General features: G+C 49.5%; 9 protein-coding genes and 1 long non-coding RNA gene across 17 annotated transcripts in view; 5 read left to right on the top strand and 5 right to left on the bottom strand.

Annotated features, from left to right (window-relative positions):
* Nucleotides 1-20,066: 20,066 nt before the first annotated feature.
* LOC100755123 (DNA-directed RNA polymerases I, II, and III subunit RPABC5) lies at nt 20,067-20,300 on the bottom strand. Its single transcript, XM_027416287.2, has one exon. It carries the CDS (start codon nt 20,298-20,300, stop codon nt 20,067-20,069), a length of 234 nt encoding a protein of 77 aa, XP_027272088.1.
* A 7,769-nt stretch (nt 20,301-28,069) lies between these two features.
* On the top strand, nt 28,070-64,348 carry Agfg2 (ArfGAP with FG repeats 2). 3 transcript variants are annotated; one of them, XM_027416249.2, is made up of 13 exons: nt 28,070-28,439; nt 45,335-45,428; nt 45,915-46,030; nt 49,403-49,556; nt 50,379-50,532; nt 51,888-52,013; nt 52,887-52,919; nt 58,203-58,323; nt 58,518-58,600; nt 58,779-58,859; nt 60,057-60,185; nt 62,066-62,151; nt 63,161-64,348. In XM_027416249.2, the coding sequence occupies exons 1-13, from the start codon at nt 28,219-28,221 to the stop codon at nt 63,212-63,214; spliced, it is 1,452 nt and encodes a 483-aa protein (XP_027272050.1). In that variant the 5' UTR covers nt 28,070-28,218; the 3' UTR covers nt 63,215-64,348. The 3 variants fall into 3 exon arrangements, with proteins under 3 accessions (XP_027272050.1, XP_027272051.1, XP_035299297.1); XM_035443406.1 differs by lacking the exon at nt 28,070-28,439 and adding an exon at nt 40,385-40,493; XM_027416250.2 differs by lacking the exon at nt 52,887-52,919 and having other exon boundaries at nt 28,071-28,439.
* Nucleotides 64,349-64,740: 392 nt separating this feature from the next.
* LOC100751390 (Insulin receptor substrate 1) lies at nt 64,741-70,829 on the top strand. Of its 2 annotated transcripts, XM_027416248.2 has the most exons (3): nt 64,741-67,987; nt 68,757-69,279; nt 69,446-70,829. In XM_027416248.2, exons 2-3 carry the CDS (start codon nt 68,850-68,852, stop codon nt 70,495-70,497), a joined length of 1,482 nt encoding a protein of 493 aa, XP_027272049.1. In that variant the 5' UTR covers nt 64,741-67,987; nt 68,757-68,849; the 3' UTR covers nt 70,498-70,829. The 2 variants fall into 2 exon arrangements, with proteins under 2 accessions (XP_027272049.1, XP_027272048.1); XM_027416247.2 differs by having other exon boundaries at nt 64,741-69,279.
* Nucleotides 70,830-71,598: 769 nt separating this feature from the next.
* On the bottom strand, nt 71,599-73,197 carry Sap25 (Sin3A associated protein 25). 2 transcript variants are annotated; one of them, XM_027416244.2, is made up of 6 exons: nt 72,896-73,197; nt 72,655-72,752; nt 72,469-72,572; nt 72,244-72,376; nt 72,046-72,143; nt 71,599-71,971 (listed from the first exon to the last, which is right to left on the bottom strand). In XM_027416244.2, exons 1-6 carry the CDS (start codon nt 73,036-73,038, stop codon nt 71,672-71,674), a joined length of 876 nt encoding a protein of 291 aa, XP_027272045.1. In that variant the 5' UTR covers nt 73,039-73,197; the 3' UTR covers nt 71,599-71,671. The 2 variants fall into 2 exon arrangements, with proteins under 2 accessions (XP_027272045.1, XP_027272046.1); XM_027416245.2 differs by having other exon boundaries at nt 71,599-71,899.
* Nucleotides 73,198-73,336: 139 nt separating this feature from the next.
* Nucleotides 73,337-85,744, bottom strand: Lrch4 (leucine rich repeats and calponin homology domain containing 4). Of its 2 annotated transcripts, none has more exons than XM_027416240.2 (18): nt 85,466-85,744; nt 81,078-81,222; nt 80,817-80,943; nt 80,521-80,626; nt 77,590-77,726; nt 77,376-77,488; nt 77,159-77,258; nt 76,821-76,911; nt 76,655-76,731; nt 76,486-76,547; nt 76,268-76,387; nt 76,095-76,157; nt 75,918-76,021; nt 75,725-75,808; nt 75,275-75,360; nt 74,955-75,092; nt 74,795-74,872; nt 73,337-74,515 (listed from the first exon to the last, which is right to left on the bottom strand). In XM_027416240.2, the coding sequence occupies exons 1-18, from the start codon at nt 85,683-85,685 to the stop codon at nt 74,318-74,320; spliced, it is 2,049 nt and encodes a 682-aa protein (XP_027272041.1). In that variant the 5' UTR covers nt 85,686-85,744; the 3' UTR covers nt 73,337-74,317. The 2 variants fall into 2 exon arrangements, with proteins under 2 accessions (XP_027272041.1, XP_027272042.1); XM_027416241.2 differs by having other exon boundaries at nt 73,337-73,672.
* Nucleotides 85,745-87,042: 1,298 nt separating this feature from the next.
* Nucleotides 87,043-99,037, bottom strand: LOC103160709. Its single transcript, XR_003485381.2, has 4 exons — nt 98,930-99,037; nt 92,941-93,103; nt 90,283-90,384; nt 87,043-87,495 (listed from the first exon to the last, which is right to left on the bottom strand). It is a non-coding gene; the product is annotated as an uncharacterized LOC103160709 (long non-coding RNA).
* On the top strand, nt 89,671-100,127 carry Fbxo24 (F-box protein 24). The gene is made up of 10 exons (XM_027416242.2): nt 89,671-89,784; nt 90,044-90,136; nt 90,227-90,410; nt 92,240-92,478; nt 92,818-93,052; nt 94,740-94,898; nt 95,442-95,563; nt 95,755-95,886; nt 98,967-99,137; nt 99,732-100,127. Exons 1-10 carry the CDS (start codon nt 89,713-89,715, stop codon nt 100,092-100,094), a joined length of 1,770 nt encoding a protein of 589 aa, XP_027272043.1. The 5' UTR covers nt 89,671-89,712; the 3' UTR covers nt 100,095-100,127.
* A 1,356-nt stretch (nt 100,128-101,483) lies between these two features.
* Nucleotides 101,484-107,503, top strand: Pcolce (procollagen C-endopeptidase enhancer). Of its 2 annotated transcripts, XM_035443405.1 has the most exons (10): nt 101,484-101,680; nt 102,428-102,536; nt 103,690-103,948; nt 104,151-104,225; nt 104,747-104,871; nt 105,400-105,536; nt 105,836-106,116; nt 106,825-106,902; nt 107,000-107,170; nt 107,286-107,503. In XM_035443405.1, the coding sequence occupies exons 1-10, from the start codon at nt 101,589-101,591 to the stop codon at nt 107,438-107,440; spliced, it is 1,482 nt and encodes a 493-aa protein (XP_035299296.1). In that variant the 5' UTR covers nt 101,484-101,588; the 3' UTR covers nt 107,441-107,503. The 2 variants fall into 2 exon arrangements, with proteins under 2 accessions (XP_035299296.1, XP_027272044.1); XM_027416243.2 differs by lacking the exon at nt 104,151-104,225 and having other exon boundaries at nt 101,487-101,680.
* Nucleotides 107,504-110,478: 2,975 nt separating this feature from the next.
* Mospd3 (motile sperm domain containing 3) lies at nt 110,479-113,623 on the top strand. 2 transcript variants are annotated; one of them, XR_003485380.2, is made up of 5 exons: nt 110,479-110,837; nt 111,030-111,105; nt 111,271-111,500; nt 112,123-112,550; nt 113,134-113,271. XR_003485380.2 is itself a non-coding variant. In XM_027416246.2 (5 exons), the coding sequence occupies exons 1-5, from the start codon at nt 110,633-110,635 to the stop codon at nt 113,421-113,423; spliced, it is 708 nt and encodes a 235-aa protein (XP_027272047.1). In that variant the 5' UTR covers nt 110,487-110,632; the 3' UTR covers nt 113,424-113,623. The 2 variants fall into 2 exon arrangements, 1 of the variants encoding a protein (XP_027272047.1); XM_027416246.2 differs by lacking the exon at nt 112,123-112,550 and adding an exon at nt 113,392-113,623 and having other exon boundaries at nt 110,487-110,837; nt 113,134-113,298.
* Nucleotides 113,624-116,849: 3,226 nt separating this feature from the next.
* The window catches only part of Tfr2 (transferrin receptor 2), a 10,050-nt gene continuing 5,851 nt past the window's right edge, over nt 116,850-121,048 (bottom strand). The window contains exons 11-15 of the mRNA XM_035443404.1: nt 120,944-121,020; nt 120,778-120,862; nt 120,461-120,688; nt 120,046-120,186; nt 116,850-117,629 (exon numbers count right to left, since the gene is read on the bottom strand). Coding sequence (XP_035299295.1) covers nt 117,366-117,629; nt 120,046-120,186; nt 120,461-120,688; nt 120,778-120,862; nt 120,944-121,020 — 795 coding nt within the window. The 3' untranslated portion in view covers nt 116,850-117,365. The remainder of the gene's footprint in view (nt 117,630-120,045; nt 120,187-120,460; nt 120,689-120,777; nt 120,863-120,943; nt 121,021-121,048) is intronic.

Raw genomic sequence — 121,048 nt, 5'->3', positions numbered from 1 at the left:
AGTGCTCTTAACCTCTGAGCCATCTCTCCAGCCCCCCTGCCCAGTTTTTAAAAACAGGTTCTCACTATATATCCCTGACTGACTTGAAGCTTGGTATGTAGATCAGTCTGGCCTAGAACTCACAGATGAGCCTGCTTCTGCCTCCTGAGTGACGGGGTTGAAGGTGTTCACCACACCTGGTTTATATATTTTTTCTTCCCTCTTTCTTATTCATTTCTACTTTTTAATTGTGTGTATTTGCTCTGGGAGCCTTGGCATGTGCATGGGAGTTCAGGTGCTTGTAGAGGCCAAAAGAGAATGTCAGCTTCTCTGGAGCTGGAGTTGCAGGCGTTTGTGAGCTGCCTGATGTGAGGACTGGGAATTGTGTAGTCTGCAAGAATAGCAAGTGCTCTTAACCCCTGAGCTATCTCATAAGCTCAAACACCATTCCAGCTTTATGGAGTCGAGGAGAAAGGAGTACAGGAGTCTAGCATGAAGGCCAACCTTTGCTACTGGAAGTGAGGAACATAAAATCATTAGATGGGGTTCAGTGGAGAAGGAGGCAAGAAGTAGCAGCTGTTGAAAGACCCCTGCCCCTTAGCCCTTTCTTTCTCAAGTTTGTCTCCTCCTCCTCCTGTCGGCGGCTTCCCTGATCCCCACCCCCGGCGGCCTCCACTTCCCCCGCCACCCGCCGCACGCCCGGCCTGAGAACGAGCACCAGGTGGGCCGGCACGAGAACGAACACCAAGTGAGCTGGCCTGGAGCCCTGCCCCTGAGCCCCGCCCGATGAGAAACACTCCGTCCCAAGGTCTCTGCCCCCAAGGTCAGCCATCAGGAAGCGGAGGGGGGGAATTGAGTCTGTTGTACCAGACACCAGACCTTGAGAATATGCTGATCTGGAATGGCTCTGTGTCTCATTTGAACCATCCAATAGAAATGATTCTGTATTTCGCCTCATTTGAAAGACTCTGTGTTTCACCTCATTTGAATAACTCTGTACTTCGCCTCATTTGAATAACCCTGTATAGCGCCTCATTTACATTGACCAATGGGAATAGCTCTGTACAATGCCTCATTAGAATTATCCAATAGAATCCCTGCTTCTAGCTTGCGCCTTTTTCCCTATATAAGGACCCCTTTCCCTTGGCTCGGGGTGCTTGGCCTCACAGAAGCTAAGTCGCCCGGTACCCGTATCTCCAATAAAGCCTCTTGCAGTTTGCATCCAAGTTCGTGGTCTCGCTGATTCCTGGGTGCGGGTCTCCCTCTACGAAAGTACCTCTTCGGGGGTCTTTCACTGTCTGTCTTAGAGGACGGAAAGGGTAACTGAAGACGACCAGAAAGTGATCTGGGTGCATTTTTAGCCCAGTGCACACAATCTGTATTGATGGTATTGTAGTCTCTGGTGGTTTGAATGAAAATGGCCCCCGTAGGTTCATAGGGAGTGGCGCTATCAGGAGTTGTGGCCTTGTTGGAATAGGTGTGGCTTTGTTGGAGAAAGTGTGTCACTGGGGGTGGGCTTTGAGGTTTCAGATGCTCAAGCCAGGTCCAGTGTCTCTCTCTCTCTTCCTGCTGCTTGCTGATCTAGATGTAAAACTCTCAGCTCCCTCTCCAACACCATGTCTGCCTGCATGCTTCCCACCATAACAATAATGGACTAGACCTCTAACCCTGTAAGCCAGCCCCAGTTAAATGTTTCCTTTCTAAGAGTGCCGTGGTCCTGATGTCTCTTCACTGCAATAGAAATCCTAACTAAAACACAGTTCAAGAAGAGAGATGGTGCACACAATATGTACTCTTTGAAAGTTAGAATATGGCTCTTGCCAACCTCTCCTGGGACATCTCCGACATTGTTACCATCACTGAGGGTGGGAGATTGAGCTACCGAAGCCAGAGCTACCACTAAATGTCCTACAGTGCACAGGACAGCCCCTCCCTACAACAAAAAGTATCTGGTTTGAGTGCCAATATTGCGTTGAAGGAAGGAGGCCTGAAAGGGGCTGGAGAGATGACTCAGGGTTTAGGAGTGTGTGTGTGTGTGTGTGTGTGTGTGTGTGTGTGTGTGTGTGTGTGTATGCCAATTCCTAAAATGACTACATCCCCAGCCCCAAGTTAAACTAATCATATATACATGCCTACGTGTGATTCCAAAATCAGCATCTCCTGCTTCATCCTCTTACCTAGGCTGTAGAAGGACAGGGCAGTTTGCCCTAGGCTCACCCTAAAACAGCACATCTGCTCTTGAACTCAATATGGAACCAAACTACCTGCCATGCCCTGCTCGGCCAGTAATGTCAAGGTCTGCATCCCACCACTAGAATCTCTACACAGACAAGTCTGTCTCTCTTTTGCCTCACACAGTCTTGATTAATTAAGATATCAGATTAACTGCTTCAAAACAGACTCCAATGACAGCAATTTAGCCTCAATAGGGGGTTGTTTCTTCCTTGTATAACTATCTAGACATTAGCAGTCCAGAACAGATGTGTAGTTCCGGTGGAGCAGCAGTCAGGCTCTGTCTGGTTCCCTGACATCCCTGGGGTGTTGCCTTTGATTCATAAGGTCTGCCAGAGTAGTTTAACAGGCAAATCCCCCTTTTGTACATCAGGATGGCACCTTGTTGTGATGTAGTAAACACTGCCTCCAACCCACACAGCACCAAAGATACTGGTGACATCAGGTTCAACTACAGACAACTGACTTTTTTTTTTCAGATGTAGCTCAGTTGGTAGAAGGACTGTTTTTGTGGCTCAGTGGTAGAGCACCAGCCTAGAATTCCCCAGTGAGAGGGGCTGGAGGCATGGCTTGTCTGTCATGGGCAAGGTTTGAGTTCTATCACCAAGGGTAGTCATGGGTCCTCTGGTGGTCATAAGCCCATACTTTGTTTAAAAGGAAAATTAACAGCTCAAGAGAAAAATGACAACAGCTTAACACAACTATATAAGAATGTCATGACGAGCCAGGTGTTGGTGGCGCACGCCTTTAATCCCAGCACTCGGGAGGCAGAGGCAGGTGGATCTCTGTGAGTTCGAGACCAGCCTGGTCTGCAAGAGCTAGTTCCAGGACAGCCTCCAAAGCCACAGAGAAACCCTGTCTCAAAAAACAAAAACAAAAACAAAACAAAAAAGAAAAACAAAAATCAAAACAAAAGAAAAAGAAAAAGAATGTCACGAAGTCATAGGATATAGAAAGGGCCATTGATAATGGCCTGGGGTGAGACTCAGTGATTAACAGTCTTTATTTGTGCAATCATGGGTACCTGAGGTCAAGTTCCCACATAATCCTATCCAACATAAAAGGCCAGGTGTGGCCACACACCTGTAATCCCAGCTCTTAGAAGACAGGAGGACTGCTGGGGCTTGCAGGCAGCCAGCTGAAGTCCAGATTCAGGGAGAGACCTTGTTTCAAGAGAATAACCTGGAGTAAAGGAGAAGAACATCTCACACTTCTGCATATATGTGAATGGTTACACACGTGCATACACTACACACACACTGCATATATGTGAATGGTTACACACGTGCATACACCACACACACACACACACACACACACACACACACACTGCCACTGCCAGATGAGTGCTAATAGAAGACTTTTTTTCTGTTTCTTCTTTTTGTTTTTGTTTTATGAGGCCTGGAACTTGCTCTGTATGTAGATAAGGCCCCCCTTGCCTCCCAAGTGTTGGTATCAATGCACAAACCACCACACCCAGGATCTATTTTCTTTTTCTTTTCTTTTAAAGTAGTGTCACTATGTAGTCCAGGCTAGCTTTGAACTTTTGGATCTCTTGTCTCCTTCTCCCAAAGCTCTGGGATGACTGTGAGCATGGCCACACCCAGCTCTCCATGGTGAAAGATATCTAACAATAATGATCTCATTCTGTGCTTTTTAACACAAGTCTGAGAAGTTACCTGTGAAGACTGGGCTGCGGGTACCTGGGCTTTTATCTCTCAATTTCCTGCACTTGCTGTTTAAGAATCTGAGTTATGGGCTTTTGAAACAGCTCAGCAAGTCAAGGCACCTGACACCAAGACTGATGACCTGAGCTCAATCCCCGGGACTCTTTTGGTGGAAGGACAGAGCCAACTCCAGCAAGTTGTCCTGTGACCTTCCCAGGAGCATAAGGGTCATGGCAAGCATGCACCCCATGTAGTCAATTAATTGTCCAGGCAGTGGTGGCTCACACCTGTTATCCAAGCAATCTGCAAGTGTGTGTGTGTGTTTGGGGGGGGGGTGTGTGGCACATCTCGGTGAGTTCAAGGCCAGCATGATCTACAAAGCAAGTTCAAGGACAGCCAGAGCTGTTACACAGAGAAATCCTGTCTCAAATAAATAATAAATAAATAAAACAAATCTGGGTTTTATGTGTCTGGGTTTGGGGCATTTGTTTTCCTTTTGTCATTCCCTTTCTTGATACTCTTTGTCTCTCTATCACACTGTCTTCTAACCTCACCTGGTCTCCCACATCTTTGCTGTGTAATTGTCACATATGAATCTCAAGTCTTTTACTATTCACTGAACTTATTAAGTCGTTTGATCAGCCCTGCCCTTAATTTAAAATGCAAAAGAACAGAATGTCCCAGGACTCCACCTTGATCTCATTTTCACCAAATCACACCTTCTTGCTTGGTCTTCCAGTTAATTAATTAATGTGTAGACTTGTCAGGTTAGATGTACGCATAGGTTGAAAAGCCAGAGTGTGCTGCAAGGTTCATCACTGTGTGCTCCACCTCTTCATACATCTGACCTGCTTCTCTGATTTAGCAGTTTGCAAAGTCCTTTAGCTGTGTTTTTGATTGGGTTCCTCCCTGTTCCTAGGTGACATGCTTGTGCATCTGTTTCTTGATATTTCAATATATATATATATATATATATATATATATATATATATATATATTTCACAGGTAACTTCTCAGACTTGTGTTAAAAACCACAGAATGAGATCATTATCGCTAGATATCTTTCACCACGGAGAGCTGGGTGTGGCCATGCTCACAGTCATCCCAGAGCTTTGGGAGAAGGAGACAAGAGATCCAAAAGTTCAAAGCTAGCCTGGACTACATAGTGACACTACTTTAAAAGAAAAGAAAAAGAAAATAGATCCTGGGTGTGGCTGTTTGTGCATTGATACCAACACTTGGGAGGCAAGGGGGGCCATATATATCCATATATATCCTGTGAGTTTTTAAAAACAGGAAATGAGCCGATAGATGATGGCGCACGCCTTTAATCCCAGCACTTGGGAGGCAGAGGCAGGAGGATCTCTGTGAGTTCAAGACCAGCCTGGTCTACAGAGAGAGTTCCAGGACAGCCAAAGCTACACAGAGAAACCCCATCTGGGGGGTGGGGAGAGGGGGAAGTTCAAGATAGTTTTCAGCTGTAGCAACATAGCAAACTCTGGAGCAGCCTGGGCTACAGAGATCTTGTCTCAAAAGAAGACAAAACATTAAGGCTACAGTTTTAAGATTTTGCTAATCAAACATCAATCAATAATTTTCCCACCCGGAGTAGTTAGTGTCCTAACCTGACCATCTTCAAAAGTGTCTTGTGTTATTTTGGGAGTCAGATGCAGCTCGAGCTGGCCTTGAACTCACTATCTAGCTGACAGCCTTGAGATTGTGCTGTAAAGAAATACTAAAGGGATACACAGACTTTCTTAAATTAATATTTTATTTTTCAGCATGGGTGTTTTTCTAGCCTGTATGTTGGTATACTATGTAGGTGCCTGGTACTTGGGGAGAGTACAAGAAGGCTTTGGATTCCCTAGAACTGGAATTACAAATGGTTGTGAACTGCCATGTGATCCTCCATGAAGAGCAACCAGTGCTCTTAACTGCTGGGCCCTCTCTCCATATATTGGCTCTCTCTGTGTAGCTCTGGCTAGCCTGGAATGCTCTGTAGACCAGGCTAGCCTGGAACTTGTAGTGACCCTCATGTTTTGGCCTCCTTTGTGTTGGGACTAAAGTGGGTATCACCAGATTCAACTTCATGTCTTTTTTAAAAAAACATCTAGATTCTACATAGAAAATAAAACATGCAGTATTCGTCTTTTTTAAACTAAGAACACTTAAAACTTATTATTAAAAATGTGTGTTTGCATGTGTTCGTGTTTTGAGGCAGAGTCTCATTCTATCCCAGGCTGGCTTCAAATTTCCAGCAATCCTCTTCTCTTATCTCCCTGACTATTAGGGTTATAGGCACGAGCTGTCTGTATCATTATTATGACTGTATTTCTACATTATTTACACTGATCCATGTAATAGACTATGGCTATAGTTTTTCTCTTGGGGTTTCTTTTCCTGGAATTGTTCCTTTTTTTTTTTTTGCCTGTCTATGTGTATGGTGCTTTTGTTCCCATGAGTGTACAACTGTGCATGTGACCCTGGAGGCCAGAAGTCAATCCCAAGTGCCATTCCTCAGAACTTGCCAAGTAGGCCATATGGGTGGGTAGAAAGCCCCAGGGATGTATTCTGGCTCCCCAGTGCTGGGATTACAAGAATCCACCACCAAACCCAGCTTTTTACTTTGGTTTGGTTTGGTTTTTGAGACAGGATTTTTTTTTCCTGTGTGTGTGTGTGTGTGTGTGTGTGTGTGTGTGTGTGTGTGTGTGTAATTTAAATTAGAAACAATCTTATTTTACATATCAATCCTGGTTCCCTCTTCCTCCCATCCTCTCATGCCGCCTCCAGGATTTTTCTGTGTAGCTCTGGCTATCCTGGATCTTGATTTGTAGACCAGGCTGGCTTTGAACTCATAGAGATCTGCCTGCCACTGTCCCCCTAGTGCTGGGATTAAAAGCTTGTGCCACCACACGTGGCTCTGTTCTACTGTTTAAGAGTCTTCCTTTCACCTTTATTTTCTAGCCCTTATAGTGAATCTCTCATTTCAGTGTTCGTGCGTGTGTGCATGTGTGCATGTGTGAGAGAGTCTGTGATGTGTATGTATATGTGTGTGTGTGTGAATGTGTGTGTGTTTGCATATGTGTGAGTGTGTGACTGTGAGTATCTGTGTATATATGTGTGTGAGAGTGTGCATGTATGTGTGGGAGTGTGTCAGTGTGTGTGTGTGTGAGAGTGTGAGTATGTGTATATGTGTGTAAGTTATGTGTCTATGTGTCTGAGTGTATGTATATATGTCTGTGTGCATGTATATGTGTATATATGTATATATGTGAGTGTGTGTTTTATATTAGTGAGCACAGAGGTCAGAGGAGGACATTGGGTATGCTGCTCTCTCAGTCTCTGCCTTATTCCCTTGAACCAGGGTCTCTCACAGAGAACCTACAGCTCAGCTGGCGGCCAGCAAGTCCCAGCAATCCTCCTGTGTCAGCCCCTCACAATAATGAAGTTACAGGTTTACTCAGACACTGGCTTTTTTTTTTTTTTTTTTTTTGACATGGGTGCTGGGGATTGAAACTCGGGTCCTCATACTTGTTCAGCAAGCATCCTTTCCCAGGCAATGAGCCATTGCCTGGCCCCCTGACTCTCCTTTTTAAAACTGACACTTCTGATTTTCAAGAGCCCTTTCTGTTCTCTGATGCTTCTTTTCCGTGGCCCTGGGTACTGGCTTCAGGGTCAAAATATCTATTCTTATCTAATCCAGCAAGCAACAATATTAATCTTTTAAAGCTTTTCTTCCTTTTTTTTTTTTTTTTTTGATCTTACTTTCCCCAAGGTCATTTGTGACTGTGTCTTTTTGGTTCCTGTCTCTGACACCAAAAGCTGCCTGACCTTCAGCTCCCTATTTATATATCAATACCCTTGTGCTAGGTACTTCATCCAGAGAGGACACCATCAATCACACACAGGGTGTGGAGGAAGAAGACGTGAGAACCCTGGTTCCTAGAATTTAAGAAGGTGAGTGAATGCAGGAAGAGGACAGCTAAAGGTCTCATCTTGTTAACCACCCTCTCCCCCACCCAAAGCCTTAGCTGGGTTATGTTATCTGGGCTGGAGTCAGCCTCATTTAACCTCTCTAGAAGGTCACTATCACATCTTGAGCCCCTATTGGTAAGAAGGTCATCACCTTGTTCTTGGTAGGAGACTTTGTTTCTCACACCCTCCCAGGCTAGGGATGGAATCTATGGTTTTGTGCATGTTAGGCAAGTGTGCTTGTCCACAGGAGCCACACCCCAGCCCCTCACTGGGGCATTCTAGGCAGGTGCTCTACCACTGAGCCACACCCCAGCCCCTCACTGGGGCATTCTAGGCAGGTGCTCTACCACCACTGAGCCACACCCCAGCCCCTCACTGGGGGATTCTAGGCAGTTGCTCTACCACTGAGCCACACCCCAGCCCCTCACTGGGGGATTCTAGGCAGTTGCTCTACCACTGAGCCACACCCCAGCCCCTCACTGGGGGATTCTAGGCAGGGGCTCTACCACTGAGCCACACCCCAGTCCTTCACTGGTGTGTTCTAAGCAGGTTCTGTATTGCTGAGCTATACACCCCACTCCATGCCTAGACTCCAGAATTCCCCAGCGAGGGGCTGTATACGTAAATGTGACTAAGCCTATCATACAAAAATCCTTAACAACAACACACACACACACACCACACATACACACACACATACACCACACACACACATACACACACTTACACTCACCACACACACACTCACACACACACCCCACACACATACACACCCCACACACGCCCCCCCCACATACACACACCACACACACACACATACCACATGCAAACACATACACACACACACACATAACACACACACACACACACACACACACACACACACACACCCCACAGTACAGAAAGCCTACCAGACCCCCCTCCTCCCCAATTAAGTTAAGTACCTATTCTCTGTGTACCCTCAGCGCCAAGTGTACATCTGTTCTCATTGTGTCAGTCATCTTTGCTGCACTACAAATTACTTCGAAGCTTAGTGTTTTAAATTGGCAGCTCTCATTTACTGTCTCATGTCTCTGTGAGCTGGGCGTGCAGGGCATGATGGGATTGACTTGGCTCAGCTCAGCAGTGTCTGGGGCCTCAGCTGGAAGGCCTGAGGCTAGAGGGCTGAAGTCACCTGCAAGCTTGACCTATGCTGGCTGTTCAGCAGATGACTCACTCACCTGGCAAGCAGGTTGGGACTGGCTGTTGGCAGCCTGCCTCTGTTCCCCCGGGTGGCCCTTTCCCCAGGCTGTCTGAAAAGTCTCCGTGACATGGCAGCTGGCTTTCCCCAGCCAGGATGGATGATTCAAGACTATGGTGGTTCAAGTACCACCTACCCCCCTCCGTGGTGTGTGTGTGTGTGTGTGTGTGTGTGTGTGTGTGTGTGTGTGTGTGTGCCAGAGTTCAGTGGCAGGTGTCTTTCCTAATAGCTTTCTACCTTATTATTTATTTATTCCTATTTTATGAGTTTGCCTACATGTGTGTGTAAATGCACCATGTGTGGACCATGCTCAAGGAGGTCAGAAGAGAGCATTAGATCCCTGAATCTGGAGTAACAGACAGTTGTGTGTAGCCATGTGGGTGCTGGGACCCAAAGGCAGGCCTTTGACAAGAATAGAAAGTGCTCTTAACTGCTGAGCCATTTCACCAGCCTCCCATCGTATTTATTTTGTCATATATTCTTCAGCACATGTCATACATGAATATGGTGTATTTGGATCATATCCACCTCTTACTTATCCCCTCCAAGTCCTTCTGAACTCCCTCATTCTCCTCCAGACTTCTTATCTGCTGTTGCTTGCTAATAGTCCACGGAGTTCTGTGTTAAGGGTGGGTTCTTGTGAGCTCTTCCCCAGATTTTCGAGACAAACTATGCCACACCCTCTTGCTTGCTGAGTGTGGCGGCTGAGGGAACCTAGAGTCACCTCTGAGACAATCCTCTTCCCACCAGTGAGTGATGATCTAGTTTAGGTTAGCCTCTGGGCATGACTCTGGGGATTATCTCCATCCAGTTAATTGAGGTGGGGAAGGCCTCCCATTGTGGATAGTGTCATTCCCTGGGCAATAGCCTTAGACAAAGAAGAAAGTGGTGGGCTGGTGAGGTGGCTTTAATGCAAGTGGTTCTCAACCTTCCTAATGCTGAGACCCTTTAATACAGTTCCTCATGCTGTGGTGACCCCAACCATAACATTATTTTCATTGCTGCTTCATAACTGTAATCTTGCTACTGTTATGAACCGTCATGTAAATATCTGACATGTAGGATACCCACTGTCTGACCCTTGTGATGGTAATGACTCCCAGGTTGAGAACTAATGGCTTAATGGTCAACAGTGCTTTTCACCAAGTCTGAGGACCTGGCTTTGGTCCCTTAGACCCACAAGGTGAAAGGAGAGAAGCAGCCCCTGCATGGTGTCCTCTGACCTCCAGCTGTGCATGCTGTGCACACAAAGGTAAAATAAATCAATACATGTAATTAAACTATATTTGTATAAGAGAAAGTGAGCTGAGCACAGTGTTCTTGCTTCCATCTTCCTGACGGTGACTGTATTGGGACCAGTTGCTCCAACCTCCAGCTGCCTGCCTCCCAACAACTATGGACTGTACTTCACACTCTGAGCCCAAGGAAACCCTTTCTCCCTTAAGTTGCTTTTGTATTTTATCACAGTGGCAGGAAAAGAGGCCATGAGACTCAGTAAACACAAGAGTGTATCCCCAGTGCCCGGCCCCAGTCCCTTGATCACCTAACTCTGAAGATGCACACTGTCATTTCCATTACATACTGTTTGTTGGTATTGAGTCTTGGATTCTAACACAAAATTGAGATACTCTACTTTGCAGGCCAGGGACACAGTTAGTGGGGTGCTTGATTTGCATGCATGAAGCCTTGGGTTCCTTTCATAGTGTCATAAAACTGGGCACAGTGGTGTATGCCTGTGTTCTCAGTGTTGGTAGGTGGACTTGGGAGGACCAGAAGTTCCAGATTATCCTTAATTATGTAGGAAATTCAAGGCCAGCCTGGACTATGTCTCAAAAAAGAAAATCTAAACTAAATTAAAACAAAAACAAATTACCATCTGACCAGCTGCGTCACACTCCTGCCTTTATTTCTTTTCCACCATGATGGACTGTGTACCCCCAAACCCCTTCGTATTTTATTAGGTACTTACTTTATGGACGCAAAGAGAAGGGTAGTGAATACAATGGCTGAGTCACTCTTACCGCTTCAGCAAAGACTGGTGAGAGCTCCTTTGTAGATTCCCACCTCCAGTTTCCCCAGCAACAACTCAGGTACCACTTCCTTTTGATGGGGGTTAGGGACACAAGGGGGAAAACCAGTTAGTGCCATCAGACATTTGGGCCTATGAGCACACCAAGCATCAATTATGGAATAGACAAATTATATGTTTCCTATACACATCGAGTTCAAATGTATGTAAATAACAGATTAATGGAAATGTAAGTTCACTGAAATGTAATTGTGGTTCTGTTACTATTTGTTTTCTCTTTTTGTCAACATAGCTATCTTTATGAGGATCATAAAAATCGTTTTATGTTAAAAGGGGCTGGAGAGATGACTCACTGGTTAAGAGCACTGGCTGCTCTGACAGAGAGACTGAGTTCGATTTCCAGAATCCACATGCCAGTTCACAAGCATCTGTAACTACAGTCTCAGAGAACCCCAGGGCACCAGGCACTTATGAGGTGCATGCAGACAAAATGCTCGTGTAAATAAATAAATAAATAAATAAATAAATAAATCGTAAAAGTAAAACACATAAAGAGAGTCAGGCATGATGGTTCAACACTTGGGGAAGTAGAGGCAGAAGGATCAGAAGTTCAGGGTCACCCTTAGCTACAAATAGATCAGCCTAAGTCTCAAGCCAACAAAAACGCAAGAGTAAGAGAGAGATCTCTAAGATTAGTGTCCCAGGTGTACTGATATATATGCAAAATGTAAATAAATGCTAGAATAACTATATGATATTAAACAACTGTGGAAAAGAATGAAGATACTCTCAAGAACTAATACAGAATAACTTCCAAGATAAACTAACTGTTAAAAAGTGAATTGGAGAGCTGTTGTACTAAAAGTTGTGCATTTGCTTATGTTCATTCATGAAAAATCTCATGACTTATCTTTCCCTGGAGTACAGAGTGGGAGGTAAAACATAAAAAAACCAACCATCTGTAAATTGGGGTAAGGAGAGAGATCTACAATGTAGCCTTCACAATTTTTGGATTTTGAATCATAAGACTATTTTGCTCATGTTTAAAAACCAAAACCAAAGATATATATGCAAATATATATATATTGCAGGCCTGGAAAGTAAGAGCCTGAAACTAAACACTAAGAAAAAAGGATGTGACTCAGTGGTAGAGCACCTGCCTAGAATCCCCCAGTGAGGGGCTGGGGTGTGGCTCAGGGGTAGAGCCCCTGCCTAGAATCCCCCAGTGAGGGGCTGGGGTGTGTCTCAGCGGTAGAGCACCTGCCTAGAATCCCCAAGTGAGGGGCTGGGATGTGGCTCAGCGGTAGAGCACCTGCCTAGAATCCCCGAGTGAGGGGCTGGGGTGTGTCTCAGTGGTAGAGCCCCTGCCTAGAATCCCCCAGTGAGGGGCTGGGGTGTGGCTCAGAGGTAGAAAGCTTCCTTTGCATGTACAAAGTCCAGGGTTTGATCCACAGCATCACCAATAAAAATAAATTAAGTAAATATTTGTATTTTATAAAATTATTTATTTTATTTTATGTGTATTAGTTTTTTGTCCACATATATTTCTGTTTGCCACATGTGTGACTAGTGCCTGTGAATGCTGGAAGGTGTTGAATCCTGTAGAATTGGACTTTCAGACAATTGTAAGCCATCATTTGGGTGCTGAGAATGGAAGTCTAGTCTTCTGCAAGAGCAACAAATACTCTTTTAAAAAAATTATTCTTCTCTCATGCATTACATCCTGACTGCAATTTCCCCACCCTCCACTCCTCCACTGTTCCCTTCCAAAAAAAAAAAACAGAGAGAGAGAGAGAGAGAGAGAGAGAGAGAGAGAGAGAGAGAATCTACAACAATGACCCTGGCAATAAGTACTCATAACCAATGAGCCAACTCTTTAGTCCTTATTTTTATTGTTTTAAAACATTATTCTTTAATAATCTCTCTCTGTATTTTTATTTTATTTATTTGGTATGTTTGTATGGGTGGGAACATGCCATGGAGTCTGACCCAGACTCAGGTTGTAAGACTTTTTGGCACCTTTTCTGCTAAACCATCTTAGAGGTCTCTTTTGACAGTGTCGTATATGCATGTAATACAGTTTGGTCATTCTCCACTGCTTGTTGGAATAATGTCAAATTTACCAGCTCATATAGCTCTTCTGCCCTGTCCTCTCACCTCTGCTTTCTCCTGCCAGAGCCGTGATTCAGGCTGCTGCTCTCCCTCCCTCCCTCCCCAGTGGGTCCATTCCCTCAGGCATCCATAGGATTTCTCATATTGTCTCTGCCTGGAACACTCTCCACCACCCAAGCTGCTCACTTGCACAGTTTCCTGGAAAGGTTTCTTGCTACCAGGGCAGGCAAGAGTGTTTATAAGGTGAAGGCACTTGCTGCCAAGCCAGACTCCCTGGGTTCAATCCCTAGGACCCTAGTGCTAAAATGAGAGGACTGACCACTGCGAGGTATGAGGTATTCTCTGACCTTCAGAGCAATGCAATGCCTTGTGCACGAACACAAGCGGGGAAGTAGGACATACAGAATGAAAGAAAGGTAAAAAGCCCCAAATAAACACACACACACTCACACACACACACACACACACACACAGACACACACACAGAGACACACACACACACACAGACACACACACACACACACAGACACACACACACACACACACACACACACACACACTCACACACACACAGACACACACACACACACACACACACTCACACACACACACACACTCACACACACACACAGACACACACACACTCACACCACACACACACACACACACACACACACTCACACACACACACACACACACACAGACACACACACACTCACACACACACACAGACACACACACACAGACACACACACACACACACACACACACACACAGACACACACACTCACACACACACACAGACACACACACACACTCACACACACAGACACACAGACACACACACACACACACACACTCACACACACACACAGACACACACTCACACACACACAGACACACACACACTCACACTCACACACACACACACACTCACACACACACACAGACACACACACACACTCACACACACACAGACACACACACACAGACACACACACACTCACACACAGACACACACACACTCACACACACACACACAGACACACACACACACACTCACACACACACACAGACACACACACACACACACAGACACACACACAGACACACACACACACAGACACACACACACACACAGACACACACACACACACACACACACACACACACTCACACACAGACACACACACACACACACACACACTCACACACACACTCACACACACACACTCACACACACACACACACACACACACACACACACACACACACACACACACGAGTAAAAAAATTGGCATTTTCTGTGGGCTGCTAACCAGCTCCCACATAAAGACTGGGAGTCTTATTATTAATTACGAATACTTGGCCTTAGCTTAGGCTTGTCCCACTAGCTCTTTTAACTTAATTTAACCTGTTTCTATTCATCTTCGTTTTGCTTGGGGCTTTTTACCTTCCTTTCATTCTGTATGTCCTACTTCCCTGCTTCCTCTGTGTCTGGCTGGCTGACCTGGTGTCTCTTTTCTTTCTTTCCCCAAGCTTAAATTCCTCCTCCTACTTACTGTCTTTGCCCAGAAGTCTCACCTATACCCGCTCCCTCACTATTGGCCCTTCAGCTTTTTATTAGACCATTCAGGGGATCAAGGAACCCCTGGAAACCCCTGATCTTAAGAAAATAGGAATCTGGGTGTGGTGGCGCACACCTTCAATACTGCACTCAGGAGACAGAGGCAGACAGATCTCTATGTCTATGAGTTCAAGGCCAACCTGGTCTACAGAGTGAGTTCCAGGACAGCCAGTGCTACATAGAGAAACCCTATCTTGAAAAACCAGAGAGAGGGTTGGGGGAGGGAGGGAAGAAAACAGGGAGGGGGAGAGAGGGGTGGAGGGAGGAGAACCAAGAGTTCAAGGCTGTCCTGGGCTCTATAATGAGCTCAAGTTTTAAGGCAGAAGGGACTACATGGAACCCTGTCTTTTTGTTTTTGTTTTTATTTTGTTTGTTTCAAGACAAGGTTTCTCTGTCATGGATTTCACTCTGTAGACCAGGCTGGCCTAGAACTCAGAGATCTACCTGCCTCTGCCTCTGGAAGGCTGGGATTAAAGGCGTTCACTACCACTGCCTGGCTGATGGAACCCTGTCTTTAAAACAGTAGTAATAAAATAAGACCAGTGAAATATCAGTGTGTAAAGAAGCTCTCCTTGCCATCCTAGTGACCTAAGTTCAATTCTCCTGAACCCATGTAAAGATGGAAGGAACCAACTCCACAGTTTCTTCAGAGCTCCGCTCTTGCACTGTGCCATGTGTATGCCCCCCTTTCTCTCTCTCTCTCTCTCTCTCTCTCTCTCTCTCTCTCTCTCTCTCACACACACACACACACACACATATTAATATATTATAAATAAAAACTTAAATGTCTGGTGTAGTGATTCACTTGTGTAATCCCAGAACTCAGCAATGTGAAATACAAGAATCAATTTGATGACTGGCCTACATAGGGAGACCCTGTGTCATGCTACCCCTTACCCCCCCCAAAAAAAAACAGACACAAAAAAGAAGATATAAAACTGACACAAAGCAGAATGCTGGTGGCGCACACCTTTAATCTAAGCACTCAGAAGGCAGATCTCTGAGTTCAAGACCAGCTTGGTCTCCAAAAGACTTCCAGGACAGCCAGGGCTACACAGAGAAACCCTGCCTTGAAAAAAAATACAAATCTAGACTGGAGGATGAAATCAATGGTGTCCTAAGTGACTATGGCGTCCTCAAAGATCCTAGGCCCTCAGAGGGAAGTCAACTGTAGAGTGGAATTTTCTCTCAACCAACTAGACCGTGCCTATCCAGCTCCGCTATCCTCCTGGGACGCTGTGCACACACCAACCAGTGTTATCATGGTGCCAAGACAGAGCCCCATTGTCTGCTTTATCTCTGCAGTCAGACCAGGTCCGCCAAGACCAGGGAGCAGGCTCCACATTCAAAACGTTACATGAAGATGGGATTAGAATCAGCCTTGACGCATGGAGATAAATTTACTGTCGCTGTGCATATGAAGAGCTTGAGGACATCCAGGGAGGATGGGGAGCAGAGGAGGGTGGAATAAGACCAAGGAAGACCGAAGGCCTGCAGTCTGCAGTGGCTGCAGTCAAGGGCATGTGTGCACATACTCAGGGGGGATGGGCTGTGTGAGACAAGGTGGGTTTCGTTTCTTAGGTTTTGTTGTTCAGTTACCTCATATATCCTAGCATAGTCTTGAAATTGCTATGTAATCTTTTTATTATTTTATTTGTGTGTGTGTGTGTGTGTGTGCATGTATGTAGACATGCTGAGGACCCATGGGCTTTTGGGCAGCCAAGTGCTCTACCACTGAGCCATAACCCCAACCCCTGTGGAGCCATACCCCCAATCACTGGGAGCTTGCTGAAAGAAGTTAGTCACTAGTGGAGTGATAGGTCCTTGGAGAACCTATCATCCATATCCTCTTTCTGTTCTGCTTGCCATCCACCAAGAAAAAACAAAAAACAAAAAACAAAAAAACGAAAAAGAAAAACCAAAGGCTGGAGCGATTGATCAGTGGTTAAGAGCCCACACTTTTCTAGAGGAGTTCAGTTCTTATCACCCACATCTGCTGTTCACAACTGCCTGCAAGTTTCACTCCAGGGGACCTGACACCCGAATGCAGGTGCACAAACACACACACACAGAGACACATATGTATGAAATATTCTTTGCCAATCTTATTTTGGTCAGTTGTGTATAGGTGTGTGTGTCACATGTAGGTATGTGCACATGAGTGCAGGAACCAACCCACAGAGGCCAGAGGTGTTGGATCCTCAAGAGCTGGAGTTACAGATGGTTGGGAATCACCTTACATGGGTCCTGGGAACTGAACTCTGGCCCCCTGGAAAAGCAGCCGTCTTTTCTGCTCCCATAATATTTTTTAAGTGAAAAGCAATCTTAGCCACATGTTCTAGCTGTCTCAGAGTTCTGGCCAAGTATGTGGGGGCAACTGACACGTACTGAACCCTGTGAAACCATGAATCACAATAAATCTCCCCAACTCCTAAGACAGGATTTCCCTCTGTGTAGCCCTTGCTGTCCCGAAACTTGCATTGTGGACCAGGCTGGTCTCAAACTCACAGAGATCCGCCTGCCTCTGCCTCTCAAGTGCTGGGTTTAAAGATGTATGCCACCAGTGCCCAGCTCTAAAAGATAATTTTTATCATAAGTGTGGACATCAAAGGACAACTTTCAGGAGTCAGTTCTCTCCTACCATTTGAGTTCCAGGAATCAAACTCAGGTCATCAGGCTTGGTGACAGCAAGCACTTTCACCCACTGAGGTGTTTTGCTAGCCACTGTTTGAAAGATACTCTAAGAGAATAATAAGGAAGTTAGAGAGCTGGCTCAGTGGGTAAAGTGCCTGCCAAAGTAGCCTGAGATGGACTTTTGCCCTCCATATGCACATACATTCATGCAAGAACTGCTGCACACATGTGTGTGCTCAGACACACACACCCATGCACACACTGCTGTACCTGTGTGCTCAGACACACACACACTCATATTCTCAACCCCCCCAAAGCCAAGAGTCCGGAAGATGGTTCAGTAGGTGAATCTCTGCTACACTGGAGGCAAGTCTGAGAACTGGGGTGTGGAACCCAGAACCCACAGAAATGTTGAAAATGCCGGGGGGGGGGGGCAGGTCTCCAAAGCAGAAATCTGAGAGAATGACAGGAGGGTAACGCCTGGGTTGGATGAACATTTTCCAAATGACCGAGTGATTTGCATTAGAAGTGATTCAGGTTGATGAGATGGCACAGTGGGTGTAGCGGCTTCCTGCCAAGCCTCATGACCCCGAGTGCGATCACCAGAACCCACATGGTGGAGGGAGAGAAATGAGTCATGTAAGTTGTCCTGACCTCCACACAAGTGCCACAGCATTCCCGGATACATACATACATACATACATACATACATACATACATACATACATACATACATACCAAAATGAACAAATTTGCACTGAGGCTGTAGCTCAGTCGGTAGAGGGTTTGCCTAACAGTCAAGAGGCCCTGATTCGATCCCCAGTACTGCACAAACCAGGCATTGTGGAATGTATCTTGAACTTTCTATGAGGACAAGGATGAATATGAATGCCTCTCTTCCTGCCCTCATCTCCTGAGTGCTGGGGTGACAAGCAGATGCCTCCACACCTGGCTCGTGGTTGCTTTGTTTCTGTGCATCATAGGTAACACGCAGAGTATACGTCTGTTGTTTTGTTTTGCTTTTGTTTTTTTGAGACAGGGTTTCTCTGTGTAGTCCTGGTTGTCCTGGCACTCGCTCTGTAGACCAGGCTGACCTTGAACTCACAGAGATCAGCCTGCTTCTTCCTCCTGAGTGCTGGGATTAAAGGTGTGCACCATCACCATCTGGCTTAAAGCATCCTTCTTTATGTCTTTTCAAGCATGTTACAAATCTCTCTTCTAAATGTCTTATGACAAAATCATGACTGTTAGTTGCCAAATCACAACATTTATTAAGTTCACAAATTCACAGTGCTTCTGTGGTTCAGATGAAAGGCCTTGCTTATCAAAGACTGGAACGCTGATGGCTGCACTAACAGCATCTTGAGGGGAGGGCATTCCCTGGTCTCAGAGCCATTTCTGCTGCATTCATGGTTACCAAACAAACATGGTGAATCGCCACCTAAGAAGTCACAAGATTTGGACATACCAGGAAAGCAAGGATGGGATGCAAAATGCAAGCAGAGAAAAGTGGAATTATGGCAAAAGTTTCTAGGGAGTTTTTTTTCCCCTGAGCATGTTTATATGTGTGCCTGTGCATGTGTGTGTGTGTGTGTGTGTGCGCGTGTTTACCATTGTAGGCCAGAAGAAGACATCAGATCCCCTAGAGCTGGAGTTACCAGCAGTTGTAAAACACCTGACATGGGTGCTAGGTACTGAACTCATGACCTCTGAGAGAGCAGCAAGTGCTCTTAAACACTAAGTCATCTCTCTAGCCACTCTTTTAGTTTTCCAAGACAGGGTTTCTCTGTGGCTTTGGAGGCTGTCCTGGAACTCACTCTGTAGACCAGGCTGTCCTCATCCACCTGTGCCTCCCAAGTGCTGGGATCAAAGGTGTGTGCCACCACCACCCAGCTTCCCAGCCCCTACTTCAAAAAAGAAATATGAATGACAACTTCCTAAGTTTCTTGCCTCCCACCTTCTTTGAGACATGGCCTCTTTGATGTTTTTTTCTACTACATATGCAAGGCTAGCTGGCCCGTGACCTTCTGGGTATTTTCATGTCTCCACTTTCCATCTCCCTATTGATGTTCTTAGCCAAGTTTACTGTGGGTTATGAGGGCTTAAACTCACATCTTCCTTGTACCAAAGTGCTTTACCAGCTGAGCCTCCCATGTTTTGGTTTCTTTGTCTGAATCCCCAACACCACTTCATCTCTCTATTCTCTTTCTGCCCTGACGTTAGTTTACTCTAGTTCTTTGAGTCACCATTTGTGGTCTTTTTGGCTAAGATCACATGTATTTCTTTGCCCAGCTGCCACTGAAGAACTTGATAGCTCCTGGTACCTTGAGGGTAAATAAATATTAAAATTGAAGGACAAAAGGAATTAATTTGGCAACAGTGATCTGCTTGCAGCTGCCGTTCCCCATCCACACCCTCTAATGCCAGGTTCTTTTTTTTTTCTTCTTCTAACGTCTTTACTGAACTGTTTCTTCCAGAGTGGGGGGATGTAGGCCACAGGGCCAAAGCCAGGAAATGCACCCACCTCCCCAACACCTCAGTTTGAATTCAGCATGAGAAGACTGTCCATGGCTAGCAGAGGAGGAGGGTAAACTCCAGACTTCGCTTCTCTAGGGGAGCATAGTTAAGCAGCTTTTCAATCAGGTCCACGTGTGCTAGCAGCATGTGGCGGCAGCAGTAGCGCTTCAGGCCCAGAGCATCCAGGGCATCTCCCTCGGTGGACTCGGCCTGCAGCAGACACAGGTAGGCTTCCCATTTGTTGCCAACGATCTTCCCGCAGGTGAAGCAGCGCACCGGGATGATCATGGCAGCGTCTCTAATGCCAGGTTCTTATTTAGGGCACAGAAAATGTTAGCAGTGATGAAAGACCTAATTTGTTAAGCTCATTGTTGGAGGAAGTTAGCTAAGCCTAGGACAGGAAGGAGGGTGGTTAACCCATATCATCTTTTTTTTTTTTTTTTTTTTTTTTTTTTTTTTTTTTTTTTTTTGAGACAGGGTTTCTTGGAGACAGGGTTTCTCTCTATATTCCTGGCTGTCCTGGAACTCGCTCTGTAGACCAGGCAGCGTGGAACTCACAGAGATCCTCTTGCCTCTGCCTCCCAAGTGTTGGGATTAAAGGTATGTGCTGCTGCCGCTGCCAGTCCATTACCCAGCCATATTAAATATCTTTAAATTATTTCTTTCTTTACACACACACACACACACACACACACACACACACACTATCATAACTCTCATGTGAAGGTTAGAGGACAGCTTGTGGGAGTCAGTTTTCTCCTTCCACTACTGTCTATCCTGGGGTTTGAACTCAGGTCCTCAGTCTTGCTGGAAAATGCCTTCACTCACCAAGCAATCTGCAGACTCTCAGATGATATCACTGATGTGACACTGGGAAAGTAGGGAGATGGGTGGTTAGACCCAAGAGGAGGAAAATGTAGACCATTCCAAGGCTGGGGCTTTGTTGAGGGCAGGTTGACATGCCTCCAGGGTCTATCCTGGTTGCTGCAACACTGAAAAACTCATGTCAGTTGGTAAGGTCTGGCTAGGGATGGAGCTCAAGTGGTAGAGTGCTTGCTTGCCTGGCACGCCTGACACCCTGGATTCCATCCATGACTGACATGGTGGCACATGTCTATTATCCTGGCACTGGGAGGTAGAGGCTGGAAGAATAAAGACTCAATGTCACCTTCCACTATACAGTGAATTTGAAGCCAGCCTGGTCTACATGAGTCTAACACACACACATACTATATCATATATATATGTATTATATATATTATAATATATACATTGCTGACAAGTTTTTTTTGTGTTTTGTTTTTCAAGACTGGGTTTCTCTGTAGCTTTGGAGCCTGTCCTGGAACTCACTCTGTAGAGCAAGCTAACATCGAATTCATAGAGACCCACCTGTCTCTGTCTTCTGAGTGCTGGGATTAAAGTGCTTGGCCCCTAACAAAGTTTTTAAGTGCCCCACATCCCCCTAACTGTCTCCTGGCCATCACAGACCTCACTCTTAGTAACAAAAACACGGAAGGAGCTGGGTGTGGTGGCACATACCTCCAGTCCCAAAGAGTTATAGCCAACATAGTGGTAGACCTCCAAGAATTTGACTTTGTGCTAAAGCAAGTGTGTGTTCAAGTTAGGATCGTAGCCGTGCAAAAGCCAACTGCTAAATATTTTTAACATCACCCCTAGTCAGGGCCATGAAAAAGCAAAACCTAACTAAGCATGGTGAGTGGTTTGAAGAACATGATCTAACACTGGGCTGAGGTTTTGGCTTCTCCTTGGAGCATTGGCAGGAGTTATACACTCAGGCAGGCCAGTGTTCTGCTTGATTTGTACAGGAAAATAATGCCTTAGTTTAAAGAACAAAGGTCTAACTCAGGCCAGCACACTGCATACAGGTACGAGCTCTCTGGCCACAGCCATCCTGGAGTCAGAATTTAGTCTGTGCCACCCCCACCCTACCTCAGGGACAAGCAGAAAGAGAACTTTGAAGGATGCCTGCTCAGATGTCATTTGGGTCTCCAGAGTGGTTAGTACCAAGGATTGACAGGCTTTAAAAAACACGGAAGGAGCTGCGTGTGGTGGCACACATCTCCAGACCCAGCATTGTGGAGGCAGAGGAGGTGGATCTCTGTGAGTTTGAAGCCAGCCTGGTCTACAGAGTGAGTTCCAGGACAGCCAGGGCTACACAGAGAAACCCTGTCTTCAAAAGACAAAATCACTATTTATTGGGGCAGGAGAGATGACTCAGCAGTTAAGAGTACTGGCTGTTCTTCTAGAGGACGTGGTTCAGTTCCCAGCACCTACATGGAGGCTCACAACCACAACATCTACAACTTCAGTTCCAGGGATCCAACATCCTCTTCTGGCCTCCACAGGCACCAGGCATTCGTGTAGGCCACAGACATACATGCAGGAAAACACTCATACACATAGAAGTTATTTTTTAAATTTTACCATTTGCTATAGCTCATGTTAGTACTCGTCATATACTGGTTTTTAAATCAGAGCACAGCCAATGAAATTAATGTTTTTGTTGTTGCTCTTTGTTATATTTTAAAAGAATGGACCAGGCATTGTGATGCACACATTTAATCCTAGCATTTGGGAGGCAGAGGCAGGTGAATCTCTCTGAGTTTGAGGCCAGCCTGTTCTACATATCTAAAAGATTTATTTTCATGTGTATGTGGTGTGTGTGTGTGTGTGTGTGTGTACCATGTATGTGTACCATGTGCTTGCAGGAGCCCTTGGAGGTCAGAAGAGGGTTTTGGATTCCTTAGAACTGGAATCACAGATGGTTTTAAGCCACCATGTAGGTATTGGGAACTGAACCTGGCTCCTCTGGAAGACGACCAATGCTATTACCCACTGAGCTGCCTCTCCTGCCCTAAAGCCACTATTTTCACCTCAGAGGTGGTCAAGTTTCTAGGAACAGAATTCACAGATATGCAGAACTGTTTATGGTGTAATGATATCCCTATGTAACTCTACGTCACATTTGTCTTGTCCTGTTATCTGCTGATGGACTTTGGGTTGTTCCTGTCTTTGTCTATTGAAAGTAGCACTGGTCTGAGCAATTACATGCATGTGTTTATGAGAGTGGCTGTTGTCAGTTCTTCTGGATATATAATTTAAGATAATTCCATATCTGAGAATATACAAAGACTTCTGTTTCTCACTATCCTCAATGACAATTATTATTTTCTCCTTTTCTTTTTTTTCTTTTCTGATATGATCTCATGTAGCCTAGGCTAGCCTCAAACTCCCTGTGTAGCTGAGGATGACCTTGAACTTTGATTCCTCCTACCTCTGTTTTCTAACTGCTGAGATGGCATGTATACAAGGCCATTTCTGGGTAAGCCTCTCAGCATATTTTGGTTTTGTAGACAGTTTCTATTATGAATCATAATATTTTCTGTGTCTATTATGTGTTCAATCCTATCCATTTTAGTCTTCATTTTAGACAATATGTTTCATTTGTAGAAGTTACTTTTAGCCTTCCTTTTAGTTTTGTTTGGTTGGTTGGTTTGTTTATTTTTGAGACAGTGTCTTCTGTAGCTGAGCTTGACCTTGAACTACCTGATCCTCTCACTTCTACCTCTGGAATGCTGGGATTACAGGCATGCACTATTGCATCTGTGCTATGTGATGTGATGAGAATCAGACCGAAGCTTTCTGCCTCCTAGACAAGGACTCAATCGGCTGAGGTCAGTTCTGGCTGTGTGTGGTTCTCCTTGGAGCTTGCTTTTAAGTTTTGTGTGTGGAGACCAAGTCACCTTTGGTCTGGAGCTAATCTGGCTGCAGTGCAGCCTGTGTCTCTGGAAGTCTCAGCACTCTGGCTGCTAGGAATGCGAGCTATTCCCAGTCATGCTTTTCCATAGCTCGTTATCTGGACTTTAGTTTCTGTATAACACGTGCTGATGAGGACACAGCTGGTGACCCAAGAGAAGGCGCACAAGTGACCGGGAATCTCCCTCCCCTCCCCTTCTCCCCTCTCCCCTCCTCTTCTCCCCTCCTTGTTCTCCTTCTTCATCTTCCTCCTCTACTTCCTCCTTCTCCCCCTTCTGTTCCCCTCCTCCTTCTCCTCCTCCTCCTCCTCCTCTCTCTCTCTCTCTCTCTCTCTCTCACTCTCTCTCTCTCTCTCTCTCTCATCTTTTCCTTCCTCCTGATGTTTCTCCTCTTCCAACACCTAGCTCTGCAAACTCAAACTGTCTCGGCTTCCAAGACTCAACTCTTGAGACTCAGGTGGGACCCACACAGATTCTGTGTCTCCTTGTCCATATGGCAGATTGGAAACTGTCTACAGACAGTAAGTTACAGCAGTGTTAGAGTTAACAGGCATGGGAACCTAAATTCAGCCCCCCCAGCCAGGTGTAGTGATAGAAGTTTGTGGTCCCAGTCCTGGGTCACAGAGACAGGGGGATCCCTGGGGCTTACTGCCAGCCTATGCATAATCAATATTCCCCAGGCCAGTGAAAGAGTCTATCTCAAAAACAGGGTGCCTGGCACCCAAGGGACACCTGAGGTTGATCTCTGGTAAGAACACACACACACACACACACACACACACACACACACACACACACACACACGAGTACATGCACACAAGCACAGAAGAAGAAAAAAGGCAGTTGACAGGGCAAGGCCCTTATCGTATTTCCTGTGCACCAGAAGCAGCTGGCCAAATAATGACAATGGCATGGTCCCTGAAAACTGATCTAGTGGTATCTGGCAGACCACACCTGTGAGGCTGGACCTTTCTCTTGCTAATGGGGATATGTGATCCATTGACTGACATGGAGTGATCCAAAGGTCTGACTGTGTGTGTGTGTGTGTGTGTATGCCACATGTGAGCCGGTGCCTTGAGGACAGAAGGATGGATCCCTTGGAGCTATAGAAATAGTGGTTGTGTGTCACCTGTGTGGGTACTGGGAGCTGAACTTGAATCCTCTGGAGGAGCAGTAAGTGTTCCTAGTGCTGAGCCACCCCTCCAGTTGCACTGTGATGCTCTTTGAAATGTTTGCTTACCACCCTCCAAATCACCCAGGTTCTATCAGCTTAACTCCCCAAGGCCAAAGGGCTTCTACCAGGGAAGCAACCAAGGCAGGGAAATAGCAGAAGAGGGTGTCCCTGGGGCTGTCTGTGCTCTTGCTGATTGTGAGAGGGAAATAGGGTTGTTACTCTCTGATATGGCCTGGGTGGAGTAGTCAGGAGGAGAGAGGAGGAAGCACCCCTTGGTTGCTCTTGCAGACCACACCCTGTAGCAAAAGACTGACTGAAAGCTATCAGAGTCCAGTGGAACCCTAATTTATTTTTCATTTGCTATTGGTGGTGGGTACGTGTACTGTTTGTTTAACATTCCAAGAGGTGAAGAAATAACTGTTGGCTAAAGAGAAACTGAGAAAGGGATGGACATCACAGGCGAAGTGCTTCTTTTCTTTTCTTTGAGACAGGGTCTCACTATGTAGCCCTGGATGGCCTGAAACTCACTACATAGACCAGGCTGGCCTCGAACTTATAGAGGTCCACTTGGTACAATCATACAATGCAGCAGTGTTATATTTTTTCCTCCGTTTTAAAAATTTAAATTAGAAACAAGATTGTTTTACATGTCAATCCCAGTTCCCTCCTCCCCTCCCCCCCCCAACACCCTACCTATCCCATACCCTTTCTGCTCCCCAGGGAGGGTGAGGCCTTTCATAGGGGGCTTCAGAGTCTCTCCTATCCTTTGGGATAGGGCCTAGGCCCTCCCCCATGTGTCTTGGCTCAGGGAGTATCCCTCCATGTTGGATGGGTTCCCAAAGTCCATTCCTATCCTAGGGATAAGTACTGATTCACTACAAGAAGCCCCATAGATTTCCAAGGCCTCCTCACTGACACCCACATTCATGGGGTCTGGATCAGTCCTATGCTGGTTTCCCAGTGATCTGTCTGGGGGCCATGAGCTCCCCCTGTTCAGGTCAGCTGTTTCTGTAGGTTTCACCAGCTTGGTCTTGACCCCTTTGCTCTTCATTCGTCCTTCTCTGCAACTGGATTCCAGTTCAGTTCAGTGTTTAGCTGTGGGTGTCGGCTTCTACTTCCACCAGCTGTTGAATGAAGGCTCTAGGATGGCATATAAGACAGTCATCAATCTCATTATCAGGGGAGGACATTTAAGGTAGCCTCTCCACTGTTGCTTAGATTGTTAGTTGGGGTCATCCTTGTAGATTTCTGGACATTGGCCTAGTGCCAGATTTCTCTTTAAACCTATAATGGCTCCCTGTATTATATCTCTTATCTTGCTCTCCTCTATTCTTTCCCTGACTCAACCTTCCTGCCCCATCATGTCCTCCTCACCCCTCCTTTTCTCCCCTTTGCATTCTCCTAGCTCCCTCTCCCCTTCCCCCATGCTCCCAATTTGCTCAAGAAATCTTGTCCCTTTCCCCTTCTCTGGGGGACCATGTATGTCTCTCTTAGGATCCTCCTTGTTTCCTTGCTTCTCTGGCAGTGTGGATTGTAGGCTGGTGATCCTGTGCTCTATGTGTAAAATCCATGTATGAGTGAGTGCACACCATGTTGCAGCAATGTTTTAAATGAACAAAGATGTTCTCCGTGCATATCCGGATGGGACTTAGTGTCACCTCCTTTCAGGGATGAAGTGTATTTGTGGCTATGACAATTGGTGAGTTGGAATAGAGTAAACAGCCTACTCTCTTACATTTGGATGTCTTGTGTTCTTTATTCGTGTGTGTGTGTGTGTGTGTGTGTGTGTGTGTGTGTGTGTGTGTGCGCGCGCTCATGTGTACAAGAATTTGAAAGGCAGAGGTCGACACCAGCTCCTCAATCATTTTTCACTTTTTTTTTTTTTTTTTGAGCTCACTGATTTGGCTAGACTGGTTGGCCATCAAGTCCCAGGGATCATCCTGTCTCTGCAACCCCAGCTCTACGTTTAGAGGTGCAACTGGCTTTTACATGGGTTCTGGGTATCCAACTCAGGTCCTCAAGCTTGCATGGACAGCACTTCACTGACAGCCAACTCCCCAGCCCTGTACTTTCTAGTTTTCATCTCTATGTAACATGTAAGCAACTTCATCTAGTCTGTGGCTCTACGTAACTCCTGTGTACTGCTGACTCCTGAACCTGTCTCTGGCTCTGGCCTCTCCTGGAATCAGACCTGTACTTACCCACCTCTTCATCAGCCCACTAGCACACTGGAGGCTTCACAAAGTCATTCCAGTGACATGCCTGAAACAAAACTACTGATTTATGGCTGTCAACACCCCAACCCTCCTCACTTTCAATCTTTCCTTTTCCAGGCATCACTGAGGATGACCGTAGGTCTCTAAAACTCCACTTCCCAAATGCTGGAATTAGAGACCTGTGGCATCACTCTAGGTTGTCTTGGGGTTGAACCCAGAGCTCAGTGTATGGCAGGCAAGCACTCTACCCACTGAGCTACATCCCCAGAGCAGAGTATTTAAAATCAGAGTCAAATTCTGACGGAGCCACAAACCAGTTCTGTGATACACTTCAACATGTTTTCTTGAATAGTTTTTACATAATTTTTTGCATATATGAGTGTGTGTGTGTGTGTGTGTGTGTGTGAGAGAGAGAGAGAGAGAGAGAGAGAGAGAGAGAGAGAGAGAGAGAGTGCCCTCACCCCTTAAGCTATCTTTGGTATCCCACCTCAAGCTTTTAACTTTGTAGTGGGGAATCCACCTTTTATAGAGCACTCATTCTCCCCTTCTCTGTCTTTCCCTTTCTGCTTCAGTCCCTTCAAGGGCCTCTTCCTTTCTGCTTTGCTTGGCTCAGTCTGAAACAACCCTTTGAAATTTGGCGGGAATTAGTACCAGTCCGGAGGATGAGCACCGCGCATGCGCGGAACACCTCCTTCCTCTCGCACGCTAATTTTGCAACCTTAACAACCAATAAGAGTCAGCATAGGAACCCGTGGCGAGAGGGGGCGGGGACAAGGAGGAGGGCACGCACGGTACTTGCACAGTGGGGGTCTTTGGGAACCAATGGAAGAGGCTGGAGCCAATCAGAGCGGGGAGGTGGGAAGGGGCTAGCCAATCAGCACGCAGAACGAGATGAGGAAGGGGGCGGCGGAGTCTCTCGCCTTCTGGGCTGCGGGAGCTGGTGTCAGGGCTCCCGGGCGTGCGAAGGCGGCGGAGGCGGGAAAGGCTGCGAGCGGGGAAAGACGAGCGACCGCTGACTTGCAGGGGAGCCCGGGAGAGAGATGGTGATGGCGGCTAAGAAGGGCCCGGGCCCAGGCGGCGGGGTCGGAGGGAGCAAAGCGGAGGCTGAAGCGGCTTCGGAGGTGTGGTGCCGCCGAGTGCGCGAGCTGGGCGGCTGCAGCCAGGCCGGGAACCGCCACTGCTTCGAGTGCGCCCAGCGCGGGGTCACCTATGTGGACATCACTGTGGGCAGCTTCGTCTGCACCACCTGCTCCGGCCTCCTGTGAGTGGATCCGGGGAAAGCGGGTTTGCGGTGAAGGGAACCCGCGGGAGCTTGGAGCGGTCCGGGAGGCCGGCGGGCGGGGGGGACCCCGGTATTGGACGTGGTGGCACAAGGTCGCCCGCTGCGGAGACGTGTGGTGGGGGAAGGGGGCCGCGCGCGCAGGGGGACGGAAGGCGAGGTGGAGTCGCGCTGCGGAGCTTAGGACGGGGGCTGTAGAAGGACAGGAGGAGAGACTCCCCGAGGGAGGAGGCTAAGGCAACTGCAGGTGGGGAGAGTGAAAGTGTGGAGAACTGAGAGGAACTGGGTGGGGTGGAGGAGGGACTTAAAGGGCCAGAAATCGACAGAGCCCTTTAAAGGGAACTTCAGCAGGGGATGCGATGTATCTCGGTCGGCAGAGTGCTTGCCTAACACGCTTCAGCCCCGAATTTCCATCCACAGCACTGCATAATACTGTGGCACTCGCCTGCAGTCCCAGCACTGAGGGGCCGGTGGATCGGGAGTTCAAGGCCAACTAGTGATACTTGAGACCCTCTCTCCTCCACAAAAAAGGAGGTGGGGGGGGAGGAAAAGAAGCAGGGAAATCGAGCTTAGGCCAAAAGTGTCCTGTTCCATCTGCTTTGGGTATCTCCAAGTAGTGCGATGTAGAAAGGAATGGAAAACAGTACGTGCTTTAGTCCAGGTTGACAGCCCAAGGTAGCAGGTACGAAGCAGGGATCAGGTGCAGATCCTAATCTTTCAGAGCTCTGGAATGCTAGCTAGAGGGTAGACGACTTATGAAATCCAATAAGGGCATCGAGCCAAAGGGTTGTCCTGGCGCACATCTCAACTTTCCCGAAGACATGAGGAGCAGAATGGGATATTCTTTTATTTTCCCTTTTTCTACCCCCCTTTAAAGTTACATTTTATTTCTTTATTTTGTACTGTGGGGGCATTAGTTTTCATGGCTTGTGCGGGGATCAGAAGGCAACTTGTAGGAATCAGCAGTTTCCTTCCAGTCTGTGGGTCCTGGGTCTCGAACACCAGTCCACAGGCATTGCTGCAAGTGCCCGTACTTATATTGTTTTTTAATGAGATGGAGTCTCATACAGTTCAGGTTGACCTTTCTTGTTTGTTTGATTTTTTTGTTTTCTCTTTGTGTGTTGCCCTAGCTGCCTTGGTACTCGTTCTGTAGACCAGACTGACCTCATACTCCTGGAAGAGATCCTCCTGTCTCTGCCTTCTAAATACTGGGTGGGATTCAAGGTATTCATCGCTGTGTAGCTGAGGCTAGCTTTGGAACCCTGATCCTCCTGCTTCCACCTCCCAAGGGTTGGGATTACAGGCACACACTGGCATCCTCATCTGGGGCTATTCTTAAGTACAGTAAGTGCAATAAGTCTCATAATTTGGCTTGGTTGTAATATCCACAATGCTACTCCAGCACGGACACTTTTTTTTTTAAAAGATTTTATTTTATTTATTATGTATACTTCCATGTATATCTGCATTCTGCTTCCATGTATATCTGCACACTAGAAGAGGGCACCAGATCTCATAATGGAGATCTGTGAGCCACCATGTGGTTGCTGGGAATTGAACTCAGGACCTCTGGAAGAGCAGTCAGTGCTCTTAACCTCTGAGCCATCTCTCCAGCCCCCAGCACGGACACTTTTATTCATGCCCTTCGACTTGTGATAACAATGCTCCCTCAGATTTCGTATGTACTAAGCTCCTCCTACATAGGGAATTGTTTGATTAACATCAGGTACCAGATCTTTGGTTTATAGGAACTTACCTTGCCTGGTTTTCTAGTATTATTTTAGTACAGTGCTATTCTTTTTTCAATAAAGAAGGTTCTCCTGTTCTTATATTCATAGCAGCCTTAAAAAAAAAAAAAACAAAAAAACAAAAAACAGGGAGTATTGTTCTTATGTGACAGATGGGAGATCAAAAGCAGAAAGAGGTTTAGTAATTTACCCAGTGCCATATGGAGAATCCTGTTTCCAGTGTTTGTTATTTAGTGTGAGTTATGAGACCAGAACTGAGGAGCCAGGTGTCCTAGGAGACAGTTTGGAACTATATCGCTACTCCATTGTTACCCATTTTCAAATTTCTATGTTCTTTTTTTTTTTTTTTTCTGTTTTGAGACAGAGTCTCATGTAGTCTGGCTAGCCTTGAATATGTAGTTGAGGAGGACTTTAAACTTCTGTTCCTTTTGCTCCCACCTCCTGAGTGCTGGGATTATAGGTGTGCACTAGCCTGGTTTGTGAGGTGCTGGGATCCAATCCAGGCCTTTATGAATGCTAGGAGTGCACACGACTGAGCTGTAGCTGCAGCCCTCTCTCAACTGCCTTTCTCTGTTGTCAGGTTGAAAGTGATTTTAGGCCAGGTGGTGGTAGCACTGGCCTTTAATCCTTGCCAGTGGAGACAGAGACTAGTGGATCTCTTTGAGTTCAAGGCCAGTCTGGTCTACAGAGTGAGTTCCAGAACAGCCATAGCTACACAAAGAAACTGTCTCAACACATACACACAGGAAAATGCATGGGTTTGAGGGGATGGCTCAGTGGATAAAATATTTGCCATGCCAGCATGAGGACCTGAGTTTAGATCCACAGTAACCAGGTAGATGCCAGGAGGACGTGGTAGCTTGTGATCCTTGCACTTGGGAGGTGGCCATAAGGGGCCCATGGGCAAGCTGGTTAGCAAGACTGGCTGAATCAGTGAGCTTCTGGTCCAGGAGAGAGAGATTGCCTCAGTATATAAGGTGGAGAGCAATCAAGGAAGGCACCCAATGTCAACCACTGGCCTCTGCATGCACATAGACTCACACCATGTGAACATGCATACACACAGATACACCCTCCCTGCCCCAAAAGAGGAGCAAGTACATTATAGCACGCAGTAAGAAGAAAGCATGAGTCTTGACATGTGATGAGAAGGGACATCTGTTTTGTTTCTCTGATTCTTGGGTTTGAACTTACATGGGAAAGGCAAGTACAAGCAAGCCACACCCCCAGTCCTGGAAAATCAAATTATACCATTGCGTAGAAGTGAAGAGAAGCCTTGACGGGCGCCGCACGCCTTTAATCCCAGCACTCAAGAGGCAGAGGCAGGCGGATCTCTGTGAGTTCAAGGCCAGCCTGGTCTACAGAGCGAGTGCCAGGAAAGCTACACAGAGAAACCCTGTCTCTAAACCCCCCCCAAAAAAAGAGAGAGAAGCCTTAATGACTCCTTAGAGCTAGATACTAGAAAGAAACTGCCAAGAGAAATATTAATTTGTTTGAGTGGTAGTGGTGATGGCATGAAAGATAGCAAACTCAGGGAGGGCTGGGACTAGAGAGATGGCTCAGCAGTTAAAAGTGCTTGTTTTACTAAAGACCTAGGTTCAGTTCCCAGCACCAAAAGGCAGCTCCAAACTGTCTGTAACTCCAGTTCCAGGGGGCCCCTCACCCTCACATAGACATACAAGCAGGCAAACACCAATGCACATAAAATGAATTAATTTTTTTTAAAGTAACAACAAAACCAGAGTCCAATGAGTAATAAAAAACAAACCCACAAATCTCTGGCAGGCAGGGAATATATCTTGGTAGAGAGTTGGTCTAGATTCCACGCAGCTCCATCTTCAACCCTCCACAATGTAAAACTCGCTGATAAAAAGTTCAAAGTCATTTTAGCTACTTAGTGAGTTTGGAATCAGCCTGTGATCCAGGAGACCTTGTCCTTTAAAAAAGAGCCAGAACCAGGGAGACGGCTCAGCTGTAAGAGGACCTGCTGTGGAGCCTGATTACCTGAGTTCAATCCCCAGCATCCGAGAGACATGAAAGGTGGAAGAGGAGAACAGATTCTCCCAAGTTGTCCTTTGACCTCTACACACAGGCATGACACATCTGTATACACACAGAGAATAAATAAATGTAATTAAATTGGGGAGTTGGGCGAGGTCTCACTATGTAACCCAGGCTGTCCTAGAACTGGTCATATAGACCAGGCTGGCCTCAGGCTTAGAGATCTGGTTACCTCTGTCTCCACGTGCTGGGATTGAAGGCAGCCACTACAACACCCAGTTTTTAGATTTTTTTTTAAGGTTTTAAAAAGATAAAACTCTGCATAAGCAGGAAGTGCTGACTCTGTTACCACTGTTTTCTAGATTTCTGTTTCAAGTATCCCCTGATAATCTTCATCTTCTATAATGAATATCCCTCAACCAGGACAGAGGGAGTCGAAGGGATCTAGGCCATGATAAAAACCTGATTTCTTTGGCTGGAAAAGTTAACTACTTCTGTATCTGTGCACAATTTGTAGAACCTTGTGCCTCTTACTCAAGGTCACTGTTTGTTTTTTTTTTTTGTTACTGTTGCTTGTTTTGGTTTGTTTTTTGGGGGTTTTCTGCTTTTTTTGATTTTTGGTTTTTTGTTTGTTTTTCGAGACAGGGTTTCTCTGTGTAGCTTTGGAGGCTGTCCTGGCACTTGCTCTGTAGACTAGGCTGGTCTCGAACTCACAGAGATCCGCCTGCCTCTGCCTCCCGAGTGCTGGGATTAAAAGCGTGCGCCACCAACTCCCTGCCCCTGGAGGTCACTGTTAGAGCTGTTGGTGTCACTAATGAAAAGGCAAATACCTGGGCTAGTGAGACGAGTCTGTGGGTAAAGGTGTTTGCTGCCAAGCCTGACAACCAGAACTTGATTCCCAGGCCCCCCATGGTGGGAGGAGAGAATTGACTCCAAGTTGTCCTCTGACCTCCACTGGAGCACCATGGCAAATATGTACTACACATGCAGCCACACACACACAAATGTCTTAGGACTGGAGTGATGACTCAGTGGTTAAGAGTACTTGCTGTTTTTGCAGAGGACAGGGTTCAGTTCCCAGCACCCACATGGTGGCTCACAACCACCTATAACTCCCATTTCAGGAGATCCAATGCCCTCTTCTGGCTCTGAGGACACCAGGCATGAATGTGGTACATATGCATACATTCAAGCAAAAGCACACATGAAAAATTTGAAAAATCTTTTAAAACATTTTAAAATGTTCTTTAAAAAGTTGACTCGTGATTAGGTAAACACTGGATGGAGGTGCTGGCTTTGTGCCACAGCCTGGGTGGGCTGCTGAGGATCTTTTGATTGAGTAAGAGAGCTCAGTTCTCAAATGGGATGCCTGGATGGCTCAGTTTGTAAAGGTGCTTGCTGCCAAGGTTGACAACCTGAGTTCAATACCCAGGACCCACTTGGTGGAAAGAAAGCACTGATTCCAAAAGGTTGTCTTATGATCTTCATACTCCTGTGTACCTTGAGCAGAAGAGTCACACAGAGTAATAAATAAATTCTTAGATTGAGTTTCTAAAGACTGTCAAGTTAGTTGATCACCTGTGCATTAGGATTTTGTGATGATGGTAAGTAAAAGTAGTAATAGGCCAACAGCCTGCATACTTATTTATTTGGGTAGTTGACAGATTTGGTTGAATAACTGAAACCCCTTGGGATCTGTGAATACAGTAGTAACAGTTCACTAGCTTCCTTCAGTGGAACCTGTGGGCTAGAAATAGAGCCTTTCTCCGTGTAAGTAAGTAATGAGTCTCATCAAGTCCAGTGGAGCTCAGTGTGGGATGCAGGGCACTGTGAACGCATATTAAGGTATGATATAAAGAAAAGACCTAGGGAGATGGCTCCGATGTTAAACCCACTTGCCCCATCTTAGTCTGTCCTATAGTAAGGTAAAATACCACAACCAAAAACAACTTGGGGAGCAAAAGGGCTATTTTTGATTTACATCTCCCCATCACTGCACATCCTGAAGGGAAGACAGGAACCTGGAGGCAGGAATGGAAACAGGCCATGGGAGAGTACTGCTTTGGCTTGCTCTCTGAGGGATGCTCAGCTACCTTTCTTATACAACCCAGGACCACCTGCCCAGGGAGGCCTCACTCACAGCTGGCTGGGCCCTCCCCATCAATCATTAATCAAGAAAATGCCTTGTTCCCTTTTGTCAGAAGACTTTAGCTTGTGTCAAGTTGACAGAAACCAACCAGTTGAGTTCAAATGCTCAGCACCTTTTGATGAGGTGGTGGTGCACACCTTTAATCCCAACGCTCAGGAGGCAGAGGCTGGCAGATCTCTACAAATTCAAGGCCAGGGAGTACCCAGCCAGGCAGGACTAGGCATGGCTTCGTGTGTATCTGTAACCCCAGGGCTATATAGGGAGCAGAGACAGGAGGGTCCCTGGGGTTTGATGGCTCCAGATTCAGTGAGAGACCCTGTCTCAGGAGAACAAGGTGGACATAGGGCAGCACACCTAACATCCTCCTGAGCCTTCATGAATGATGTGCATGGGTGTTTGTGCCCACATATCCCACACACAGCACAAATTAAATTAAAAATGTAAAGCGTAGTCTTTGTAAAGATGAAGAGCATATTTTTTTACTTTTATTTTATTGTGTGTATGGGTGGTTTGCCTCCATGTATGTCTGTGTACTGTGTGCATTCAGGGCCCACAAAGACCAAAAGAGGGCCTCATATCCACTGGAACTGGAGCTACAGACAGTTGTGAGCCTCCATGTGGGTGCTGGGAATCAAACCTGAGTTCTCTGGAAGAGCAACCAGTGCTCTTAACTGCTGAGCCTTCTCTCCAGACTCCCACATTTCTTTTCTTTTCTTTCCTTTTTTTTTTTTTTTTTTGGACAGGATTTCATGTAGCCCAGGCTAGCCTCAAACTAGCTATGTAGCCAAAGGTGGCCTTGAACTTCTGGTCCCTCCTCCATCCCTCTCAAGTGCGGGGATTACAGATATAGACTGTCCTACTATACCCAGTTTATGAGACTTGAACCTATGGCTTCAGGCATGCTAGCAAGCAACTCTACCAGCTGACTCTGGATAGGTTTTATCTCAAAGGCCATTTTTCTGTTGACTGTATTATAAGCATGAGTGCATTTTAGAGAGGGAATCTTCTGGGCTCTGTGTAGAACTGCCAGGGTTCCCAATTGGCCTAATTGGCTGACACAGTGGAGCTGTCTGTTCTAGCCAAAGCTTAATTCCCTAAGGTTTGAGGAAGGAAAAAAAAATCACATTTTATTTATTTTTGTACGTATGTGTTGTGTATGTGTGTGCATGCCTATGTCATGGTGTCCATGAGCATGCCAGAGGACAACTTGGGGGAGTCAGGTCTCTCCTTCCACCATGTGGGTCTCTGGGTTCAGGCTCAGTGGCAGATACCTTTCTTTACCCACTGAGCCGTCTCACTGGCCAGAATTCCATATTTCAGCATTAGCAGACAGCCTTCCCCAACTGTATGCATGAGTTTATATATTCAAACTTACTTTCTTTGTTTTTTGTTTTGTTTTTCAAGACAGGGTTTCTCTGTGTAGCCCTGCCTGTCCTGGAACACTCTCTGTAGACCAGGCTGACCTCGAACTCAAAGGTCTGCCTGCTTCTGCCTTCCCAAGTGCTGGCATTAAAGGCGTGTGCTACCACTGCCAGGCTACAACATTTTCTTTTCTTCTTCTTCTTCTTCTTCTTCTTCTTCTTCTTCTTCTTCTTCTTCTTCTTCTTCTTCTTCTTCTTCTTCTTTCTTCTTCTTCTTCTGCTTTTTTTTGTTTGTTTGTTTGTTTGTTTGTTTGTTTTTGGTTTTTCGAGACAGTGTTTCTCTGTGGCTTTGGAGGCTGTCCTAGAACTATCTATCTCTTGTAGACCAGGCTGGTCTCCAACTCACAGAGATCCGCCTACCTCTGCCTCCCAAGTGCTGGCACTAAAGGCGTGCGCCACCGCCCGGCTTGCCCCTTGATTCTTAAAATGAGGTAAACATTGTTACTGAAAAGCATCCTTGGAGCTGCTATGGCAGGATGCACAGCATAACCCAGCACTCACGAGGCTCAGGCAACTGGGTAGAGTTTAAGGCCAGCCTGGGTAACATATTGGGACCCCACCTCAAGAAAAAAGCATCTACCAAGCAATACCTTAATGTTTTGTATGTTTGTGTACATTTACGTGCACACATCCATGTAGGCCAGGGCCAGGGGTTAACCTGTATGTCAGGTGTCTCCCACCTTGATTTTTTGTTTATTTTTGTTTTAAGACAGGGTCTCTTCACTGGCTGAGATCCCACTGATGAAGTTAGGCTTCCTGACCAGTACCAAACAGGGAGTCTTTGTCTGCTTCCCTGGTGCTGATTACAGCCTCATACCACCCCATCTGCCTTTTGTTTTGTTTGTTTTTGGGTTGTTTGTTTTTAGAGACAGGGTTTCTCTGTGTAGCTTTGGAGGCTGTCCTGGGACTCAACTCTGTAGACCAGGCTAGTCTAGAACTCACAGAGATCCATCTGCCTCTGCCTCCCAAGTGCTGGGATTAAAGGTGTGCACCACCAACGCCCAGCTTCCCAGGCTTTCTTAAAAGCCCCTGTGGTATACACTACTGTTGGGAAAGAAGATGGAAGGTGGTTGGGGTGGCACATTTCCTGCAGTCTCAGCACCTGGGAATCCTGCCTCAAAATATTTTCCCTGCCTCCCCCCGCCAAAAAAGGAAAAGAAAGAAACTAACGTTAACGATTTTTTTTTTCCACAGCAAGTCATGCTTCTTGACTGTTGGGTTCTTATTTAATACTTAAGGTCTTACCAATAGACATTTTTTAAAAATATAATTTATTTTTATTTGCATTGGTATTTTGGCTGCATGTATGTCTGTGTGAGGGTGTCAGATCTTGGAGTTACAGACAGTTGTGAGCTGTCATGTGGTTGCTGGGAATTGAACCCCAGTCCTCTGGAAGAGCAGCCAGTGCCCTTAACCACCGAGCCATCTCTTCAGCCCCTTTGTAGATACTTCTTACTCCTGCCCAACTTTACTTCCACAGTAAGAGTGAGACTCTTAACAGGGTCAGGGCTCCAGGCAGGTTTTTGTAGAGATGTGCTCTGATGATTCTATAACTCCCCATGTTCTGCATACCTCAGTTTCCCTGCCTGACTGCTAGAAGTGGTTCCTAGTTGAAGCTCCCTGTTTCTGTGGAAGGCAGGTGTAGTTGGCTGTCCCATCCCTCAGTACTTTTCCATCTGTTTGAATTGGAAAGTACACATGTACCTTGCCCTGTTTATTTCCTTTGCTCCCTCTCCTCCCTTGTCTCTCATAGCCACCTTTACTGGTCAGAGATAAATGACAGAGTTTCATGTAATTTTGATTTAGGCTTCGTGTATGGGGATGTGGCTGCATGCTGGTGTTGTTCCTCAGAGATTCTCTGTTTTTGTTGTTGTTGTTGTTGTTGTTTTCTGGTTTTGTTTTGTGTTTGAGACATTGTGTAGCTCTGACTATCCTGGAACTCACAGAGATCCACCTGCCTCTGGCTTCCCTGGAGCTGAGAGTAAAGCCCCAGCTCTGTTACACTTTAACACCAGTTCTCCCTCTGGCCCGGAGCTTCCAGTCATGCCTGGGCTTTCTTTTTTTTTTTTTTTTTTCCCCAAGACAGGGTTTCCCAGTGTAGCCCTGGCTGTCCTATAACTGGGTCTGTAGACCAGGCTGGCCTTGAACTCAGGGATCCACCTGCTGCTGCCTCTTGAGTGCTGGGATTAAAGGTGTGCACCACCATGCCCAGCAGCCTGGCTTTGGTTCTGGACATCAAACTCAGGTTCTTGAGCTTATAAGGTAAGTCACTTTACCATCCCAAAGACCATGATTTCTTCATTTTATGTTAGAGGTCCAAGAATAACTTGAAAAGTCACTAAAGAAGTCATTTTTAAAACAGTGAAAAGAAACCAGGCATGGTAGCATAGGTCAGTAATCCTAGCACTGAGAAAGGATGATTTAGAAACACAAGGCTAATCTGGGCTACATAGACTCAATCACAAAAAGCAAAAGAAGGGCCAATGAGATAGTTCATGAGGTAAAGGCACTTGCTGCCAAGCCTGATGACCTGAGTTCAATCCCTGGGCTCCACATGGTGGAAGGAGAGAACTGATTCCCTAAAGCTATCATCTGACCTCCTCGTGCATACTCTGTGGCACACGTAGACACATAGACACACAAATAAGGGAGCCTTCCAGATGGGCCAGTGGGAAAGGTATTTGCTGCCTAAATCAATCAATTAATTTTTTTTTTTTTTTTTTTGGTTTTCCGAGACAGGGTTTCTCTGTGGCTTTGGAGGTTGTCCTAGAACTAGCTCTTGTAGACCAGGCTGGTCTCGAACTCACAGAGATCTGTCTGCCTCTGCCTCCCGAGTGCTGGGATTAAAGGCGTGCACCACCACTGCCCGGCAATTGATTAATTTTTTTAGGAGCAGAACAAAAGAAAAAGAAGCAGCTGGGGATGGTGGCACACACATGTAATTCTGTCATCTGGGAGGTGGGCAAAGTAAATAGAGGTGACAGATAGAAACAGGAGGGAAATGTATAAAGTCTTGAGCGTGGAGAGGAGAGGAGCCAGGGGGGCTGCCAAGCATGCATCACGCTCTGCACAGCAGAAGTGTTGTTTATCTTCGCAGCTGAGCAAGGTGAGTGAAGTGGATTGAAGCAGAATTTAGATAGGAAGAGACTTTTACATCAGTGAAAGTGACCTGGAGCACGGTGAAGGGGGGACCTTCCTCAGGACAGGTGAAACCTGAAGCATGTGTCGGAGAAGATGGCACAGTGGGGAAAGGCATCCACCTGCCATCTACCCACAAGCCTGAGGACCTGAGGCGGAAGGCGACAAGTGCCTCCTGCAGGTGTCCTCTGACCTACCCACCCATGCTGTGGCACCGACACACGGTACATAAATCAATGGAAAAGGTTTATTGATTTGCTCTGTATTACAAAAGAGCTAAGCAGGTTTAGCTGTCCCTTGGTCACAGTAGCAGTGTGGAGCTTTTGGCAGTAAAGAAACCCATATCCAGGGTGTTGAAGCTGAACACAAACATTCAGAGGAAAGGAATTCCCAAGTTTGAATTTGGCACCGATGAGAGGCAACATTAGATGCTGGGTGGGACTGGGGTTTTTCCACTGTCGACCTGGCAGAACCTTCTAATCTCAGCCTCCCAGCAGGTTTGATGCTCTCATGGATTGAGAGCAAAGCAGAAATATAGGGCAGCATGAGGATGATGAGGTGTGGTAAGGTGGGGATATTTGTGTGCTTAATAAAATCAAATGGGAGGAGAGAGAGGTGGGGAGAAGCCTGGGAAGACTCCAGTGTCCGGACATGCACAAAGTTGCCTTTACAGAGGACTTTGGAGTATTTTCAATGCCATTAGCAATCTGGCATATATAAAAAGAAAGTAGGGGCTGGGGATGTGGCTCTGTTGGTGGGATGCTTGCCCAGTGTCCCCAGTAACTCATCACTGGGCATGGCAGTGCACATGGACAATCCCATCATTGGGGAGGTGAAAGTGCAAGGACCAAGAGTCCAGCACCATCGTCAGCTACATCGAGAGTTCAAGGTCTTGCCTGGGCTACATCTTTCAGACAAAAGTAGGAAGGGAGAAGGAAAAAAGATACTAACTAACACTGGCTTAAGGCTTACTGAGTTTGTCTGTCATGGGTTTGCCATCATAGAAGGTCAGTACCTCCTTCTAATTTGGGGTTTCGGGGTGGGGGAGATCCTAAGTTTTGCTGGGGACACTGGTTGTGAGCCAGAGGGTTGGGTCTGTTTCGTTCCAGGCCAATGAGTCACATCTGGCCCATCACGTGACCCTGGCACTCACATGACCCTGGCCTGGACCCAACTAAACACAAAACACCTAGGCCAATTCTCTCAGCTGCTGGCAGGAGAGGGCCCTGTTTCTACATCTGTGTTCTCAGCCAGCAGTGGCCTCTCTATGATCCAGAGAGACATGGTCTGACTCATAGGCCCTCTAACAGAGCTGCAACCTCCTCGTGGAGCGTTCTCCCTGCACACACACACCCCACCCCACCCCACCCCACCCCACCCACCCACCCCCGAGACTGACTGTGGTTATTCATAATCCAGTTCAGGCATCAAGGTCAGAGCTGTGCTCCCGGTACTGTCCTACAGAAACATCCTGTTCTTCAGATGCGTTGGGCCTGTGTTTTCCAATCACTTTTCAGCCTTCCTTCATCCGTCGTATGCCTCCCCTCCTCGGACACCCCTCCTGTCCCAGCGTGAGCAGGTCTGCTGTTCTTTGTCATCCACCTGCCTGAGACTTGCCTCCTCCTCCTCCCCTTCCACCTAACAAGGAAGGTCCTCTGTTTACAACTGCTAACAGTTACTGGTTGTCCTTTCAGGAAATGTCAGTGACCTTCTTATGATAGGTTTAAAATCTGTTTTTCTAATGTAAACATAATACATTTCACTGTTCCCATGACCTGACAGTCCTCTTCCTTCCTCACTGCTAACATCCTGAATCCATCAGTGTCTGGCTGGCTGGCGTCTGTTGCAGTGAACAGTACTCTTGTGTAGGCTTCTTGAGTCCCCATCCTTGGGTTTTGTTTGTTTGCTTTGTATATTAGGCCACTGAGCTACATCACTAAAGCGTGTGTGAGTGTATGTGTGTGAGTGTGAATGTGTGTGTGTGTGTGTGTGTGTGTGTGTGAATGTGTGAGTGTGAATGTGTGTGAGTGTGTGAGTATGTGTGTGTGAGTGTGAATGTGTGTGCGAGTGTTGTATGAGTGTGTGTGTGTGTGTGTGGGAGAGAGAGAGAGAGAGAGAGAGAGAGAGAGAGAGAGAGAGAGAGAGAGTGCACAAGTGCACATGCACAGGAGTGTATGTGTGTGTGTGTGTGTGAGTACACCTGCATGTGTGCATACTTGTGTGGAGGCCCCCGACAACCTCTTGTCCTCGGGTGCTGTCCACCTTGTCTTTTGATGGGGCCTCTGTGGAACCAAAGGCTTGTAGTTTGCCCCGGCTGGCTGGCTGACAAGCATGGGGATCCACCTGTCTCTGCCCCCCAGCCCTGGAGTTATAAGCATATGCTGCAATACCTGGTTCTGAGACTCAGACTCGGAATCTCAGGGTTGCACAGCAAGCGCTGTACAGGTTGAACTATCTCCCCAATGTCTTTTCCCAGTCTTTTGTTTCAAGGCAGGGTCTCACCAAGTTGCCCAGGCTGGCCTTGAACTGTGTAGCTAAGGCTGTCTTAGAACTTACAGTTCTGCTTCGGCCTCCAAGTAGCTGAGATTACAGGCCTGTGCCATGACAATGGATTCCTTGGGTCACTGGATACACTTGGTGGTCACAGACTATGCCCTTCAATTTTTGTAACCCTCCAAGTCCCCATTATAATTAATGCCTTATACTTTGGCCAAGTAAAAACCTGTTAGTGGCCTGGTATGGTGGTGCAGGTCTGTAATCTCAGGGATCGAGTGGTAGGGGCAGGGAGATGAAAGGTTCTAGGCCAACCCAGACTCCATGAAGAAACCTTGTCTAAGAAACAAAAGGAAAACTAGACCTGGGGCTGCAGTTCGGTTTGTAGAGTGCCTGGTGTGCAGGAAGGCTTGGGTCCCATCCCCAGCACCACATAAAACACACCCTGGTGGTGCATGCAAACCTGTAACCCTAGCACTGGGGAGGTGGATGATCACAATTTCAAGGTCATCCTCTGTAACAATAAGTCTTTCTGCCAATCTGCCTGAGCCCCGCTGCCAGCCATGTTAAGGTCCCAAGTAACACACAGAGACTTATATTAGGTACCATGCTGCTGGCCAATGACTAGGATTTCTTATCTGCTATCTCTGTCTTAAGTATCAACCATAATTATTAATCTGTATATTTTATAAAGACTTATATGATCGAGGACACTGGTGGCATAGCCTCTCTTGTTGGGCTCACATGGCGACTCCTTTTTTACTACATTTCCCAGAATCCTCCTTGACTCCTAGTCCCGCCTAACTTGCTTCCCTATTGGCCAACAGTACTTTATTTATCAACCAATAAGACAAACATATACACAGAAGGACCTCCTCCATCAATCCTCAACTACAAATCAAGTTGGAGGCCAACCTGGGTAACAAGAGAACCCACCTAAAAAGACAAAAAGAAGGGCTTAAGGAGGGACAAAGGAGAGGATCAAAAAGTGGAGGGACGGCAAGGCGAACTCGGGCTGGAGTACAGAAAGGCCCGGTGGTCTGAACAGGGAGAATCTAGAGGTGAAGCAGAGTAAACAATAGAAAGGGTTCATTAAAAGCAGGCTGGAGTGGCTGGGCCATAGCTCAGTTGGTAGGTGTTCATGCATGAAGCCCCAGGTTCGACCCCCAGCATGCATAGACAGAGACACGCTCTCTACCATTTGTAATCCCAGCACTTGGGAAGTGGAGGCAGTGGGATTGGGAGCTCAAGGTCATCCTTAACCACATAGCAAGTTTGAGGCCAACCTGGACTATTTGAGACCCTGTCTCAAAAATAATGAAGGGGAAGAAGCAGGCTAACTCAAATTAAAAACCAAATCAAGTTGTTAGTGAGCACACTCCGAGGAACCTGGACTCCCTGGGAAACCCAATGCCAACAGATTTGAGGGCAGATCCTATTTAAGAGCTATCGTTTGCTCTGGGACCCAAGCTCTGCTGTCTGGTTCTCTCTTGTCTTTCTTTCGACACCACCCTCTTGGATACTGCTTGTCATTTTATAATGGCATTTGCAGAGCCCTTACTCAAAAGTCTAGCAGCAGAATGACTGGAAATGACCTCGTCTGCAGCCTCCTGTATCCCAGCCTTTGCTAAAAATCCCTTAATGAGCAATTCATCACCTAGGAGCAGCCACCCAGTGCCTTCTCTGTTCACTCTGTGGCTTGGCATCTGCCCCTCTCCACACTCTGTCATCACTTACGCTGGCACATTGACTGCTATTCTTCCAAACTTGGCAGGGATACCTTTGTGCTGTGCATGCAACTGTGAATGTAGGTATACATTCCTCAATTAAACCCTTATTTTATTATTTTACATGTATGGGCATTTTGCCTGTATGTATGTCTGTGTACCATCTGGGCACAGATATCTGAGGCCCAAAAAAGGCACCAGACCCCCTGGAACTGGAGTTACAGATAGTTGTAACCCACCATGTGGTTCCTGAGAATCCAACACAGGTCCTCTGCAAGAGCAGCTAGTACTCAAAACTACTGAGCTGTCTCTCCAGCCCGCTATTTTTATTTATTCATATTTTGAGACAGGGTCTCCTATTCCTGGCTAGCCTTGAACTTGCTTATATAGCCAAGGATGACCTGGTCCACCTCCCCAGAGCAGTGATTGCAGGTATCCACTACCACAGCCAGTTTGTGCAGGGCTTCTGGAAGCATTCTACCAACTGAGTTACAGTCCTAGGACTTACCCAGTGTCTCAAAGCCAGAGGCCTCGCTAGCAGAGATGGTCTTCTGTACATCCATGGTCTCTCATTTCCTGGTCTCATCTATTTGTTTTGGCTTGTCTGGATTTTAAAGTATAAAACAAGGAGGGCCTGAGGGTAAGGACACTTGTCACCAAGCCTAATGACCTGAGTTGGAGCCATATGGTGGGAAGAGAGAACTGAGTCCTGCAGGGTGTCCTCTGACCTCCACCCATGCACCAAGTAGTGTGCACACAATAAATAAGTAAACCAATTTAAGAAAGGGAACCCATGACGCCCCCACCTAGCTTAGTGCCCCCCCCCTTGCTTCTCACTTCCCATTAGAACTCCTGCTCACCAGAAGGCCAAATGAGTAGGGCTAAGAAATCTTTCTTTTCTATTACAATCCCACAGGGAGTCTGTGGGTAGACCTGGCTCTCTGGGGAGTTAATAGCAAGCACAGAAGCATGGCTGTGAGCCTGTGTCCTTCTGTCTCAAGGCTGAACTTGACTCTTCCTGCCTTATTAAAAGATCTTGGAGGAAGAAAGCCTAGGGTATTTCTTTGTCCAGATGCAGCTTCCTGAAAGGGGCGGCATTGTTCGTTACTACCTACAGCCTCATCCTCCTGTTAAGGGAGCAAGGCAGCTGCCTTCTAGATTCTGATTCTGCTTGTCATAAGCCTATCTCTTAGCCATGGGCCCCTTTTCTGCTGTATCTTTTGCTTGGTGGAGTTCAGGGGACCTCAGGATGTCCCACCATAGATCAAGAATAACAGCAGGAAATGGGGTGTGGCTGCGTTTCTCAGCTCCCAGAAGTCACCCCTCAGCCTGCAGGCTGAGCTGGACAGGATCTGAGCCAGGCAAGAAGAGGTGCCCCAGTAACATGCTCTGACCCCTCCTCCAGAGTCACTGACAGAGTCACAATGGGTCTGTCTCTCATTTGAAGTCTGCAGAATATTCTCATTTACGTTTCCCCCCTGATAGTAGGAATTAGCTTTTGATAGGGATTTTAAAATTTTTAATTACACTTATTTACTTAGTATCTGGGCCACAAGGGCCACCCTGCAAATGGAGGTCAGACCAGAATTTGCAGGGATAATTTCTCCCTGCTGTTGTGTGAATCCTCAGGTCATCAATCACTGCAGCAAGCTCCTATTCCCACTAAACCATCTTGCTGATCCTTGGCAGGAGTTTTTCTTGTTGTGTGGTCTCCTCTGTTCCCCCCATCCCTCTGTATTGGAGAGGAGATAGAACCCAGGGCCTTGTATATACTAAACCAACCAATTTTTTTTAAAAAGATTTATTCATTTATTCTGTCTGGATGTGTGCCTATTTGCCAGCAGAGGGCACCAGATCGCATTACAGATGGCTGTGAGCCACCATGTGGTTGCTGGGAATTGAACTCAGGAATTGAATCTAGCCCAAGCCAACCAATTTTCAACTGATAAGCCATACTTCTAGCCCCTTGCTGGGGGATTTTAGACAGGAGCTCTACCACTAAGCAATGCCCTTAGCCCCTCACTGGGGGATTCTAGGCAGGAGCTCTACCACTGAGCCACACCCCAGTCCCTCACTGGGGGATTCTAGGCAGAGTCTCTTGAGTCACACTCCAGCCTGTCTTGTGTGTTATTGTTTTATTTTTCCTTCCTCACTCAACTACATACACTGCGATGTTCACCTCTCTATCTCTGCCCTACAGGAGAGGTCTGAACCCCCCACATCGAGTCAAGTCTATCTCCATGACAACTTTCACTGAACCTGAAGTCCTGTTCCTCCAGTCTCGTGGAAATGAGGTGAGTGCCTGCCACCGAGGGAGGAGGTAGCAGCCTGTAGTCATGCCAATTGCTAGCAGTACTTTGCCTCAAGATGATTGGAAAACCCGATAGTTTCCTTTGAATTTATTTTTTTGCATTTATCTATTTAGAGTGTGTCTGTCTGTCTGTCTGTTGTAGGGGGAAGACAAGGTTTTCTCGTTTCACCATCTGGGTCCCAGGGATGTAGCTCAAGCCATCAGCATATCTTACCAACCCCATTTCCTATTTTTAGTCTGTGCTATCACTTGCTTTATGTATATTGTTTCTTTACGTAAGGCCTGACCTATTCTCTTATAAACTGTCGGGCAAGGAGTCTGTCTGAGTTATAGTTGCATGCAAGTACCCCCACTGTATCCAAGCTCAAGTAGACATTTTATCTTTGAAGACATCAACCCGAAGTCATTAGTCAGAGGTCTGCTTACGGTGCCGTTCACACTTCTCCCATTCGGGGTTTCATCCCTTCAGGTGTGCCGCAAGATCTGGCTGGGTCTTTTTGACGCTCGGACATCATTGATACCAGATTCCAGGGACCCTCAGAAAGTGAAGGAGTTTCTCCAAGAAAAGTACGAGAAAAAGAGATGGTAAGGAGGAAGAAGGAGACACGAGCCCCATCTCCAGAGTGTCGCTGGCATTTCTCTAAGAGCAAGCTTTGACTCTATCCCTTCCTATCCCCAACTCCCAGATTAAATTAGTGTTAAATTCTGACTTCAAAGTCACAAGTTGAAACTGGGCATATTGGCTCATGCCTGTCATCCCAGCTCTCGGGAGGCTGAGGCAGAAGGATCACAAATTCAAGTTCATAGCTGCGCAGTGGTGGCACACACTTTCAGTCTCAGTACTCAGGAGGCAGAGGCAGGTGACTCTCTGTGAGTTCAAGGCCAGCCTGGTTTACAGAGCTAATTCCAGGACAGCCAAAGCTACACAAAGAAACCCTGTCTCAAAAAAAAAAAAAAAGAAAAAAGAAAAAAGAAAAAAGAAAGAAAAAGAATAAAGAAAGAAAGAAATTCAAGGTCATCCTTGGCTGCTTTGCTCTGGGCAAGCCTGGGCTACATGGGACCCTGTCTCAAAATAGAGAAATAACAAATAGACATGAAAAAAAGAATTTGTTATGCATCACTAAGTTATGCATCACTAACCTTGCAATTCTGTCTGTTTGAGACGTGTAGCCCAGGATAACCCTGAGCTCCCTACATATCCAAGGATGGCTTTGAACTTTGGATTCTCCCTCTGTTGCCCTCTGAGGGCTGAGATTACGTGTGTGCATCACCACACCTGGCTTATATCATGTTGAAAATCAAACCCCGGACCTCATACATGTTTGACTGATGTTCTGTCCACCGAGCCAAATCCCTAGCCCTAACCCCGAGGATTTGATGGCCTCTTTGTCTGGGAATGATTGAATCAGGGAGGTGATCCATCCATGTGACCCATTTTCTACAGCTCAGTAGATATCTGTATACATATGTGTGCATGTGTGTGCCAGGATGCTTGTGTAGAGGTCAGAGGACAGCTTTGTGGAGCAGGTTCTCCTTCCAGGTGGATCTCAGGGATCAAACTCAGGGCATCAGACTTGGCAGCAAGCACCTCACCCACTAAGCCAAATCACCATCCCTCCATTTCAGTTTCTGAAGCAGGGTTTTCAGTGAACCTGGCAGTTGCCAATTTAGCTAGAATAACTGCCAGGTGAGACCCTGGGGCTTAGAGCTGGGATTACAGATATTCTTACCATACCTAACCGTATGTGGGTGCTGGGGGGTCTGAACTCAAGTCCTCATGGTTATACAACAAGCACTTTACCCACTGAGCCTGAGGCCACTTCCTTGAGGTGTCCTAGCATTAGGATGCTTCTAGAATAAGGGTTGTATGCAGGGAGTGGGGAGGGAGGAGTTCTCCTCCAGCGGGAGCTGGAGGTTGGGACAGGCTGAGCTCCATTTGGACAAGGTACAGACTTGTTCTCTGTGGAACGGAGAGGTAGAAATAAGGAAATATGGTACTGCAGCCAGTGATCCTAGCTACCCCAGAGGCTGAGGGAGGAGGAGGGAGAGATCAGGGCCAGCCTGGGCAACTTAGTGAGACCCTGTCTCAAAATGAAGGGCAGAAAGGGCTTCTGTGTAACCTGGGGGAGGCCCTGGCTGCAATCCCCAGCACTAAGAGAGACTAAGAGAGAGACAGAGACAGGGAGAGACCCAGAAAGTTAAAGGGGGCCTCTAGAAGGAAGTTGGGGAGGGGCTGAAGAGATGGCTCCATGGTTAAGAGCACTGGCTGCTCTTCCAGAGGTCCTAAGTTCAATTCCCAGCAACCACATGGTGGCCCACAACCATCTGTAATGAGATCTGGTGCCCTCTTCTGGTGTGCATGCAGATAGAACACTCATATAAATAAGATAAATAAATAAATCTTTTTAAAAAAAGAATAAGGAAGTTGGAAAATAAGAAAACTGCTCCATCTACATTATTGTGTGTCTGATTTCTTAAAATCAAGATGGCTTGAGATGTCAAAAGAGGAAAGAGGGAAATCCTTCTTTTTTTGTTTTTTGTTTTTTTTGTTTTTTTTTGGGGGGGGGTTGTTTTTGGTTTGGTTTTTGAGGCAGGGTTCATCTGTGTAGCCTTGGCCATGCTAGAAATCACTTACAGACTTGGCTGGCCCTAAATGGAGAGATCCTCTGCCTCTGCCTCCCATAGTACTGGGATTAAAGGTGTGTGCTACCAGCACCTGTTGAAATCTGTTATTTTGTACAATTAATATATGATAATTAAAAAATTCTTTAAAGAATCAGGGTGTGGTGGTACAGGCCTTTAATTCAAGCACTTGGGAGGCAGAAACAGGCAGATCTCTGTGAGTTTGAAGCTAGCCTGGTCTACAGAGTGAGTTCCAGGACAGCAAGGTTACATATTAAAACCTGTCTTGGGAAAAAAAATCTTTAAAAAGTTAGAAAATAGCCACAACCCAGAGAAACCTGAAGGAAATATTTATCAAAATCTGGGCATGGTTGTATACACCTGGAATCCCAGCACTCTGGGATTGAGGTAGGAGGATCAGTTAAGTCATTTACAGGTACTTAGTGACACTGTCTCAAAAGTCAAAACAGTGATGGCAAAAAGGCTTAGCAGGTAAAGGCACTTGATGACCTGCCTGAGTTCAGTCCCAGGAACCCACGTGGTGGGATGAGAGAACAGGTTGTCCTCTGACCTTCAGTGGCATACACATACAAACACACACACAATAAAATAATAAAACAACTTTAACACAAAGAAAAGATGAATTGAGATGCCCAGTGGGCAGCTGGGTATGGCAGATCCTGCCCTTGTGGTCTGGGGATGGCTCAGTGGTAGAGCCTCTACCTAGAATCTCCCAGTGAGGGGCTGGGGTGTGGCTCAGTGGTACGGCACTTACTTAAACTTGCATGTACAAAGCCCAGATTACAGAAGAGGAAAGGCACTCTCAAGAGAATATTGTTAGATCACTAAATTCATTTTATTCACAAAAAGGAACTGATAAAGTAACAACAAAAACTTTGACCCTGTAACTTTTGTTTTCTCAACAACCTCTGTTGCTGGAGTTTTCTTGTCCCTCGAGGACCTGCTGCCCTTCAGCCCCAAATAAACACATGGACACTATATTAATTATAAAACTGTTGGCCAATGGCAGGGCTTCTTATTGGCTAGCTCTGTCTTAATCATTGACCCATTTCTATAAATCTGTGTATTTCCACATGTTCTTAGCTTACAGGAGAATGCCCAAACTGTTACTTCTTTGGCAGCTCCATGGCATCTCCTCTCGGTGCCTCTCTCGTCAGTCTCCTGGCCCCGCCTATCTTCCTGCCTTTATTGGCCAAACAGTGTTCTATTCATCAACCAATAAGAAAACATATATACAGAAGGACTTCCCCATCACACCTCTAAGCACTGTCCAAGGTTTTCTCTCTTTCACAGCATAGCTGTTCTTTCTCACAGGTACGTACCCCCGGAGCAAGTCAAAGGGCCCTCTTACAGCAGAGGCGGTGCCTCCACCCCTGTCCAGGGCTCCGTCCCGGAAGGAAAACCCGTGCGGACACTTCTGGGAGACCCTGTGCCATCTCTCTCTGATGCTGCTTCCTCTTCGAGCCAGGTGACCCTTTGACCTGACCCTCCCATTCCCACTGAGGTTTGGTTTAGGTTATGTGGGACAGGGGCATCGCTTTCCTACATCAGGCCCCTGGATTTAGCAGGCCGGAAAGTCCAGGAGCTCAAAGTTGGTTCTCAGCCCTGCTGCTTCCTCTGGCTTGCATCTGGTATCTGGGACCACAGCAGGAAGTGATACCTAATGACCTCAGTCCTGACCCTCCCTTCCAAGGAGCTAGGACAGTGCTTCCTGTATCCGGCAAAGATTCAGAAGTGAGAGCTCTTGGACACTGTGCCACAGGCTGCCATGCATCTTAGGGCTACCTCAGTGTGCTCTCAAATACCTGCTTCTTGGGTCGATGTTCTGAGAGAGGATTAGCTGCTTAGAGTTCTGGGGAACCCAACACACTCTTCCAGTTTCCACAGGCACCAGATACACATATGGTATACATACATAAATGCAGATGAAACACCCATACATATAAAAGGAAGAGAGCCAGGTGGTGGTAACGCACGCCTTTAGTCCCAGCACTCGAGAGGCAGAGGCAGGTGGAACTCTGTGAGTTCAAGGACAGCCTGGTCTACAGAGCGAGTTCCAGGACATCCAGAGCTGAAACACAGAGAAATCCTGTCTCGAAAAAAAACAAAAGCAAAAAGGAGAAAAGAAAAAAAATGAGTTACTTGGGTGACTTCTTTGTGAGAACCCTCTCAGCCGAGAGCACCAACTTACTGTGCCTTCTCTTTGCTTCACTGGGGGCAGCTTGGGAAGCTCTGGCGGGACCCAGGTCACGGGTGGGATTTTGACTATCACACACAATTCTTTCCCAAGTCTGCCAACCAGTCTCAGGCTCGTACAGCCCAGGCCAGGAGCTCCCAGCCGTCCAACAAGAAAGCCAGTACTGACTTGCTGGCCGATATCGGTGGAGACCCCTTTGCGGCTCCCCAGGTGGCACCAGCCTTTGCCGCATTCCCAGCCTTTGGAGGTAAGTGCCACCTGTATATGTCTCCACTATATATATTACTGCAAAGACATTCAGTCCATTGGGGCCTGACTCGTCTATGTGACTGGCAGAACAGGGGGTCAAGGGACAGCATGGACTATATTTGGGGGTTTAGCCAAATAGAGTATCAGTGTGGGCTCCCAGCACCTCCTTTAGCAGTCAAAGAAGCCATTTGACTACTTTGTCTCTGCTGAGCTGGGAAGAAGGGAGCCAGGCGTAGTGGTGCATGCCTGAAGCTGGAGAATAAAAAGCTGAATAATTTTCCCCACCTTTTTGCATGTGTACATGTTCATGTGTGTGCACTTACAGGCCAGAGAATTTCCTGGGCTCTTGTTCCTCCGCTACCAGCCACCTTTTTATTTTCTTTGTACTTTTTTTTTAATATTTATTTACTTTATTGTGTAAATGTATCGCATACATGTATGTATGTGCACCTCATGCATGCCTGGTGCCCAGAGGTAAGAGGAGGGCTTTATATTCTCTGGAATGGGAGTTACAGATGACTGTGAGTCACCATGTGCGTGCTGGCCATCGAACCCCAGTCCTTTGCAAGAACAAATGCTCTTAACCACTGAGCCATCTCTCCAGCCCCCAGCCTGCTTTCTTAGATAACCAAGAACCACCTGCCCAGGATGGCACTGCTTTCATTGGGATAGGCCCTCCCGTATTGATCAAGAAAATGCCCCCACAGGCCAGTCTGGAGGTACTCCCCACACACACTCTTTTTGGTGGTGGGGTGGAGATGGAGGTCTCTATAGCGCTTTGGCCGTCCTAGAACTCACTGTATAGACCAGGCTAGCTTTGAATGCACAGAGACCACCTGCCTCTGCCTCCTAAATGCTGGAATTAGGCACATGCATCACAATGTTTGGTGGAAGCACTTTCTCAGTTTGGGGTTCCTTTTACTAAGTGATTTTAGCTTGTTTCAAGTTGGCAAATTAGCCAACTATAGTGGTTTGAAAGAAAATGACCCCCAAAGGGAGTGGTGCTATTAGCAGTGGCTTTGTTGGAGTGGGTGTGGTCTTGGTAGAGGAAGTGTGTCACTGTGGGGGTGGGTTTTGAGGTCTCCTATGCTCAAGCTATTTCCAATGAGACAGTCCACTTCCTGTTGACTTCTGATTAAGATGCAGCCAGCACTGTCTGCCTGCTCCCCGCCATGATGATCATGGACTGAACTCTGAACTGTAAGCCACCATCTCAATTCAATGTTTTCCTTTGTAAGAGTTGCCGTGGTGGTCATGGGTGTGTCTTCACAGCAATAGAAACACTAAGACACCAACACATCTGGCTGTGTGTACATTTCCTTCATGCAGTCTTTGTGTCCTCTCCACCCGTAGGCCAGACTCCTTCCCATGGAGGCTTTGCCAACTTCGATGCCTTCAGCAGCAACCCTGGCACTTCCGCCTTTGGAAGCCTCCCTCCATCGGCCCAAGCCCCATTCCAGGCCCAGCCGCCCCCTGCAGGTAAAACTGCCTCATCCATTTCCTGCCTCTCTGTCAGTAGCATCAACTGTCCACTTCCATCATCCCCTCCCTCCCTTCCTGCACACTCCATGGACTGTAAAAGAGACATAAAGAGCTGCTTCTCCTACAAGGGTAATGGGTATGGGGCCCGCCACTCAGGAACAGAGGGCGCCACTCAGGAACAGAGGGCGCTGGGCTTCTGTTTTTTTCACATAAGGAAAATTGCTACAATGTCAGCACAGATTCTACCCCAAGACAATTTTCTTTATTATTTTTCAAAAAATATTTTATTTTACATGCTTGAATGTGTGCATGCAGTCTCAGGCAGGCCCATGTGTGCCACAGCACTCATGCAGAAGTCAGATGACAACTTAGATGAGTTCTGGGGACCCAACACGGACCTTCAGATTTGTATAACAAGTGTCTTTACCTGCTAAGCCATCTCACTGCTCCTCCAACCCAGGCAGAAAATTTCTGACTGGAAATACTGGAGACCCGAGTCCTATAAAAATGTGTGCATCCTGTTCTTACTGTCTGCAATATCTGTCCCAAAGGGCCAAGTGGCTCGGTCAAGTTCAAGGTGATCCCCAGGCGTCCACACCACCCTTCCAAGATCAAAGGTCTTCAAAACCAAGGGTTGTGTTTTTAGGAATCACATGAGACTCTGGGTCCCTTTCAAGCCTCTAGTTCTTTCCAAAGCCCCCAGACACTGGTCTCCATAGCCCTATGGCTGCCTTTCTTTCTTTGGCTGTTCTGGACACCAGGATTTGTTCGCTGAAGCGCTGTAGAGACCAGATGTCTAGAGACAAGCCAGTGACTCACTCTTTCTCCCTTCCTTTGCTCTCCCTTCCCCTTCTCCACCCTCATTGGCAGCAAATCGGATGCTTACTGGAAGTTACAGCTTTGGTGAGTCCTTCTTTGCAGCCCTCAGCCTACACAGGGTCCTCTGAGGTCTTTAAAAATGTAGCTGGGCAGTGGTGGCATACACCTTTAACCCCAGAACTCAGGAAGCAAAGGCAGGCAGATCTTTGTGAGTTCAAGGCCAGCCTGGTCTACATAGTGAGTAGCAGGCCAACTGTCTCAAAAATAAATTTAAAAATGTAGCCAAGGTATGGCTCAAGAGATAAAATGTGTAATTAGAGTGCTTGAAAGCCTGGATTCTATCACCAGAGTGAAAAAAAAATACAGCATTATAAAACAGATTATGTAATTATGCAACACAGCGTGGCAGAACTAACGTCCCCACTGTGCCACTCAGAACTGCAGGCTGCTTTGGTTTTAATCGATTGATTGTTTTTTTGTTTTGTTTTGTTTTTGGTTTTTTTGGTTTTTTGAGACAGGGTTTCTCTGTATTGTTTTGGAGCCTGTCCTGGAACTCCCTCTGTAGACCAGGCTGGTTTCGACAGAGATCTGCCTGTCTCTGCCTCCCGAGTGTGCCATCAACACCCAGCGATTGATTAATTTTGTGGTACTGGGAATTGAACATCAGTCTCAGGCAACCATGCTACCCTGACCCACTGCTTCTGTGCTCCACCCCTGAGCCACACCCCAGCCCCTCACTGGGGGATTCTAGGCAGGTGCTCTGCCACTGAGCCACACCCCAGCCCCTCACTGGGGATTCTAAGCAGGTGTTACACCACTGAGCCACACTCCAGCCCCTCACTGGGGGATTCTAGGCAGGTGATCTACCACTGAGCCACACCCCCAGCCCCTCACTAGGGGATTCTAGGAAGGGGCTCTACCACTGAGTCATGCCCAAGGTATTCACTGAGGAGTGTAGTAAGGTACTTTACAACTGAACTATTTCCCTCATCATTTTTAGTTTGGAACAGGATCTAAATTATCCACACTGGTCTTGAACTTTCAGTCCTCTTGCCTTTGTATTATACTGATACAAGTTAAAATCCAGGATGACCATCGCAGTCCAATCCCAGGAACTCATTGGTGGAAAAAAATAACCAGCTAAGGAAAGTTGCACCATGCACTCCCGGACACACACGAATAATCACATAAAGGTAAAAATATGTATGTTAAACCCATGTAGAGGGTCCCATAACTGACAATTCAGTCTTGAGACTGACAAAGAACAGACTACTAACATAATGAGAATTTTTTGTTGTTTTGTTTTTACTTTTTTTTTTTTTTTCCCTGAACAGGAGTTTTCTCTGTAGCCTTGACTGTCCTGAAACTCACTCTGTAGACCAGGCTGGCCTTGAACTCAGAGATTTGCCTGCCTCTGCCTCCCAAGTGCTGGGATTAAAGGTGTGCATCACCACCCAACCTAACATAATGATGGTTTGAAGACTGCAGTCTCTGCCTCATGAGATTAATGCACACAGTGTGTAAGGGAACCAGCTGAGGGTAACCAGAGAACCATTTAGCAAGCTCTGAAATAGAAGTAGGACTTTGACCACCTGACAGGCTCTCCTCCCAGAATATATTTTTCCTTTAATAACTTATTATTATTATACATTTTTATGTGCATTGGTGTTTTGCCTGCCTGTATGTCAGATCCCCAAGACTGGAATTACAAACAATTGTGAGCTGCCATGTTGGTGTTAGAATTGAACCCAGGAAACTCTGAAAGAGCAAGCAGTGCTCTTAACCGCTGAGTCTTCTCTCCAGCCCCACCCCATCCCCTTTTAAGATTGTGTGTGTGTGTGTGTGTGTGTGTGTGTCTGTGTGTGTGTGTGTCTGTGTGTGTGTGTGTGTCTGTGTGTGTGTGTGTGTGTGTGTGTGTGTGTGTGTGTGTGTGTGTTGGTGTGTGTGTGTGTGTGTCTGGTGTGTGTGTGTGTGTGTGTGGTGTGTGTATATGCGTGTGTGTGTGTGTGTGTGTGGTGTGTGTCTGTGTATGTGTGTGTCTGTGTGTGTTGGTGTGTGTGTGTGTGTATGTGTGTGTGTGTTTTAAGCCTATATGCTTGAATGTGCCCACATGTAGAGATCAAAAGAGGGCACTGAAACCTCTGCAACTGGAGTTACAGGTCGTCATGAGCCACCGTATGGGTGCTGGGAACCAAACCTGGGTCCTCTGCAATAGCTGAAATTGCTCTTTTTTTATTAATTTATTTTTTACATCCCAATCCCAGTCCCATCCCTCCATCCTGCTTTCCCCACCCCCCCACCTCCCATCTGCTCCTCAGAGTGGGTAAGGCTGCCCCTAGGGAGTCCACTAAGTCTGTCCCATCATCTTGTTGAGACAGGACCAAGGCACCTCTCCACTCCCCACACCCCTGTGTCTAGGCTGAGCACAGGAAGTGCTCTTAACCACTGAGCCATCTCTCCAGTCCCAGAATATATTTTTTTTCAAACATTATCCTTTCATGGTTGGACATGCACAAGGAAACAAAATTGCCATAAATTCTAACAAATAAGACTTACATATGTCGGGCTTGAGAGATGGCTCAGCAGTTAAAGCACACTGGCTGTTCTTCCAAAGGACCCAGGTTTGATTCCCAGCACCTACATGGTGGCTCACAGCCATCTGTAACTCCAGTTCCAGGGTATCTGATGTTCCTTTCTGGCCCCTGTGCACCGGGCATGTGGTACACATATATGTGCAAGCAAAATGATCATACAAGTAAAATTTTTAAAGGATTCTTTGAATGTTTTAAATTTTATTTTATATTTATTTATAGTTAGGCTGGTATGGTGCTTGCCTAGCTTGTCCACAACTCTAGGTTTGGTCCTTATCACCACATAAATCAGGAGTGGCAGGCCAGACCTATCATCCTGGCACTCAGAAGTTTGAGGTCATCACCTACATAGGGGGTTGGAGGCCAGCCTGGAATATGTGAGCCCCTGCCTGAAAAGACACAGAGAGGGCAAGGGTTGGGGGATGCCTGCCTATAACACAACTGATTGCATTCCAAATAGAGCTGGTATCTATCTAGAAGAAGAAAGATAGCAAGAAGAAAGTCCCGAGACTCACAGTCCTCTCAAGGCATGGGGCATGGATGTCTCTAACTGCAGGTAGTCCACGCCCTAACCCAAATCCTGCCACTATGGGAAGGAAGGTCCTCACTTGGCTAAGATGAAGTGTAGCTGTTCAGACAGGATGTAGTTCAGAGGTAGAGCACCTGCCTAGCACATGTGAGGCCCCTGGGTTCCAACCCCAGCAACATAAGGAACAAAGGGATCAATTGGTCTTGCTGAGAGATTTTGAGAGGTGGGTAGCTCTTCTGATGGATTGCTGGGCTGTATTGTTTGTTTGTTTGGTTGGTTTTAGTTTTGCAAGGCAGGATTTCTCTGTGTAATAGCCCTAACTTCCTGGAACTAGTGTAGACCAGGCTGGCCTCGAACTCACGGAGATCCGCCTGCCTCTGCCACCCAAGTGCTGGGATTTAAGGCATGGGCCACCACTGCCCTGTTATGTTGGGTTTTATTTGTGTAGGTCAGAGGAGTATGCAAAAGGGAGGTTGCTAAATATGTAGTGTCTTGAGGCCAACAAAATGACCCAGTGGGTGAAAGCATCTACCGCCAAGCCAGATGCCCTGAGTTTGATCCCTAGAGCCCGCAAGATGGAACAAGAGGTCCAGCTAGTGAGAGTCCTCTGCCCTCGATGTGTGTCCCTCTATGCAAAAAATTAATGACTAAATATTAATGTGCTGCTTTGGAGCTGGTGTTGGCTCCGTGGGTGACTAGAGTTTTTAAGCCCAGCTCTGCCCTCTAGTGTCCACAGAGAAGCACTTTCCAGACTGTGAGCTATCAAGGGTGGAAAGCTCACTCTCTGGGGAAGTAGCTGGAACATGGAGACCCAGGCAGTACTGAAGAGTTGACTCATTCCTGAAGGTAGTTGCGTTTGTTCAGAAACCCTATGTGCTCTGAGTCAGGCAGGCAGGGGAAAAGCACGACCCAGATCTACCTGCCTCATATCCTGTGGTTAGAAGCCTGGATGGGGACAGTCTAGATGACTCAGTGGGTGAAAGGCTCTTGCTGTGTAAGTTGGAAGACCTGAGTTCTATCTCCAGAGCCTGTGTAAAAAAGCACTCGCACGTGTGCCCACTCGCGTGCACACCCACACTTTAGAAAAAAAAAAAAAAAGATAAATACGGCGGGCACAGAAATGCAAATCTCAGTGTTGGAGCATCTGAAAGAAGCCAGAGCTGAACTGGGATGTGCTCAGTGGCAGAGCGCTTATCTGGCATCCGAAATGTCCTGGGTTATCTACCCAGCACCACTGGGGATAGGGGAACAACACTGAGTTTGGTGGCCTCCCAACATTCAGGAAGCTGAGTAGGATTGCTGCAAGTTCGAGGTTTGCCTGGGCTACGACGTAGTGAGGCCCTTTTTGAAAACATCAAAGGTTTAGGACATAGCTCCATAGTAGGGCACTTACCTAACATACACAGAACCCTAGATTTGATTCTTGGTACAATTAATAAACTAATTTGTTTGTTTGGTTTGGTTTTTTAGAGACAAGGTTTTTCTGTTTAGCACTAGCTGTCCTGAAAACTCTATAGACCAGGATGGCCTCTGCCTCTTGACAGCTGAGAGTAAAGGTGTGCACCACCACTGCCCAGCTAACTAATTAATTTTTAAAATTAATTAGGAGCTAGGATGATAGCTCAGTTGGTAGAGTGTCTTGTATACACAAAAGCCCTAGATCCAATCCCTAGCCACATATGTTCCAGGTATACTTGTAATCCCAGCACTTGGAGGCAGAGACAAGGAGGTAGAGGAGACTTCAAGGCCAGACACTATCTCAAAAAAGAGAGAGGAAGGAGCTGGCTGGTAGTGGTGCATGCCTTTAATCCCAGCACTCAAGAGGCAGAGACAGGCTGAATTCAAGGTCACCCTGGTCCACAGAGGGAGTTCTAGGACAGGCTTCCAGGCTACAGAGAAACCCTGTCTTGAAAAAGAGAGGGAGGGAAAGAGAGGCATGCCATTTTGCTGAGGAGACAGGCAGACAGACCCAGCTGTATGACACGATGGGAGACAAGCAAGATGAGGGTGGTGGTTACAGCACTGAGGAACTGGAGAAGGCCTGAGCTATTGCCTTACCCAGGACTTCAGGAGATGAGCTCCCTCGGGCTAGGTGGTCATGGGGAAACGGCTAGCTCAGAGAGTCCAGAAGGTGCCTTACCTGTCATCATTCCCTCACCCCTCCACCCTCCACCCCCCACCTCCATCTCCTCTTCTGCCCACTGCCACCAGTCTCACTCAGCGTCCTTGTTTTATCTTCTCATTCAGGGACCAGCCGGATGTCTGCATTTGGTGTTGCTCCTCTTGCGGCTGCCACTCAGCCCAACAGCCTCACAGACGTGGGTGGCCTCCTGGGACCCAGGGTGCCAGCTGGAGGTCTCTCTGGCAGGTGGGTCCAGACATGAAGGTGACTCACCTGAAGGTTGGTGGCATTGTCCCAGACTGATAGAGCCTCATGGCTTACTTGTTCTCCCCTTGTCTTCCTGGCCCGACCTGGGGTAACACAGTGGACTTGTCTCCTTGGTCCCCTTGCTCTGCTCTTCCTGGAAGATGCCCATTCCCACCTCTTTCCCTGTGCCACAGTGTTTTCGGGATGCCCAGCCAGGTTCCTGCATTACAGTCAGCTGTGCCAGGTGTTAGCGGCAATGCAGGGCTCACCTTTGGAGGTGAGTCCTACCAGTGAAGACCTGGAAAGGGTGGGAGAAGCACCCCAGGATTGAGAGGGACTCAAACCATCTTTTTGTTCTCTCTCTCTCTCTCTCTCTCTCTCTCTCTCTCTCTCTCTCTCTCTCTCTTTCTCTCTCTCTCTCTTTCTCTCTCTCTCTCTTTCTCTCTCATGTGCAGCCTTCACCAACCCCTTCACCACTCCTGCCCAACCCCAGCTGCCTTCTACCAACCCGTTCCAGCCCAATGGCCTGGCCTCAGGTAAGTCCAGAGCTGCCTTCCACCTTTTTAGACTGCAGAGTCCCCTAACCCTGTGTCTCTCGCTACCCAAAGAGTGGTCAGCCGCCCGCTCCTCCCCACCACTGTCTGTCCCCCAGCCCAGACTAGATCCATCTGCAGATCCAAGCCACCTAGTGGGCTGAAAGTAGAAGCATCCATGTCATAACAAACAGAATTTCACAGAAAAATTACAGGTAATGATGGTGCCCCCACCCCAGTACCAGTACTGCCTAAGAAGGACAGTACTGGGGAACTGCTGGGACAGGCTGGGAAACACAGTGTGGTCCAGGCCACCCATGGTCTATATAGTGAGACCCTGTCCCAAAAATGAAAAAAAGGAAGAGTTGAGAAAGAAGAAGGAAGGGGTGGGTGGAGAAGAGGGAAGAAAGAGGAAGAAAGACGTGCCTTTTCCCCTAGTCGCTTCTCAATTGTGTGTTCCCCTTGGCTGACGTGTCGTGACGCTCCTGTTTGCGTCCCTCAGGGCATCCACCCTGTTCTCCCATCAGTGCCCCAAGCCTAAGGTACCAGAGAACCACAGTGAAATGCAGATCCTTCAGCAAGGCCTTGCAGTGCCTTCCACCTACCCCCACACAGCCTCTGTAGGGTCCCCTCAAACTCCTCAAATCCCCTTAACTGTATGAAGAGCCAAGAAGAGCAGGATGCCAGCTAGAGAAAGCTCAGAGGTGTGCATGCCAGGTGCCTCACATCCCTTAGTGGCCCTGTGAGATGGGTGCCGTGCCCACTTTAGGGATGAAAGCGGAGCTGAGAAGAATGGCACAGGTCTGTCATCCCAGCACTAGGGACGTAGAGGTAAGGATCGGAGCTCAAGGTCATCTTTAGCTACATAGTGAGTTCAAGGACAGCTTGGGCTACATGAGACCCTGTGCCATAAAAGGAAGAGTGGGGGAGACAGTAAATGAATGAGACAAGACACAATTCAGTGTGCCTGCATTATTTTTAAGGGGCTCAGTTCACAAGAACTGTGCCCGTCCCGAGTGCAGGGAGACCACAGGGTTGGTAGCTTTCAGGGGTGGGGTGGGGAAGCTGAACAAATCTCTATTCATTTAAAGTCCTTCCACTGTGGAAAAAGTGACCCCATTTCCCATAGCAGAAGAGGTTAGGTGGGAAAAAACTTGCCCTCCCTCCTGCCTGAGCCTCCTCCCAGCTCTCCTTCCACAGGGCCTGGCTTTGGGATGAGCAGTGTTGGGCCTGGTCTCCTCCAGCCAGTGCCACCCACCGGAGTGTTTGCCAGCCCCTTTTCAGCACCGATGTTCCCCACACAAGCTGCGCTGAGTGAGCAGCAGAATGGTAAGAGGGCTGGATGTGAGTCCCCCACCCCCACCCTGTGCTTCCCACTGTATGCTAGTACAGTATGGCCCCTGAGATGTGTGCAGTCTGTTCTGGGACCCCCACACAGGACCCCACAGATGTTTTTTATGTAAATGATGTATCATTTACACAGAACCCTCACACACTTGGTATGCACACTGTAATCCCAGCTACCCAAGAGGCTACACAGGTTCAAGACCTGACTGGACACTGAGACTCCATCTCGAAAACTGAAGAGGACAGAGATGTAGCTCACTGGTAGAGCCCTTGCCTAGCGTGAGATGCTGGGTTCCGTTCCCAATAAAATAAAGAAGGGAGGAATTTACACACACACACACACACGCACGCACGCACGCACGCACGCACGCACGCACGTGTGCGCTCGCGCCCCTCTCTCCATATATGTATCCTTTTAAAAGGAATTTTTATTTTGTATGTATGGGTTTTGCCTGCATATCTGTGTATCTTGTGCATGCAGTGTCCAAAGAGGCCAGCAGAGGCCAGCAGATCCTCTGTACAAGTGGCCTGTGTTCTTGTGTTCTTAACTGTAGAGCCATCTCTCCAGCCTTTGCCTTGCTTTTGTTGTTTTTGTCTGAGACAGGGATTTTCTCTCTAGCTCTGGCTTTCCTGGAACTCACTGATTAACATTTATTGGAGGGGGGCTGCACATGTCACATAACTGCTGTGAAGGTCAAGACTGTGATAGGTCTCTGCTTCCACCGTGTGGATCCTGGGAATTGAATTTAGGTGCTCAGGCTTGGCAGCAAGTGCCTTTGCCACTGAGCTACCTCACCAGCCCTTTATTTTAGATTTTATCTTATTTTTTCTCTTGAGATAGGTTTGCAGTGTATAGCCCAGGCTAGCACTAAATTCATCATCATCCCATCTCAGCCTGCCAGGTGCTGTGCTTGCCTGTTTATAATCTGATTAATGCAACAGAAATGCTATGTAAATAGCTATTAAACTGTATTAGAGAACTGACAAGAAAGGGGGTCCAATACATGTTAGATGTAGTTTTTATTATTTTTTTGTTCATTTGGTTTTGGTTTTGTTTGAGACAGGGTTTCTCTGTAGCTCTGGCTGTCCTGGCACTCCCTCTGTAGACCAGGCTGGCCTCAGAATCAGAGATCCGCCTGCCTCTGCCTCCCTAGTGCTGGGATTAAAGGTGTGCTCAACCACTGCCCTGCTCAGAGGTGTAATTGTTAAATTTAACTGTATGTATGTATGTATGTTGTCTCTGAGTATGTGTCAGTACTCCCAAAGGCCAGAAAAATGCCTTGGAGCTGGAGTTATAATTTGTGAGCTATCCAATGTGGATGCTGGGAACCCTACTTGGGCCCTCTGCAAGAGCACATGGGTGCACGTGCACACACATAAATAAAAATTTAAAGTTTTAAAAATATGTATTTATTTATTTATTTTGGTTTTTTTGTTTTTGAGACAAGGTCTTTACTTAGCCCTGACTGTCCTGGAACTCACTCTGTAGACCAAGCTGGCCTTGAACTAAAAGATTGCCTGCCTCTGCCCCCTGGGTGCTGGGATTAAAGGTGTGCACCACCACTGCCTAGCCAAAACATTTTTAAAGATATTTTTTTAGTCCATAGTTGCCTGAATCTCATAGTTGCTTGAACCTATGGGGGGAGGGGAAATGTTGCCTGAATTTTATATACAGAGACTCTTTGTGACCAGTAGAGGGACCCGGTGCGTTGTAGACCTGCCTGTGGCCCCTGATGACTCCATAGTTTTCTTCTGAGAATTCTGGAAAGGTCCCTCCTAGGTGTTCACTGGGGATGTGGCAAGTGGCTCCCTTCAGGAAGGTGACAAACACACTCAGCCAAGTTATTGTCCTTGCCTCCTAGGCTCTTGCTTTGGTGACTTGGGAACCTCCAAGCTGGGGCAGAGGCCTCTGAGCCAGGCGCCTGGAATCTCTACCAATCCCTTCATGGTGAGTACTGCACTATGACATTGGAGAAGCACACTTCCAGAAGACGGTAATGTGGGGTATAACTAAGATCCCATCCTCCAGCACTCGGGAGGCAGAGGCAGGTGGATCTCTATGAGTTCGAGACCAGCCTAGTCTACAAGAGCTAGTTCCAGGGCAGCCTCCAAAGCCACAGAGAAACCCTGTCTTGAAAAACAAAACAAAAACCAAAAAAAAAAAACCAAAAAAAAAAAAAAAAAAACAAAGATCCCATCCGTGTGTGTGTGTGTGTGTGTGTGTGTGTGTGTGTGTTCGCTTGCGCAAGTGCGCACGTGTGTGCCCATGCATCCACAGAGGCCAAAGGAGGATTTAGGGTTTCCTTCTCTATCACCCTCCACCTTCTGTTCTTAAGACAGAGCCTCTCACTGAACCTGGACAGCTAGACTGGTGGCCAACAAGCCTCCTGTCGGTGTCCCCACAACACTGGGATTGCAGGTGCATGAGTGACCACACCAGTTTTTTTTCATGGGCGCTGCAGATTTGTGTTCAGGCTTGCTCAGCAAATGCTTTTACCCAGAGAGTCAACACCCCCTGAGTGCGCTCTCTCTCTCTCTCTCTCTCTCTCATAATTTATTTATTGTGCATTGGTGTTTTGCCTGTGTAAGGGTGTTAGGTCCCTGGAACTGTACTTATAAAGACAGTTGTGAGCTGCCATGTGGGTGCTGGGAATTGAACCCAGGTCCTCTAAGAGAACAGTTGGTGCTCTTAACTGCTGAGCCATCTCTCTAGCCCCCTCCCTTTTTTGAGACTGCGTCACACTTTGTAGCTCAGGAGAGGCTAGAACTCATGATTCTCCTACCTCAGCCTTCTGAGTGCTGGGATTTCAGGTGTGTATCACCACACCCAGCTCTCGGCCCCCTCTGGACTCCACTCCCTCCACCAGCCATGCTCTGTGATCTTCAAGCACAGTTGTGTTCTGTGGCTTCCAGCAATCATCCCACTAACCTATTAACCTTTTGCTATTTCTTTCCAGACTGGAGCCTCAACATTTGCCTCCAAACCTCCAACCACAAACCCATTCTTGTAGCACTGTGTCCTTGGGGGAAGAAGGGGCTCTCTTCTACTTGGCGGGGTGGAGCACCGCTGTCCCTTAGAGCTCTGGTGACCATCTGCCTGTGGGGCATTTCTGTGGGTCTGAGGCTGGGGTTAGGGATCTGGGAACAGGGGAGGTGCTGATGAGTAGCTTGAGGCAGTGGATGAATCAGACTGTGGCCTCCTGGTCTGCCGCCCAGAGGCTTCCTCCCTGCTCGCCTGTCACCTACCCAGGAAGAATCCCAGAAGGAGCAAAGACACCCTCACCAGGAGGCCCCACAGCGGTGTATTTCTGTCAAATTATTAAGTATGAAGACAGCCCTCTATCCTGTCCCTCCTGGCCTGTGGCGAGAGAAGTTAGCGGCCTTCTCCTGAGGGAGCAACTGCTCCACACCCAACCTTCCAAAGCTGCCTCACTCCTCCCAGATAGAAGTAAAGCTGGGAATGTAGGGTAAAGAGGAGGCCTGGTGTTGACAGCCACCAGACAGCCCTGGGACTGGGAAGCTTCCGGTGTCCAGTACTTTTGTTTTCCTGGCTCAGCCACACCCCCTTTCTCCATCTCCATTCTCCTTCCCAGGCTGCCCCCCATCCTAGCCCTCGGATGCCGAGTCTTACCTACAGAGTACATGTGCCCAGCTCCTTTCAAGCACTTTAGTTAGCCATGTCATGTTTGGATACCAGTGTTTTATATTTATAAATAGAGAATTTTCTAATATAGCCTATTATATATACATATATATATGCACACACATATGTAAACAGAGATACACTCAGCCATTCTTGTCTCAGACAACATGGGGGCTGGAGCTGGGCTTTGTGCAGCTCTATAATCCTAGAACTTGGGGCACTGAGATAGGAGGATCACAAGTTCAAAGCTAGCCTGGGCTATAGAGTGAGTTCAAGGCTGGTTTGGGTAACTTAATGAGAGACTCTGTCTCAAAATGAAGCAAAAATGAGGGCTCAGGATATAGTTGAACATGTACCCCAGAGCCTAGGCTTTTCCAAGGAAAGGTCTGCGATTGACTGGAGAGTTTGTTTTCTTTTCTCCACATTCCTCCCGCTGCTCCCAAATATGTGCACCAAAGCTTGTTTGGAGGCAATGTTGGAAAAGACTGCATTTGAAAGAAAACAGTGGCTCTCGGTGTCTTGCTTTGTGCCAGCTGGAGTGGACACAGGTCAGTCAACACGACTGATCCTTGACTTGGCTCTTCCAGTCTGCACTGCCTGGGCTGATAAACATGTGACCTCAACCAAAGGCTGAACTGTGTACCTTCTGTTAGCAAGAGGAAGGGACAGTGAGGGTCCCCATCTGGAGCTGGAGCGCAGTGATCATGGGACAGGCAGGGAGGCAGGTACCTCAGGGAGGTGGACCACACCTGAAGGTGTTCTGAGCACCTTCAGTTCCTCACCTGGGGCTGTTGTGTCAGCAGCCAGGTGTTTGGGCTGTTTGTGCCTCAGAGAAATCCTCCAGCTGAGCAGAGAGCTAGGCCTTGGCCTTGCTGTTTATCCCGGCAGGCCTGGAGGCCCCGCCTTTCAGAGCTCAGCCAAGAGTTCCTAGCCCTTTAAACTGTTCATTCTTAGGATTTCTCTGGACCTTCCACTGGGACCAGCAAAGGGATGTGGGAATTAGGTTATCAGTTTCTTTGCTTTATAGACTTTTCTGGAAAGGTTTCTAGCTCTTGCTATTTGCTAAGTCTTCCCTCTTTATAAGAGGATCAGTCTCTCTGTTTCCTACTAGCCTCTTCCCTCCTTCCCTCTCCTGGGAAGAGGCCAGCTGGCCTCTAGCCTTTGTACCAGATTTTTCCGTATTTTCTATTTACCTTTTGATTTTTTTTTTCATCCTTAGTGTCATTCTGCTCCCCACTACCACCAAGCCTGTGTAGCTCAGGCTACCCTCAGCCTCCCAAATGATAAGATTCCCAAAGTGTGTGCCCCTCCCCATGCCAGGCTGCCCCGCCTGTTTCTTTTTGCTGCTGCTGTTTTTGAGCCAAGTTATTGCTGTGTAGCCCTGGCTTGCCTCGAACTGTCTATGTAATCTGGGCTGGCCTTAAATTCACTGTGTAACCAAGTATGACCGAATTTCTGATACGCTGCCACACAGCTTTACGAGGTTCTGGCGATCAGGCCCAGGCTTCATGCATGCTGGGCAGCCACACTCCCCAAAGAGCCACGTCTCTTGTTTCCCTTTCCCCTCATTCTGCTGTAAGCCAGGAGTGAGGGCATCCACAGTCCCAAGCATATTTTACCCAGCTTCCCTCACTCTGGCTCCAGATCACTTCAGTGTTAAAGAGCCCTCAAGTGAGGTCTCTTTTGCCCTATGTGTAAGTCACACTGTGCTGAATCCTGAGAGTTTGCTGTCTGGGCCTAGGTCTCCCAGCCACCATCCTTCCTATCCTGTCCTGTCTGATGTGGACCCTGGCTTGTCTTCTGGCCAGGGCTGGATGACTAGGCTAAGAATCTGCCCAGAGTTAGCCTCAAACATTCCCTGGGCAGAGGCTGAGGTTGGGACTGAAGCCACTGTCCTTAGCAAAGAGCCCAGCACCCTCCTGCACCTGCCCCTCCAGACCAATGGCAGAAACAATGGAAACATCCCTGATCCTGTAACTTTGTTTGCATCACCTGACTGTTCTAAATCTAGACAGATGTGTGTACTCACACATGCACACAACACACACATGCGCTCACACACAAATACAGGATGGAACAATGCATTTGGTTCATGAATTCTGGCCAGGTCCTACAGGCCCTAGCCAATCTGACTTGGGTCTGTCTGTCAGCCAGTCATCCATGGGCAGCCTCTGTGGATAACAAAGCAGTAGCTGAACCTCTATGATTTTCTCCACATGGGAGTCACAGGTGAGAATGATTGAGGACGCTCACTATATAGCTCGGTCGTGAATCCCACCCCCCCATGCGCACAAACAGAATAAGCCATCACAGGGACCAGACACAGGCTCTACTAAATAGATTCCTACCCCTAACAAAATTCTTCCATAGATGTGATGTGCCCCCAACCTAGCAGAGGCTGAAATATGCCACTTCCTGGGTTTCAGACTATAAAATATGCTTAAGGAGGGCCAAGAGCAGAGTTGTTGCTATGACAGCTGAGGTAAGCCAGGCTTTTCCTGGTACTCAGCAGACCAGGCACCTGGCACTGTGTATATCTTACTCTTGCTAGTACACACGGAAGGTCCTTAGATGGCTGCTGCTTCTTCCTGCTTTATCTTTTACCCAGCACTCCAGGGCTGAGTGACACAGTGTTTGGGGCTGTCTGTGTGACAGCAGATGTGATTTCACAAGGACAGATGTTTGCAAGATGACTAGGTTCAGGAAGGCAGGAAGAAGATAGGGAGAGACCCTTCCTGGATAGCTTCAAATCAATCCTGAGGGAGTGAGACTGTTTTCTTGAGATGAGGTCCTGTTTGCCACTGGAGAGCTGCTGGGACCCTTCTGTCTCCACTCCCCATCATCTCACTTGGGGGTCTGGGTTACAGTTGTGTAGCACCGTGTCCAACTTTCTGTACATCCTGAGGATCCAGCTCAAGCCTCAAATGTGCACAAGCACTTTATTCACAGGGCTCAAAGATACCCAGCTCATGATCACTGCAAGTCATTTCTCTGCTGTTCCAGATTACAAATGGGCCATGGGCCTCTGCTTGGGCTGCCCTTGGATTAGCCTGTGAAAAAGACCCAAGTTCCCCTGCTTGTTAGATGGGTCCCTTACCCTACCAGAGGGAGCCCTTCCCCCAAATACCCTAACAGGGTCCCATGGCCTGACCTCTACTCCAGCTTTCTCACAGGGGTTTGTTTGCACAGCACTGGGGAGTCCATGTCTTCCAAGGCCCACTCCTTGTCAACAGAATGCCCCGTGTCATTCACTCCTTGTCCCTTGATCTGTGCCAGTGATCCTGATCCGGGGAAACAAAATATCCAAGGGGTGGGGGAGACAAACCTCATGGCCCACTTGACCCTGAGAATCCACATGCAGAGTGGGATTCATGGCAGGCGTTGTAATCCCTGTACTCTATAATCCCAGCAAGATAGAGAGCTACTACCAGCCAGGCAGTGGTGGTGCGTGCCCTTAATCCCAGCAACAGCAGCACAGGCCTGCCTAGTCTACTAGGAGTTCCAGGACAGCCAGGGCTACAACTAACTAGCCTTGAAGCTCTCCGGCCAGCATGCCTGGAGCACACAGCACAGCGGCAGAAAGAGACTTTGCCCCAACAAGATGGAAGGCAAGAACCCACTTCCAAAAGTTGTTCTCTGACCTACACTTGCAGGCAACCTGCATAACACACATAATAAATATTTCAAAAGTTGGGCGTGGTAGTGCTCTTGTAATCCCAGTGCAGGGTAAATGGAATCAGACAGACCCCTGGAGCTTCCTGGCCAGCTAGCCTATTAAGTTCCAAGCCAGTGAGCCTATCTCAAAAACAAGGGAGATGGCTCTTGAGGATTGAAACCAGAGGTCGTCCGTCCTCTGGCCTGCACAACCCTGTGCACTCATGGTGTGTGTAGCCATATGCAGTCTAGCTGGGCATTGGTGGTGCACGCCTTTAAATCCAGCAGAGGCAGAGGCAGGCAGATTTCTGTGAGTTTGAGGCCAGCCTGGTCTACAGAGCGAGTGCCAGGATAGGCTTCAAAGCTGCAGAGAAACCCTGTCTCAAAACAAAACGAATACGTAGTCTGATCTCTGATCCCACCCAAACCTCTCAGGTGCAAAGGGTCACAAGGCATCTACCACAGAATCCCGGCGTCTGTGACACAGGTCAGCATTTGGACTTGATGGTGAGGAGCACTTTGAAGGTGTCCCTGAGAGACAGTCTCTTCTTTCACTGGGCACTTGAGTGCATAGGCATGTGGTGGGTATGGTTCGTGACCAGAGACCAATCTACTAATGTCTCTATTCTGGGATATCCATCCCCCCAAGCTCATTTAGAAACCGCAGTTAGGATGCCTGCATACATAGTGCTCAGCAGCTATGATCCCAGAATTACTCCGGAGCAGCAAAGACAAAAACCATCTCTGGGTGGGAAGGAGAGGGACGTTGAGAATCTGCGGGTAGAAGCTGGGCGGGGTGGCTCTTGCCTGGGGATCTGGTGCTGTCAGGATGGCCCGCTAGGCCGCTCTTCTAATCACTAGTCCCATCATTACTAACGACAGCAGCTACTGCACCCTGGCTTTCTGGCTTTTGGGATTGCCCCAGGCTGCCCCTGGCGGCACTCCTCCACCCCCATATCCAGTCAGCTGATTGGCGGAGACGCCCGCACACTCCCCGCCCCTGTGAAAGTTTGGTCCCAACGGCGCGGGACTCCTGCTCTAGCCCGAGTCCCAAACTCAAATCCCTGCACTCGGGCGGGCGTGCGGGCGTGGGAGGGCTAACTGAAGGGGTGGAGATTGACCCCAGCTGGGTCAGCCTTCCTTCGATCTGGGAGTCCCGGTGTCCCCGGCCACGGGAGCGCAGGCACGCTTGTGTTCAGGTTGCTTGCGAGGGCGTGGGGAGAGGCAGGGTAGCTAGAACGGTTGCCATCTCCCAGGTCGCTGCTCCTCGTCCCAAGACGGCGGTGGCTCGGGCGACCAGACCTATCCAAACCAGTCCTTCCGAGGCACTCGACTGCCCGTGGCTGGAGATGAAACCGGCAGGTGCGGGTCCCGCGGTCTCCCCCGGGACCGAGTCCACGGATGTGTCGCTTGGCCCGCCGTTTCCTTGGCCCTGCCCACCCGATGTGCGGCTGTGTGGCCACCTGCGGAAGCAGAAGTCTCAGCGCCGCCGCTTCTTCGTCCTGCGTGCTGACCCTCCGCGTCTGGAGTGCTACGAGAACGAGAAGAAGTTCCTCGCCAGCGGCTGCCGCCCACCTCGACCCCGGCGCAGTGTGAGCCTGGAGGGCGCCTGCACTATCAGCAAGCGCGCGGATGCCCGCCAGCGCCACCTCATCGTCGTCTACACCAGCGACAGCAGCCTGGGCGTAGCGGCGGCCAGCGAAGCTGAGCAGCAAGCATGGTACAGCGCCCTCCTGGAGGTGCGCGCCTCGGCCGCGGCAGCTGCTGCCACCGCTATGGGTGAGCCCTGGGCGACAGGGAGGGCAGGGGGTTGCCGACTTAGCTTATCCAGAACCCGTCTCCCCCAGATCATCAGAGGTTCAAATCTTAAACTTGCACGTTTTGGTTTCCTGGGACACGGTGACCCCCAATCCCTGCTTCCCAGTGACTTGCCCATTCTCTCCAGGTCTCAGTCCCCAAGAGGCCCCTGAGTCTTGGATCTTCGCCCCGTTCCAGGACGTCTGGCCTGTGACACTGAGGTCCAAGGGGCTGGGGCGTGTACAAGGCCTGAGCAGCGGCAGCTATCGCCTGTGCCTGGGTTCTGGGGCCCTGAGCCTCCTGCGGAAGCCAGGAAGCAAAGGCTCCAAAGACAGCCGGGCATCGCCACCACCCGCCCTGCGTCTGTCCTTGCTCAGCGTGCGCCGCTGTGGCCACGCAGACTCCTTCTTCTTCCTGGAACTCGGGCGATCAGCGCCCACAGGTCCCGGGGAGCTGTGGATGCAGGCACCTGATGCAGTGGTGGCCCAAAGCATTCATGAGACCGTCCTGGCTGCCATGAAGAGGCTGGGGAGCAGTGCAACCAGTGGCAAGGCTGAGCTACCATCTGGAGATCTTCCAAACAGTGCTTCTGCAGCCCCTGCCCCGACAACATACGAAACCCCTGCTTCTGTAACGCAACCAAAAAGCCCGGGTGAGAGAGCAAAGCAAGACTGCAAGACCTTGGAAAGGACGGGGCCCACACCCTCCTACAAGGGTCTAGATCTGGGCGGGGACTATATCACCATGGGCGTCAGGGATGACTATGTGCACATGGGAGGGAAGGCTGGTGACTACATGTGGATGGCACCCCCAAGCCTTCCTCCCGCCCCTGCCAGGGTAGATTCTGGCAAGTCACTTCAGGACTGTGAGGGCACAGAGTACGTGCCCATGAATAGATTTTTACCAGGGTCTTTTTACTACGAGCTCAAGGCCAGGGAGCCTGAACTTGGGCATCAGGGTGCCCCCTGCAGCATTAGGGACAGATGGGGACCCACAGAGGCTCAGCCCCGCTCTTCCCAACTTTCAGAACTATCTGGGGATTACATGTACATCCCAGACTCTGTAGGAATGAACAGTGCTAAGCCAGGGGCCCTGGATAGCTGCCTCAACTATGTGGACCTGGACCTAGTCCCGCCCTTGGAGGTGCCTGGAGCAGTCTCTGAGGATAGTCCAAATAGTTATGCCAGCATCAAGTTCTAGAACTTTTGGGGGAGATGTCAGGGGAGGAGACCCAGGCATTGGCCAATGGAGAGAGAAAGAGTTACTAGTGTTCACTTCAGCTCCTGCACAGGGGAGCAAGGGACCCTGAGGTCACCACATCCCTTGTAAGCGGCTATGCTGCCCCTTGTCTGCTCTGTCACTCCCAGCTATGTGTCACCTAAGAAACCCTCAGGAAGAGGTTCTCCCAAGAAATTAGTTTTTTTTTTAATTTTAAAGGGTTTTTAAAAATTTATTATGCATACAGTGTTCTGTCTGCATATATGCCTGCAGGACGGAAGAGGGCACCAGATCTCATAACAAGCTGGTAGTGAGCCACCATGTGGTTGCTGGGAATTGAACTCAGGACCTCTGGAAGAACAGTCAGTGCTCTCAACCTCTGAGCCATCTTCTCCAGCCCCCAAATTAGATTCTTTTAAAGAGAGAAAGTTCTAGAATCTCTCTCTGTCCCAACCCAAAAAAACCCAACCAACCAAATAGAAAGCCCCCAAACCTTACAAAGTTTGGGGCCTTTTCATCTGAGACCCTGATCTTATCTGAGGAATTCCTACAGAATCAATCTCAGGCTAGCTGTGGCCATACCATGGGGGAAGACCACCACCCCAATTTGGACAGCTCTGTCTTCTCACATATTGGGAGCTAGATGTCATTGTGTCCCCTGAACCCAAGAGCTATCCTCACTTAATGTTTTCAAGCCAGAGATGAACTCCTACGGACCTGGCTCAAAAATGATGGGAGCATCAGGGACCATGTTTAGTGTTCCTCTCCCCCAAGGAACCTGGCCTCTTAAGTCCTCCTCTGGTACCAGTCAGGCTCACCTGGCCCTTCTCTTGGCCTGGCGGAGCTGACTAAGTCCTTGCTTCCTAGAGTGCAGCCCAATCGAGAACTGTGGACCCAACCCACCCATTAAAGGTGCTCTGCACCCAGACTGTCTTGGCTGAATGGATTTCCCCACCCCAAGTAGTAGGTGACCAATGAGTAAAGGAGACTTGAAGGAAAGGCAAGTGACTGTAGTGGTTTGAAGGAACCCAACCTGCCTCCCCATCCCAGGCCCCGCTGTGTCGCCTGATGCACAGAGCCTGGTTTGCAAACTAACGGTGATTTATTGTCAGCAAAACAGCTCGGGGGAGAAGCCAGAACTAGCTGAGGGAAGGCACTATGGACAGTGGGTATCTGGGGTCTGTGTGGGACATGCATCAGTGCTTCCAGAACAGCTCTGGCCACCACTGGGGCCTGGGTCTTCAGAGGCAGAGCCAGGGTCTTGGCAGCTGGTAGAGGTCAGAGGGCTTGCCAAGGAGTTAGGTCTCAGCTCTCCCTGGCTCATCTGCAGCAGGCCAGTCAGGGCGATCATCTCTGCCTCACTGAGCCAGGTGGAAGAGCAGGCCTGGGATGAGGAGGGGCGCACAGACGAGGACATGATGGGGGGTGGGAGCAGCAGCTTCCGAGTGCCCACTGCCTGAGGAAACAGGAAGGGAAGTTCATCCCCCCAGGCCTTGCTTGGAGGAAGAAAGGAGGGAGGCTCACTCTTACCTGCTGAGGGGGCTTGGACAGGTACAGGGGAACACGCTGCCCACAGGGTAGCAGAGGGTCCAAGAGAAAGACATCTTCATAGCCTGTCACTGGGAGCCCTAAAGGAGGAGAGCCTGCTAGCTTGGTGGCCTTGGCCTATGTTAACCCTCACTGCAGCTGCCCCAGAAACATCCAACAGGTGAGGGGCCAGAGAAGTACCTGTATCCTTGGACACTTGTGCTTCTTCTGGATGCCCTGAGGTAGGGACCCTGCCCCAGTCATCATACATAGGCCAGGAAGGATGACACAGTGTCCTGCCGGACAAAGATGCGCCTGACCCACAGCTGGGCCCCTGTGGAGAACAGGAAGTGACTGTTGAGTGGCTCCATCTCTCTTATGGCACCTCTGCTACCTGGTGACTGAGCCTCGGATCCCCCAACTCACCACCAGCTGAGGTCTTGCATTAGCCTCGTGAATGGGATCCCAAAGTGGCAGCGGGGTCATCCTTGAGGGGGTGGCCTGGGAAGTCATCTGGGGAGAAAGAGGTACTGCGAAGAAAGGAGACAAGAGTAGAACAGGCTCTAAATCTCTGGGGCTTTGTGGGTGTAAACAGCAAGATCTGGTGCCTACCTGGGGCTTCCACAGTCCGCTCAGGAGCCAGGTGATTGGAGGTCGGAGGCGGCAGCTTTCTTCCGGGCTCAGATGGGCTGAGGGCCTGGGGCTGTGGACTGTGTGAAGGGAAGGACATGCTCTTCCACTCCCTTCCCTCCCCAGGGCTGGCTTAAGTCAGTCACAGGACCAGCAACCCATTTCCCAGCACGGACCTCCGAAAGCGCCCATCGCGCCTCCTAGCGGCCCACCAAGCCCTCACCTGTCCTGCGCCGGCGGTCCTGGCTTTTCCGCGGTTTCCTCTCCACAGCTCCAGTCCCCGCCGTGGTCACTGCCCGTGGACAGGCCTGCCTCCTCGTTGGCCTCCTGCTGGCCGGTGCCCCACGGCCCAAGCCAGGGCAGCATCCTGTGTCTGGTGGAGCGCCAGGCAATACCCACCCCTGCGCCCGCGTGGGGTCCTGACTGCACAGGCGCCCAAGTCCTTAGCCTACCTCAGAGGTGTCGCCACGACGCCTGCGCCAGTTTCTACAGCCACGTGGCACGCTCCCGCCAGGTTCTCAAGGGCTCCCCCTGGCGGCAGAGCCATGGGGCACTTGTGCCCTTGCAGCCCCTCTACCCAGCACAGAAACATCAGATTACCCTGGGACCCACAGTAGGGCCCATGTACCCAAGAAGCTCGCGCACTCACAGACAGGTACACAGCTGAGGGCCAACCTACAGGCCTTTGGGCTTTTCTTTATTGTGTTTGACACAACATTCTTCACCCAGACCGGGGTCTGCACCCGAAGCAGCCTAAGGGCAGGCAGATACCCAAGCGCAGTGCTACACACAGGGCCGTGGTCACCAAGTCCTTGTTAATTGGCAGGGCCCAGGTGTCATCTGTTCCCAGGACAGCTCCGGTGGTGGCTGGGGCCAAGAGCCCTAACCTCTACCCCTAAGGTTGTTCCAGAAGTGCGTGAAGGACAGCAGCGATGTGAGGGAGGCCCCTTCCAGGGGCCCCCTCCTCTTCCAGGATGTGGTGGGGCTGGCACAGGGACTCCTGGGGGGAGGGGCCCAGGTTAAGTTTTCCCCTGGCATTCCCCAAGCAAGGCTGGCGGGGTGGAGGGAGTGGGGGCACGCTCCTGGTAGACACATGGAAGCTGTCAGCAAATGACAGAAGGGTGGTAACACAGAAGGCTCAGGGGCAGGAGAGGCCTGTCATTTCCAAAGGGAAATGCTTGTATAGGCAGGCTGACATAAACGGAGCCCAGGCAGGACAAGGCCTGGCTGCAGCAGGAGCTCACACAGCACACACAAAAGTGACAATCTATACAATTTATACACAGAACCAGGGGCCCATAATGGGCCCACATCCCCTACAAATATAGAGTTCTCTCTCTCTACAAAATAGAGATAATTTAGCTCCCCCATAGCAGCCAGTAGGGGGAGGGAGGTGAGAAGGGAAACAGCCAAGGTCTGTCATCCCTCTGGGGGACAGAGGGCTGGCTAGTGGGAGGACATGAAGGCACCATCAGCACTAGTGGGGTAAAGGGCTACTGTGGGCACTAGAGTGGGGCTTCTGAGGTCAGTGTCTGTGAGGGGTACACTAGTGTCTTTGGTAGGGGCTGAAGGCACCACCGGTGGGGACATGGTTGAACAGGAGGACTTATAAATAGAAGGTAGGGAATGAAGGGCAGCGTGGGTCCTAGGAGCCCAGGAGCCGAGTGTACACGGCATAGAGCAGCAGCATGGAGGCCACGTAGAAGAGGAGGAAGCCACCCAGACCAGAGGAGGGCTGGGCTGGGAGGGGGGCCTTGCCCCCAGCCAGGATCACAGCCTCCAGTGTGGTCCGAAGCCCCTGGGTGGTGCCCCGGAGGAGATCCGAGGGCGAGCACAGGTCAGCCTGGGAAGGGAGGGCAGGGCAAATGGACAAGGGCAAATGACACATGTTAGAAGCATCGAGCCACAGACCTTCCCACCCTTGCCTTCACAAACCAGGACCACAGCCAGAGCCATACCAACAAGCAGACATGCAGGACAGGGAGACAGGAGGGAGAGCAGGGCAGGACTGTGAGGGGTGGGCCCAGGACACAGGCTTCCTGTAGAATTAGATGCCCAGTGGATTGAACCCCACCCCTCATGCATGGTGTTCAGCTGAGCCCAGAGCAGAGTGGCCCCATACCTCAGGGACACCCATCTTCCGACAGGCTTCTAAGAAACTCTCTACATTCTTCCGAGACTTGAGGGCACTGAGCTTTGGCTGGGGGTGGAGGGAATAGAAGAGTTGGAAAGGCACAGCCCCAGTCTTGCCCCACCCCCTCCCTCCTCCTGCTCCCACTGACCACAGCAGGTGAGGGCACATGAATGAAGGGTACAGAGCGAGGCCGTAGCTGGTTGGCCAACTGGCAGAGGATGACCCCACTGGCGAGAGCCTCCGTCAGGTCCTCAGGCAGGGGCTGCTGCAGCCGTGACTCAAGGACCTGGAAGCAGAGACAAGAGAAGCAGGTGGGATCAACAGAGAAGTCACTCCATCCCTTCCCCTCCTCGATGACAGTTCTGGGACAAGGAGGAGTTGAGGGCTGTATGGGTCCTGAGGAAACAAAGGGGAATGAGGTGCCATGCTGGGCCAGGCCTCTGTCTACACAGATACCACTCTGCTCACCTGTCGAAGTTGGGACATGAGTTCCTTCTCATCTAGAATCTGAGGAGACGGCCGAGGTCTCACAATAGACTCTGGAGAGGAAGGGCCTGGGAGGTAAAGGGAATGGGGACAGCTCTGCTTCACTGATAAACTTTGGAGCCAGCTCCAACAGTCTCACACCAATACCACCTCCTGCCTGGGAGATTTTTCACAAAAAGGGACAACACCCTGGGGCTGGAGAGTTGGCTCAGAGTTTAACAGCACTGGTTGCTCTTCCAGAGAACCTGGGTTCAATTCCCAGCACCCATATGGCAGCTCACAGCTGTCTGTAACTCCAGTTCCAGGGGATTTGACACTGCACACAAGAGTATATACAGGCAAAACAGCAGCACACATCAAACAAACAAACACAGGAATAACGCCCTGAGAGACACAGGTCCCACAACATAGGAGTCCTGAGGGCAGACTCACCTGAGCCACTCTGAGAGGATGAACGGAAGAGGAAGCTGTTTGGTCTCTGAATGGAGCCCAGTGGCCTGGGGACAGGAGCTGTCACTGGGGGAAAGCCAAGGGCAGGCAAGAGACACTCCTCAGTGGCCCACTCTTCCCCCAGGCCTCTATGTCCCAAGCACCCCGAAGCCACCATCTAAAATGCTATCCCTACCTGGTCCAGACACAGGGGTGGGCTCCTGGGAGATGGAGGATGGCGTAGGAGCTCCCTGCCCCCCTGAAACTTCCAGTTGGGTAGCACTGGACTTCGGTGGGCCACTGAAGGAAAAGAAGGGACTCAGAGAAGGCCACGAGGAAGGTGTAGGGAGATAGATCTTGGGAGGACACCTACTTGGAGGTGGCCTGTGTGGATGAGGCCGAAGCACCCGTGGCTCTGGTCCCCCGCTTCAGGACACTGGAAGAAGCAGATGAGGGATAAGCTGGACAGTCAGGCCACACATTCAGAAGAAGGGAAGGGTTTTCATCTGCCTGCTGTCTGTAGCTATCCCAGCCCCAGGCCCTTACCTGTCCCTCCTGGGGGATCCCCACCCCCCACTCTGTTGTTGCTGCTGCCTCCGCTCCCGCTCCTGCCACAACTGCAAAGTGTCTGGGTGCCGCCTCTCCTCCCCTGCAGGCTCCTCCCGCCTGGCAGAAGACAGGACAAGAGAGATCTTTGTCAGGTAAAGGGGAGGTGCCAGGGCTGGTGAGTATGGGGCAGCCCAGTGGGTTTGGGGTTGGAATACCTGCCGCTCCCTGTCCTCTCCACATCCCCTGCTACAAGGCTTAATTCAGAAGGTAGCTGCTCCTGGAGAGAGAAGAGCAGAGGCTGACACAGGCCTGGTCCCCCGGGGTTGCACCAACTTCCCCATTCAGTGCCCCTTCACCTGGACAGGGACATAACTGGGCCCTCACCTCAGCTGCATTTCGCTCTTCATCTTCCCCCAGAACATGGCTGTCAATGAAGTCAACCTGCTCCAGGTCTCCATCGCCTGCAGGGCCAGGGCCAGGGTGAGCAAACAGGAGGGGCTTCCAGGCCCACACTCACCCTTCACCCTCTTGGGCAGACTCCCTTGCTCACCAGAGCCATCTTCCCTCTGCTGTCTGGGCACCCGGGGCTCCCGGGCCAGCTCTGAGATCCGGAATGACAGCTCTGAAAAATCATCTGTGGACTTTGAGGCAGAGAGGCAGAGATGGGTCATGTGCTAATCTATCTGCAGGGCTGAGGGCCACAAGGGTTCAGGCCTGAAGAGTCTGAGACTAGGGTCAGGTGGGGAGCCACCAGCCTCCTGGGGATAGTGAGGAGGAGTCCCAGCCATGACTTCTTACTGGGGGGGTGGGGGTATCAGGTACAGGTCCCCAGTACTGAGTCCCTCCCAGTGGTGACATCCTCAATGTCCTTACCAAGGAGGTCCTTACCTCATTTCCTGACCACCTCTTGCTGCCACTGTCAACACTATGGAAGCCCGAGTCCAGGCCGCCATCATACCGACGTCCCGGAAATAAGTCTTCAGCAGGGCTGGAGCAGCCAGGGAGACCTGATCAGCTCCATGCTGGCATCACCCCCACCCTCCCACTGGAATCCAGGGGTGGTCTCTGGTCCCAAGGACCTTCCTTCCCTCACCAAGGGCCTTACCAAGGACTAAAACCTGGGGGATGGGAAGGGACCAGGTCCCCAAGGGCAGCTCCCCGCCTTCCGGCCTCCATTGTTAAATACTTGAAGATATGAAGTTTTCCCTTCAGACAGATCTGTGCGAGGGGCACATGTATAAGAATGAGGTGACTCCCCAAGCCTCCCATGCTTCCTAACAGCATCACTGTCCTCAACGTCCATCCAGGCTGCACCTTACCTGGGCAGGTGGACTCTGTAGGGGGTTGCTATCCAGCAGAATGACCTGCAGGTGTCTGAGGCGGCAGAAGGAGACCGGAATTCGGGAGACACGGTTACAGGAGAAATCCAGGCGGACCAGAGGAAGGTCCCCCAGCTCTAGGGATGAGCAAAGGGAGAGTTAGGAGATGCGCAGGCCTGAGGCCTTGAGTTCTCATCCTTGCCCTTGGCTCTGACCAGCCAGTCACTCCTGGCTTCATCATAGCCCTCCACCCTGGCTGGCTCAGCTCATTTCCCAGAAGAAACCTGCTCCTCTCCCCACTCACATCTGAGCTGAGCCAGATCTACTCCAGCTGCTGCACAGACCTATGAATCCTCCTCCCCTGCCCGCCCCCACTGAAATCCACTCTACATTCTCAAGTGAGCAGCACAAGACAAACCAACTGATGGTCACTGCATAAAAGCCTCCTATAGCACATGGCCATGGCTGCTGAAGTCGGGTGGGAATGGTGTGCAGAAGGGCACACAGTTCAAGGCCAGCCTCAGCTACATGATAGTGAGTTAATTCAAGGCCAGCCTCAGCTACATGAGAATCACAATTAATCAACCAATCAATCACTCAATCAGTAAGGAAGCCTATTTTCCAGTCTCATGTCTTTCAAGCTTTACCTCTTTTATGAAACTTTCCACACAGCTCAGGATCTTGGAATTCACTGTTCCTTCATACTCAAGCAGCATTTGACCGGATCTTTTATGGCCCAGGGAGAACTCCCTACATTTGTGCCCTACTGCTCGGACTAAATCTCAGGGTTAGATACTTAAATCATCAAATCCCTGATAATAGTGTTCTGAGGTGGGATCTATAGGAGGCAGGTAGTGGGTCATGGGTCTCTCTGCATGACTGGATGACTGGAACGGGCTATTCCATGGATGGATTCACAGATTAATGGGCCATCAGAAGTGGCCTTCTATCTGTCATTCTTGTTCTGTGCTGCCCTCTTGTCATCCACAGACATGTGACACTTGCACATATAGATGTGTAGACACCCACAATAAATAAATACATGTTTAAAACAATTATGTTACTTGACTCTCAAGCCTCAAGTGCTGGCTCACACTTACAATCCCAGCACTTGGGAGGCTGCAATAAAAGGAATGTCACAAGTTAAAGGCCAGCCTGGGTCTCAATAAACAAAGGTCTCAATGAGCAATATAGCTCAGTTGGTGGAATGCTGACCTGGAATGCATGAAGCTCTAAGTCTGGTCCTCGGTACTGCAGAGACCAGACAAGGAGGCACATGCCTATAATCCCACCACTCAGGAGGTAAAGGCAGGAGGAAGTAGGGGTTCCAGGCCATTCTTGGCTACATACTGGGTTGGAGACCATCTCTCAAAGAACAAAACAGAAAACAAAGCCAGGTGGGGCAGCGCACATCTTTAATCCCAGCACTTGGGAGACAGAGGCAGGTGGATCTCTGTGAGCTCTAGGCCAGCCTGGTCTACAGACTGAATCCAGGGCAGTCAGGACTACATAGTGAGACACGGTCTCAACTCAACAAAACAAAATTCCTTAGCTTCAATAGTTTTGTTACAGTGACAGAAAATTAATTAAGACCCTTAGCAGACTTGGAAGGCAGAGGTCAGAGGCAGAAAGGGGCAGGAGGAGGCAGGGAAAATGGGTGACCATTAATTACTCTTGCTCTTCAAAACCAAGTTTGTGCCCTTCCTGCCTCACTCAAATCTGTCTTTCTAACTGCATCCATGCTACACATCACACTCCCCTTGCCTCCAGGGTTTGCATATGGTGTTCCTCCGCCTGCTTAGATGAAGGATGGAATGTTCTCCTTCTGAGGTCAGCCGTGCCTGAGCTTCAGGGAGATATCACTTTCCAGGCTCTGCAGAAGAGGCCTGCAGAGCCCGTCTCACTCCCTGGGCTCCCAAGCCTCTTGCTCTAGCAGTGCCCCATGAATGGCTGTCTCTCCTCCATTAAGTCCCTAAACCTTTGAGGGTTGGTCTCAGATCTCAATCACATCTATGGGGAGGGGAGAACCTGAAATGCAGGGAGCACAAACACCAGAACAATGCTGGCTGACCACAAGAAGATACACCTGCTTCCTGACAGAGACAATAGATATATCAAGTGTTGGTCTGCCATAATTACCCCACTGAACAGGGTTGCTTAGGCTCTCATGTCAGGACGCCCCCCCTCCTCCCCCACACTTCCAGTTTAGTCCTTGAGAGGAAGTTCAAGAGCATCACCTGACTAGTATTTCAAGAGCTTTTGCTGGGGTGAGGTGGGTATCTGGTGGGGCTTAGGATGTTACGGTTGACTGGCTTCCCTTCTATCCTTCTCTCCTAGCCTGTTCCACACTCATAAAAACACAACTAGGAACCCACATCTTCCCAGCCTCAGAGGGTTGTCATGATCAGGAGAAAATTCCACTTTTTACTGTTTGCTTTAGATACGGAAGATCCCTGAGCAACTGAGGCAAGGCTACTTTAAAAAAGATGGCTTGCCTATGCCTTCTCCAAGGTAAAGCATTATCTCAAACTCAGGGTTTGTGTCCCCTCCATTTCATATGTTGAAACCATAACCTTCAAAGTGATTGGTGCTAAGAAGTGGGGCCTCTGATGGTAATTAAGGTCATGAGAGCAGAGTCCAGAGAGAGGATTAGCATTCTATAAAATAGAGTTCAGAGACCCCAGGAGCTATCTCTGCTCTATGAGATGAGGAGATGGTGAGGTGGCAGTTTGTAATCCACAGAGGAGCCTAATACCACCTGACCACATGGCACCCTGATCTGTGAGAAATGTTAGTGCCCTTTGGAAGCCCCCCAGTCTACAGCATCTTTGTTAAGTAGCCTAGCTGTTGAAGGCGCGTGTGTGTGCGCGCACACGCACACGCACACACACAAGACATACACCACTATCTGCTGTGCTTCATTTTCCTTACCTTCAGGCAGGGTACTGAGCTGGTTCCTCCGAACATTAAGATCCCGCAGGGAACGGAGGCTGCACAGCTCCACAGGGAGGAACTGCAGCTCATTACTGCTCACATCCTAGGTCAGAGAAGGCACTGTAAGGCCAGGGGATCAGTAGAAATCGCTCTGCCATTGCTCTCTGGCTACTTGCTGTTTGTCCAAGCCTTATCCCCAAGGGTATCCTACTTTTCTCTAGCTACCCCCCAAAAGTCCCTGGTGCCTGGCTCAATAGTCAGTCCCTCTTCTGGCACTTGCCCTTGGTTCTTACAAGCTGCCGCAGGCTTCCTAAGGTGCTGATGTCTGGAGGCAGGGCTCCTAGCTTGTTGTTGCTGACAATAAGTACTCGAAGGGGCAGCTGGCAGATGTAGGATGGCAATGATGACAGCTGGTTCCGGCTGTGGAAGGGAGACAGGCAGCAGGCTCAGTTTCCAGGCAGGACACCCCAGCACTGGGCCTGTTCTGGGGAGCCAGGAGGACCACTCAGGCCAATAGCACTGGTCTCTGAGGTCTACAGAATAAGCTCCACTACCTGAGGTTGAGGTAGGTGAGGGCTGTGAGATTCCCCAAGGCTGGGTTCAGGCATCTCAGGCAATTGTGGTAGAGGCTCAGGCCTTCCAGGGACACCAGCTGGCACGCTGCCTCGGGCACCTCGGGAAACCGGTTCCGAGACAAGTCTAAGGAAAGTAAAGGTCAGGAAAGAGCTAAGGAAAGACTCCGCCCACCCTGCACAAGGGGACTGAGTGTCCCCTGAACCAGCTCCCCAGAGCTCCCTAACCCTAAAGAATCAAGCCCACAGGGCTGAGGAGATAGCTAAGTGGATAAAGTGTCTGCTGCACAAGAATGAGGATCTGAGTTCAATCCCCCAGAACCCACATATAAAAAGCCACATGTGGTAGTGTTCGCCTGCAATCCCACCACTGGAGACATGGGGTGGATCCTTGGTGCTCATTGGCCAGCTGACCGGACAGCCCAGGTCAATGAATAGACTCTGCCTCAAAAAAGTAGTGGATGGCACTTGGAAGAACAGTGAGATTGACCCTCTAGCCTCCACGGGCATGTGCACACATGTACACCCTGGCCCCCAGGGAAGACAACAAGCCACCTACAAACTGAAGCACATTACATACATGACCAGAAAGGCAAAGAGAAGGCCCGAGGGACATAGTCAGAGAAGCCCAGACTTGAGAGGGTATGGACACACTATAAACACCACCTTTAAATTTACAAATGAAGCTACATGTGGTGGCTCATACCTCTAACTCCAGCAATCAGGACGATGAGATAGGACAAGGCTCTGATAGCTAGACTAGAGACGCTGTCCCATCCCCCACCCCTCAAAATAAGACAAATGAAGAGTTCTTGTAGTAGTATGGCAAGGTTCTATAACACTGTGGTCCCGTGTTCTGAGATATCAGGAGAGTTGAAAGATGAAAGATCACAGAAGGGGGCTGTGCTTATATATAAGAAAACAGTCTTACCTGGTGTTGCCTTTAATCCCAGCACTCGGGAAGCAGAGGCAGGTGGATCTCTGTGAGTTCGAGACCAACCTGGTCTACAGAGCGAGTGCCAGGACAGGCTCCAAAGACAGAGAAACCCTGTCTCCAAAAAAACAAGAAAACAAAAAAGAAAAAGAAAAAAAGAAAAAGAAAACAGTCTTGAGGGACGGAAGAGAAGGCTCCATGAGTAAGCACATTTACCACACAAGCGTGAGGTCCTGAGTTCAGATCCCATCACTCAGATAAAAAGCTGGGCATGGGTAGGTACCTATGACCTCAGCGCTGGGGAACTGGGTGGGGGTAAGAAATCAACTGGGCTTGTGGGTTGTAGCTCCAGATTCAGAGAGATGCTGTCTTAGACAGTGAGGTGGAAAGTGATGGAGCAGCACACATAACATCCTCCTCTTCTGGCCTCCATACACACTTGAACTCACTCTCCCTGTTCCCCAAGGGGGGTGGTAGGAAGCCTGGTTAGGGCGGGATGTGACTTAATGGGCCTAGCACACAGAAAGCTCTGGATGTGATCCCAGCACAAGAAAGAGAAGCTGAAAACAGTAAGATGATAGGCAGGAAAGGTTAAGGGGATAATACAGAAACCCCTGGGGGAACCATAGCCCTTCCTCCCAGCTTCAACCTGCTTTCAACACGGGGAATTAAGAACAAGACGCAGGCTGGCTCTAGGGAGTAAGTAAAGCCCTGACACCTGGCCAGTTTTTCATCAGCCTCCAGGGTCAAAGGATTATAAACGTCTAGCTTCAGGGAGCCTAGGAAGGAAAGGCAGCAGGCTAAGCTGAAGTTCTCTTGAAGTCCTTCCCATTGGAGGTCCCTTGTCCCCAGGCTGGCTGCCCTATCCCAACCCCAACAGTCTTGGGTCCAGTATTTGCATTTACCTTAAGCAGAGCCAAGTAGTACAGGTGAGGAAGGGAAGAAAGGTCTTTACCCCCTCATCTCAAACAGTAGCTCACTATGGCAGTGCCTGTGGTTCCCTCCAGTGTGGAGACGCCAACCACAGAGCCCTAGAAGCTTGTGTTTCTGTTTGTTCTGTCCAGCACACAGACCTGGGAGGTGTCTGGGCCTTTTAGGGGAAATCCCAGGCAAGAGCTGTTGTGAGCTTCCTTAAGGGCTCTCCTTTAGGAGGGAGCAAATGCTAAGAGGAGAGGAAGTTGGGGACTATTCTCCAAGGAAATGCCTCTTGTGACAGGAAACAGAGTAAAAACAATCCATCGGTTGTGGCTTGTAGGATGTTTCCCAGGGGATATTAGCCTGATTCCCTACAAACTGCTCACTCTTCTTCTTTGTCCCAGCCCTAGTGAACACAGAGCTAGTGTGGGAAAAACAGTTCCAGAGAGGGTGGAAGGCCTGCATTGGGTCCTCCACCCATACCAGACACCTGCCTGTTTCCTTTGTGACCAGAGAGAGAGGGGGGTGGGAATGTACAGGAATATGTATTCATGGGAGTGGAGACCACGTTGAGATGGGGTAAGGGGTAGAGGGGCAGAAGTCAGGGGCGGAAGGAGCCCAGGCTGGAGGAGGCAGGGCTCAGGGGCACAGGATGTGGTCTGTGGGAGAATGATCTACACTTCTCCTTTGCTAGAAGTTGCCCTCCCCCAACCAGGTTCTCTACTAGTAGGTCAAGGGAATACGGTCCTTGGGTGTCAGGGGCGTCCACAGAGGGAACACACAGGGGTACAGCAAGCAGGAGAGGGTCCAGGATAACCCAGCAGCACAATGCTGAAGCTCTTGGCCTGGGGTGGAGAGCAAGGGAATGTACAGGATAGGACACCGGGTAACTCTGGGCTTCTGTCACACTCAGCCCAGGCCTAGAAAGTGCTCAACTTGGAGGGAGGGGACAGAGGACAGCTGGACATAATGGCACCCACCTGCCTAGACTGGGTTTGAAGAGACTGAAGGAGGCAGAGAGGGGCTTTCAGGAGGCTGGTATTTTCTCACACAATTGAACCTGCATGGGGGGGGGGGGGCTAGCTGCACCCTCAGCAGGAATGCTGGAGGAGGAGGCTGGGTGGGGGCAGGATCTGGGAAGGGCTAGGAGAGCTTAGTAGTTTCCCCCAAGAGTCCACTCACTGACACAGAGCCCTGAGGAAGTAAAAAAAAACATTTGGTCTTTGTCAGAAAACAAGCAAGAGGGGGGAGGGGAAAGGGAACAGACAGCTAGTGTCACACAGCTGCTGAGGTCAATCTGGAGCTTGGGGGTTGGGGGGACCTGGGAGCGGTAAGAATGGCTTGTGGGGCTCACCCATTCAACTGTATAGGGGGAAGAATTAAAAACCAGAGATTTAAACTTTTTCCTCTCCAGAGCTGTAAGGGGAGATTGTGTGCCAGGCAGTGGGTGTGATTGCAGGTGGGGAGGCACCTGCTGGAGCAGTGTGCTCTTTGATCCAGCCCTGTATCCCTCACCCTGGAGATGAGAGGAGCAGAAGGGGCCCTCACACTCCAGCCTAGACTGGGGTGGGGCTCCCGGAATGCAGTCCTGTGTTCTGATCCCCACCCTCAGCTGCCAGCCCAAGTTCATAAGCTGAAGCCTGACTCACCTGTCCTAGTACAGTCCCCAGGGCCTAACCATCAACAGAGGCGGGGTAGAGGGGACATGATTAGAGGGATCCCAAATACACAGCAGGGTGGAGGGGACAAGATTAGAGGGATCCTGAGGGCGAAGACTGGAAGGAGGTCAGCACTCCTAACTAAGAGATCCAATTTCCTTCCTTACAGTAAACTGCCTCAAGTTCCTTCCCTAAGGGAAAAGCAGAACCTGAAATGGTAATTCCAGGGTTCCTATGAGGTCACAGGCTCCACAGTGACCTCACAGAGGCAGGAAGAAGATAAAGGGGACAGGGATAATGGATGGAAAGTTCAGGGCGGGAGATTCACTTCTTTCACACAGACCGGCTGGGGTGGACGGCGGAGAGGGTCTGGGACTTGTGGAGACTGTGGTAAAGCAAGCAGAAACGTGGGATTGTTAGGGGCGATCCTCGGGAAACAGGTAACTGGGGCTGTTGGGATCGAGGTGGAGGAGATGAAGGAGTTGAAAACGACCAGAAGGATGAAAAAATGCAGTAACTACTGAGATTATAAATGGGGGCTTGCTTTAAGTGCCCATCACACCTAGGAACCAGGTGAAGGGCGGGACCACGCTACAGGTGCGCAATATGCAAATAAAGGGGAGGGTCCCATGGAGCTCGGCCAAAAGTTTTGTGTGCAAGCTTGAAACGAAATTCATTGTCCAGTAGTTCTTCCAGCGGGGAGGGGAGGTCGCAGGCTCGATGCCAATCCCGAGGGGCGAGCGAGCACTCAAGGCTGCCAGGTGAAGGGGCGGGCCTAGTTGGAACGCGAGGCGGGGCTATGCAAATGAGGGTCGCGGCCCCGTACCGGTCCCTTCCTCTTTCGGGGCACCGGCGCAACTCACCAGCCTGGGTGATGTCTGACAGGTCGTAACTGCGGGCCGCGCCCCGGGGGAAGTGCTTCAAACGCCGGTTGGACAAGTTCAGGGTCCCGGTGGCCACAGCCTCTTCTAGGGCTCGCTCTGCGCTGCGGCTCCCGGGGAGACCAGGAGACCCCGGCACGGAGACAGAAGCAGCAGCTTCCTCACCCCCGGCGGCGAGTGGGCCCGCTACCACCGCCGCCATCCGCTCCCGGCGGCTCCCGCTGCCTGACTGACGGCACCGGCCGGCCCTCCTCGGCCCTCCCCCACCTCGGAGCCTCCGTAGTCGCCGCTGGAGGGAGGAAGCGGGTCAGGAACTCCGCGGACCAATCATGAACCAGAGACCCGTTAGAACTGCCCAATCAGAAGACGCCAAGGGGGTGGAGCTTCTCAATTCCAGACTCCACTGAGGGACGGGAGGGGGTAAGAGCGGAGCATTCGCCAACGGCCGCGGCTTCTGGCCGGGCCGCCCCGAGCAACGACATCCAATCAGAACTCTGGAGGCTAGAGATGGAGCCAATGAGGCCCGCTCAGGAGGCGGGAACAACAGCTCTCAACTTCAAGGGATCGGAGACCCCGAGACCGCAAGCCTGAGAGCCAGGGCGCTTTCAAAGGAGACCAATTGCAATCTAGATACAGGCGAGTGACTGTCAAGACCACCAATTAGAACCTCGAGAGGGAACCTGTCCCGGCCTCTCCTGTGAGGGACGGCTCCGCCCACCAATCGCATAGGCGAGGAGGCGGGGACGCGTGGAGCGCTGAGACCCAGGTAAAGACTGAGCGCTGCGTGCTGGGCGTGCTGACGACGCAGTGACAGAGTGTGGTCCTCGCTGGACGTATGGGGAGCGAGCCAGCGTCCGGGAAGTTAGACAGGGCGAGGGCTGGCCCAGGCCTGCGTGCGGGCTCGTATCTCAACCCAAGGGACGGTTTCCTACTGTGCAGCCTGAGTCCCAGCTGGGGACTCGTGGGTCTCCAGATCTGCCAGCTCCACCAGAGTCCCCTGGACAAGACTCGTGATGCCCAGACCAAGTTTTAGAGACTACGAAGGATCTCAGGATCTTCTAGAACAAGACTTGTTTTTTTGTTTTGTTGATTTTTCGAGACAGTTTCTGTGTAGCTAGCCCTGGCTGTCCTGGAGCGCGATCTGTATGAAGACCAGGCTGGCCTCGAACTCGAGATCCGCATGCCTCTGCCTCCCGAGTGCTGGGATTAAAGGCCTGCGCCACCACTGCCTAGCTAAGATCTTCGTTTTTTTTCAAAAATGAGGAAACTGAAGCTGAGCAAATATCAGGGTTCCCACTTTCATACTGAACTCAGTCGTTTGGAAACCTCTTATTTTAGAGGCTTCTAGCCGTGTGTCGTGGCATGAGCCTGCTATGCCAGCATTTGGGAAGAGGACCAACACTTGGAGGTCAGTTCCAGGGCAGCCTGGAACATGAGACCCTCTGTCTCAAAACTAAATTTTTTTTTAATAGTTTTTACTTCTTGAGGTGAAATGGAATACAGAAAGTGGTCCCAAATGGGAGAAGTTTAGTAAAAGAATACTTTTTTTTTTTTGGAGGTTTATTTACTTTTTAAAGAATGTTCGCATTTAATGACTCCCTGTGGGGCTCCAAGCCAATAGGAAACAGACACCTCCTCCACCCTTAATGTCATCAGCTCTTCTGTTGCTTAGCCAGTTTTCTCATCCGCAGAACTCTGTAGTATCCCACTGCATCAGTGACAGGAGCAGCTCCAGTCTTGTTTTTTGGCGGCATTACCAGCTGTGATGAGTGTCCACAGTTTATTGAGGTTGACAGTTTGAAGCTCAGGCTCCTCTTTAAGGGGCACCGGCTCACACCAGCTTTCCCAGAGTCACCTGGATGACTCTGTCCAAGTTGAAGCTGTGAGGAGGCGTGCCACCAGCGTCCTCTTTCCCCTCCTGGGCACTTCCAGTACTTACCAATGTGGATATAGCTATGGCTCACATGGTCCTGGAATTTCCGTCTTTTTCTCAATCTGGGTGGCATGGTGACCTTTTAAAGGAGAGAGGGAGACTGGCTTCTTGAGACAAGGTCTCATACAGCCCTGGCAAGCCTCCAGCTGGTTATGTAGCTAAAAATGACCTTGAGCTCCTCCTGTCACTGCCTCCCTCTCAAGTACTGGGATTACAGGTGTGCACCATCATGCAAAAATTCCTTTGCTGTGACGCAAGACCCTAAGTCAGCTTCCTGTGTTACCTGACCACCAACAGCTGAAGTTGCTGTCTCATAAATCACACCTGTTATGCTAATATGCTTAAACATTTGTTAACTTACAATTTGGGAGAGAGTTTAACTGGTTAAGAGTGCAAACTGCTTTTGCAGAAGACGCTCTGCTTGAAGCACCAATAGAGTGGCTCATAATTGGGGGTGATGGGAAGGGGAATCCCAATGCCCTCTTCTGGCCACCACAGGCACTGCACTCACATTCCTACACACACACACACACACACACACACACACACACACACACACACACACCATTAAAAAGAAATTAAGTCTTAAGGGGTTGGAGAGAGGTGGCTCAGAGGCTGAGCACTGGCTGCTTTTTTGTTGTTGTTTTTGTTTTTCCAGACAGGGTTTCTCTGTGTAGCTTTGGAGCCTATCCTGGCACTGGCTCTGGAGACCAGGCTGGTCTCAAACTCACAGAGATCCACCTGCCTCTGCCTCCCGAGTGCTGGGATTAAAGGCGTGTGCCACCAATGCCCAGCACACTGGCTGCTCTTATAGGGGACCCAGGTTTTGTTCCTAGCACTCACAAGGCAGTTCACAGCCATCTGAAACTGCCAATTCCATGGGATCCAGGCATGTATATGGTACACACAAATGCAGGCAAACACACAATCTAAGCAAATGTTCAAATAATAGCTGGACTTGATGGCCCACACCTTTAATCCCAGCACTCGGGAGGCAGAGGCAGGTGGATCTCTGTGAAATCGAGGCCAGCCTGGTCTACAGAGCGAGTTCCAGGACAGCCAGGGCTACACGGAGAAACCCTGTTTCAACCCACACACACCCAAAAAGAAAGCCGGTGTTGGAACAGAAGGCCATGCACACATTAAGTAGATGCCCTCAGGTGAACTGTATTTCCCAGTTACCACAGATAAGGGAGCTGGTGTGGGTGATGAACATCTGGCTACAGCAGTGAATGGATCTGCTAGGCAATTATGCACTGGTTTCCTAACAGAATTAAATCCCTTTGTGCTCCCAGAAAAGCCATATTCCTTACAGTTATTGGTGTAGACCTTCCTACCTACCAGATGCAACCTCATCTGTTGTTTCTCCTGGACAAAGTCACTCCACAGAAAAAGCCAAGTGTTTAGGCTCTACAAGATGCCCTAAGTTCCAGAAGAAAATTCTCCCTTCCCCTACCTTAATAGCTTGTCCTTTGCACTCAAAATGATGCCACCAGTCACCCAGAAAGCAGCATGTGACTTGGGACTTGTTTTCAATGAACTTGTAAAGAATTGGTGTGCCATTGTTCTCACTTGCATCTTGCTTTTGTGAGCAGTTAGTTAGATCCCCTTTTCTCCTTGTCATTGTCCATCCCTCCTCCTCCTCTTTTTTAAGACACTGTAGCATATAATGCAGTAATGCAGGCTGGCCTCAAACTCATTATGTAGCCAATAATGACCTTGAACTCCTTCCTGATGCTCCTGTTTCCACTTCCTGAGTGCTGGGATTGCAAGTGTGCACTGCCATATTGTGTTTTATCTGGTGCTGGGGATCAAACCCAGCTTTATGCATGATAAGCAAGCACTCTGCCCACTAAGCTCACATCTAGTCCTTCTGGCTTTGTACTCTTGAGCTACAAATCCCCGGAGACTGAGGACTACCCAGGAGTGAGAAAATCTACTACTGCTCCCTAAGAGGGGAGGACTTACCACCTGCCAATAATTCACTCTTTTTGTCTCCAGTAAAACATGTATCCCATGAGTCACCTGGTCACTGGATCTGAGCTAGAACCCAGAAGCTAGCTCTGGGATTAGATTAAGGAGAATAGGTCACAGTCGCTGGACAGTGAGGTCACAAAAAGGTTTATGTGCCCCAGACTCCATGGGGGTGGGGCCTAGATGATAGAGGGGCCCTCGAGGTCCCCCAAGCCCAGACTGGGGACATGGTGTGGGAAAGGCAGCGGGGACGGGGGCCTGGGGCCTGGGGAGCCAAGGGGCCTGGAGAGATGAGGGCAGGAGCAGGGAAGGGACAGTCAGGATGGTGAGAAGAAGTCGGAGACAGAAGCTGCAAAAATTGACCAGGCTGTGCAGACAGGAGGAGGGGCTCAGGGTGAGGGAGGTGGCAAGGCAAGGGAAGGGCAGGGAGTTGACTGGCAGCAAGAAATCTGGGCACAGGTCAAGTCATAAGGCCAGCAAGGGAGGGGTGAGAGCCTGAGGCCCTGCCGAGAAATGGGACGGCTGGATTTGCTAGCATAGAGTTGGAGTTGGATGAGCCCCAAGGCAGGAGTTTACAAAAACAAAGCAAAACAGTTTGACAGCAGAGAAGAAAAACAGGTGTGACCCCACAGAAACCCTTTATCCTCTGGCAGGTAAAGCGCGGCTGCCCTTCCTGTAGTCTGGAGGCTGGGGATGAAAAGGAGAGAAGGGACCCTATTTCTGTTCAGTTGTTCCCCCCAGAGCTGGTGAGTCTTTAGGGGTTTGGTGGGGGTGGTGAGTACAGGGCTGAGGTGCAGCTGTGACTCCCCCATCCCCTCCCTCCTGCTCCTCCACAGGTGGAGCACATTGTCTCATTCCTCCCAGTCAAAGATGTTGTCGCTTTAGGCCAGACCTGCCACTACTTCCATGAAGTGTGTGATGCTGAGGGCGTATGGAGACGCATCTGTCGAAGGCTCACTCCACGCATTCGTGACCACCGCGCTGGTGCCCGGCCCTGGAAAAGAGCTGCCATTCTTAATTGTACACTTCCCCTCAGTAACAACTTCTCCTAGCCTCTGTCCTTCCTTATTCTGGGAACTTCCTTCTCTGTCAAATTACCTGGTAATCTTTGTACCCCTGGCAGCCTTTTCTCTAGAAGACACTTGTCCCACTCAAACACACGCCATGGAGTACTTCTTCCAAGGTGCTCCAGCCACCTCTGGCAGATACCCAATTCACAGCTCTAGCACCATTTCAGCCAGGTCTCCCTGCATGTGCTAAGTCTTTCCAGATCTTACCCTAGAGACACCCCTACTCCCCAGACCTGGAGTTTCTCCCTCTTTTAAGTCAGAGTTAACTTTGTCAGCTTTTGCATGTGGTGTGTGTGTGTGTGTGGTGTGTGTGTGTGTGTGTGTGTGTGTGTGTGTGTGTGAGAGAGAGAGAGAGAGAGAGAGAGAGAGTGTGTGTGTGTGTGTGTGTGTGTGTGTGTGTGTAGCACCAGCTAGTGCAGTCACATGTGAAGGCCAGAGGTTGACATTGGTTGGCTTCCTCTGTCCCTTTCCACCTTATTTTTTTAATATTTATTTTTATTTTATGTGTATGGGTGGTGTTTTGCCTACATGTATGTCTGTGCTCAACATGCATGCAGTGCCAGTATAGGCCAGAAGGGGGCATCAGATCATCTGGACCTGGACTGCCACATGGATACTGGGAACCAAACCCAGGTCCTCTGAAAGAGCAGCCAGTGCTCTTCACCACCGAGCCATCTCCAGCCCTGGCTTATGTTTTTAATCAGGCTCTCACTGAACCTTGAGCTTGCCATGACTAGACAGGATGGCCAGCATGCCTTGGAGATCCTTCTGTCTCTCCCTTCCCCGAAATGAGTGCATGCTATCGTTAAAAACATTCCCTTCCAGCTTTTCCATGGGTGCCAGGGCTCTGAAGTCGGTTCCTCATCCTACACAACAAATACTTTACACATTTAGCCATGTCCCCACCTTTTTGTGGCCTTGTAACAGCTGAGATGAAGTAATTCTCTTTTTGTTCATGTTTATGTGCACGGTGTATGTGTATGTATGCGTGTTTGCATGTGTGTAGACACATGCACATTGGAGTATGTGCATGTAGAGACCAAGGTTGCTATCAGGAATCACCATCAATCACCCTTCCACTGTATTCAAGGAAGCTGAGTCTCTCAGTTGCACTGAGAAGTAGTCTCACTAGCTAGCTTGCTTTGAGTGTTCCCACTTCCGAGACGAGAATTACAGGCAGGCCAAGAAGCTCACCCAGTATTTATTTCTCAACTCTGTTCCTCATGCTTGCAAGGCAAGAACTTAACCACTGAACCATCTCTCCAGCCAGAGATGAAATAATTCTCTGTTGTGGAGGCTGTCCTATTTCTTGTAAGACAGGTAGCAGTGCCAATCCCCAGTTATGACAACCAGTGTCCCTGAGGGACATAATCACCCCAGCTTGAGAGCGGTGATGCAGACACACCACTTCAGAAAGGTGCTACCTCTATATCTGCCACACATACATAGAGAAACAGCCACAGCAAAGGCTACAGGAGATGCCTGGCCTTTCTTAGCCATTTCTCTCTCCTTTCTACTTTGTCTCTATATTTATTCTTATAAAGATTTGCTACTGAGAAGCACATGTATGGCCGTGGGATGCTGGGACAGATGTAAGGCATGAACCAAGTTTTCTGTGTTGCCCAGGAAGGAGTATGATCCCTAATCCTGGGGATGGAAAAAAAAAAAAAAAAGCTAAATACCAGGGTGTCTGGAGAAAAATCATCCTAGCTCATCCTAGCTCTGACTCTTGCCACTCAAGTCGCCTCAGCCTTGAAACCATTTCCTTCTGGTCTTCAGATACAAAGGGCCTGTATTTCCAGGCATTCGGAGGACGGCGCCGATGTCTCAGCAAGAGTGTGGCCCCCATGCTAGCCCATGGCTACCGGCGCTTCTTACCCACAAAGGACCATGTGTTCATTCTTGACTATGTGGGGACCCTCTTCTTCCTCAAAAATGCTCTGGTGTCCTCCACCCTTGGCCAGATCCAGTGGAAGCGGGCCTGCCGCTATGTGGTGTTATGTCGAGGTGCTAAGGATGTGAGTAGGGAATTCTGGGTACTGAGAACCCACCTCAGTGGTCCTGAGTGGTCTCTCCCTTAGGGAGGGAGGTCAGGACATGTGCCCTCTCTTAGGGAACCTGAAAGCAATCCGTTTCTCTGTCATTAGCTTGTGGTTTTGGTGCTGGAAATTGAACCTAGGACCTCATACATGCTAGGCAAGCATTCTATCACTGAGTTAGATCACCAATCCTAAATAAGCTCTAATTTCTTAGCCCTGGACCCAACTCTGCCTCATTTCCTATCCCATGACCCACTTGCTCTAGCCTTATCCCATTCAGAGTCTCCAGATCCCAGACAGCCTCATCCTGTTCCACAGTTTGCCTCCGACCCAAGATGTGACACAGTTTACCGTAAATACCTCTATGTTTTGGCCACTCGGGAGCAGCCACCAGTAGTGGGCACCACTGACAGCCGGGCCTGTGACTGTGTAGAGGTCTACCTGCAGTCCAGTGGGCAGCGGGTCTTCAAGATGACATTCCACCACTCCATGAGCTTCAAGCAGATCGTGCTGGTTGGCCAGGAGACACAGCGGGCTCTACTGCTCCTCACAGGTGTGACCCACAAAGCAGTGGTTTGCAAATGTCTAGCAGATTCTTCAGGAGCTGCTCCAGGGGAGAGGAAGAGAGGGGTCTGTCAGAGAGGGTTCTACCTTCTCAAGCTCCAGCTCTCAACCACAAAAGTTCTAGAATTCTGCATAGAATTTCAGATAAAGGTCCTTCTCAGGCCGGGGGTGTGGATCAATCTTCATGACGCACAGGTTCAAGTCCGGGCACCACATACAGTGGTGATAGTGATACATGCCTATAGTTCCGGTGTTTGCAGGTGGAGGCAGGAGAATCCTGAGTTCAAGGTTATTCTTAAGCTACATAGAGAACTTGTGGCTAGTCTACATAAGATCGGAGTGCAGAGTAGATGGTACAGAGGGTAAAAGACTTGCTGCAACAAGCATAGGGATGTGAGCTTGAATTCCCAGAACCAACATAAAGGCTACACATGGTAGTGCAAGTCGGCAATCCTAGCACTTGTATGGTGAGATTCAAGATGGAGACAGAAGACGCCCAGAAGCCCGCAGGCCAGCTAGTCTGGCATGTGTAGTGGTTGTGAGACTCCAACTCAAACAAGGTAGTTGGTGAGGACCAACACCAGGATCTCGTCTGCCTCCTGCACATGTACTGTGGCATGGGAGCCCACACTATTGCAACAATTTCTTAAGCTGTTTGGAAATCACGGCTCCAGTGAATATCCGATTTCTAAAATCTAATCCCCTCCTAATCTGCATGCCAGGCACTTCACTTTATACCCCAAATTGCCCCTCCTCACTTCTCCATTGTCCTCTATAATTGACTGCACCCTCCTTAAGACAGAGACCCTGTGGACTTCCGAATGCCAGGCGGGAACCCAAATGCCCAGGCTTCATTCTTCCCAACACTCAAATTAAGAGTCTGCAACATCTAATCACTAGGTTTGCTCTCCACTGGTCTTTCATGCTGAAGTACCTCTGTTTTGTTTTGAGGGTTGAGGGCTGGGGGCTGGAAGTCATTCTCTCTCTCTCTCTCTCTCTCTCTCTCTCTCTCTCTCTCTCTCTCTCCCTTTTCCTTTCTTTTTTAAAAAAAATTTTTTTGAGACAGGGTTTCTCTGTGTAGCCCTGGGTATCCTAGAAAACTCTCTGTAGACCAGGTTGGCCTCAAACTCAGACATCCACCTGCCTCTGCCTCCCAAGTGCTGGGATTAAAGGTGTGCGCCACCACAGCTTGGCACTCTTTCTTTCTTATTTTATTTTTGTTGTTGAGACAGAGCCTCACTATGTAGTTCAGTCCTGGCTGACCTGGAACTTACTATGTAGACCAACCACACAGTCCTTTAACTCACAGAGGTCTGTCTGCCTCTGCCTCCTAAGTGCTGAAATGAAAAGCATGTGTCACTGTACTTTATCCCCTCAGAGAGAGAGAGAGAGGAGAGGAGAGGGAGGAGAGAGGAGGAGGAGGAGGAGGAGAGAGAGAGAGAGAAGTTCAGAGGACAACTTGTGGGAGTCATTTTCTCTCTCTGCTATGGGTTTCAGCAGGTTGTCAGGCTTGCACTATATGTGCTTTTACACATGTAGCCATCTCATTGGGCCTCTACCTTTTTATTAATACTCTAGGGCAGTAAATGTTTCTGTTGAGTGTCCCTCGGGATGTTAATCTGGGTATTATTAATCCTTTTCTCCATGGAATTCCATGCTTCCCTTCATCTCACCAGACGAAGGAAAAATCTACTCCTTGATAGTGAATGAGACCCAGCTGGACCAGCCACGCTCCTACACAGTACAGCTGGCCCTCAGGAAGGTGTCTCGATGCCTGCCTCACCTTCGTGTGACCTGCATGGCTTCTAACCAGAGCAGCACCCTCTATATCACGGGTAAGAAGCACCTCCCAGGATTGGGGTAAAAGTACTAGTTGTGTAAGGCTGGGGATAATAAGTTTAAGTCTCCAGGACCCACATAGCACTGGGCCAGCCACACGTGTGCAATCCCAAAGGCAGAGAAGGGGTTCCCTGTGGGCCAGCCAGTCTGCCATCAGAACAGCAAGAGACCCTGCCTCAAACAAGGTGGAAGGCACACACCAACACCTGAGGTTGTCCTCTGACTTTGATATGTATGCTGTGGCACATACATGTCAATGCCATACATACATATCACCCCCCCCGCCTCTCTCTCTCACACACACACACATTGAAAAATTTAAACATTTTGGGCAGATCCAACCTTGGGCAGATCCTTCCACACACTGACACTCCTTAGGCATGCTGGTGAATATGGCTAGGTTCCCAGCTGTTGGAGCCAAGAGTGTTGATCTATGAGACTCCCTACAATCTCTGAAAGCTTTTACCATCACAGGTGGGGCATTGTCCCTAGGAAATGGGTGCCCAAAGCTGCCGAGCTGAGGGCTCCTGACCCCCCAGACCAGGGGGGAGTGTATTTTGAGGTGCACACCCCAGGGGTGTATCGTGATCTCTTTGGGACTCTTCAAGCCTTTGACCCTCTGGACCACCAGATGCCACTTGCTCTCGCCCTGCCTGCCAAGGTAGGACGCCGGTGTGGAGGGCGGTGGGCAGTTGGCAAGGTGCGGAGCAGAGGACTGGGCTGGAGGGGCTGGAGGGATGGATCTGGGTGGACAGAGCGACTCGGGGAGAGGAGGTCAGATGAGAACAGTTTTGGAGCTGAGTTTCCTGGGAACAGAGTGTTCACATGCTCTTGCTGTCTTAATCTCCCTAGGTCCTATTTTGTGCTCTTGGCTATAATCACCTTGGCCTTGTGGATGAATTTGGCCGGATCTTTATGCAGGGAAATAACAGATATGGGCAGTTGGGAACCGGAGACAAAATGGACCGAGGGGAACCCACACAGGTGAGACTGTTTCCTGGCAACACTCATCCAATCTCCTAACCCCGTACCTAGCTACTTTTCCATGTTTCCTAGAAACCACTTTCCCTCCCCTAGGCTAGGCTAAGCCATCATATTAACACTCGTGCTGCAGCTGCTGGTCTTACCCAGGGCTGGCCCCAGAAGGTCTGTTCTGTGCAGTGCACACTGTGTGTGCAGAAGGAATTCAGTGATGGAGTAGGCTGGGAACCTGGGTGTGCTGAAGTACTAGAAAAGGTGAGATGCAGCCTGAGAAGAGGGCTCAGAGAGCAAAATGCTTGTCATGTGAACATAAGGACCTGAACTCAGATCGCCAGTACCCATGTAAAAAGCTGGTCATAGCTGTGAGTGCCTACGGTGCCAGCACAGGAAGCGGGGAAGGGGAGCCCAAAGGATCTTAGAGACTCGCTCATCAGCCAGGCTAGTCAACTGGTGAGCTCCACGTGCAGTTGGGAGACCCTGCCTCAAAAATAAATAAATAAATAAATAAGGTAGGCTGGGTGGTGGTGGTGGTGGTGGTGCATGCCTTTAATCCCGGCACTCAGGAGGCAGAGGCAGGTGGATCTCTGTGAGTTTGAGGCTAGCCTGGTCTACAGAGTGAGTTCCAGGACAGTCAAGGCTACACAGAGAAACCCTGTCTCAAATGAGGAAGATACTTAGCATTGATCTCTGGCCTCAATAGCCACATGCATGAATGCACATTCCCTAAATGCATACATTTTTTTAAAAGGTAAGATGGTAGCAGGGCCTGTGGGTTTGAGGGGATTCAGGTGAGAATAGAGAAAGGCATTCGGTGTAATAAGGACAAGGGCAGTGATGAAGCTTACACATAAGACAGTAAAAAGACTGGCCAGGGGGGCTGGAGATCATGGGCAGCTCTTCCAGAGGACCCGGTAGCTCAGAACTCTGTAACTCCAGTTCCTGGGGATCTGAAACCTTCACACCAATACACATAAAATAAAGTTAAATTATTTTTTTAAAAGATTGGCCAGATGGACTAGATATATCCCAGTGGAAGAGCACTTGCTTAGCACATACAAGATTCTAAATGGAATCCCTAGTAGAAAAAAAAAAGTAGAAGAGGAAGATGCAGATGAGAGAAAGTTCCAGGAAAGCCAGGACTACACAGAGAAACCCTGTCTTGAACCCCCTACCCCCCCACACACACCAAGGAAACAAACAAACCCGAGACAGAGTGGCAGATGTAGGCAGTATTTAGCCATCATTTTCACAGAGGAGTGAAGAGATGTCCTTGAGTCAGGGATAGGGTTTAGTTGGTAGAATGCTTGCCTGGCATGCATGAGACCCTGAGTTTCATCCCCGGCACTACAAAAACCAGACATGGTGGTATATGCCTCTAATCCCAGAGATTGATGTGTGGAGAAAGGAAGATCAGGAGTTGAAGGTCATCCTCAGCTACAGAGTGAGTTCTAGGCCAGCCTGGGCTACATGTGTCCTGTCTTAGTTACTGTTCTATTGCTGTGAAGAGACACCATGACTAAGGCAACTTTATTTATTTATTTATTTATTTATTTATTATTTATTCAGGACAGGGTTTCTCTATGTAGCCACAGCTGTCTTGGAACTTGCTCTATAGACAAGACTGACTTTGAACTCAGAGACCTACCTACCACTGTCTCTCAAATGCTGGGATTAAAGGTGTGCACCACCACCAAGCCAAGGCAACTCTTTTTTTCTTTTCTTCTACCTTTTTGGTTTTGTTTTGTTTTGTTTTGTTTTGTTTTTTTTGAGACAGGGTTTCTCTGTAGCTTTTGGAGCCTGTCCTGGAACTTTCCATGTAGACCAGGCTGGCCTCAAACTCACAGAGATCCAACTGCCTCTGCCTCCCAAGTGCTGGGATTAAAATACAACACTACCACCTGGCTCCAAGGCAACTCTTATAAAGGAAAGCCTTTAATTTTGGAGGATCAGTCCATGACCATCATGATGGTAGGCAGATGGGCATGGTGCTGGAGCAGTAGCTGAGAACTTTCCTCCTGATCCACAGCCAGCAGGCAGATATAGGAGAGACAGAAAGAGAGAGGGAAGAGAGGGAAGAGGGGAGACAATAGGCCTGGCATGGACTTTTGAAAGCTCAAAGCCCACCCTCAGCAACAAACTTCCTGGTGACTAAGCACTGAAATATATGAGCCCACTCTCATCCACACCAGCACATGACCCTATCCCACAATAAACAGAGCTGGAAAAGGTTCACAGTACCAGCGTGCTGGAAGGAGAGAACTGGTGTGCACAAGCTGTCCTCTGCCCTTCACAAGTGTGCTGTGCACACCTGCATCACACACAAACAAATGTAATAAAAAAACTAAACAAACAAAAACATTTTTAATGATTGATTTATTTTTATGTTCAATGGTGTTTTGCCTGCATGTCTGTCTGTGTGAAGGTGTAGATCCCCTGGAAATGGAGTTACAGACGTTGTGAGCTCTCTGTCATGTGGGTGCTGGGATTTGAACCCCAGCCCTCTGGAAGAGCAGTCAGTGCTCTTAATCTCTGAGCCATCTCTCCAGCCCAAAAACTTTTTTGAGACAAACTCTCGGTATGTAGCCTGGCTTGGACTGGAACTCACTTAATCCTCCTGTTTCCCCATGCCTGGCTGACTTCTCAATTGTTACTTGCTGTTTTTTTTTTAATTAAAGATTTATTTATTTACTTATTTTACTGTGTATGTATTGCTCCTGCAAGAATACACATGTGTGTCCATACAAACATGTGTGCAGGTACCCAGGGAAGCCAGAAGAGGGCATCAGATCTTGTCTTTAAGGAAGAGCATATTTCCTGAGGAGACAAACAGTTTTTACCAAGTACCAGAAATCATATATTCAGTCTTTGTGGGCTTTGTGGCCACAGGAAGGGACAGATCGCTGCCAGCTTGCAGAGCAGGGCAGAAAACCTGGAACAGGACCCTGTTTTCTTCCAACTCCCAAGACTACACTTTGCCGCAAGCCTTCCAGTCAACCTTCTCTATACTGGACACTCCCCTCCCCCGACAGTCCTTTAGTATTCCCACCTTAAAGCGCCTGGCCGTGTTGTCTGTCTGTCCTCAGGTTCGTTATCTACAGCGTCCCATTGCCCTGTGGTGTGGCCTCAACCATTCCTTGGTGCTGAGTCAGACCTCGGATTTCAACAAGGAGCTGCTGGGGTGCGGCTGTGGGGCTGGAGGCCGCCTTCCTGGCTGGCCCAAGGGGAGTGCCTCCTTCGTCAAGCTACATATCAAGGTCAGAGCAGGGTCAAGCAAGTGGATACACAGGGAGGGTAGAGCAATAGAGCCAGGTGACCCTTAGGACTATAGCCAGGACTTCCCTCCCCTCTCTCAAAACCTTTCTAAATTGTATTTGGGAGGGCTCTGGCACAATGTGCCTGGGGAGGGCAGAGGACCAGTGTCAAAGTCGTTTTCTCCTTCCTTGATGTTGGTCACCAGGCTTGGCAGCAAGGTGAGCTATCTTACTGGACTACCTTTTAGATTCTCACTGTGTGGCCCAGGCCTGCCTTCAACTCTAAATTTTCCTGGCGCTCCTGTGCCACCATGCCCAGCTTATTCCTGGGACCCCTGCAAGGGACCCATTGGTTTCATTTCCCCTGTACCAGGAAATCTTCCTTTCTTGCCCCCCACACTGCTCCCTGCTCTCTCCTTAGCTGACCCTGCTGGCTTTATCCAAGTTCACATGGTCCTGGAACATAGCAAGCTGAAGCTCTCTTGCTGGTTCAGGGCCTGTCTGAGAGGGATCAACATAGCATCAGGCTTAGCTGGCTTCCTGGAAGCCCCTTGCAGTGTTAAGCCTCCCTCAGCCCCACCCCTTCTCTCCTCTAAGGTCCCCTTGTGTGCCTGCTCCCTCTGCTCCACCAGAGAGTGTCTCTATATGCTGTCCAGCCACGACATCGAACAATGCCCAGTCTATCGAGACCTGCCGGCCGGCAGGGTGGGGGGAAGCCCTGAACCTACCCAGGGGGCTGGAGCCCCCCAAGACCCTGGGGGAACAGCCCAGGCCTGTGAGGAATACCTCAGCCAGATCCACAGTTGCCCCACGTTGCAGGATCGAATGGCGAAGATGAAGGAGATTGTGGGCTGGATGCCCTTGATGGCAGCCCAGAGAGATTTCTTCTGGGAGGCACTGGACATGCTGCAGAAGACTCCTAGCGGGAGTGGCCCGGGCACCTCAACCCCTGAGAGCTGACCCTGCCTCCTAGCCTTTATTCCTGAAGGAAATGAGGCCCTGGGCTTGGGCTGAGGGCTAAGGAGAGATGGAGTGGCAAACAAGATTGTGTGTACATGGTGGTGGGGTGGGAGTGGGGGGGTGAGTTGTGTGGAGTAGTGCTGGACATGCCAGGGTAGGGTAGGAAATTTTTTTTAATGTTCAGGGGGGCTGCCCAGGAGGAGCCCCCAACCTGACTATCATGGACAAGAAATTTGATGGACAATAGAATAAAAGGCTAAAGGAAGGCCTGTTTTGAAACCCTGGGGCCTTATGGGAGACAAGGGACAAGGGATGGAGGGTGCCCTGGCTGGTGAGAGAAGTAGGACAGAAAGAGCCCAAGCTGTTGATTTACTGAGAAGTGCCAATACCCAACCCACTCCAGAAAGCTCACTTTGTCTTTCTGATGTGGAGGTTGGGCCTGGTCTTGTGGAATAACTCCGTTGACAAAGCTTATTTTCCCAGTTTGGAGCCTGCGCTGGGTCTGGAACCTTAACTGGAGCCTGCTCATTTTGTTTGTGACAGAGCCTCGCTGTGTGACCCAGGCTGCCCTTTAATCATCCTGACTCCATATCCAGAGTGCTAGGATTACAGGTGTGGTGTGCCGCCCTCATACCTGGATCAGTCCCAGAATCTAATCTTTACCTCTACTTCTGGAAGTACCTTACCCCTAGCCCTGACTCCTCTGAACTCAGCACCCTGTTCTCTGTCTGTTGTTTTCTAAGCCCAGCCTCTCCTGTCTGTTCCCTTACCTTCTGCTCTGTCCCCTCTTCGCCCAGGGAAAGGGATAGTCCACGTTTCCCTTAGCCCTTCTCCAGCACCTTAAAATAGTTGGAAGAGAAAATAAGGGGTCAGGATGTTCCTGCCTCCACCTGATCTGGTCCAGTGTTAAAGGGAAAGCCATAAGCTGTGCAGAAGATTCCCGGTAAGGGGTGCAGGCCTGGAATCCCAGCACTTGGGAAGCTGAGGCAGGAGGATCAAAAGTTCCGGCTAGCCAGGACTTCATGGCAAGACTGTCTTAAGTACCAACGAAACTATCCAGAAATGTGCAGTGGGACAGTGGATGGCCAATGACTCAAGAAGGACGTTCTCTTGATGCTGAGAAAGCAACAGGTGAAGAGGTCCAGTCTGCTCCCAGAAGTCTCCAGGAGAGACCAGACTGCAATCAGGACAGGGTTGCAGATGACGTCATCTGACAGAGATGATGTTCTCCCTGCCCCTTGTTTCTCCCAGCATCCTTTAGTCAGTCAATGTATGTCCAAGACCTAGAGAGGCCCCTGCAGGGACTCACCACTGTCCCAACTGTCTCCCTGTCCCGCCTCCCCTGCTGCCCGCCCAGTTGGCCAGTCCCCACGCCCACACACCCAGGGCTGCCTCATCTGGTACTGATTATCCTGCTGCTGCTGCTGCTGCTGCTGCTGCTGCTGCTGCTGCTGCTAAACTCAGCTGCTGCTTCCAGCACTTTCCCCCCACACAATGCTGCCTGCTGTCCTAACCTCCCTCCTGGGGCCATTCCTTGTGGCCTGGGTACTGCCTCTTGCCCGAGGCCAGACCCCCAACTACACCAGGTAGGTCTCATGTCTTTCAGATGGCTTCCAGAGGGAGCTTCAAAGAGCTTGTGGCTCCTGGGAGGGCTGTGCCTGTGGGTCTTGCGAGCTCTCTCCTGCTAGCAACCCCTTCACATTGACCATCTTCCTCCTAAGACTCTTGTTCTCCCTGTCTGCTGCAAAGCCATGCTGGTCTGCAGACTACCACTGTTTCCGCTCCTTTATGACTGTTCTTCTGCCCTAAATCTCCCTTTCCACCCAGAGCCATGCCTTTCCAAAACCTTGAACTTGTCTTTTGACTGACATTCAGGAAATGAGATTGGGGGAAGGGCAGCAAGCAGAAAGTCAGATAATGGTCCTTATAGCTGGAACCCGGAGCAGGGAAAAGGTGGGAGCCCCTAACTGTGTATGTCCACTGTTGCTCCCTGCATCTCTCTTGCCCCTTCCCCCTCATGGCCTCATGGCTTGTCACATCTGGAAGTAGTTAGGCGGCTCCTGTCCTTGACTGCCTGGCAGGGCAAGGAGGGGGGTAGAGAAAGCTAGGGGACTGAGGAGGATTCCGGGAATTCCTGTCGGCCATGGGGGTGGAGCCTCTAGGGGCTGGAGAGATGGTCCCGTTGCCTAGCCCCACTTCCCCTGGTCCTTGGATGGGAGTTCCTGCCTCGCAGGCTGAGGCTTTTCCAGCACATCCTCCTCTATTGCCTGGGGTTTCACATTCTGATGACCCTCTCTCCAGTGGCTCTGCCTGACACCCCTTCTGTCCTCCAGACCCGTGTTCCTGTGTGGAGGGGACGTGACGGGAGAGTCGGGTTACGTGGCAAGTGAGGGTTTCCCCAACCTCTACCCCCCAAATAAGAAGTGCATCTGGACAATCACGGTGAGAAAGAAGGCCACCTCTGGCCCTCATTGCCTTTCATCAGTCTCACTGGAAAAACCCTGACAGCTCAGGGTACCCTCTCTACCATCACCTGAGTCTGGGAAACCCTCTTCTCCCCATTGGTCACAAGGGTGTCAGGCTCCACAGTAACATGCTCTGACAAATCCTGACTTACACCCGAGCGCGTGCGCGCGCGTGCGTGCGTGCGTGCGTGTGCGTGTGTGTGTGTGCGTGTGTGTGTGTGTGTGTGTACACTCATGCATTGTGTGTGTAGAGGTTGGGTGTTTCAGAGTTCTACCACTCTCCACCCTATTTCCTTGAGACAAAGTCTCTAAATCTAGAGGTCAGCAAACCCCAGTGACCCTCCTGTCTCTGCTAGGGTTACAAGCATGTGTGGAGACTTTTAAAGATTTATTTATTTATTATGTATACAGTGTTCTGTCTGAATGTATGCCTGCAGGCCAGAAGAGGGCATCAGATCTCATTACAGATGGTCGTGAGTCTCCATGTGGTTGCTGGGAATTGAACTCAGGACCCCTGGAAGAGCAGTGCTCTTAACTGCTGAGCCATCTCTCCAGCCCCGTGTGGAGACTTTTAAATGTGGCCTCTTATATGGGCTCTGGGGATTTGAACTTGAGCAAGCACTGTTACCCACTGAGCCGTCTCCCCAAGCCCCTTCACCTTTTATTTCTGAGACAGGATCTATGTAAATTATGGGCCTTGCATTTTTGATCCTCCGACTTCCTTTTCAAAAGAGCTGGGATCACAGACATGCTCTCAGGGTGCTGAGCCTCAATTCTTTGTTTTTCGAAGCAGGGTCTCGATGTGTATTTTAAGCTGGCCTTGCTTGAACTCTGAGGCAATCCTGATTCAGCACCATAAATCCTAGTTTAAGTCTTCCTTTTTTTTTTCTTTTCTTCCTTTCTTTTTTTTAATGGTAACAAATGTTGAGTCTCTACCTCTAATTTGCCCCTGTTCTCTCCCTCCAGAGACCACAAGCCGGGAGTAGAGCCTAGACCCTCTGTGTTGCACTGGCCAGGGGCCTTTCCAGTTATGGCTATTTCTCTAGGAAGTACTTGGGCAAGGGAGTTATGCCCACTGTTAGGGTTGTTTGGGGCCTGATTTTGTGGGTTCCCTATTCCCCTTTTATCAGGTGCCTGAGGGCCAGACTGTGTCCCTGTCCTTCCGAGTCTTTGATATGGAGCTCCACCCTTCCTGCCGCTATGACGCTCTAGAGGTCTTTGCTGGGTCTGGGACCTCGGGCCAGCGACTTGGACGCTTCTGTGGCACCTTCAGGCCTGCGCCTGTAGTCGCCCCTGGCAACCAGGTGACTTTAAGGATGACAACGGACGAGGGCACTGGGGGACGAGGCTTCCTGCTCTGGTACAGCGGTCGAGCCACCTCAGGCACTGGTGAGCATCCTCCTTGCCTCCTCTTCCTCCTCTCCTCGCCCCACCCCGGTTCAGGTCCCCACCCCTGCCCTAACCTCGACCCTCCCCAGATTATTCCCAAGAGTTAGGGCCCTCTTTACTCCCTTTCTTCTCACTAACTGCCCCTTCAGTCCCTCCTCCTGGTCTTCTCTCCCCCTCCCGATCCCACCTACCCCTCTTCCAGGGCCTCCCCCAGGTGCGAGGCGGAAATGGGTCATGGACCCACGGGTGGAATGGGCGGCCTGGGGTTACTGGGACGGTGAGTAACTGCCCGCCCCCCTCCGCAATCGGGCTCCTCTGACAGGAGTAAGGGGAAACCCTGAAGCTGGGGGGCTAGGATTGCCTCCTCTGGAGCCCCCTATACCCAGCTCTGGGATCCCGATTGCGGTCCCATCACCCCCTCCCGGCAGCACAAGTATCTCTGGACTGTTTTAGGCAGAGACCTCATCAGAGAGGAGGTCACCCTCCCAACATGAGAGCTCTCTAGCCTGCTTAAGAGGATTCTTCTGCTAGGCCGGGATGGAGAGATGGGATCTCCCAGGGGAAGAGGCATGGTGTGGCGGTGGGTGGGGAGGGACCAGAAGGGATGTCTGTTGGGCGCCCCAGCCCTGTCTTCCCAGCCATTTGCTGACCTGCCCCCTTTACTGTTACCCTTTCTTGTTCCCTCATCTCGAGACCCAGACTTCCTAGCTGCCTGCCAGCTCCCAGTCTAGAGCTCTCTACTCTAGCTGATAGAGGGTCTCCACCGCCCCCCACCCGGTCCCTCTCTCCCCTTCTCAGAGCACCAGTTTTGCGGGGGGCGGATGGAGAAGGCCCAGGGAACCCTGACCACGCCCAATTGGCCTGAGTCGGATTACCCCCCAGGCATCAGCTGTTCCTGGCACATCATTGCACCCTCAGACCAGGTACTGACCCTCTTGTCTAGGCTACCCACCAGGTACCCAGGCAGCATCCTTAAAGCAGACAGGCAGCACAACTGTATTGAACATCTGTGTCCTGATCCCTGAGCTTGCCCTGGTAGAGACCAAAACCAGACCCATACCAGCTTACATGCAAGCAAAAATGACAGAAGAGCAACTACTGGCCTTAGGGGAGGGAAGTTCAGGGTCCTGATAGGAACTGTGTGTTGTACTCATGGGGTGGAGTTCTATCCATTGAGAGTGAGCTAAGATGCACTTGACCTTGACCACCAGGTCAAAGGATGCTCCCTGTAGGGTACAGGGGTGTGTGTGTGTGTGTGTGTGTGTGTGTGTGTGTGTGTGTGTGTGTGTGTGTGTCCCTTAGGCTAGCAGTGTGAAAAGTGAAAATGTTAAAGAGGGAACAAGGGGACTCACTATTGGTACTACTACCAAGTACTCCTGGGGCTCAAGAGGTGCAGGGCAGTATTCCGTCCACCTTGGCCTGTCCTGCTACGCAGCCAATGCCTCTACCAGGTGATCATGCTAACCTTTGGGAAGTTCGATGTGGAGCCTGACACGTACTGCCGATATGACTCTGTCAGCGTGTTCAATGGTGCTGTGAGTGATGACTCGAAGAGGCTGGGGAAATTTTGCGGAGACAAGGCCCCTAGGTGAGGGCTGGACCCTTGGCTGGGCACTGTTGGGGCCAACTCCTCACCCCTATGTGAATAGTTGTCAAGGCCGTGCAAGGTTGGGCTGACCAGGCAAAATCTCAGCTCCAGGGCTCCAAACCTTTGTTCTGAACAAGTATAGGAGCCGGCAATGGTTTAGTGTATCTTCTGGGGTCTACAGAGCCTCAAGGGCACTGGGGTTTCAGAGGACTAGTTTAAGGTTGGCCACTGGGGACAGAACAGAGCACACAGAACAGTCTTCCTTAACATCTCAACCAATTCTCCTCTGCCCATTGCAGCCCCATCTCTTCCGAAGGGAATGAGCTCTTGGTCCAATTTGTATCGGATCTCAGTGTCACCGCAGATGGCTTCTCAGCCTCCTACAAGACCCTGCCTCGGGATGCCGTGGAAAAGGAGCTAGCTCCAAGCCCAGGGGAGGATGTGCAGCTTGGTCCCCAGTCCCGCTCTGACCCAAAGACAGGAACTGGGCCCAAAGTCAAACCACCCAGCAAACCTAAATTCCAACCTGCAGAGAAACCTGAGGTTTCTCCTGATACCCAGGAGACTCCAGTGGCCCCGGGTGAGTGTGAAAAGGTGGACGAAGGGGCTGGAGAGATGGCTCAGTGGTTAAGAGAGCCACTGGCTGCTCTTCCAGAGGATCCAGGTTTGATTCCCAGCACTCACATGGCAGCTCACAACCATCAGTAACATCATACATGCAGGCAAAACACCCACATAGATAAAATTAAAAAAAAAAAAAAGTGGAAGGGGCATGGACGAAAGGGAGCACCAAGTTCTTCCTTGGTTCAGCATTCATTCAGTCATTCAGTCATTCCACACTCATTGATGCCTGCCTCCTGTCAGTGTCTGGAACTCGTGCTGGGAAGCACTGCTGTACGAAGCTCTGAGTTTCCATCTATATGGCTGTTGCAATTTCAGATGTGACTAGCTAGGGTAGGGCTTGCATACAATCTTCCAATGAGGGCTGAAGGCATGGCACAGTGGTAGATCTTTCCTAATATTCTCACAAAAAGGGGCTGTAAGTACTGCTCAGCTGTAGAATGTCTGTCCCAGAATCCTCTAGTGAGGATCTGAAGTACGACTCAGTGGCAAGGTGCTTGCCTAGAATCCTCCAGGGAAGGTGGAAGGGTGTGGCTCAGCCATAGGGCACCTGCCTAGCACACATCAGACTCTGGCTCCATTCCTAGCACTGCAAATAAAGGAACAAATAGGCTGATGCAAGGCAAGTGGTCCTGCCTGTCCTCCAAAGCAGCACTGTCTCTCCTAGATCCACCCAGTGCCACCTGTCCAAAGCAGTACAAGCGGCTAGGCACCTTGCAGAGCAACTTTTGTGCCAGTAGTCTAGGTAAGACTCTCCATCCTGCCCTCCCAACTCCCCATGCCCTCATCCAAGTCCAGCCTTAGCCACTGGACTCTTATCTCTTACCCCCACCCTTCCATAGTGGTGACTGGAACAGTGAAGACCATGGTCCGAGGCCCAGGGGAGGGACTCACTGTCACCATCAGTCTCCTTGGTGTTTACAAAAGCGGAGGACTAGACCTGCCCTCTCCACCCACTGACACCTCTCTGAAACTCTATGTGCCCTGCAGGCAGATGCCCCCCATGAAGAAAGGTAGGGGGCATGGGAAATGGGGATGGGTACTGAGCACACTGTAGTCATGAAGGTGCAAGATCTGATCAATGTGTCACAAGGTCTCACTAACTTGAGCTCTCAATTCCCTCTCCAGGAGCCAGCTATCTGTTGATGGGTCAGGTGGAAGAAAACAGAGGCCCCATCCTTCCTCCAGAGAGCTTCCTGGTTCCTTACAAGCCCAACCAGGACCAGATCCTCAATAACCTAAGGAAAAGGAAGTGTCCCTCCCAACCTAGGCCAGCTGCCTGAGGTCCTAGCCAGATGCAGCCTCCGTGTATGGTGCTCTCATCCAAATAAATGTTCCTAACTCAGGAGGGGATCATATATCAGTTCTATGGCTGTGGGGGGGGGTGCATCTTGCATTTCAGAACACTTTTTCCTTTGAGGATGAACTCAGGCTTACACAAGGTAGGCAAGTACTCTACAACTGAAGACACCACTATATCTTCAGCCTTCAGAATACTCTTTTAATTACATATGGTAGAAGCTAGGCGGTGGTGGTGGTGCATCCCTTTGATCCCAGCCCTTAAGAGGTAGAGGCAGGCAGATCTCTGAGTTCAAGGCCAGCCTGGTCTACAGAGCAAGTTCCAGGACAGCCAGAGCTACACAGAGAAATCTGTCTCAAAAACAAACAAAAGAACACATACTAAGGGCAGGCAAGCTGGCTCAGTGGGTAGAGGTACCTGCTACCTAAAGACCTCAATTCAATCCCTGGGATCCACATGGTAAAAGGAGAGAACCAACTCCTGCAAGTTGTCCTCTGTCCTCAACAAATGCATTGTCACACACACACACACACACACACACACACACACACACACACACACTTTAGTTTAACTTACAAAGGGAAGTAAATTAGGGGGTGGAGAAGTAGCTTTAGTAAAGTGCTCACATGGTGATTCCCAGCACCCATGAAGTAACTAGGCATGACAGGGTGTACCTGTAACCCCAGTTCTGGGCAGGCAGAGGTAAGAGGACCCATGAGACTTGCTGGCTAGCCAATCTAGCCCAACGAGCTTCAACTGCAGTGAGAGACCCTATTTTCAAACAAGGTTGAGTGACCAGATGGTTGCAGGGCTAAAGGCACTTGCCCTTATGCCTAGTGATCCGAATCCCATCCATAGAGCCCATATGAAGTATGAACTTCAACAAGCTGTTCTCTGACTTCTACACATGCACTGTGTGATGAACCCCACAAACATACATAATGCACCAAAAATAAAAATATAAGTATTACGTAAAAATAAGTAATAATGTGAAGAGCAACTTAAGAAAACACTCACTGTTGACTTCTGGACACCATACTATGTACACACATCACATATAAAATAAAGAATACAAAGTAGAAGCTGAGTGTGTAGGACTGGGACGATGGCTAAGTGGTTAGAGTACTGACTGCTCTTCCAGAGCCGGGTTTGGTTCTTAGCACCCACATGGTGGCTCTGTAACAGTTCCAGGACATCCAATGCCCTCTCTTGGCCTCTGCAGGCAACAACAGCATGAGAGTGGTCACAGACATACATGCAGGCAAAGCGCCAATAACTCAGTCTCCTCTCTCTCTCTCTCTCTCTCTCTCTCTCTCTCTCTCTCTCTCTCTCTCTCTCATCGCTCCTTCTCTCCTCTCTGTTTCTCTATCTCCTCCCTGTTTCTCCCCCTGTCTGTCCCCCCCCCAGCAATCCCAACTAGAAGCTGAATGTGTACTGCCTGTAATCACAATACTTGGGAGGTGGAGGCAAGATAAGCATGATTTCAAGGCCAGCCTGGGCTACATAGTAGTTGGAGGCCAAATCTTAACTATATAAGATTGAATGTCACGCTTTAAGAAGTTAGCAGTGGGCTGGAAAGATAGCTCAGCAGTTAATAGTACTAGCTGCTCTTCCAAAGGACCCGGGGTTCAATTCCCAGCACCCATATGGCAGCTCACAGCTGTCTGTGATTCCAGTTCCAGGGGTCCCAACATCAATGCACATAAAATAAAAATAAATAAATTAAAATCCATCCCCCACAGAGGTCTTCTGTAAATTTAAAAACAACAAGAAACAAGTTAGAAGGGCTGGGCCATGGTAATGAACACTTTTAATCCCAGGACTCGGGGCAGAAGCAGGTGGATCTCTGAGTTTAAAGCATGCCCCGTCTACACAGTGAGTTTCAGGACAGCCTTCAAAACTACCTGTGTACTTCTACCACAGGAATGGGGGACTACCTTCCCAGGTATTTCTCCTGACTTCTTGGTGGTTCTTGTTTTGGTTTTTTGGTGAACCAGTTTTATTAGGGTTGCTTCCAAGAGCGTAGAAAACTTAATAGTGGTTATCCCAAGGAAGAAAATGTCTCTATCTAGCAATTATTATCTACCTTATAGGGTCAGGGCCTCTAAGCCCCTCTTATTTAAAAAGTCTTTTATTAGGGTTCAAGAGATGACTCAGAGGTTAAGAGCATCAGCTGGTCTTCCAGAAGTCCGGAGTTCGATTCCCAGCAACCACACACCATCCACAATGAGATGGTATCCACAATGAGGGCATCCACAATGATGCCCTCTTCTGGCGTGCAGGCAAACATGGAGAAGAAAACAAAAACAGAACTTTTTAAAGATTAATTCATGTACATCGAGTGCTTTGTCTGCGTGTATTGAACCACGTACAGGCAGACGTCAGATGAGGCGTCGGGTCCCATGAAACTGGAGTTATATGTGGTTATGAGCCACTAAGTGAATGCTGGAACCGAACCTGCGTCTTCTGCGCTCAGAAAGAACAGCCAGCCTCTCCGCGTTACTACCAGGCCACGGCGGAACTCGTACAATACTTACCCAAGACCAGCCAATCACTAACGCCGAGAGGAGAGGGGTGGGTCTTTGAAGAGCACCAATCAGCACACAGTTGGGCGGAAGCGAGACAGCATCGACCAATGAGAGAGGCCGTACGGCGGAACTGCATTGAGAAACTTTCGGGAAGATGGGGCCCTTAGCCTGGAGGAAACTTTGACTACCCGGTGACTATCGGAGGACGAGCGGCCATTCGGAGGCGGAGTGGTGGAGAGGGCACAGGCCGAGCTTAAGGCAACGGGTCGGAGACGCAACCCGGTGGCCTGGAGATCAGGAGGACTCAAGAGGACGGAGTCCGCCAGGAGACCGGAGCGGGAACGCCCGGAAGGGGCGGGGCTTACCGCACCATGCCAGAAGACCCGGATTGGGAAACCAATGGGCGGGCCAGATTTCAGCCCGGTGGGCGTGGCCGCTGCGGTGCGGTTTGGGGGCGGGGCCTTGGGAGCCCGGGCCGGGGCTGTGGGACCCAGGTCCAGCGCGGCGCCGAGGCAGCCGGGACGTCGGGCCGGGCTCTCCCGCCGTCTCGCCGCGTCCTGTCCGCCCTCGCGCCGCTATCCCGAGACTCCACGGCCCTCTTATCCTCGTGAGCTCTGCCCTCGGATGTCCGCCCGCCCGGAGCCTGCATGCGCCGTGGGGCGCCCCGGGACCAGGAGCTGGTGGGTCCGGGGGCCCCTGGGCGGGGGCCCCGCCGCTCTCCTTCTTCTTCAGGACCCGTCGTCCCGGTGCTCGTCTTCCCCCCGGATCTAGTATTCAGGGCGGACCAAAGGAGCGGACCCCGGCAGCTGCTGACCCTCTACAACCCCACGGGGACTGCGCTTCGCTTCCGAGGTGAAGTGATGGATGATAGCTGCATGTGGAGGGGTCATGTGGGCTGGAGGGGCTAGTTAAGTAAAAGGCAAGATGACCAGCTTTGGGTCTGCAACAATGATGTCCGTACCTCGGGTGGCTGACAGAGGGCCTCTGGTGACCCACCATGAGCAAAACTTGCCTAAGGTCTCCTTGTGTGTCTTTACCCCACAGTTCTGTGCACAGCACCCGCCAAATACACGGTATTCGATGCAGAGGGCTATGTGAAGCCTCAGTCTTGCATTGACATGTGAGTTGGGGGTGGGGGGCAGCCAGCCAATGCCGCCACCTGTTGCCTTGCTCTGAGACATTTTCACCCGCTGGCTGCAGTCACTCTGCAGGGAAAAGTTTCTGGGGAGGAGATCTGGAGTCACTTGGTTGGTTGCTTCTCACTTACTTCCTCCTAATGGGTCAGTGTGATACGGCACGTGGCCCCCATCCCCAGCCACTATGATGTCCAGGACCGATTCCGAATTGAGCTGTCAGAGGAGGGGGCTGAGGGACGTGTGGTTGGACGAAAAGACATCACCTCTGTTCTTCGGGCCCCAGCGTACCCCGTGGAGCTTCAGGGACATTCTGAGCCAACACCCAACCCAGGACCTCCTTCGTGGACAGGCCCAACCCCAGCCAGACACCTTCAGGAGAGTGAGTTGAACGGATTCTTTGTGTGTGTTTGTGGTGTTGTGTGTATATTATTGTGAGTATATTCATGTGGGTTCTTGTGTGTGTGTGTGTGTGTGTGTGTGTGTGTGTGTGTGTGTGTGTGTGTAGGCCAAAGGTTAATTTTACTCAGTCGCTCTCCATCTTTATTTTTTGAGACAGGGTATCTCCCTGAATCTAAAGCACATTGATTTGGCTAGACTAGATGACCAGTTAACTTCAGAATCCAGTATCTACCTGTCTCCACCACCCAAAGACTGGGATTATAGGCACACACTGCCATGCAGGTTTTTCTGGGATTCTGGGCATCTGAACTCAGATCCTCATGATTGCACTGTCAGCCCTTTACTGACTGAGTCATTTTCCGTGGTTCTTGGTTTTCTGTAGTACTGAAGATTCACCTTGTACCTAAAGAAAACACTCTACTATTGAACAATATCTCCAATCCTGTAATGGGTACTCCTGAATTCTATAGGGAGAGAAGAAATAGCATTACCCTAAAAATTAAATGAGGTTTGAAGAAGTCCTGTCCACGAAGGTGTGTGTGTGTGTGTGTGTGTGTGTGTGTGTGTGTGTGTAGTTGTTCCTGAGTGAGGTTTTCTATTAGATGAGAGAAGAAGACTTTGCAGTTGTCCTGGTTTCCAACTTCTAATCAGAGGGACAAGTTCTTCCCTTGCTCCAACTGCAGTGGCTGTTATCAGGTGCCAGCTACGTCCAGTTCAATAAGAAACCTGTACTGAGCAGTTGTACTCTTGTGTGCTGGGCATGGGAGATACAGAGGCCCTGTCTGCCAGCCCAGGACACTAAGAACACAGTACTGAAGGCAGGAGAAAGAGGAGGGACAAGAGGACAGAGCTTCTTGTGACTTCAGAATAGAGGCTCCGAGGAGGAGAGGACACTCCCAGGGTACCCTTGGAGGGCAATAAAATGTAAACACAAAGGCCAGCATGATGGTACAAGCCTGGGATACCACCATTTGGAGGACTACAAGGAAGGAAGGAGTGTTGCAGGTTCCAAGCCAGCCTGGGCTACACAGTAAGGCTGTGAAAAATGGGTGTGGGGTGGGGAGGTACCTCAGTTGGTAAAGTGTTTGCTACATAAGAATAAGGACCTGAGTTCAGTCGCTAGCATCCATGACATGGTAGCATTGTATTTGGAATTCCAGTTCTGAGGAGGCAGAGACAGGGAGATCCTTGGGGCTGGCTAACTAATCAGCCAGTCTAATGGAGAAGTCCAGGTCCCACTGAGACCTCATTCCCCAAAAAACAAGCTGTCTGGTTCCCGAGGAGCCACACTTGAGGTTGATTTCTGGCTTCTGTATGTAACACGCATGTTCACGTTGACCCATGTACTCACATCTGTACACACTGAAGAGAGATAACCAAAACCGGATATGGTATTACACACCTGTCATGCCAGAACATGGGAGGTAGAGGCAGGAGGATCAGAAGTTCAAGACCATCCTTGGCTACCTAATGAGTTTGGGGCTATCCTAGATTACATACATGTGAGTCCATGTCTCAAATAAAATACGAGTAAACCCCAAACAGAGTAACTGCATCTCCCATGCTCATCCTGATCCCTGGCAGACCTTGGGCTCATGTTCCTCCTTTTGCAGATGCCCCCCAGCAGCTGGCCACCAGCTCCTTCCTGCTCTTCTTGCTGACAGGCATCATCTCTGTGGCCTTCCTGCTACTGCCACTGCAGGACGAGCTTGGCAGCCAGCTGCCTCAAGTCCTGCACGTGTCCCTGGGACAGAAGCTAGTGGCAGCTTACATCTTAGGTGAGCATAGTATAGGAGCAGCTGGGCCCACTTCTGGAGGAAGAGCGGAGAGGAAGGCCCCTGCATGTAATCTCTTTCTTTTCCCACCCTCAGGCCTCCTAACTATGGTGTTCCTCCGGACCTGAGCTCTCAGCTGCACCCACCCCACCCACCCTCCCTCTTCTTCGAAGGCAGGGACCTGAGGCAGCCACTGTGATGTTTGCACCTTGCCTCTTCTCTCTCTTTGCTGCCCATCCATCAGTTGTCATCCTGCCCCCCAACACCCAGGGATTTATATTCATTTTCCAAGTTGAATAAAATAAGTTTTAAAAATCAAAATGGGAAATGTTGGATGCTTGTTCCTGACTTCTCACCTTTTTATTTTTATTTAAGTGTGAGTGTGTGTGTGTGTGTGTGTGTGTGTGTGCGCGCGTGTGCGCGCGCGCGCACACACACACCTGTGCTTGAGCAGAGGTTTCTGCATCAGGTGTCTTCAAGTGCACATGCAAGTGCAGAGATTAAACGACAGCCTTACTTCTCTCCTTCTATCATGTGGACTCCAGGCATTGAACCCAGGGCATCAGACTTGGTGGCAAATTTGCCTTTACCCACTGAGCCATTATGTCAGCCCCTACGTCTTATTTTTTTTCTTTAGATTTTATTTATTTATTAGGTATACAACATTCTGCTTTCTTGTATATCTGCACACCAGAAGAGGGCACCAGATCTCATAAGGGATGGTTGTGAGCCACCATGTGGTTGCTGGGAATTGAACTCAGGACCTCTGGAAGAGCAGCCAGTGCTCTTAACCTCTGAGTTAAGAGCCATCTCTCCAGCCACCCCTACATCTTATTTTTTGAGGCACAGGCTGTCACTGAACCTAGAGCTCACTGATTAGTGATTTCCCGGACTAGTGAGCCCCATCTCCCCTTTCGGAGCTGAGGTTACACATTCACACAGCTGCACCGTTGATTACGAACTTGACAGCTTCTAGACTCACCTGGGAGCCGGGCATCAAGAGGGTGATCCTGATTAGGCTCACTGAGGTGGGAATACCCGCCCTGTGTGTGGGCTGCAGCATTTCATGGGTTGGTCCTGTGGATAGCAAGGAGAGAGGAAGCTAAGCACTGCAGTCTCACTCTGAAAACAGGTGTAGTGTGACCAGCTGACTTCAGGCTGCTTTGACTTCCCTACCGATATGGATTGTACTGGAACTGTGAGCTAAAACAAATCTACTTTTAATAGCAGCAGGAAAGAAACTAAGACCACATGGGTGCTGGGGATATGAACTCAGGTCCTCATGCTTGCCCCCCCCCCACTTTTTTCCTTTTAAAATCATTTTTAATTTGTTTAATTTTGGTTTTTTGACACAGGGTTTCTCTGTGTAGCTTTGGCTGTCCTAGAACTTGTTCTGTAGACCAGACTGGCCTCTGCCTCCCAAGTATTAAAGGTATGTGCCCCTACTACCCATAAAATAATTTTAATTTTTTTATTATTTCTTCTTATGTATATGAGTGTTTCTTGCATGTATGCATGTGCACTACATGCATGTCTGGTGTCTTGCAGAGGTCAGGGACTGGAGAGATGGCTCAGAGGTTAAGAGCACTGGCTGCTCTTCCAGAGGTCCTGAGTTCAATTCCCAGCAACCACATGGTGGCTCACAACCATCCGTTATGAGATCTGGTGCCCTCTTCTGTTGTGCAGGCAGAACCCTGAATACATAATAAATAAATCTTTTTATAAAAAAAAGCAGTGGGGGGGGTTGCTGTCAGATCCCCTGGAACTACAGATGGCTGTGAACTACTGTGTTGGTTCTGGGAACTAAACCTGGGTGATCTGGAAGAGCAACCAATGCTCTTAACTAACCGAGTCATTGGTCTCCAGTGCCACCACCCCACCCCTTTTCCTGATACCCAGACAGCCTCTTGTCCCTCCCACTACCATTCCCAGGTATACAGGGAAAGTTAAAGGACAAATTAGTAATATCATGTCTCAAAAAGCCAAAAGAGGGCTAGGCCACCCGGGCACAGGTAGAGACAAGTAGATCTCTGAATTCAGGGCTAGCCTAGTCTACATAGCTTTAGACCAGTCAAGGCTACTTAGTGAGATCTGATCTGGAAACATATGAAGACAACAAAGCAACAGAACCAGAAACAAAAAGGGTTCGGACGTGACTTGATAGTGGAGCACTTGCCCAGTGTGGGTGATGAGTCCCTGGATTCAGTTCCTGTTATTGAAGAAAAAAGGACACCCCACCTCCCCCCCTCCCCCACACACCATTAGAATTAGGGCTTTCCCTTTGTAGTTGAGTAGTTTTCAGTGTGCCTAAAACCTTGGCATCCTATCCAAGCACCATAAAGGATTAAAAAAAATTCTCTTCATACAATAGAAATTTGTCCCACAGCCAGTATACCTAGCCTAAAAACAAACATCTAATTGAGTCTGCTGTAATCTTAGTTGTCAACTTGACTAAAATCAGCCAAAACCCAAGCAACTGGCCATATCTGTGAGGTTTTCTTGATTGAATCATTTGAGTCCAGAAGGCCCACCCTAAATCCTGGTCATACCTTCTGGTGGCAGTCCACATAAAAGGACATGAGAAGGCAGCTTTGTCTGCTTGCCCTCACTCTCTGGTGAGATCATGTATCTTGTTGATGAGGTGTTCCTTCGCTGTGTTAGAACCTACTTCTTTGGGGTTCCAGCACAGACTGAGATCCAGCAGTTCTCCAGGAGTCCTCCAGTCCTCCAGCACCAGACTGCGAGTGCTGAGATATCCAGTGTTGGGAATCTGGGTCCTTGGCCTTTCCATCACGAGATAGCCATCAGGACTAACCCAGACCACAGCCTGTGAACCACTCCACTAAGTTCCCCCACTTTTTGTATAGATATGTGGGTTTCTGTCAATCCTGTTCCTTTAGAGAACCCTGACCAATACACGATACAACCCAGTTTTAAGTAGACAGAGCCCCTTTGCAGAGTCGCACACATTTTGGCCATCCCCAGGGTACGTTGCTAATTTTATGACTGCCAGGCCAGCTCAGGTCTCACTATGTAGTACTGGCTGCCCTGAACCTTCACTATGTTGACCAGTCTGGCCCCACTCCCCCAGCCCAGTGCTGGGATTAACAGCATGCACCTCTGAGCCTGGCTTTTGTTTTTTAACTTACTTTTATTTGCTTTTACTTTACCTGTATGGTTATTTTGCCTGTATGTGTATGTCTGTGTACCACATCCATGCAGTGCCTACGGAGGGCAGAGCAGGCAGAGGGGGTATCTGATGCCCTGGAACACGAGTTATAATAAACTGTGTAACAGAGGTGCCGGAAACCGAACCAGTGTCCTCTGGAAGAGCATCCAGTGCTTTTAATCACAAACTTTCACCATGTGGGTCATCAGGCTTGGCAGCAAGCACCTGTTCCGGATGAGGTATCTTTATGCAGTTTCCTTAGAACAGTTATTTTCCCCATGGAAATAACATCTTGCAGGCATGCTGTCAGGTGCCTTCGCCCATTCCTTCCCTAGGTCTCAAGGCAGGTGTGAGGGGTGGGGATGTCATGAAGAGGAAGCGAAACTGTTAATAGACAACAGATGTTTATTGAAAACAGATTGGTTTATTGACATCTAATCCCCTTGGGCCTCCCACCACAGACCACCCACTAAGAGGGCTTAGTCTCTAGATATGGAGGACTTTGCTCCTGAAGGCAGAAGGCCCAGTAATGGTAAGAAAGCCGCTTTCTGGGTAATTGACAATATGACACTGAGAAAGTAAGGATCACCTACATTGCAGGACCAAGGGTGTTTGGGGTTTTTTGTTTTATTTTTTTGGTTTTTCGAGACAGGTTTCTCTGTGGCTTTGGAGGCTGCCCTGGAACTCACTCTGGAGACCAGGCTGGTCTCGGACTCACAGAGATCCTCTTGCCTCTGCCTCCTGAGTGCTGGGATTAAAGGGGTGCGCCACCAATGCCCGGCAGGACCAAGGGTGTTAATAAGAGTAGGTAGCAATGAAAGGTGCCTGGGGCACCTCCTTTCACCTGCACCACTCAAAAAGGGAGACAGAATCGCGTGGGGCTCAGGTGGGGCTTGGAGCCTCAAAAGTTATTGTCAATGTTCCAGACGTCGCCACTCAGCGCATTGGCGGCCCCCTGCAGTGTCCACGTGAGCAGTGCCAACTGGCGCCGGAAGCGGCTCTCCTGGAAGCCCAACCCAGAGGAGTTAGCCTTGGAGCCATCGGAGCGCAGCATCCGAAGATGATCCAGCAGGGCACCCAAAGTGTGGTCACCTTGGCCCAGGAAGATGTGGCGGAATGGGGAGTCGGCCGGCGACACATACTGGGACAGGAAGTAGAACTCCACCTACATGAAAAATGAGAGAGGTCTGGATGCCAGGGTGTCTGCGGCTGAAGGCTCCAGTCACTCCTCCCCCCGACAGGTCCTAACCCTGAGGGCCTCTAGTACCTGTTTCGAGGAGGATGTACCTTGTACACATCATCATCTCTTGTGTGACTGTATATGTGTGTGGAGGCCAAGGTCAACAGCTAGTAAGGCCTCCTCAGCCATGCTCCACCATATTTTTTGAGAGAGGTTCTCTCACTGAACCTGGAATTTGCCAATCTGGCTAGACTAGCTGCTGGCCAGTGAGTCCCAAGCTTCTCCTTTGCCTCCTCAGAGGTCCAGGCATCCACCATGGAGCCTGACTTTTTACATATGTACTGGTGCTTCCCATTCAGGACCTCATGCTTATATGGCAAACGCTTTACCAACTGGGCTCTCTCCCTAGCTCTGTTGACTATCTAGACCAGATTGGCCTCAAGTTCACCATTTTATTTTATTTTATTTATTTCTTTTTCATTTTTTCTTTTTGGTTTTTCAAGACAGAGTTTTGCTGTGTAGCATCTCTAGCTGTCCTGGAACTCTGTAGACCAGACTGATCTTGAACTCACAGAGATCCACCTGCCTCTGACTCCCAATTGCTGGGATTAAAAGCATGTGACATCACCCCCTGGCAAGTTCACCATTTTCTTGACTCAGCCTCAGGAAGACCTGAGATTGTGGATTTATAGGTGTATACCGACTCACGAGCAGCACTTATACCTTTTAAAATGTCTGCTCAGGAGTCCATGTGTGCCCATGGCTTGGACCAGAAACTCAGTGGACACAAGTCACTTTGCCTCACCCGTCTGCCAGCATCAACTTCTTAAACAGCAGATTCAGGGGCTGGGGGCATGGCTTGGTGGTAGAGCATGATGCATTTGGTACCCACATTTCTTTCTTTTTTTGGGGGGGAGGAAGGAGTCAGGTCTCATCATGTAGCCCAGTCTACTTGTCTCAACCTTCCAAGAGATGGTAGTACAGACGCCTAGTTCTTTGGTCCTGGGGATGGAGTCCAGGGCTTCATGCATACCAGAAAGCACCGCACCAACTGAGCTACAGCCCTAGCCTGCTTCACTTTTTCTTTTTTCTTTCCTTTTCCTTATCTCTTTCCTTTCCCTCCCCCGTTCTCTTTCATGGCATTGAGCACAGGCTGTAGGGCCAGAGTCCCTCGTCTCTAACTTTGGCTCCATCATTTGATTCCTGTAAGAAGTAAGTTACTTAGCTTCTCTGAGCCTTAATGTCAGCCAGCACTACTGCCAACCTCACGGCATCGCTAGAAGCCCTGCTGTTGAACAAAATGAAACAACGTTGTTGGCCCCTGTTAGCTCTCAACAAATGCCAGCTGCTATTTTCATTATCGAACTCCTCTGTTTTCAACACCCTGCATGTGCGTTTTTTCCCACTAAAGGTAGCCCATCGGTCCAGGCGCCCCCTACAGGCTGGTCTCCAGGGCTCAACCTTCATGAAGTCCATTTCCTCCTCAGGCCACGGGTACTCCTACTTTGCCACCTCACCTCCTTGTAAGAAATTTTCATGATGCCTAGATTCACAAAATCCAAACTCCTGGAGGCACATGCCTGTAATCCTGGTTACTTGGAGGAATGAAGCAGATGGAGGATCAAAAGTTCACAGTTGGCTACAAATCGAGTTCAAGATTATTCTGGGCAACCTTGCAAGACTTTCAAAACATAAAAGAAAGCAGATTGAAGGGCTGGGGTGTGGTTCAGCGGTAGAGCCCCTGCCTAGAATTCCCCAGTGAGGGGCTGGGGTGTGGCTCAGCGGTAGAGCCCCTGCCTAGAATCCCCCAGTGAGGGGCTGGGGTGTGGCTCAGTGGTGAGGGATTTGTTTAACATTCACAGTACCCTGATTTGATCCCCACCACACACAAACACACAAAAACCCAAATTTCTTCAGCTATGCAAAGGTTCCCCATAACTGGTCCCTGTTCAGTGCTCCACAGCATCTCTTTTCTGGCTTTGGTCATCCGTGCACAGCTCCCAAGAAAGGCCAGGTCCATTTCCCTGCCTCATCCTCCACCCTGAAATATCCTCTTTTCTTTTCATCACTCTCATCAACCCATGTCTTGCCTGTTCAAGACCCAAGCCACACAGTCCAAAGCTGAGGTCAGCAGACTGTTTCTGCAAACAGCCATGGAGTAAAGACTTTAGGCTTTGTAGGTTAAACAGAAGACGCCGAAGAGGCAGGGCTTTCCTATCCGTTTTATCACCTGGCGGAGCCTGCGAAAGGGACAGGTTGGGTCTTCCAACCTGGCTGGTTTATGAACCCCGTACGACCGACCGTATAGCACACCCAGAAGACAGCGGAAACGTAGTTTTAGAACGCCGGGTCCGGGGACCGGTCCCCGGCCAGAAGGGGGCGGCAGGGAGCGGGACCTCACCCTCATGATGCGCACGTTGTACATGCGCATCAGACGCTCATCGCTCTGCTCGGAGCTGTAAATCTCCTTCCGCAACTTCTCCGCCGCCCGGATGTAGTCCCCCCTGGCTGAGTACACCCACTGCAGGGTCAGTCCGCGGGCCTGTAAGTGAGGCACAGTTTGAGACGACGCCGACGCCTGGGGTGGCGCCGACGCCTGGCGGGGGATGCAGGGGGGAGGCCAGGCCTTGGAGGTCAGAGCGGGCAGGGCCCAGGCTCTCGGGTTGCATCGGTGGTGTCCTCAGAGATTAGGTGGCTGGAGGTAGAAATAAAAAGGGGCAGGCTGCAGGACAGGACCTAGCCCTAGGGCGGGGGCAGCAGAAGCCTGACCCTAATGACGAAACTGGAAGGCTGGGAGCGGGACGGGCATCTTGGACCTTGAGGTCCCCGGAGAACTCATTGAAATTGCCGATGTGCCTGAGGACCACGTCCCCGTAGCGGCCGAAGTCGAGAGGCAGCAGGTGATCGCGGCTCAGTCGGATGAGGAGCTGGCCCGTAAGCTGAGCCACTGCCTGGGCCACGGCGGGCAGGCGACCTCGCAGCGTCTTGTGTAGATTCTCATAGGTGTCCTCCTTCGTGTGCAGGAATGGATACACCCGGTCTTCCTGCGGGGACACGGGAGGGCTGGGCGCAGGAACGTGGCGCTGACACGCCGAGGGCCTGCTGTGCTGGGGCAAGGGCTGGGGAATCTCACCTCCGTGAAGGAGAACTCCACAGCTGGGACCCCCGCAAAAGCCGTGAAGGAATATGCACTGCTGTCCATGGGCAGGGGCCGAATCCTGGGGCAGGCAGATGGGAGACCTCTGAGGACTCTGCTCCCTCTCAGCCTCCATCCACCCCCAGCCTCCGTTTCAACTTACACTTCCGCGTCCCAGTTGGGATTGGTGGACACCACTTGTTCATAGAGTGTCTGTCCACTGTGGTTAGGGGAATCCACCTGTGGTAGGATGAGAGGCATAAGTCAC

Source organism: Cricetulus griseus, chromosome 4 (assembly GCF_003668045.3).
Source record: "Cricetulus griseus strain 17A/GY chromosome 4, alternate assembly CriGri-PICRH-1.0, whole genome shotgun sequence".
In the NCBI taxonomy this organism is placed as follows: domain Eukaryota; kingdom Metazoa; phylum Chordata; class Mammalia; order Rodentia; family Cricetidae; genus Cricetulus; species Cricetulus griseus.
The sequence above is the reverse complement of the archived record's forward strand: the minus strand, read 5'-3'. Positions and strand labels throughout refer to the sequence as shown.

Bases quoted from the DNA above. Each gene is read 5' to 3' on its own strand.
- LOC100755123 (XM_027416287.2), bottom strand. From the start codon at position 20,300: ATGATCATCCCGGTGCGCTGCTTCACCTGCGGGAAGATCGTTGGCAAC.
- LOC100751390 (XM_027416248.2), top strand. From the start codon at position 68,850: ATGAAACCGGCAGGTGCGGGTCCCGCGGTCTCCCCCGGGACCGAGTCC. The intron at 69,280-69,445 runs GTGAGCCCTGGG...CATTCTCTCCAG, and splicing joins AGCTGCTGCCACCGCTATGG to GTCTCAGTCCCCAAGAGGCC.
- Fbxo24 (XM_027416242.2), top strand. From the start codon at position 89,713: ATGGTGAGAAGAAGTCGGAGACAGAAGCTGCAAAAATTGACCAGGCTG. The intron at 90,411-92,239 runs GTACACTTCCCC...TCTGGTCTTCAG, and splicing joins AAGAGCTGCCATTCTTAATT to ATACAAAGGGCCTGTATTTC. The intron at 94,899-95,441 runs GTAAGAAGCACC...CTGACCCCCCAG, and splicing joins CAGCACCCTCTATATCACGG to ACCAGGGGGGAGTGTATTTT.
- Pcolce (XM_035443405.1), top strand. From the start codon at position 101,589: ATGCTGCCTGCTGTCCTAACCTCCCTCCTGGGGCCATTCCTTGTGGCC. The intron at 103,949-104,150 runs GTGAGCATCCTC...CCCCTCTTCCAG, and splicing joins TCGAGCCACCTCAGGCACTG to GGCCTCCCCCAGGTGCGAGG. The intron at 107,171-107,285 runs GTAGGGGGCATG...TTCCCTCTCCAG, and splicing joins GATGCCCCCCATGAAGAAAG to GAGCCAGCTATCTGTTGATG.
- Agfg2 (XM_027416249.2), top strand. From the start codon at position 28,219: ATGGTGATGGCGGCTAAGAAGGGCCCGGGCCCAGGCGGCGGGGTCGGA. The intron at 46,031-49,402 runs GTAAGGAGGAAG...TCTTTCTCACAG, and splicing joins AAGTACGAGAAAAAGAGATG to GTACGTACCCCCGGAGCAAG. The intron at 50,533-51,887 runs GTAAGTGCCACC...CTCCACCCGTAG, and splicing joins CGCATTCCCAGCCTTTGGAG to GCCAGACTCCTTCCCATGGA.
- Sap25 (XM_027416244.2), bottom strand. From the start codon at position 73,038: ATGCTGCCCTGGCTTGGGCCGTGGGGCACCGGCCAGCAGGAGGCCAAC. The intron at 72,753-72,895 runs GTGAGGGCTTGG...CCCTTCACACAG, and splicing joins GGACCGCCGGCGCAGGACAG to TCCACAGCCCCAGGCCCTCA. The intron at 72,377-72,468 runs GTGAGTTGGGGG...TGTTCTCCACAG, and splicing joins ATGCAAGACCTCAGCTGGTG to GGGCCCAGCTGTGGGTCAGG.
- Lrch4 (XM_027416240.2), bottom strand. From the start codon at position 85,685: ATGGCGGCGGTGGTAGCGGGCCCACTCGCCGCCGGGGGTGAGGAAGCT. The intron at 76,388-76,485 runs GTATTCCAACCC...GTCTTCTGCCAG, and splicing joins GAGAGGACAGGGAGCGGCAG to GCGGGAGGAGCCTGCAGGGG. The intron at 76,022-76,094 runs GTAGGTGTCCTC...CTTTTCCTTCAG, and splicing joins TCCACACAGGCCACCTCCAA to TGGCCCACCGAAGTCCAGTG.
- Mospd3 (XM_027416246.2), top strand. From the start codon at position 110,633: ATGCGCCGTGGGGCGCCCCGGGACCAGGAGCTGGTGGGTCCGGGGGCC. The intron at 111,106-111,270 runs GTGAGTTGGGGG...CTAATGGGTCAG, and splicing joins CCTCAGTCTTGCATTGACAT to TGTGATACGGCACGTGGCCC. The intron at 113,299-113,391 runs GTGAGCATAGTA...TCCCACCCTCAG, and splicing joins AGTGGCAGCTTACATCTTAG to GCCTCCTAACTATGGTGTTC.